The following is a 114,057-nucleotide window of genomic DNA, read 5'->3' as shown; positions in this document are numbered from 1 at the left end:
AATGTGATGGAGAAGAAAATAAAGAAAGAGGAAAAAAAAGGAGAAAGAGAGAGAATTGATTAAGCAGGGGAAATTTCTCTGTCTAATGTAACTCCTGCCTTACATTTCACGCATTAATAGCTTTGGACAATGCATGGGCAGTTTCTTTGTTTAGGGAAATTTTGTTTCTCCTGTTTACTAAATTTGGCTCCTCTTTTCCCCCTTCCTTGTTCCTTCGTGTGTTTCCCGCGGGAAAAAAAATCATATTTTACAGCCCAAACACAAATAACGGTTTAACGGGTTTTTCAAACTGCACCTTCAATCTGAACCTGTATTCAATTTGATCTTGCCCCTTTTCTTTTCCGTTTTCTTTTTTCTTTTTCTTTTTTCCCTCTCTTCAAAGAATTGTAATTATATGACGTCTGTTTATTTGTAAAAGAATTTGAAGGAAGAAAAGAAAAGAAAAAAGAACAGATCACCGGCCTTAATTATCTTATTAACCTCCTAAGAAAACTTTTAATTAACTTAAAACCGTGGCATTTATAACGTCTAACATTAATTAGTATTATTAATATGGTGTTTTTTAAGTTATTGCTTCACTCTGGTAACACAGCAATGCTAAAACAAAAATATTAAAAGAATAAAGATTGGATGATTCCACGCCATTGACATCAGGTGGTTATTACAAGTTGACAGTTGATTAGTTAGTTTTAACACGACCCCGTAAAAGTTTACCTATTACAATTTTTGAATCTCATAATCTCATGAGTCGTGTCATGAATCAAATTCAAACATGTGGTTAATTAGTAAAGGATCGTCTATGAATGAGTCATTTAATTTGACTATCTGTAGTCTTCTTTTTGGATTTTCAGGCTTACTTTTTGGTGTTTGCTAACAGCAAGTCAATCTTTCGCGCCCTCATATCTATACGGATGGCATGTCGTGGATGAAGAACGAATGAATACTCACTCTCAGCTGGCCCTCCGTCTCTGCCACTGAATATAGAATCGGAATGTGAAAGATTTGTGCTTCTTTTTTTTATTTATTTAAATATCAATATTTGATGCACAAGTTGTTCCAATGAATAACAACAACTTGAATGAATGCATCTGCATATTTATTCTGGCATCTGATCAGGTTGAATTAATGACTTGACTGATTCCATTTTATCATCTAAAACTATTTCACCGCTATAATTAATTATGAGCAAAAGATCCCCCAATTTTTAAAATAACTTTTGAAAATTTGAATATAAATATGCTATTTTGTTACTAATTTTTCGTTTTATTTTTGCATAATAGATATGGCTTCTTGAGATCTAGATGAGTTTCATGAAAAATATAATTAAAGAGAGGCACCAACAATATTAGACCATGGTTAGGTGGCATTTTTTCTTTTGTTTGAAATATGATAGATTTGAATTTAATTGAATTCTAAATAAGTATGAATGTAAATGTCTGAAGACATCTTTAATTTTCTTTTCAGGATGACTAAATATAAGAGTTAAGTTATTTGTCTCATAAGAAGAAAAAAAATCTGAATTATGATTTTTTTTTTATGTCCCTATAAGTATTATTATATATTTGATAAGTTAAAAGTTGTAAGCAAATTAAAATCATTTTATTATTAAGTATAACATATCTTTTTTTTTAATTATATACAATGTTACAAGTAAAAAAAATTATAATGTTAATTACATTATTTGTGTGTATTATATGATTTTTTTTTTTTTTGGTTAATCACACAAGTTAACATAGATTCAATTAAAAATTTCAAGTAAAATAGCATTTTACAAATATCATTAATTGTAAAAATTTAAAAATTTAATGAATAAAAAGAACAGTTGCATCCTAACATATTATTTTTCATTAAAAGTTTTGTTCAAAATGATAGCTATAAACAAAAGAGCTCGAGATGAGCACAAAGTAAAGTTAAAAAATGCAGCTTTTATGGAATAAGCATATTCAATCATGTAAAATCCACACAACCAAATGGCAATTGGAAGTACTAAAATAGAAATAAGTTTTATTTGATTGCAAATAAGCCTATTAAAAAGGGGTATTTTTGGAGAGATTATAGTTGATTTTTATTTAGACTTCTTTTAATTCAAATAGAAATCAAGATATTTAATTTTTTTTTCTATTAAGAGGTATATGTTTGAAATTAAAAACAAACAAGCAAACTTAAAAAATGTCTGAAAATTCATGATTTTCATACTTTAGTCATTTTTCAAACAAACTCAAATTGAAGAAGGTATATATTTGTGTATTTTTAAAATGTTGAAAATTTCTTTATGTACTTCGTTTGGTATAACTTTTTTTGAAGAACTTATTTAAATAAAGCTTATATTAAAAATATTTTCGTTGTTTGAGTTATTAATGAGAATGTTTATTAAATATTAGAAAATTATTTTAATAGACAAATTTTTTAAAAGTTATTTTATGAAATTAATTAAATAAATTAAGGGTATTTACTCTTAACTACTTCCAAAAATAAAAAAATTTGAGCTTTTAGTAGTGGAAATAAAAATAATTTTACTGAAAATTATCAATCGTATACCCTTAGTTTACTATGTTATCAAATTTACTATAATATTTTCAGGGTATATCAGTCGTCTACCCTAAGTTAACAAAATGTATTTGTCGTCCACTAAACTGTTAGTTACTGTTTAAATATGATGACCTCAGAAGGGTAATTTGGTTTTTTTTATATGATACAAGTGATAATTTTAAGGTATATAAGTGACAATAAGATATTTTAAAGTATACAAGTGATAATTTTTAAGGGTAAAATTGTCAATTCACTATAGTTCAATTAACTTTCAAATGGCAACTAACAGTTTAGTGGTCGCCATATAACTTTTGTCAAATTAGGGTGGACGATTGATACACTCTTAAAGTGTTGTAGTATTTTTTTATTAAAACGTAAATTTAAGATATACGAATAATAATTTCTCTAATTTTAATTCTTAAATATTTTATTCAAAATACAACCAAGCAATATTAAAAATTTATAAAATTAGACAAGTACTTTTAGCAATTGAGTAAGTCATACTAAATATGTAATAAAATAAATCCTAAAAGTTTAGGGCTCATTTTCGCTTTTTTTGAATTACAGCAATTCAGTAGTTCTTCAAGTGGTAGGGGTCGTGGGAAAATGAATCAATAGAAGTAAACAAAAATAAACTACAAATTTTCTATATGATGCGTTAACCGACTGGGAAGTTAATTGAGGACTCTTACTACTATGAAAAAAAAAAGAAACGGCTCATAGATCCCTTCCAATTCCAAACAACCCACTAACACACAAATCCGAACTTGACCATCCAATGGACGCCACGTATCCGGTTGCAGTATATCCTCACTACTTCACCCACACTCAATTCCTCTGTCCACATAAACCGAATCTGCTTTCACTTCGTTCATCATTACTATGTGTCTCCTATCCGAATAATCAAAGCTCGATCAAAAAAAACATAAAAACAATTTTTATTTTTTTCTCTTTTCAAAAAACCAAACGACGCCGAATCAGACGAACCGAACAACTTTCACAGCAGGAGGAGGATGAAGATCACGGCGTTACTGGTTTTGAAGTGCAACCCGGACGGATCGGATCCGGTTGTGTTAGCGACCGCCATGGACGTTAGCCATTTCGGTTACTTTCAACGATCCAGCGTTAAGGAGTTCATCCTCTTCGTCGCTCGCACTGTCGGTAAACGGACTCCGCCCGGCCAGCGCCAGTCCGTCCAACACGAAGGTTCGATTTTCAATTTCAGATTACAATCGGTTTCCCTTTTTTTTTTTTTATTGTCGTTTTAAGCTTGAATCTGTGTTCTTAGTATTTGTGTCTTACAATTGTGAAAGTTGATCACTTTAGGATCAATGAACGATTTGATGATTCTGAAGCTGTTAATTTTTAGATTATAAATCGATGATTTTGTTGATCGTGTCTTGTTTTTGGATCATTTTGAGCTTGAATCGTGCCGCTTATTTTTTTTTTTTCTGAACTATGTGAAAATCGGTTTATTTTTTTAATAAATAAGTGAATAAATTGACGATTTTGCAAATTATGTAGAGTACAAGGTGCATTCTTATAACAGGAATGGACTTTGCGCAATGGGATTCATGGATGATCATTATCCAGTGCGAAGCTCATTCTCTCTTCTCAACCAGGTATGATTTAATAAACACACGTCAACTTCAATTGTCTTAGGCTTAGACCTTTCGAAGAAATCAATTACTAAATAAGCTTTTGGCAGTAAGTTTTGGAGAAGAGGCTGACAGTAAGATGCACTCCTTGTGTTTTTCTGGTCTCAACAAGTATTTTATCTATTTTTGCCTAACACCACTGAAGGTCAATTTTTTTTTTTTTAAATTGTTATAAAAAAAGTCCTTTTATTTTTATTTTTAAATGTAGGTTAGGATGCTTGTTGCTTTTCTTTTTCTTTTAAGTCATTGGTGATCTGGACTGTATCCATCATTGTTTTTCACTGTTGAAATGTTTGAGCTAGTTAGATCATTGCAGTTAAAGTTTGATACATGAAAGAAAAAGGATGTGATTATGATGGGTTGAGATTCAAAGGGATTATGAAACTTTTTTGTTTCAGGTAGTGAATATGTGTATGGTTACTCCTGCTTGCTTGGCATATTTTACAGTGTGTGTGTTTGTGTGTGTATATATATTTTGGGCAGGTGCTAGATGAGTATCAGAAAAATTTTGGTGAATCATGGAGGACTGCACAGGCAGACAACATGCAACCGTGGCCTTATCTAAATGAAGCTTTGAACAAATATCAGGTATTTCTGATTTCTTTCTCAGAATCTTGGCTACAGGTTTGAGATAATTACTAATTGCTAGCCCTCACAATGATCATGATCTATAACTTTGCAGGACCCAGCGGAGGCTGATAAGCTGTTGAAAATTCAGAGGGAATTGGATGAAACAAAGATTATCCTTGTGAGTATTTGGTTATGGCTACAGTAGTTTATGTATTAGATTTGTGTATGGTTTTACTTGTTGTTTGTAGTTGGACTTCATCCATGGGAATTACATATTAATTTTCTTGAGCTGTGTATGCTTTCACTATGCCACAATCTGAGTTTTCTCCATTATTTGCTATGGAACCTTCAATTTGAAATTTTAGGTTTTTCTTACTAAATCGTTGTTGGTTTTGAGTTGGCTTCTGATTTCTAATATGCTTCTAATCAGATTCTCTATCTTTCTCTCTTCTCCGTGTTTATGAACAATTTGTTGTTTGTTTCAGCATAAAACTATCGATAGTGTACTTGCACGGGGTGAAAAGCTGGACAGTTTAGTTGAGAAGAGTTCAGATCTCAGTGCAGCTTCGCAGGTACCGAAAACAGGAATTTCATATTGCCTTCATTCATTGGCCAATATGCATTTATAGCACATATCGTATGTGCATAGACTCAAATGTTATCTACTTTCCGAGCATGTAATTATGCTAGTCGGGTTCATTTTTTGTTATTCAGTGGCTTGGCTGTTGTGGATAAATGTGGTTTGAAAGCCTTTTGAATTCTGAGAGGATATTGGATCATTTTATTAACATGTCTCACTACGAGGCTATGGAATGAAGAAGTCATGTGTGGCATTCAGGACTTGTATTATTGTGCAATAAGTGCCATTGCATATCTTTCCAACTAGTTGACTGCTAGAGAATAGAGGAATTATTGCCCCTTAATACGCTTGTTCCAGACTTAGTTTTAGTTTCCGACAGCTATATACATGCTCAGTAGGCTATTAATCAGATTGAAATGATGAAAATTGATCGTTTGAGTTTTATTGAAAGATTCAACATTTTCTTTGAATGTTCATGCTTCATTTGGAACTGTTAATATACTTGATATGTAAAGTTTGATTCGATGAATATTGTAGTGTTGATTGTTAACAATTATTTTTGGAGTAGTTGATTAGAAAAAAGAAGAAAATGATGGTGAAGTTCCATTGCAAGTTCATTTATGATTGTTTAACAGATTTTCATGGATATTTACCATTTTGATTGTGTCATGCTCTGTCTGCTTACTAAACCAGACCTGAGAATTCAGTTAGTGTCTATCCGACTTTGGAAGCCCCGCTGACACAAACCCCATTGTTTTTGTTGAAACAGATGTTCTACAAGCAGGCAAAGAAAACTAATCAATGTTGTACCATACTGTAAGAGCATTCGAGGCAAGCAGTTCTCCTGTAATGGCACTCATTTGTTTTAGTGTTGAAGCTGATGGATTACAGAAATGGTGATTATTATATGTGTATATCATATATCAATTGTTTGGTTGGAAGAATTGTGGTTTTTTCATCCTCTGGTTCTGTGTTATGGATGATCAAAAAGATATGAAAACAGCTGTTGGCGAACATTCCCTCCCCCTCCCCCCCACCCCCAAAATTTTCAGTACTTATACGCTTCCCCATTGACATTTGTGTTATTCACTTGTTCTTAATATTTGTACATTTGTGTTTCACTTGTCCTTCGAAGCTCGATTAGTCACTTTGCATAGTTATTTAATTTTAGGGCAAAACTAAATCAATGGGCAGTGGTAAACCTTGAAATTTCCTAGGCTCTTAACAATTAAATTAAATTGTTGGGGGTGCTCTTGAATATTGTTTCGCTTGTTCCTTCAAAGTGAAGCTATTCCGTTACTATGGTATGTATGAACAATCTCCTTAGTTTTGGAATTCAGGTTTCAGAAAATTTGCGAATAAAAGAAAAGAAAAGAAAAGAAAAGAGGAAGAAATAAAGATGAATTAATGGAAATTTTTTTATCTTCTTAATAAAAATTAAGATAAATTAATATCTAAAAGAATAAAAAAATTATTCTTTTGGGTAGTCAAATGAAATTAATCCATAAATCCAAGGATGGATGGTAGGCCTTTGACTAGCTTACAGAATCTGTAAGCTACAGACTGCAGCATCAGCCGTTGGATGTGGTTGGATGTGGAGTGAGAAACTAAACAATAGACAATCGGATGGTGGGATGACGGGAAATGTTTGTTACAGAATCTGTACCATAGACAGGTCTCGTATGGTAATATGCCAAGGGAAGAAGATTCAAGATTTCCAGCGATGGTCACATCACAATCCAAAGCCTCACAAGAAATAATTAACATAAGCATAATAAGGGTACAGAGCAAGCAAGATAAGGTCAAAAGTGGACCCCTCCACCATCGTTTGATCCTTGGATTCCAAACTAAAGCTGAATAATCCATTATTGAGACTCGACTGCACTATTCCATCAAATACTTCACACAAAGAAAGTAAGAAACTAATAAGAAACAAAAATTTCAATCTTCATAGCTCAATAACCTCACACCAACAACACACACGGTTCTTTACAAAACAAAACACAAAACGCAGAAGAAAGTAACATAGATTACATTACTAAGATTATGAAGCTTCTGGTTTTAACCCTTTTATTGTATATTATACTTGAAAGGTGAAATCCCAGATTATGCTTAATTTAATTTACATGGTTATTTCCCGAAAATGGATTTGATCCACCAAATGCCTTTGGTGTCCTGGGGGCTTTCTTCTGCCTCTGGTGGGTTATCACTCTGTGGTGTTCTGTGCAGTTTGCTCACATCATACCCTTCACTTGTAGCCTTCTCCACTAGCTGATTGTAGATCGCTTCATCCATATGAGGCTCCCTGCATAAAATCTTCCCACACCAACACAACAATTTGTTAACAAGAACCAACCCATAAAGAATAAAAATCAAATTTTCAACAAACAATAACATCGGGTAGTTGACGAAAAAGAACATTATTAAATGTGTACTTTATGCAATAAAGTTTAGTTCCTAGCATCAAAATTTCACCTTTCGCACAAAAATTGCTCTTTAAAAAAAATTGAGCAAGTAAAATGGTAAAAAAAAAAACAAAAACAAAAACCCAATTAAAAAACCATGATCAAAATGCCAAATCCTTTTCTAAGTAAAGGATAGAGAAGGATCAAAGGGACATACCCAGAGATATTTCCTGGTAGGCTCACCAATCAAAGCATACTGATAATTATCATCAATATACAAAACCCAGTAGTTGCCAACAACAGGGATGATGGGGAAAAAGGGTGGCACATAAAACTTGACCTTCAACTTGGCCTCATCGCTCTTAGGATCAGCCTTGTAAGCAGTGCCTTCGATGGACCCTCTTTTGCCATCACTCCATGTCTCATTCCGCACATGCACTGTCCCATCTTCATTCAAAGTGTAAGTAGCCCTCGTATCCGCTCCATTCTTGGGCTGATTCCTTGATGGAAATGAAGCTATCTCATACCATCTCCCCATGTAACGCTTTATGTCAAGACCCCTCACCACTTCCATCTCTTTCTTGGAGGCCATTTTTTTTGCTGACAAAGTTTCAATCTGCTTTTCGGAATAACAGAGCTTGGGTTTATCAGAATGAGTACTAGCTCCTGTTGTTGTTGTTGTTGTTGTTGTTGCTGCTGCTGCTGCTGCCTCCGCTGCCGTTTAAACGTGTTACTTGATAAGGTATATAGAGATTTTGGGGGTGACGTGGAGGGGTAACGGCCTTACATGTGTGAAGTGTGACTGGATGAAAATGCCATTTGAATAATGGGACTTTCTAGACAAAACTTGGACTTGCGGTTGTCATTTTTTGGGGGAAACATTTTATAGCTTGGTGAAGAAGTAAAAGGAAAGCAAATCCAAGCAGCAACCGAAATGTGGCGACTTCAAATTCAATTGTCATGCAAACCAAAACAGAAGGTGTGAAGAAAGATGTAGAGAAGAATCCAAAGGAGTCAATTTCAGCCAATCTTCATATAAATCGCATTTGCATGTGTTTAACATTTATTGACACATCGATCTTTCTTTTCTTTTCTTTTCTTTTTGTTAAACTTTTGGGACAGAAGATGCATTAATATCATTGACTCAAGGTCTAATTATTTTTGCATCCATGAAATAAGTAGTTTTAAATATTTTTACATAAATATTTATGCATCGATAGTGTGCCAAAATCTTTGATCATTCTTGGCCTATGCTTGCTTCAGGAATCTGCTGCAGAGAACCCAAGTCTCTTGTTTCCTCTCATTCTCTCCAGCGCACTCTCTTTTGAATCATGGTCATGCTACGTCGCAAAATCTATTTTTTTTTTTCTTTAACAGCTGATATTACATTACATAATTTATATTATACAATCAGATAAATTGATAACAATCCGTAATATTTACAATCAATCAAATAATTGAGATTGTGATTTTATATTAAATTTTATAAAATACTTGTCTAACGAAATAACTCTCATAAATATTCAAGGATATATGTTTTACTCACATTTTACAAAGAATAAAGACTACAAATTAACTTCACTTAATCATACTTAATTGAGATAGAAATAGAGTCCATGATGACTTGAACCGCTATTCTCATGATCCACCACTTGGCCCTTAGTCCATTGCAAAATCTAGTTACATTATTAGAATTGAGAATGATTGGCGGATGAATATTATATCCATAACATGAGATGTCACACTTAATAAATACTATTGAGTCATGTTGTTTTGCGATAACGTGATTTGTAGATAAAGTAAAATGTCACAGATGTAATAAGAAACGTGACAGAAAAACTCTTGATACATAAATTTAATAACTTATAATAAAAAAAATCAATCGAGACTAATATTGCAAATTCACTCTCACTAACGAGGCTGAAAATGTTTCTATAGTTATGTCTTGAGTAATGGATATCCAAGCCTCTTTTGGCCTGATTCTCTCAATAATATCTCAGGCATCGTAATGCAAAAGATTTTTATAATTATCTAGTGTCCCCATTTGAGAAAGACATATCGTAAAGGTCAGTCAAGCCTGTTGATTCCGATTTCCACAAGAGTAACAGAGACCTCACTCTTGCAGCCTGTCATCAATCACTTTTGACACACACACGGGAAAAAAAGAACCTGGACTTTTTAGCACTTCTGAAATTTATCATTGTTAGGTTGATCCTTTTTGACCTTTTTCAGGGGCATATGATCATTAATGCTATGCTAACACTATTTGGTACCCCTACTCTTCGTAGAAAATTCTCTAGTTTTTCTGTTTCCTCAAGTTTTCATTACAACTCTATTTTTTATCTTGTTGCACATAATCTACCATAACTTCAAAGACAAAAACGAAAAACTTCAAAATTTTGAGATTTTTCAATAGTGGGGGTTGAGGGCTTGAGGCGTTGAGCGCTATGCCAAACCATACTGTATTATTTTTATTTTCTTTATTTGATCTCTTAATTGTACATTATAACTGAATCTTTCATCTGGGTTTACATCTTTACTTGCCACGAGGCAAAAAAAAAAAAAGAATAACAAAAGCCACGAAATAAAAAAAGAATGCAGTTTCAATCACTAGAAGCCACTCAACCCAATTTTATCTTTAGCTATAATGGCTTCCTGTACAACTCTTCATCTTCTTATACTCATTCTTGCAACATTGGCAACAAAGGCAACAGAATCATTGCCAACTTTTCTACCAGGAGCAAAAGCAAACTATTATAAGTCTTCTTTCAAGCAAGCTAGGCTTTCAAAGCCAAAGCTTCCATACAAGACTCATTATTTTCCTCAAGTTCTGGATCATTTTACTTTTCAGCCAAAGAGTTCAAAAATATTTTACTAAAAGTATTTGATTAATAGCCATTACTGCCACAAAGTAGGCCCTATTTTTGTTATACTGGAAATGAAGGTGACATTGAGTGCTTTGCTGCCAACACTGGGTTCTTGCTTGATATTGCTCCCAAGTTCAAGGCTTTACTTGTTTTCATTGAAGTAATAATTCAGTAACACCAAAAAAATTTTTTTTTGGGTCAAGTGTTTGATTATGAGGTATTCGGATTTGTTGAGGTATTGTTGTTTATATATGATTTTTCAGCATAGATCCTATGGGGAATCAATGCCATTTGGGAAGACTCATACAAGTCAGCAGAGACGTTGGGGTACTTGAATTCACAACAAGCTTTGGCTGATGATGCAGTTTTGATAAGGAGTTTGAAGCAGAATCTTTCCTCTGACTCTTCTCCATTTGTGGTCTTTGGTGGATCTTATGGAGGAAGTAAGTCAAAAACCTGCAGCTTGGCCTTTTCAACTTTTCGTTTTTACTGAATTTATACCGCATGACAGTAAATTTTGGTGAATGTTATCTTACAAACCTGAACTCAAGTTAGTGGTACAAGGAAAATTTAAGGTATGTTTGTTATTAATTAAGCAGCTTTTGGATTTAACCATTTTCTAAGTGTTTCGTACCTTTTTTCCTTTCTAAGATGTTGATGTGGGCAGGAAGCAAGCTTGAATTGCTTTGAAGTGATAAAGGGGAGCTCGGCAGAACTGGAGGCACTTTCAACTCAAAAAGAAGGCCTGGCTAAACTAAGCAGAACTTTAGAACTTGCAAGCGAGTCTTGACCTTTCAGCATAGAAGTTAAACATGTATAAGAAAGATTAAGATTGATCCGATGCTTAACCGTAGTTTGCATTAATGTTTTAAATTACCAATTCCTGAATTTATTACTTTAAAATGTAGGACTTGTATGCATTAAAAAAAAAAAAAAGTACTAACCATAGCATGTTGAAGATCTCCAAGAAATTTTATTTTTCCTTCGAACTCTTTTGTTTCCAATAAGTAGATGTGCAAAATTATTGATGGATTGCCACCAGGAGTTTCTAAGCTCAGCCAGGTTTTCGCAGGTGCAAGCTTATGTTACAACTATCCACAAACAGAAAAATGTTTTATGATAGAAGATGCAGCCGATCCTCACGGCCTGGATGGTTGGCGCTGGCAGGTATGTGTTTTTTGCTGTCACTAGAACACAGTTCAGGAATTATGTAGGAGTCAGTCATATTTTAAATTGGCAAGGATACAACTCAACTCAAATTTGTAATTGTTATTGCAATAAATATTATGTAAACCCTCGGAGTACGCAGACATGTACGGAGATGGTCATGCCTATGACTTGCTCCAACAACAGCATGTTTCCTCCATCAGGCTATGATTACAAAGATTTTGCAGAACAATGCATGATGACATATGGAGTTAGGCCTCGAATACACTGGATCACAACTGAATTTGGTGGCAAAGTGAGTCATCTTTTGTTTCTTCTCAGTTAAAATATTTCAACAAACGAAGCTAGTACTCCATCGATAAATTTCTATGTATCTTCATACATGCTCTTGTATGAAAATTTTTGTCTGTGCAGAGGATCGAGCTTGTGCTGAAAAGGTTTGGCAGCAACATAATATTCTCCAATGGAATGCAGGATCCATGGAGCAGAGGAGGGTCTGTTAATTATCTTTTTAAAGACAAAAACTAAATATATTGCACAAGTTGTATCGATATTCAATGACATGTAAATGGATTCTGCAGAGTGCTGAAGAATATATCAGCCAGTATCATTGCTCTCGTCACTAAGAAAGGTACGTGTACATGCATGCGTGTGTCTCATCATCGATGCAATATGATCACTTATTGCTTTTCTTTTCAAGTTTTGCAAGCTTGAAATTCATACCCTTTCTACCTCACCCCAATAGGTGCTCATCATGTTGATTTTCGATCCAAAACAAAAGACGATCCAGATTGGCTCGTGGAGCTTAGGCGGCAAGAAGTTGAGATTATACAGAAGTGGGTTGGATGAGCATTACACAAACTTTTTAACACAAGAATATAACAAGTATCAACACAACCTACCCTCAAGATTTGTATCCGATACCTTGCTGATTTATATTAACCAATGCTCTTCGTTAGGGCAGTTGAAGGACCAATTCAATCTAATCCAATCAATCCATCTAATCCAAACCGTTCCAATTTTTGCTTGATTTGATTGGATTGAATTGTAAAATAGAAAATCTAATGCTGTTGGACTGGTTGACAGGTCTCTGTGTTTAAATCCAATATAAACTAATCCAACCAACTAATTTTTATTTTCTTTATTTAATTTCAAGAAAAACTACATATCATTTATATATTTAACTTATTAACGAATTAAAACCTAATTTATATAAGTATACAATAATAAAACAGAGTACAAAGTTGCAAGTTGCAACAAACGTTTGCTTTCAATATTTAAATTTAAACTTTTTTCAACTATATGATATAAAATAAATGAATGATAAAATATTAAAGGAGTTGATTTTTCTTTTCAAATGGTAGTAATTATAACTTTGGAGAGCAATTGATGTTTTTATTTTAATTGGACTGATTAGATTTATCAAATCGAATAAAATTGAATTTAACCTTTTATTGATTTGAATTATATTGGATTTTTTTCAAATGGTATGCATCAAAGAGAGTATTCAACAAAATCTATGGCCTTATCGGTATAAAAAAGAAAGAAAAACAAACTAAAATAAAATCTAAGGCCCAGGACAAGGTATGTGAAAATTTTGGGTGTAATCAGACTTTTCTGGAATGGTTTTAGTATCAATCATTCCAAAAAGCATTGTACCCCAAATTCAGCCCAAAACTTGGCGTTTTTGACTTTCGTTTGTAGAAAAATAGCAATAACATTTGACCCTCAATTTATTTAATTAATATTATTTATTTTAAAACTTTTTACAGAAGAATAATAAATAAATATTTTTCTCTCTCAATCCCTTAATTGATTAACTTTTCATCTCTCTCATTTCTTCTAATTGATTCAAAAATGTAAATCAAATATTAACTCTTAATCAAATCCCAAATTGAAATTTAAAAAAGTCTTAAATTATCACATAGAACAAAACCAATATCATCAATAATAATGAAATCTACCATTTGTTTATAAGATTTAATAAAATCCAAGCAAAGGTGATGGGTCAATGGTGAAAAAAGTAAGTGGTGGTGAGGGTGTGTGGGGGGGGGGGGAGGGAGAGAGAGTAAAAAATATTTTTATTATTTAAAGATAATTCTAAAAAATAATAACATAGATTAAAAGTGAGATTTGAGCGAGTCAATGATCATTACTGATAAAAGAAATCAAGTTCTTCTTTCAATTTATTTCTTAAAACTTGGCATTTTTGATGAATTTATTAAAATCCTTCCATTTGGATATCATATTAATTTACCAGTTGATTAAAAAGGAAAAAAAAACCACTTAATAAAATTTTAAAACTACTGTAAATAACAGTAATTACAGTTATATATAAGCATATTTAGTTATTCCATACATGAAACTAATTATTCTATTTATGGATATTTTCAACCCAAAAAAAAAAAATAATAAATAAAAAGAGAAGAAGAAAAATTCCACCGTCAGACAAACTACTAAACAGAGACGTGAGCAGTAGTGAAGACTGAACGAAGACCGAGACGGCTCCTGAAGCGAACAAGACTTAATGATTTTTTGTAATAACTGTCGGGTAATGTTTACAAGTAAAACACAGCTCATTAAAATACTCGAACGGAACTGACTGACTTCTTTGCATACAAAAAAAGGTTAAAACTTTTCATATAAAAGCTGAAGTAGATTCATTCATTCATTGATAGTAAAAGCCCCATCAATCAAAGCATCCACATTAGATCTCCCCTGTATCTCTATTGCGTCTCAAAGCACAAACACAAACGGAGAGAAGAGAGATTGTGTGCGTGCGTGTTTGTGTGTGTGTTAATGAGAGAGATGTCCAGGAGATCAGGCAATTGTGTGAGGTGCTGTCTCGTAATATTTGCTGTAGTTTCAGCTCTAGCTGTCTGTGGACCTGCTCTGTTTTGGAGATTTAAGAAGGGAGTTAGTTTAGGTGATAACAAATCTTCTTGTCCTCATTGTAATTGCGATTGCCCTCCTCCTCTTTCTCTTCTCAAGATTGCGCCTGGTAAGTGTTGCTTTCATGATTTCTGCTTGTGGGTTGTTTTCAAGTCATGAGCTTGATTGATTATACGCTGATTAGAGTGATTTTGAGGAGTATCTATTTCATCGAGTTGATATCTTTGATCTACTGTTTATGCCCTTTACTCAGCGGCAGGTTTTAATGATTTCTGTTTGTGGGTTTTGCTTTCAAGTTTTGATTTTGTTTGATTGTATGTGGATTATAGTGAATTTGAGTAGTTCTCATTTTATCAAGTTGAGATTTTGATTTGTTGGTATAGCTCATTTTTTGCTATCTGGGTTGCTGTCCGAGTTCTGATTGGTTAAATGCTGATTAGAGTAAAATAATTAGCTTGAGGTTTTGATCTACAGTTGTTGCTAATTTTGAAGTCTGAGCTTTGTGTATAATGGAATAGTTGCAATAGAATGAGGAATAAATTCTAATTCAAGCCAGATTTATTTTCCATTCTTTTATGATATAATTAAGGTTGCTTATGTCATCAAATTTTGAGGTTCTGATCAGCTGTTATTGATGATTCTTGGTTTGGCTCTCAATCTTCTTGGTCACCAGGGATGTGATTGTATTACAGTCTTAATCTATCTTCTTTACATGTGATCCGAGTAAAAGTAATTAGGTGTTCATTTCATCAGGATGATACTTCAATTTTTTGTTATGTGGTTGACTCGTTTTCCTTGCTTGGGTATCGCAGTGATCAGGATAAGCTTAATCTTGCTTGACGATTATCTTAATACTTTAGTTCCATGACGTTTTAATTAGAATGAAAATCTAGGAATGCTGTTTTGGTCAATGCTTCAGCATTATAAATCCAATCAATTGTATTCATTCAACAGTTGATCACCCCCAAAACCACTGAAAGAGAAATTGTGAAGTTTTTGTGAACTATGATTTCAATGGAAGAAAAGATTTTCCAGAGAGAAAATTTTGTATTGTACACTTTTTTATTATTGGAAGTGGGTCTCTTAAGTTGATAGTCAATATGAAATAGTGGTTGCTTTGCTGCGTCTGTTAGCTTTTGAAATGTCATACAGGTTCCTTAATTCCAATTGACATCTGCAAGTTTTTTACCTCACTGTTTAATATGTAGGATTTTTTTTTTGGAAATTGAAATTTCAAAGTCTCTATGTAGATGCTGATGTTACCTTTCGGATTTTCTTATTTCCTGCAGGGTTAGCCAATCTCTCAGTCACAGGTTAGAGCTCACTCTCCTAGCTTAACTTGGTGAAGAACTTCTTGCTTTTGGCCTTCTTTCTTATTTTACTCAAATTCGACTGCTTTGTTGGGTTTTCTTGACCCTTAGTGTTTATTGCATTCCACCTATCAGCAGGCTAGTATATTGCATTTTGGCAGAGTAACACGTTACTTAGCTCATAAATTATGTATCAGGCTAGTAGATTGCATTTTGCTGAGTAACCTGTTACTCAGCTTATAAATTATGTACTCTTATATCAGTGTACTGGAAACATAGTTTTTTTTTTCTTTTTTTATATTAATGTTTGATCTCTAAATTCTTTTCTTCATAATTCACATATTGGTAAAAGATTGAGCTACTCATGCATTTGCTCTTAACTGATTATACTAAATAAATTATGAGATATCTCTGCAAGTTTGAGCCTTTGGATCCTAAGAACAGTACGTCGGGCAAGGGTATATTTTTCTTTTTAGGGCAGATGTTACTTAAGTGGAAATGTAGAAGTTTGATAAAATGGTTGCTTCAGAAAATATACTTTGCTGCCAAAAGCCTTTTAGCTCATTCTTTTGTCAGCTTTCCCTTTTTGTTGCTCAGATTCCTAGCGTGTAGTTTTTCCTGTTAATTGACTCTAATTGTGGTGATATCACAGATTGTGGAAGCAATGACCCTGACGTCAAGCAGGAGATGGAGAAGCAGTTTGTCGATCTTCTGACAGAGGAATTGAAGCTGCAAGAAGCTGTTGCTGAAGAGCACTTGCGCCATATGAACATAACCTTTGGTGAAGCAAAAAGGGTGGCTTCCCAGTACCAAAAGGAGGCAGAAAGATGCAATGCTGCTACAGAAACCTGTGAAGAGGCCAGAGAACGGGCTGAGGCCTTGCTGATCAAGGAGAGGAAAGTAACTTCCTTGTGGGAGCGGCGAGCCCAGCAAATGGGATGGGAAGGAGAATAGTTGACTGTATAATTTATCAACTTCTATACTCAGATTAGTGAATCGTTCAAACACTTAATATCTATGCAAGCAGGCAGACAAGCAAGCAAAAAATTTGCTTGAGTTGCTTGGTAAGGGGAGGGTTACTGTCTCTTGCTTCATATTCTCTTGTTTTTTTTACTGCTATCTCCATTTGTAGTATTATTTCCAAAATTTTATTCCTCAATTTCTTTGGTAATTGACATTTTGTGGACTGCTCCCACTACCGTTTGCTAAATCATATTATCTCCTCGTATGCTTTTATTTTTTGATGCAGTATATTTTTGTCTGCTAATAATGCCTCTGCCACATAATTTTGAGCAGAATTGAAGTGAACAAGTGCTGTGACTTTCAAACAACAATATGAACAAATATTAAGTTGAAGCATCGTATATGGTTAGAAGCCATAAAAATACTTTCCTATCACCATTTTCTTGATATTCCCCATCATCCAAACGAGCCAAACCAGTCATTCATGGGGATGCACCAACCAATGTTATAAAAGATGATATCCAATATGCATACCATTCACTAGCCATGTATATATATATAATTAGTTGAAACACACATAATAATTGAAAAAAGAAGCAACACTCTTAAGGGTATCCAAGACTTTTTCCCTTACCATGAGCAGAGTCATTTCAGTTGGCCCCAGGAACTAGCTAGCCACCATCTACGCATTTGATTTTCTCCAAAAAAAATTGAAAAAGGGTGGTGGAAAGAAAACGAGTCAAATGCCATCAGCCAGTGCGTACCAAGTGAGACAAGAAAACAACATAACGCGGTTTCAACTTTCAACGTTCATGCACACTCAAAACACAGCTGTTTTTCTTTCTTAGTATTAATCTATGCAAGAATCTTTAAATTTCTATATTTTTTTGTCATCAGAAAACATTAAAAAAACAATATATTTAGATCCAACCCATATGCAATGCAACTGAGCAGCTCATTATCTTCATTGCATCAACTACTAGTTTTGTTTCATTTTTTTATCATACAACTCAGAACCCAGTTCCGTAAATGTCATAAAAAAACAGTTTTGTTTTGTTCTGTTCTTCATCTTTTAGAAAAACTGGAAAACGGATTGATCCTGAAGATTCTGTATCGTTGTTTATGTACTGTCTTTACAGGAATTTTTTTTTTTGTCGAAATTTGGAAAGGTGGTGAGGGTTTGGTTAAGTTTCTATAAATGGAAAGTTCAAGGAACAAGAAGAGAGGGTATGAGCAGAGTGTTGAAGATGAAGCTGATGGCATGCCTGGATCCAAAAAATCGAAATTGCCCGCTTTGGCAAGGTTTGTTCTATGACTTTTTTTTATCGATTTTTTTGCTTTCTGGTAATGGACTTCTTGCGTTTGATTCTTGTTAATAAGTTTTAGAAATGTTGTCTTATTTTTTTGGTTGCTTGAAAGGGCTTGTAACTTATGATAGCTCAACGAAAATGAAATTTGATTTTAGCAATTAGGAATCAAACTTGATGTTAATGATGTGAAATGGGTTAATTTCTTGGCTATATCTAGTAAACATAACATTTGGGTGATAGATTCTAATACCTAATCTACATCAAAATTAACTTTTGCAACTTTGAGATGACATATTAAGCAGATGGTGATCTGTTTTTGATGGATGAATCTCAATTACATGAAGCACCTGGTAGTACTCTTCAGATGAAATATGAGTATTTGACAATGGCATTTTTTGGTAATTCATCACTTAAGACAAAAATGAAAAGCATTCATAATCCTCTCTGGTTTGGTTGCATTGTTCAATAGTTATTGAAATTGATGTGCAAATATGCCAACCAGCTTAGTTTAATGAAATTGAGGTTTTTCTTTCAAGCTTTTACTAACACTTAAATTCATGTTTATGCAGTGTGATTGTGGAAGCTTTGAAGATGGATAGTTTGCAAAGACTTTGCTCATCTTTGGAGCCTCTTCTCCGCAGAATTGTGAGTCAGAAACTTATTTCTGATGAATGAATTTGCATAGCTGTGCATGGTAGTTTGCATGAAAAATTTGATTGATTATTCTCTTCCAGGATGCTTGATGATACACAGCATATGCCACTTGAATGCCAGTTTATATACATTAATGAAACATTTTTTTTCCTGGTAATATAGTTTTGCTGTCTATTGACTACTGTGAATTCCTTTCCTACCAGGTTAGTGAAGAAGTGGAGCGAGCTTTGACAAAGTTTGGTCATGCTAAACTTGCTGCTAGGTCTGTTTCTAGTTCTTCCTTAATGTTAAGACACTAAAGATTTACATTTGGCGACCACCTGTAATATAAAATCTTAGTAACATGACATTCTGGTTTTCTAATGGAACTAGTTCTTGATGGAGGGCATTTCTCAATACCATTAGCTCACTGATTATCTCTCTATGCATAGCAGGTCTCCACCCCCAAGGATCCATGGACCAGGAGAAAAAAATTTGCAACTTCATTTCAAAACAAGCATGCCACCTCACCTTTTTACAGGGGGAAAGGTTGAGGGAGATCAAGGAGCAGCTATCCATGTTGTCTTGATAGACATGAACACAGGAGATGTTGTCCAAACAGGACCAGAATCATCTGCCAAGCTGAATGTTGTGGTGCTTGAAGGTGACTTCAATGAAGAAGAGGATGATAATTGGACTAAAGAGCACTTTGAAAGCCATGAAGTGAAGGAGCGTGAGGGAAAAAGACCAATTCTGACGGGGGATTTGCTGGTGACGCTCAAGGAAGGGTTTGGAACACTTGGTGATCTTACTTTCACTGATAACTCAAGCTGGATAAGGAGTAGAAAGTTCAGGCTTGGTTTGAAGGTTTCCCCTGGATACTGTGATGGGATTCGTGTTCGTGAGGCTAAAACTGAGGGTTTTGCTGTCAAAGATCATAGGGGAGAATGTGAGTTTTCTCGTAGATACTTTATGTTTGTTAGACGGAATGGAGGCTTTTTAGTCAATGATTATGTCACTATAGATTTTCTTGGTATGGCTTTTGCTTTCCTTTTCTCTTTCTCGATAATGAGTTGTTGGAGTCAAAATTATTTCTTTAATTTGCAGTGTACAAGAAACATTACCCACCTGCCCTACATGATGAAGTCTGGAGATTGGATAGGATAGCAAAAGATGGAGCACTGCACAAAAAGTTGATGAAAGCTGATATTGTAACTGTTGAAGATTTTCTCCGAATTCTAGTTAGAGATCCACAGAAATTAAGAAATGTAAGTAACTTTATTTGGATTTTGGTTCATTCCCTCATGCACGGTCATGGGAACTTTTTCTTCTTTTATTTCAAACTCTTACCAGCAGTTATTGTTCTTCATTTTACTTTGATTTTACCATATAGATCCTTGGGAGTGGCATGTCCAATAGGATGTGGGAGAACACAGTGGAGCATGCGAAGACATGTGTCTTGGGTGGGAAGCTTTATGTTTACTATGCAGATGGAACTCAGAATACTGGTGTTGTCTTCAACAATATTTATGAGCTTCGAGGCCTCATTGATGATGGGCAGTTCGTCTCCTTGGAATCCCTTACTCACAGCCAGAAGGTGAGACATTCTTCGTTACTGAAAAATGATGATGGCATTATCATCTTTTATAACAATTTTGAAATTTTTTAGCGATATGTTTATTTATCTTATTAGCTTAACTACATGTGCATGTATATACACATTCTTGGTGATGAAGACACTTCCTGATAGTGGCTTACATGAGCATGTATTTGCCTTCAGATATCGGTTGATTCCTTGGTGAAGAGAGCATATGATAATTGGCATCAAGTTTTAGAGTATGACGGCAAATTCCTGAGCTCGTTGACTAATAATACTAAGAAGGCAATTAAATCATCAGCTGCACCGACAGTTTCCAGCAACTATGACACAGGTCGCTGTACCTCAACAACTCAGAGCAGACAGCAGTATATGTCATCTGAGCCCAGATCACAATACCAATCTGGAAACCACCAACACGCTCCAGTTACTCAGCTAATTGAATTTCCATTTGTGAGGCCTGATCAGACTTCACTGATGATACTAAATAATCCACAAGCAGCGTTATCAGGCAGCTTTGATCACTTGTCAGTTGGAAATGCTGCAGCTGGGGGTTCTTATTTTCAGGGAGATTGGTCTAGGCCAAGGAATGGGCATGGATTGGAAGACTTTTTGGCTGAGGAAATCCGAGTTAGGAGTTCCGAGATGTTAGAGAATGATGACATGCAGAGACTGCTAAAAACATTGAGTATGGGAATGACAGCAAGTTATGATCATTCTCATGAAGCTTGTTATTCCTATGGCATTCAATATGAGCCCCCCATGGATCAGACATACAAGCAGGATCTCAGCAGAGGGTCGGGGAAGGCTGTTGTGGGATGGCTTAAGCTTAAAGCCGCATTGAGATGGGGGATATTTGTAAGGAAGAGAGCTGCTGAAAGGAGAGCTCGGCTTGTTGAACTAGAATGAGCCTGTTGCTTAAAACTTTAATTTAACAACTTTTTATCAGATAGCATATCGTGATGCCCTTGATTTCACTAATGCTTCGTTTTAATTGTCGAGAAGATATTATAGTTGATGTATGAAAATATAACCCTGATGGTAAAGCAAAATTTTATTATTGAGTTTTATTTTCCTACATGTTCCAATAAAAAGGAAAGGCAACAAAAATGAAAGAATGTTCTTTGTCTTATATAGGTCAGTTCCATTGTATTTGTTCCAAGTGGCTCTGCTCTATCCTCTTGTTTTCATTGAAATAGGATTAGATGCTGGAGTTGACCCAAGAGGTTGGCTCTGATGCCATGTTAACGGAATTTCTTGACCTAAGAGCTTAAGTTATCAACTAAAGGTTGTACTGAAAACAATTTTCGCTTGACTTTCAGTTGTGGCAATAGTGACCACTTGTTATCAGAAATGCTTCAAGAATTGCAGACGAGACAGCAAAAATGAGCACCAGATGCAAGCAAAATAACATCGCCAAGTTGGTGTTAAAGGGCCTTTGCCCCACCTACAGTTCGCTACAGCTGCACCCTGGCGGTAGCTGTTGGATGCTCAACAGCCAGATAGACAGTTTCAAGCAAACTAATTTCCTCTTATTATTTTAGATCTTGTTCTAAAGCCAAGTCCCATCTTTAACAATTAACACGCATACATATAATGCACGATTGTACTGAATGAACGTATGAATGACGTGATATCTCCCTCTCGCTTAAGACTCTCTCTTTTGTTGATAAAAGAGAGTCTAATATACGTGCAGAGTGGCCAAATTAATGCATTTTTATATCGTCGCCAGGCTGTTGAAACAGATACCGAGGGTTCTAGAACGCATCCAGCAATTCCTGCTATGCAAAAATGAATATATGATCAATCATTTATGATTTGACTTTGTTTTGTCTTCGTGCATTAACAGATCAGATCGTTAGATGCAATCTTGCAGAGCACGTACTCCACATTCTAAGATTTGTTTGTTTTTATTTCTCTTATTAAGAATTCACAGAACTGACTTTTACTCCATTATTTTACAATGCTGGCCACCCCTTCATATGGAAGGCAACAGAAAGTCAGAGACGTAGACGTCACCAGCTAAGAAATTCCCATTAATATTATATTCACTTGATAATGAAAGAAAGTAAAAAGGGGGAAAAAAAAAACAATGAAGGTGGTGGAAATTTCTTGAGCCAATGTTCTACCGTAAGAATGAACAAGCAGAAGAATGAAAAGGAAAGGACCAAACCGTTGTCAATTGCAACCAGAAACTGAATGTGGCAACAGCGAGCGGAAAATAGAAATGGGAAGAAGATAATACATGAAGCATAATGAACTACATAATTACAAGCTTCTGGTAAAGGATTAGACTTTATCTCTTGTGTTGGTGTCGACCCAACGATAATCAAATTTCACATGCATGAGCTGAGGGAGTAAGCATCAAATCCTAGCTCTCCATCCATTAAAATTGTTTCATTTGAATCCTGCAGTGCACACACCACCTCATTTAGAGATTTCATTACAGATATAGATAAAACATGTGTAAACTTTTTCACCCTATATTAAGGTGCCAAAAGAAACATGTATAAGCAAACATGGTATCTAACTTACTCGTTTAAGAATGCCACTCATCATATCATCCATGGGATCATAGTGGTTTTGAATGAAACCATCATGGGACTTGCTTTGCTCCAAGAGGAAGTCATCATTTGACCTCAACTTTGTATTTAATGGAGCTTTTTCTACACCAGTGAGCTGAGCAATGTAAGGAGAATTGCTTTGGTCCATGCTCTGGCTAAAGGGACCCATAGTGCAATTGCCAGAAAGCAGAGTGTTTACATTGCTGAATGGATTATTTAAGTTCTGGTTGTAACCCTGTTTATGTTCCAACCACTGCTGCTTCGATGTGTAATTCTGAATTACATTACCAATCAGGCCAGGCTGGCAAGACAAGTCTCCCCTGGAATCCTCCAAATGCGTAGAAGTTGCCATGGAAGAAGAAATATCCAGACAGCTGGTTGAAGATAAAGTGTTCCTTAAATTAGGAGGCATTTGATCATGAATAAAAGGTTCACTCAATGGCAATGAATTTGATGACAATTGAACTGCATCCTGCCAGCTTTCATTACATCTACTATGATCGAGAAAGTTTGAAGAATTACGGACTCCAACATCAAAAGATTCCTGATTCAATGAGGCCACACTGAGAGAAGATTGATTTCCATAAGCATCCCTACTGTGAGCCTGATGCAGGTTTCCTTGCAACATCATAATGTTGCTCGAGGAAGTAGATACAGAGCTGCTTGAGCTACCAACAGCCACTGTGGCATCTGTAAAGCCAGTGGCAGCCATAGACGTTGTTGGACTATTAATGTGATTAAAATCTCCAATTTGGGTAGTGGACTTGCTTTGCGGCAGCTGGTTGAGCTCTGATGACGTCCTGACACCTTGGAACAAATTTGAAATTCGGTTTGCAGGAAACATTGCTTGCTGGATCTTCCCAATAGTATTGAAGGAGGTGTTGAAGGATTGGGAATGGCCTGGTTGTATCATGCCAGAAGAAGCAATTCCATGCATGCTTAAACCAGAAGTAGAGTTCAACCTACCAAACATGTTGCCCGGTACATATGATGATGATATTGCAGAACTTGAAAGCCTTCCTGGACTATTCAATGAGCGCAAATCCCCAAATCCATCCAGTGCACCGATACGTAAATAAGAGGAATCTTTACTCCCTAATGCAGCAACCATGCCAGCTTGTGGTGTTTCATTACTAAGTCTTTTCAGGTAAAGCCTAAATTTCTGCAAAACAAAAGAACAAAGTAAGTTGAGGAGGGCATTGGTAAATTCTATAAATTTTACAAAAGCTTACAAGTACGGGTGTACATCAAGGTGAATGATTATAAAAGAGAATCTGAAAATGAATAATGAAAAGGAAACATCAGTACCTGCAGATGACTTGCCACATTTTCCCTTGTAAGCCCTTCAACATTCATCAGGTCAAGAATTTTCTTCGGGACAGCCTCTGCATATGATGAAAAAAACAAAAAGGAAAAGAAAATTGAAAATATCTCAAGGATGAGAATTCGGATATCAGAAAAATAATATCCTATTTCATGGTAATAGAATACTTACTGTCCACACCCAACTGATTAACGGCTCCAACAAACTTTCTATGCAACTCTGGGGTCCAAACAACCCGAGGCTTCTTCTGGGTTGTTGAGTCCTCATTTTCTTGTCCATCATCATCACCATCTTCATCCTCATCTCCATCTTGATCCTTCCTTTTCCTGTTGGATTTTCCATTTTGATCAGAATTACCAGTAGACATTGCACCTTGTCCACCTTCTCCAGCTCCAACACGAGAATTCTCTTGGTTAAGCGACTTGTTTTGGTCCTTGGGTCCAACTTTCTTTCTCCTGATTACATGCTGCCATATGTTCTTCAGCTCCTCAATTCGAACAGGTTTCAACAAGTAGTCACAAGCTCCATGAGTAATCCCCTTCATCACAAGCTTGGTATCGCCATACGCTGACAACACTGAACCAAAATTTCAAGGGCAAACACAACATTAAAATGTAATCAGTCTCCTACATTAACCACCTAAAACTAACAACTAAAGAAACTAATTTAAACAAATTGAGATAATTTGAAAAGAAAAGCAAAGATCAATAAATGTGATGAAGTAACAAAGAGCTTTTATGCTTACTTATGACAGGTAGGTCCATCTCAAGACCCACATGTTCAAGAAGCTTAAAGCCATCCATGTCTGGCATATGAACATCGCTGATAACCAAATCAAAATTGTTTCTGTTTTCCCGCAACAATTTCAGTGCTGTAACAGCCTGATTGGTTACTGTAACTGCAACAAATAAATAAATGTGATGAAAAAATAAGCCAAATTTGAATAAGTTTTCAGAGACAAAAATTACACACCACAGATCAATCCAAATGGACCTTGTTAACCAAAAGTCAAAAACACAATCACGTCTGATGAACAGTCTAACGGTTTTCAACAGCCAATTAATCCAAAACTACAATCAAAACCTCATAAACCCAAATTTTCAAATATTTAACAAAAAACCTGAATTACCAGAATCATTGAAATATAAATTGAAACTATGAACGCTATGAAAATTAAAAAAAAAAAAAAAAATTACAACCGACTAAACAGAAAAATCAAAAACAGAGTATCCATCCAAACAATTGAATTACTGCATACAGAAAAATAATTAAATATTCAATAAACAACCATCTGAAAAACCCCGTGTTTTACAGAACTCAGAAAAAAAAATAATAAACATAACAAGAATAACAACAAACCTTCATATTGGCATGCACGCAGGAAATTTTCCAAAACTTTAAGGCACGTTGGGTCGTCATCAACAGCAAGCACTCGCATACCAATTGGAAACTTGTCTATAGGTCCATCTTCACAACCCGCAGAACCCATTCTTTCCTCAGCAGTCATTATGAATTAAACAACTTCAAAATCCCAGGCGAAAAAACAGAGCAAAAACAGAGCCAAAAACAAAGATTACTCAAGAAGAAAAAGTTTGATTTTTGAGCGTTCAAAATTACTCAAGCCTTGTTCTTTGAGGCTTTTACACAAAACCCAGATGGAAAAACATTAGAAAATTAAAATTTGAAAAAGAAACGTTGAACAAGAGACAATCAAAAGAAGAAACTGAGTGAAAGCTGTGCAAATGAGCAATGATGGTGATGTTCAGAAACAGAGTTAAGAGAGTGTTTTTCAACTTTCAGCCCCAACAACAAAACAGAAATCTATATTTGTTTTTAAGAAAGTACTCAAATTGTTTTGTTTTCTGTTTTCTCTCTCTACTGTGTGTTCTGTCTTTGGCTTTTTCTTTCTTTTCTAGCACAGCCCCAATCGAAGCGTCTTGTTTATTGCTTATGTTAATTAGTGTTGTAATAAAAAGATCTGTTTTTTTTTTTTTTCTTTTCTTTTTTTTTTAATTTTAATTTCAATAAAAATTTCCAAACTTGCTCACTCTCCTCTCCATACATGGAAATAGCAAAATAGGAGACCTTAGAACTATCCTAAACTATATTTTAATGACAGACATTATTACTACACCCTACCATCTCAACCGTCCATTTCACATATAGTTTCATTCTTCTTTGTCTACTTGATCATCACCGTTGACTCAACATAATTTTTATTCCAATAACTCACGGTCTAAATGTTGATGGTGATGGGATTTTTGTTGGAGTAGCTGCGAAAATGTGTCTTCTATCTAAAAATTGCAGGTGATAAAACTATGATTAGTAAATGTAAGAGAATTAGTTTAAATTAATTTAAATTTTAAATTGATTTAAGAGAAATATGCAAAAGGGGTATTGTGGTCAACCGCGGAAACAATGACATAAATTAAGGTGAAAATATGTAGAAAGATTTCAATATTTATTAGGTCTTAAATGGGTATTTACATTACCAATTATTTTTCAATTTTGGGAAGTTATTTTGATATCCTCCAGCGAAAATTCCTTAGATTGAATTTGATTGTTCCCTTAATTTGAGACTTATTTGTCTTAATTAATAAATGGCTAGGGAAAGACAATTATGTGTTTCAATTTCAAGTGCATTCATTACTTTGTCAAGTCCAACATTGTCTTTTTTAAGATTCGAAATTGCAACATTTAGAGGTTTTCTATTTTATATTGAAATTGTTTTGGTAAATTCTGAATAAAGAAAGTATTAATTATCAATTATTACTATTTAAATCGAAAGAACAATTATTTCTTTAATCATTATTTTTTTTTTCAATTTAACATGACAACTCAATTTCTATGCTATCCATATGAGCAGAATTTGAAATCCCAAATCTATTGATTTCAAGACAATGAATTTTTCACAGCACCTACATTGCTTTAATCACAGTTAATCCATGTACAAAATGATTAACTAAACATTGATTAATTGTAATAGCATATAGTCTATAGTTTCTTTTTATATATATTAAGTTAAAATATTGAAATAGAAATTAAAAAAAAACTATATGAGTATTGTGTCACATTTTAACCTTTGAAATATGTCACATCAAAATATATTTATTCTAGCACCAACGTGGTAATATCCTTCTCGTAGAGTGATTAAAGAAAAATGATAGCTTTCATCTATCACGAGACCCATTTCTTACGTTCGATCAATTCAACACGACAAGCATGAGGTTTAATTTACTAATTATTTTGAAAATTTGGCGTTCATTCGATGATTTATCATAAAACGGCGGAATGTTTGATTTAATTTGTGTAGCCACTTGAAAAAGCGTTGCATGTAATAGCGCGCTATGAAAAAAAATAATATGAGAATTACTATATGCTTTTAAAAAGGTATAGAATGGAATAAAGATATTTTAAAATTTTATTAAAAAAAGTTAATAATACATAACAAAAAAAAAAAAGGTTTTCTTAGTCAAAGAAATCAACCAACACAGCAAAAATGTTGATTTATTTTTAAATATGTTAACTTTTTGTTAATGTATCGAATGTATCTAAATGTTGCATTTCAAATTTGACGGTTGTTTGTAATAATTATATTTGTTTATCTGATAAGATAGTAAATAATTTGTAAATATAAAAATAAAATAAATTTCATATGCCTTTGAGTTTTTATTTAAATAAAAATTAAAATGATGTTTATTATCCTCTAGTTATTATATAATCTTTTTATAAAAAAAATTAAAAAAAAGTCAAGTATAGTAAGATTTTATTTGTAAAATCACTCAAATCATTTAATATTATTTTAGAGTATTCATAGCTAAGAAACCTCCAACATATGGCATGATAATAGAAATTAAAAATAAATAAATAAATAAATATGTTTCCAATTGTGGGTAAAGAGAGCGTGTGAGTCACTACCCAAAACAGAGAGTGGGAAAACATGTACCCTATATTATATTAGGTAAAGCTTCCCCGTAACATAAAGGAAGTATCAAAAGTACCAATTCTCTCGTTCAGTTTCAGGGGGACCCTGTGCGCTTCCAGATTCCACCGACACGTTTCGAATTTTGATTGGTTAGAAATCTTCGGGGGCGGGACCCACATATGAGATTCCTGACGCAGAAAGAAATGAAGCCTGTTCAGCGAAAACGACGCGTCGGTCGCAGGATAATCAGAGAATGAGAGACCCTACGATGTATGACGACGATCTCGGCAGTCGGTGGGGACCACGATGACAGGTAGCATGTGAATTCGTGACTCGTGCGTAATAAGAAAAGCCCAACAACAGTGAGCCCGTGCTGCTCCCGCGTGGTCCGGTTATTATAAAATATTTTTTTATTATTTATCATTTTACATATGTGGTTGTAAAGTTAAGGTGTGATTTCAGAATATTCAAATGTTATTTAAAAAAAAAAATTAAGGTGTGATTCCAGAATCTGCCTATTAAAATGATGATTAAAAAAATAATAATAGTAGTACTAATAATGGTTGCCGTTCATTTTTGTGTATGCTCGAGATTTTTATCTAGTTGACTCTTATGGATCTTCATTTTACTAACGTTTACAATACGTTTCTTAAATGTAACATGAGGTCAAAGTTCAATACTAGAAAGGAAGAAAGGAAAGAGAGTTTTATATGGATAAGGGTGTAAAATAAAAAACTTAATCAAGTTCTTTGGTGATTCAATTGTTAATTGCTTAGTTGGATTCCGCATGATCATTAATCACATCCAACCCTTAATTAACAATCAAACTAATCTCTTCACGCAGTGAACGCAACCACAACCGAGCCCTAATTACTTGAAAGGCAGTAGTCATTGAAAATTTTTGGAATTAGTGATAAAGTGGTTTTAGGAATAAATTAATCAACTAGTGAAAAATACTAAATGATTGACGTCGTTATTGATTTGTAATCAAAATCTAATTATTTATTCCTTAGAAAACAAGAGATCACATTATAGTAATAGAAGATTTTTATTTTATTAAGCTGGGCCACAGACAGAAGTAGTCAAACACTAACTTAAAATTAATATAATTTTTCCTATAAAATAACATGCTTTTTCCAAAACTTTTAGCTATTAATCAATGGAGGTTGCCATCCACTACGGCATGATCACAAACATCTCGATCGATAGTATTGAATGATTTTCATATTGATATAGTTTATGTTTTTAGATGGTAAAAGTAATTCAAGTTAGATTTTTACAAGGGTTTTAGCCGTTTGGCAAGTGATCTAACAAGCCATCCCGTACTTCAATCCCCACCAACTCTTATAGTTTTTTGCTCTTCTTCTTCTTCTTCTTCTTCTTCTTCTTCTTCTAAGTGGAAATATTACAATACTTTATAAGTTTGATTTCATAAACTTTTTTCAATGAAATGAATAATTAATTAATCTGATTATCTATGTTTCAGGAAATAGTGAGAGACCATGGTGGCTTATGTGGGTACAATGTGCAAGCAATTCAATTGTTCGCAATTGTTTAAATTGCATACCTTAACATCGAATTTTGACTGTCTCAGTTTCTTTTTTAATACTCCATTTCTATAAATACATTGCACGTGTTTAATTTTAGGTCTTGCATTAATGAGCATAAAAAATTTTCCCTAGTTAAGCTACATGCGAACGAGTCTTGTTGTTCTCGCGATCTCTAAAGTCAATACATATAAAATCGACTGGCATATCATATGCATTTAATCAATGCATAATATGAAGCTTCTAATTATATTTTTCTATGTTTTTAATATTTTCTTGACATTGAATTCCTTTTTGTTTTTTATTATTTCAATGTGTGTTCAGTCTTCACTTCCACAACTTTCTTATTTCCCATGTTTTTTTACTCTCTAAAGAAACCCAGTTTTTTTTTTCTATTAAAAGTGTTTCTACAAATAAATGCTTTCGCATCATTTCAAAAATATCTTTAAATATGGAATTACAATAATATTAGAGATCCTAACATGTGAATTCCAACTTAAGTTCTAATATCATGTGTCACTTATTTATTAAATGATAAATTTTATGACTTGTAAAATTACTTAACCACTATCTAATAGATAAATATCATATTATTTGAGACCTAAATATTAAGATGTTTAGTGTTACTCCTGTAATATATACATAGAAGTGAAAATAATCTTTTAGTCTAGGATTGTTTAAAATTGAAAAAATATAAATACCTATTTTATTTCCACCCTATATATATATTTATAAATAAAATATTTGATTAAAAAAATGAAATATACAGCTCTCACCTTCACTTTATTTTTTTATTTTTATTTCTTTTTTATAATGAGCTCATACATGTGAATGCCTATCAATTTGCCACTGTGTTAACATACCACAAATTTTGTCCTTCAGCTTTCTTACAATTGTAAACACACAACGAGTTAAATCCCTAACAATATTTCTCCAATTTTATCTATGAAATTTGTTATAAGGCCTTTCAAATTGAATTAGAAAAAGATTTGCCAATATCTTAATGGTTTGTTTACTTGAGAGGTTGGGGAATTGGAATTCAAAATGAGAATAATTGATGATATTTACTTGTTTAAATAGAAACGAGAATCGGAATGAAACACGTGGAGGTGTTTTTTAGGATTAAAAAATGGGAACTTTATTCCCATGTTGTGTTAGACATCAAGTTCCATAAACTCTCTATTTTATCCCACCCAAATTTCATAATTCCACTTTTTTCTTAATTAAAAATATTGTTAAATTATTGTTACTGTTATGATTTTTATTCTTTTTTTGGTCTTAACCACGAGATATCTTTGGGAGGGCCCCAACTGTGAGAGGTACCTTTAAACCCATACTACAACAACAATAATAGTGATGATGATGATGATGATGAAGAATATTTATAATAATAGTTATTATTATTAATTAGACGATGCTTCATTTGTCAAGAAAATAATGAGACATCAAGTCGTCTTTATAATAATACATCTAATGACTTGTAATTTGTGTTTGAAATATAACTGACGAGTTATATATAGCATACTATTTACGCGTGTTAGTCATTTAAATTATAAGTAAGTAAGATATGTCATCCATTTTCTTATCTCAAGAATGACATGTCGTTTTTAAAAAAATGATAAATGACGAATCATCTATATCTTATGTGCCAATTATGTTATTATTACTATTAGTAGACTAGTAGTATTAACATTATTATTATTACTATCATTATTGTTATTTTTATCGCTATTACTGTTACTATTATTATAAATAATAATAATAATACTAAGACAATGATTAACTAAGGATATTTTTGGCAACTTGTAACAATACATTCCAATTTTTAGATAAAATAAACATATAAATGGAAAAACAACTTATTCTAGTCTAATTTATACAGTAAAGTGAACATATTATTTTGATTATGATTTCAATATATTTTTATTATAGTCCATTCAGAATACCAACCGATTAATATGTCCTTGAAAATTAGATAAGCTATTGTTCTGAAGTAAAATTTTTTAATTTCAGCCATTGGATAATCTAACGACGGAGACATAAAATGACAAAATTGCACGATACCATACCACCGTGGCAACATGGATATAACAAGTAGCATCAGGAAGAAAAGATTTCTCCAAGGTTTTCAACAACTGAGTGGAAAGAGTAAATTATCATTGCATAAAGTTAATGGATTAAACCAATCAACTATAATATCATTGGCCATACTTTTCAAACGGGAAATAATTAGCCTTTGCAATGATTAATTCGTTTAGATATTTTATATTAATTCAATCATGGAACCATATATTGTTCTAGGGAACCACTGTGATAATAATTCCTCTCTCACAGTCTTTTATTATTATCTTTTCTTTATTTTTCCCCTTAATTTTAAGTTATGCTTAAGATTTCATAAGATCAGGTCCATCTCTAAAAGGCTACAACTAGTGTGTTGTGTGTAGCCAAGCCCAATAGAAAAGAATTGGGATACTCACTTTTTGTTATTTTTATATGAAATGCTCCAAAGTTGGTAACAAGTTATGCTTTTAATGCTGACAAACCATGTGAAGATCATGAAACAAAAAAGTAGTCAATGCTGACTGATAATTTGTCTTGCTCAAAAGAGGCAAAGCTGGAGAGGGCTACAGGACACTACCCATCAAAACCATTAAAAAGCCTTCTACTTTCGTGTTTAATTTGAGCTTTTTCTATGGTTGTATATTCTGTTGTTACCTTTTTCATTTGACAAAGTTTAAAAAAGTGATAGACAACTTCATCCTTATCTAACACACGCCCTCTTACTAGTTTGGGATGTATAATTCTGGCAAAAGAATATCAAATTATGTAGTCGAGTCTCTTTTCTTCGTATGCAAAACAAATTCGCATTATTGTGAGTGAAAATACTGACTTATCGCATATCACCGGATAAACAAATACGTTCTATAGAATTGACAACGATCTGAACAAGCCTAAACGTATATAATTATACTTCATAAGGTAGCGTTAGTGGGTTGTATTTGTCGTCTCATCTCGATCAGTTCATAAATTTATATCTAAAAATATTAGGCCGCCATGTATTCGATGAATTTGGGCGATCCACAGATTTTGAAGGCTCCCTGACTGCTGCATTTTGCCGACCTTCAGAGATTCAGTTTACAGCTAATTCTGAATGCTACCAAGTCTAAAATATGCGTCGAGCCACCAACGGAGAAACATAAAAACATGCTGCGGTTGAGGGCAAGATGAAATGCACAAAGAAAGGCGACATGTTATATCATATATCAATCGCGGAGAGGGAAGCAGGATAGGCTAATTTATTCAGGATGCACGCAAACGAAAGTAACCCATGTATTCTTTTTCTTTTCTGACACTGCTGACAGTTTTTACATAAACCATCTCTGGTACGTGGCATGTGAAAGTACAGATCAAGCAGCAGACATTCAGTTGGATTATCACACAACACATCACCACACCAATGGTAAAGATGAGCGCATGAGCTCCCTACCTCAGCATTAGTAATCCGAAGAACACCTGGATCAAACAGGGTTTCTACAATTCCTATCTGTTGCCAATCCTGGTAAATATATGAAGCTTGCCTGGAGAAACATATTCCTGGAGATGACCTGAACTTGCAAAGAAGCTCAACTGTCTTGATTCCCTACTTATCCACAGCTATCTTTTCCCGAATCTCAAGCACTTATTGTGTTTAACTTCTGTCATACTTGAGGTAGAAGTGAGCTGTTTATTAGCTGGTCTTGTGATAGAGAGTTTCTCCATTGCATTTATGAACTTGCGCAAGTGTTTAATGTATTCCGGATATGTTTCGAGGTTACAGTGACCCCCACCTTTGACCCATAAGGGATCGTATTTTTCCTTCGATAATTCCCATAAACGCTTCCCATGCGACAAATCAACAATGTCATCATTTGTTCCCTGCAAATGTTTGATCAACAAAAGTGCTTTTTCACTAACAGCTTAGAACTAACAGATATAGATCCATAAGCATTGAAACAAAAAAAATATTGACATTGATCAGACAAAATCGAAATCATCAGTGTGAAGAAGTAATTAGATGATGTGTGTATATGTGCCTACGAATGAAACTAAATTGCATTTAAAGACTGACAAGAAATGAAATTCAATTGGCATCTGCTATATCAATGGTAAACCATGCAAGAAACTAATCAAGATGGTTAAGGAAAGAAGAACGCTTACATGTATAACCAGAACAGGGCAATTGACATGTCGAATTTTGTCTATGTTCTGTAAAATATGAACAGAGCATCTCAAATACAAAACCAAAAAAATAAGCTTACAGCAAAACAAGTTGTACAACGAAATATGCAAGTTAAACTTACTTTGTAAATGTCGAACCACAATGTCATTTTCACAGGATACAAGACCCGTATGCCTGAAAGGATAGCGCTATGTAGTACGACACCTCTCAACTTCTGTAAACGAGAAGCCAAGTGCAGTGTGGGCCCACTTCCAACAGATTGGCCGTATAAAATCAGCTCCTCTTGCTTTACATTATATTCTCTTTTCAAACAATTGTACACAGCCTCTATGTCGTAATATGTGTTGAATTCAGATGGCTATTACAATACAAAAATAACCACTAATCAGAAAAATTTTTGGAAGCAAGGAGTTAAAGCAAAGCTATATTAGATTTGCAAATCAACAATAGTTTTTTTCTTTTTTCGTTTTTTTTTAATAAATTTACCTTCCCAGTGGATGCTCCGTATCCTGAATAATCATAACTGCAAAATATCAGGAAAGAAAAAATGCTGAGTAATCCCACCGTATGCTCATTGAGGAAATGATTAAACATAACAAAAACAATCAAGAGGTGCGTGTGAATTATTAAGATACCAATATACATGTTATATTGAATTATTGACCACAAAATGAATCCAATAAATTCAGACCAAAAAAAAAAAGGAGGGGTAATATTTCTAAGCCATTAGTCCTTCAAGTTTCAACTAGACTGCTATATCAAACTTTTGACTGTTCTTTTTCGGTGGGTTCAAGTCATAGGAGTCGAAAACTTGTAATATAGAAGAAAAAAAAAAAAATCTGGAAAACGTCATGTTGCCGGCAGCATATAATTAACCGATCACCTATCACAATTTGGGTCTAAATTATTAGTATTCCCAGTGAAAAATAAAATTGACAAATAAAATGATTCCAAAATGTGCAAAGACAAAGAGACTTTAGAAATTAAAATGAGAAACGCATAATCAAACAAAATAACAGATACCCCCAAACCAAAAAGAAAGAAAGAAAGAAAGAAAGAAAAATCAAGCATCTAATTAACCAATTTACAACAAAAACTGCAAACAGAAAATGATGAAATTAGCAACAACAGAAGAAGCAAAACTCACCAAGAAACTGAAAACAAGAATTAAAAAATTTGGAAAAAGAAAAGAAAAGAAAGAAAGAAGAAAGAAAAAGGGTACCTCATAATATTGACTCTGAGGTGAGCTCTAAGCTCAATGAAAAGCTCGAGCATCTGTCCTAAATCAGCAGCATTACCATGAGAATACAACAAAGTGAACCTGGCAAAAGGGTGTCTCCAAAACGTAGCAACAATTTTGTTGCCATTTTTAGTTTCCAACAAATGACAATCCATGTTCTTATCAGCTGTGACCCCTGAGAACACAAGCCTCCCATCTTCTTCTCTGCTCACACCATACGTTGGTGGGTCTGGTGGAAAAAATGCAAACTTTGCTGCCACACTTGACGTTACAATTCCCATATTATTTATTACTCACCCTTCTATGTTTATGTATTCACCAACACAACACAATAATAATAATGGAAACAGTGACAACAATTTCATTTATCTTCTACAACACAACATGCAAATTCACACAGGGGGAGGAAAAAAAAACAAGAGCTTCAATTTTGACAGAGAAAGATATGATTTTGGTGAGTGAATATGAGAAAAGCTTCAATCTTCTCACTTCATATGTCTATGTATGCTTGTTTTTGTTTTCTTTGCTAAAGTGTTATTTGGGTATGGTGAATTTTGGTTGATTTTTTTTTTTTAAAAAAAAACTGGGGATGATGAAAAGGGAATGCAAGTTGAGGAGGAAGAGATTAAAGGTTAGGGAGAGAATGGATCCGATCTAAGCGGGTGAGCTGGAAGTGGGAGAAGATGAAACGATGAGCCATGAAATAAAAATAGAAACTGATTTTTTGTTTTTTTGGAAACAGAAAAAAATGAAGGCATGATGATCTGTACAGCCTTCTCTCTCTCTCTCTCTTTTTTTTTTTTTTTAACTAGATGTGACACCACCTTGTCCAGAAGTCTCGTTCGTCCTTCCACTAATCTCTTTCTTCGTTTTTGTTTTTTAATTAAAAATAAATAAAATAATTAATTAAAGGATTTCACCATGCAGAACATGAAAAAGACTTGATAAAATTCATAAATATTTATGTGAATGGAAGATTTCATAAATAAAATAATCTTGAATAAAAATAGCATAAATGCTAATTAGAATAGTCCTATAGCCAAGTAAAGTTCACTTTCTTCTACGTATGTATGCATGTGACGAGGGATACAAGGATAGTTTGCTGTGAGGGTCACAGTCTCACACAAAATAAAGAGGGGTAGTATTGACATTTGAGGCAGAGCATATACAAATGCGGATGTCCTCTTTATTCAAAACGGGCACACTTTCCTCCTGAAACCCAGTGGCCTTGAGAATTTGAGATTAAACTCTGAGTTGGAAAACTAGTGGCTAGCTAACAACTATTATTAAAACAATAATATAAATAAATAAAATAAAGAAAAAGAAGATTTCAGCGACGGAGGCAACAGAAAAGAAGAGAAAAAAAAGAAAAGAAAAGAGCTAAGATGGAGGGCTGAGATTCAGTCAAAGGCTGCGGGGGATTTTTGAAGAGAGGAGTCAAAAACAAAGAAACTCAGAATTCAGAATCACAGTCGGACATTCTTTACCTTTTGCTTTGTATTGTCTCAGCAAATTTTATTACGGAACTAGTAAGAGAGTCAATGGGGGAGTTTTGTTTGGTCACTTTGGTCCTTCCCGTAACTTTCTTTCATTAACTTTGACCATTTTATTGATATTGTCTCTGTAATTCTTCTTCTTACTTTTACCTCACACATTGCTGGCTTTTAATGCAATTTGCTTGTAACTAACTGTTTCCTAATTTGAAATGCAATTTCTTTCCATTCTCCTTTTCCCGCTTCTTCTTCTTCAACAACCCCCCACGGCCCCACCCAACAACAACAATTAGTGACCAACTACATACACAAAGTTATTTTATAAATGTTGAGATTGTAGATTTATTGAACAATACCACATAATAATATTGTATATTTTAATGTGAATAATATCAAACACTAAATTATTATTACTGGTAAAAATAGTATAGCAGATCTTAGACTTGAAATATAAACTTTCTTTTAATGATAAATTTATCCCAAAACTATTGAGAGCCAAACCTATATAATTTGTAATGCAAGAAATTGAGACAATGGATTGGTGGGTTAAGTTAAGATATGGTAAAAACAAGATTGATGGTTGGGTATGACAATTAAGTTAGGTGACGAAGAAAATTACTTGACAAAGTGGGGGACCTCATATGCATCAACAAGTAGGGGACCTTAATACATGTCGAAAAATGAATGAAGAGCTGGGGACCTAATAAATGATAACCAACCCAATTCAATAAAGATGATGTTTTTCCAATTGTAGATGATGAAGTTACATATCAGGCAATAATGTTCCTTGCTTCCTTCCTGTTCTAGAAATTAATGGTGAAGGTTTGAACAAGGAAAGTTGAAACTTGCATGTTAATAATGAATGAATGAATGAATGATTTTAAGAACTTAAGAAATATGAAACTTGCATATTAATAATGAATGAATGATTTTAAGAATTTAAGAAATATGAAACTTGCTATCATCGCTGCTCAGATTTCTGTGACTAATGCCATGCCGGCACAAGCTGACTTCAAAACAACTTGTTAAAAATGTGACGCTTTTTTTCAAATGTTTTATTATTTAGATTTTTTTATTTTCTTATTGAAATTAATAAATACTATTTATCCCTTATTAATTTTTCTAATAATTAATAATTCCCCTAACATAAAAAATTTAGGAAAAATGAGGCTCAAATAAATCATTCATTTGATATTTTATATAAAAAATGTAAAATATATATTTTTTCTAAAAAAATAAAAAATAAAATTATTATTATTTTTTTACACCGAAATTATAATTTTTTATTTTTATTTATATGGTTTATTTAATAAATAAGAAATCTGAATCAAAATAAATTTAAAAATAAAAATAATACTATAAAATTACAGTGTTAAGAAATTTTTATTTATCATAAAAAATAAAAAATAAATAATATATATTAATTTCAATAAAAAAAATTATTATTATCATCATGATTGTCATCGTTTCAATGGTGGGAGTAAGCTTCATTCCAAAGGCAAAGACTCAAGTCAAAAAGCCCTGGGAATGCTTGGAAGTTGGTGCCCTCGTAAAAAGAAGAAAAGTTAATGACTTAAAGATGACTAAAGGCAACCTGACCAACCAAGGTCTAAAATAAATAATTATAACAGAAAAAAGAAAGGAGTCCACGGAATTATGATAACATGAGTTGTTGAACTATGACCTCCTTTTGTGTAATTATCTGATTGAAGAAATCTAGGAAATCAATGAATCATCACTTTCATGTGAAACAACACCTTTTCATTCTTTATTGTTTTGAAAAAGGGTTTCAATCACCTAATAAAAGCGTAGTCAGCCACTAAATCATCAACAAAAATTTTCAACAAGGCTCAAGCTTAGCTAGGGAGCCTTAAGCAAAACACCAGCTTTCTCACTGTTAAATAAGCTGAAGCAATAGACACAGGCAACAAGCAGAAATTCTTGGGCTCAATTGGATCTAAATCTGTTAGAAATTGGTCAAATGAATGTAGAAGGAATTTTGTATTACTACCGGGTAAACATTACATCTCATAGATTGTGCTTAAAAAGTTGGTATCCAGTCTAGATGCACTTTGAAGTGGCAATAATACAAAGTGACTCAACCTAAACCCTTTTCTTTTCAACTAAACCTTAAGTCATGGTGAAACCTAGCTGCTGTATTTGAATAATATATGCTCCTCTTGTAATGTGGTTGTGTCCCCAACAACAATAATCCATCTTTCTGCAATTTTATCTATTCTTCCATCCAAGATTTCAACTACAGTGAAGGCCCGAACTGTGCCTTTTGAATCAGGTCTCAAAAATGAGGTTTTGTTACTCACAGAGCTGCTGTCAGCTCCTTGTTCATCAATTAGTCTCTTTACTCTGGGAACAATGGCCCCATTGAGGTATATGGTGCTGTCAGCTCCAACCACAATCATTTTTCGCAGACCATTTCCATACGCTAGCTCTTTATGCATGTGACCGAACACGACCAGTGGGATACAGAGTTTAGTAGTCTCTTTTAAAAGGGATATGGCTTGTGCAAGATCTGCACCAGAAGATGCACTTGTAAACATAGTAGGTTGAAAAGTGACAACATTATTTCATTCTAGAGTAGAAGAAGAAAATCCATGTTATATAAGGTATAGATTGTCTCTTTCCCTTAATTGGTGTAAACTATTAGTGCCAATCACAGCAAGCCACCAAACCCAACAAAATAATGGCATTGTTCCACAAGGTAGAACAGTTTGATTACTGAAATAGTCAATTCCACATTCAGAGGGCCACCTATCATGGCCTTGATATGTCATATATTTAGCGATGTCACTAGACAGAGAATAATGCACCCATGGGAGACCCTAAGAAAATTACCTGGATCACCATGGTCACCACCTCCAAACCCCCAGTCTTTTCCACATATATCATTCGGTTCAGAACCAAGACCTGCAGATTCCAATATTTTTCAATAGTAAGAGTTTAATTTACCTAACAGATGAATCAAAAAATGTTTAGCCGGACAATATACCTGAGGGTCCATTATGTGCAAGTAGTATAACCAAATGATCATCTGGTGTACCCAATGCAGCCTTATAGATCCTCTTGGCACTTTCATCCATATCTTGGACCCCATACCTAAAAGAACATTCAAGTTGGTTAGTGGCAAAAATATTTCAAAATAACTAGAACAAGAAGACTCCATATAAATGAATCTCACAGCTGCATCACACAAGTTGTTGATGGCCTTGCACATGATAGAAAATGTTAATCGCTTTACAATTATAAATCCAAGTAATCACATCATTGAAGCAAAAGCTAACAAGGCTTTTTTTTTTTTAACTCGTAAAAAGGCATTATGAAATTTACAAAAATTTACAATTCAACAAATAACCTGAAAAGATTCAAGTGTATCTGAAGAGTCAACAGAGTGAAGTATCTTTCTTATTTTTGTAAGTATAAATGAAAGTGCCATGTTGATGAATGAAAATAAGGTCAAAAGAATGGATATCTTTAGCAGTAAGATTCCTAGTGCATTACAAACCTCACAGATAGAAGCCTTTTACGAAATATCTGCTGCCCTCCACATGAAAATGGGCGTCCACCGACAATGCTGAGTTTCAAAGTAGGAAAGTCCAGACGCCGATAAGCTACATGCTCCTCTCCAAGACTGATTATGGCCAAAATTATTGTCATTACCAACCAAATTGCTTAAATGTTTCAACAGTTTAATATATGGCATGTAACATGCTATAGTCCGCACACTTGCATCTCTTGTAATAAACCAATAGCGGAAAAGGCTGCATAACAAGAGAACAAAAAAACAAGTATTCCTCAAGATGTAACATTTTCCTGTGATGTGGCCCCAATTGATGAGATCCCATAATTATTTCTGGCCAAATTTTCAAGCAGTTAAAGCAACGAGCAACCATTCAGACAAACGTTTTCTCTCATTTAACAACCTACCAAATCTATGGCGTACTCAAAAGGTTTCTGGTAAAATTTGTTTTTCCAGCAAATGAAAAGGGGGAGAAAGAGAGGGGGGAGGTGAGGTGGTGAGGGGCTGAAGAGAAGGAACTGATAACAGAGCAGAGTGAGGGCAGATGCATTTACATGTATTTTAGTGTAATCTCAGTCACAAATGTGAGAAAAAATAATCATAGATTTGAAGGAATATTTAAAACATATAAAAAAGAAGAGAGATATTCTAATAAAATTATAAGTAACCAATCAAGAAAACTAGACAGTCTTAGGTATAAGTTAAGCTCACCATTCCAGCTGGAGTTGGACGCCATCCTTCTTCCTGACATTTATATAAAGGATATTTTAGATAATAATTCTCCTAAGAATTTCTTACAGCAAATTATTTTCTGGTAAGCATAACAAAAAGAGAAGCAACCAAACACATTACTGAATTTAAAATGTTTCAAGTCCACAGAAGTTTAAGAAGAATAATGAACTTACAAGAAGGTAAGTGAAACATTTTCTTATGACAGACCAAAAGAGCGTTTAACTTACTTTCCCGAAAACTCCTGAGTCTTCCAGGAATCATGATTTCCCAAAATAACTGCTTTAGGAAATTCAAGTTCTGCTACACTTTGAACTATTTCAACATTCTCATTACCAAAATCACCTAAATGAGTCAAAGAAGGGGGAAAGGAAAAAAACAAATCAAATAATGAGAAATATAGTTTTATTGAAAAGGAAAAAAAAACAAAAAACTATATTGTGCCCATTATATGGGCGCAAAAGACAATTAATCAGACATGGCCTGTCCTTTTAAACAGACAAGTTCAAATGTGTAAGAAATCTCCACCAGCAATCAAAAGAGTGTTATCTGAAATGGAAATGTTTTCCATAAATGTTTGTCCTCACTTCTTGGATATGTCTGTAACCGTGTGCTTGACTTTGAAAGCACAACAATTAAAGTGTTCGGTGCATGCTCAATCTCATGATAGCTAATATTTACCAAGCAGTCAGCCAATTAAATTTGATGGCAAGTGAATTCATTCTGCAGCACTCAATCCCAAACATATGCTTACATCACCCATTGGCATTGGTGCAAAGAGAATGAAGCCATCAGAAAAGAAAACGAAAATACAGGCACCCAACAAAATCAGGTTAATGAACAAAAACGGAGATGAGAACATGCCTGTAAATAGCACCAAGTCCGGCTGCATTTCAACAAAAACTCAATTAGACATGTTTATGTAAAAATTAATTGAAAATGTTGAACTAAGCTTAAAAAAGAAGCACTAGCATTGCTTAAACTTAAAACAAACATATAAATCAACATGCCAATTGAAACAGCCGGCTCGTTTAGGTTTCCTTTTAAGACCGCTAAATTATATTTATTTTTGACCATCAATCAAATTAGATATTTTTGGTATGAAAATCAAATATTCTCATAGACAGCTCTGAAATTTGATGGCAAAAACGTTTCCCTTTTCTTACAAATTAGAAACGACAATAATAATTATAAGTAATAAAACATTGACAAAAAAATTGGAAAAAAATAAAAAGATGAAAAAAAGATGGGGTGAAAGTACCTTCAGTAGCTGAAGTGCTTTCGAGTCTTCTTGTAAATCCCAATCGTCATGCTTCAGAAAAAACAATAACTATATTAAAAAAAAAGAAAATTTTGAATTATGACCGTTACAGAAAGAAGGAAACTCACGACGTCTCCGACGATGACGATTCGGACGACGGAAGCTGACATGGCGGGAGCCGAACGAGCTGTTTTGGGCGAAGTGGAAAGGCAAAGGAAGGAATGGGAGAAGAAGCTGAGAGCTTGCGCGTGACTCAACGCGCTTAACATCCCCTTCTCCTATTCTCTATTTCCATGGATTTCCCGCGTTTGACTTTGACTTCTGGTGGGTCGCCTCGCCTCGTTTATATGTTACGTAGACATTGATATGCCGTAACTTTTAAGATACGTATTTGTAATTTTTAAGTTATAATTGTAGTTATAATTATTGTAGAAAAAAATTATAATTATTAAGTATAAATTAATAATATATAATAAATATAAATTTTAAATAATAATTTTTTAAAATTATTAAAGATATAATAAATTTTTTATTATATAATAATTATATTAATATAATTTATAAATTATATTAATATTGTACCTTTTAAATTATAATTATCCAACTTCAATTTTAAACGCACGCTTAGTTGCGGATGTTGAATGCTTATGATGCCGTTGGATTTCCGTAAATTAAACTTAAGTAACTGTGGGTCCTACAATTGGGTTGTTGAGTTCTAGCATGAATTATTAAAAAAAATGGGGAAAAAATTTCTTACACATGTAAATTGGAGTGGTTGGTCTGGTCTGGTCTGTAATCTCTATTTTCCCACTGATTCATGACAGCTCAGTTACAAATTCAGATTTTTTATTTTTTATAAGATTAATGATAATGACTTTGCAAGGAATTTATTCAAACTATTGATACAATATTAACTCTTTCTGTTGAGAAGGATATTAACCATAATTTACAAAAAGTAAATTTTTTTTAGGCACAATGTTCTTGAACCGTTTGATTATTTCTCAACATATTAGATCAATTTGCGAAAAAAATCAAAATAAAAGGATAAAAGCACTTTAATTGTCTAGTTGGGGAGAAAGTCTTAGGTGCCTTAAGTTATAGTTTCTAATTCTTTAATTTTATTATGTGTACATCTCAATTAAAGCTACAACAGTATATACATATGTTGGATCTCTAGAATCTGACAGGGTAATTTTTAAATTACCTAAAATTATAATGGGTTTAAAAATTAATTTCGACTATGATTAAAAAAAAAATTGTAGTGCATCCGTATACTTATATTTTGTGCCAACAGATAAATCTAATTCTGTCAAGTAATGTCATGGTACTGCATTACGACACGACACCAACAGACCTTCAATCAATAAGATTGCCTAAAAACTATGGCAAAATTCATTCGACTTGTCTTTTATAGATAATCAATCAAATAGATCATATTTTATACTAATTAGTCATCACCGCAATTTGCGATTCCAGGATGTTATAAATTTCTTCTTTTGAAAAAAAAAAAATTAATAAAGATCGATCAAACTTTAATTTCCCTTTATGTATATCTCTTAGTTTGAAAAGTTGACACCCTCACACACCCGCAAACTTGTATATTAAGTGCTTCCGAGCGCAATTAAAGAGCAGCAATATTTATCAACTCTCTTTCGATATGGCACCCAAAATCCTGCCTGTTTTGCTTTCTTTCACCCTCCTTCTCCTCCAGCTACACTCCTCTGCCGGGCAAAATGCTGTCAAAGCAGCTTACTGGTTCTCCGGCTCCAATTTTCCCGTGGCCGACATCGATTCCATCCTTTTCACTCACCTTTTCTGTGCTTTTGCTGATCTCGATTCTCAAAACTTCCAGGTAACCGTTTCATCCGAAAACCAAGCCATATTCTCATCCTTCACAAGAACCGTCCAGCAGAAAAACCCTGCAGTCAAAGCCCTCTTGTCAATCGGCGGCGGAAATGCAAGTAAAGAATCGTTTGCAGCAATGGCCAGCCAGGCAGCTTCCCGCAAGTCATTCATCGACTCTTCTATCAACCTCGCCAGGTCTCTAAATTTCCACGGTCTCGACATTGACTGGGAGTACCCGGACAACGCACAGATGTCAGACTTCGGAACCCTTCTCACTGAATGGCGTTCAGCCGTGGCCGCCGAGGCAAGATCCTCCGGGAAGCCAGCGTTGCTCCTCACCGCCGCGGTTTCTTACTCGGCAAACTATTTTGGCGCGATTAACCCTACTAGCGCAATATCAAACAGCTTGGATTGGACCAACGTGATGGCTTACGACTTCTTTTATAATGATGACCGAACCGGTTCAAGAATCACCGGACCGCCGGCTGCGTTATTCAGTCCTGACAGGAGCCAAGTTAGTGGAGATTCAGGAATCAGAGCCTGGATCCAGTCTGGCTTGTCTCCCAAGAAAATAGTGCTGGGGTTTCCATTTTTTGGCCATTCGTTGCAGCTTGCAAATGCTAATAATCACGGCTTTTGGGCTCCAACGAGTGGACTTGTGAATGGTGGGGTGATGTCATATAAGGAGATCAGGCAGTTTATAATGTCAACGAATGCAACGAAAGTATTCAATGCCACTGTTGTTTCGGATTATTGCTACAAGGGGACTACTTGGATCGGATATGATGATACGCAGAGTGTTAACACTAAGGTTAAATATGCCAAAGACAACGGACTTCTTGGTTATTTTGCTTGGCAAATTTCCCAAGATGATAATTGGATACTTTCTCGGGAAGGTTTGTATAAATTTGCATCATTTACATCATTTGTTTTGTTTTTCAAATTGAAAAATTACTATGTAATTTTTAATAATAGAAAACACATTCTCTCTTGCAGATATTTAAGCTTCTCAAGTGAAGTAGATTTACGAGGCTAATCAAAATATTGTCGTTTAGCCATACTTTTTTACTATAAATTGACGTCTGCTTTAGGAATAGTACACTATCCCGATTGTCATTATATGAAACAAAAATGAGTTGCCTGATATTTTAATAAGTGAAATTTCATTTGGATTTTAGAGTTTATATAAATGTTTTTCATTTTAATGGTGTTTGATTTTTGGCGTGGCAGCTTCGCGTACATGGGGGAGCATAGGGACTATCTTTACAGAATAGAGAAGAATAAAGATCACGACGGCTCTAGATATGGCTCGTGGTTGAGGCAAATAAGCAAGCTTACGTCTTGCTCTTTCTGTAGTTTAATTTATCTGAAATATTAATTTCCGAAATTTAAACACATTCCCGTTGTCGGATATTTTATCACTCTCACTCTCATCTCTTTGGCAACATCATCCGTATGTGGAAATTAACTTGGCCTGCGTGTGAATCGATAATTGGCCTTAATTTTTTATCGAAAATTTTCAAAACGATGAACGTCTCGCATCTTCGATCTAATAGATTTTGATCACATTCAGTTCTGAGAGAAAATTTAACAGAAATAATAATTTAATGGCCCCATGCATTTAAATTTGAAATTGTCTCGACCAAGGACTTTCTCTTCTCCAATTTATAAGACAAGAAGATTTTTCAATGCTGACTGTGACTAAACATCATGCTAACACGGTACATGCTTGTACCAGGAACAGAACCTTTGTCTCATACGACACACGTTAGACTTGGGAGCTTATCCAACCGCATGTCCAATCTGGCGTCGCAGAAACATTTAATGAGGTCCATGTGACAGTTATTTGAAATTTCTTACAAGATGTTGTTCGGGTCAAACTTTTAATTGGCTAGACTAATCTAACATCGGACGCAACACGTTAGCTTTTTGAATTAGTAATTCATATTTTCGAAAATATGTCATTTGGACAATAAAGAATGATATAAATGATTCAGTCATTCACAATTAATGTGTATATTTTCGCTTATTAAGTCAATGTTCTAAATCAAAATTTCAAAGGTATTTATTCGAGGCTGCACCTACGTTTGTCCCGTACCCCAGATTTTATCTAGGGATGGCAAAAGTTTCTACGGGAACGGGTATTTTTGGAGATTTTTTCCATTCGGAAAGGATATGGGGATAATTTCATACCTAATTTTTTATTCAGAGAGGGGACCGGGATGAGGTGGAATCCCCATCCCCTACCCATTTCTCCATTTTAATTTTTTAAAATTACTAGTAAATAAATAATAAAATTTAAATTATAAAATTATAAATATTGGTAAAAATAAAAAATATCAAAATATTTATATTATTAAACTTTTAGGCCTAATTAACTAATTAAAGTCCTAAATTTTTATTTAAGACATTAAAAAGACCGAGTAGATTCTAATAGCCAAACATTTTTTTTAATTTTAATATTCTTTAAATATTTTAAACTTAAATCTATTTTTTATTTATTTATAGATGTTATAATTACCCACAACGAATCACAATTTTAATATCTAATCTAATCTAATCTAATATTTGCTTTTGATTTGCTCCGATTTAACTATTGTGTTGTAAAGGGAATAGTCCACATTTATAAAGTGTCCACGCCACCATTGAAAAAGTTAATTTTGAATCTAAATTCGATTTTATTTGTAACAATTTTGTATTAAACTATTAATTTATTCATGATAGTTTGTAAAAGAAGTTTGTATCCCTTGCATGTTGCGTTACTTACTAATTTAATGTATGTGACTTTTGTAATAGATATTAATGTAAGATATATTTTGAACTTTACTTTTATTTGAATTTTTTATTTTAATATGATTAACTCAAAATCGAAAAAAAAATGTATTAGTTATTCGGGGATCGGGGATCGGGGACCCTCGGGGATCCCCTGTTATTATTTGGGGAGGAGATGGGGATTCTCTCAAGTAATTCTGACGGGGACGGGAAGGGGACGGGGACATACACAAAATATCGGGGATGGGTACGGATAGATCGGTCCCCTCCCCTCCCCTCCCCATTGCCATCCCTAATTTTATCCATCTTTTTCTTTGTATAATCGTTGGATTTGTTGGAGCGAAATCAACGGCCGATATATTGTTTATTCATTACTCCTGGTGGGCTTTACGTAGTGGGATGCTTTATTCAAAATTGCTACCAAGTGGATTGGTGATATGGGACAAAGAATTGTCAATTGTGAAGTGTTATTAAAATGACATAATTATGAAGCATCCAAAAAAAAAAAAAAACAACAACTACGTTTAAGTATATATCTGACCCTAGATTGTGGCAAAGATATATATTAACAATATGCCGCAATTGCATGCCCTTTAATGCCATGAAATTACTTAGCAATTTAATCCGGTTCGTAGAGAAAAGCTAATACTGCCAATCCTATGTGTCAAGAGTTTCGTTGAATAATAATTGGAAATACATACATACATACATACATACAATAGATATACTTATCAATAAGTATATCTATAATAATTGGAAATACATACATACATACAAATGCATACTACAATCTTCCATTAACTTATAAATCTTTGTATTATAAAACTATTAAAAAGTGGCTCCCAAAAAAAAATAATAATAAAAGAGTGACTAGATTCTTGTCACTTACATGCGATTATTAGAAATACGTGCGGTCAGTGATTTAACAATTTCAGAAACTGTGGCTAGGTTAATGTAAGCTCTCAAGAAGCATGAGTCAAATAAAATATAAAATATAATAAGGCCAAAGAAGATGTTAGTTTTTATTATCTACTCTCAACCATTGTGTTTTAGGGAGCGGTTTCTCCATTTTAGATATAAATTCTGCTCTCACAAGATATGTTGAGCTTGCTGCTTGATTTATAAATGTGGACGAGCAAAGATGATATTGACCTACTGGTTACAATTTTTTGGGTGACGTGGAATGCAAGAAACAACCGCTTGTTTAAAGGAAAAAGAGAGAGTCCTCAGCTGCTAGTAGCCAAGGCTGAAGCTACGATTGAGGCTTATAAAAAAACTTAATTATCAGCACCAGCATCCGTTGGCAACCAGCAAGCAGTGATTCGAAAGGCCTGGACACCCCCCCACCAAATGGTTACTTTAAAGTTAATGTTAATGCTGCCACTAATTCAGAAAAGCACATTTCAAGGCTAGGGGCTGTCATTAGATATGAGTCCGGGAATGTGATTGCAGCAACAATTAAGACCTCTAAATTCCATGGTGAAGTATCGTTTGCAGAGGTAGAAGCAATGGAAGGTGGATTTCAGATTGCAGAACATGCTCGGTTAAGGTTCTTGGTAGTGGAATCAGACTCTCAAGAGGTAGTTAAACTGGTGAACAACAGGCATGGCTGCAGATCCGAGATCTTCTGGGTTATATCAGAAGTATAGAACTTAAAGAAGAATTTTGAACATGTTTCTATTCATTATGCTCATAGATCTTGTATTGCTTTAGCCCATTCTTTAGCTAAGTTAGCTTTAGAGAGATGCGAAATTGTTGTATGGATGGATTCATACCCATCACAATTATTTTATATGTTTTCCTCTTTGCAATGAAGATACTTTCCATTAAAAAAAAAGATATAAATTCTGCTCTCTGTACTCAACTTATTGTTGCATTTGCAGTAAGCAATCCTTTAATTATAATTTTATTTCTATAACTATAGTATTTATATAAATGCATTATAATATTTATTTCTTAAACTTTTTTTCTTATAAAATGATAGATACGCCAAAGGTAATTAAGGAACTAAGAATTTCTAATTCACGCAAATTAATTCACATAATATAATAAGCCTGTAATTCAGCCCGGTGGCCTGATGGCGGAAAGGAATAAGATTTTGGACCAAAATATAATGCACCACAGAAGTCACACGCTTATACTCAATGAGTCAAAGCAAGTAATTAACTTAAGAATTTATGGACTAATTGAAAAAAAAAATTACATATAAAGGAAAAGAAAACACTTGGTTACCAACAACTAGCTCGACATAAAGGACAATAAAACTTGGTGGACAACAACTGATAAATGCAATTTTCATGGAAGACAGCAGAGCAGCAAGCAGTCTTTGCAAGTTCCACGCCACCAGAGATCTCCTTAAGACAGATTGAACATGACCAACCCCCAGAACCAGAGAATTGAAATAAATTTAGTATTGGCTTAGGTTTCACTTCAAATAGGCCCACAGGTTCCCAGAGCCAAATCGGGTAAGTTGGAATTCTCTTGCACACTCCTAAATACCTTCTTAAACTTTCTGTCAGGTCAGGATTTTCCCAAGACTTAATATTCTCAAGCAGAAATTTCTCGCCCCTTTCCGAGACAAAAACATCGTAATCCAAAATTCTACTTCCATCATCCTCAATATCATTAGGATCGGTGTTGTGAAAATTTTAATATACTCGCAAGCGCACGAATCTAGAAATAGAATAGTGGTAACAAGGTCGATCCCACAGGGATTGTTATAAATTAAAAAGTCTAATTTAAATTTAAAATTAATATTAATTCTAACCTAGTTGACTAAATTGAGTTTTAAGAGAAATTAAACTAATTAAACTAAGAAAACAATTAAAGCAAATGAGAATTCAATGAGATAAAAATTACCAAGGTTTCGGAATTCACCACTATTCAACTAGTAATTATCTAATTATTAATTAATCCCCAATTTTAGAGTGACAACTCGAAATCAATCTATGTCATCTCATGGATATAACAATTAAGCCCAAGTAATTAAATCTAATGTAGGTTCTTTTTCTGCTTAATAATATGACATCTAAGAATCTCATGTAAACATATTGAATAACAAAGAGTCAAAGTTTCCTAAGCACTCCATGTAAACAATTTAATGAAAGACATAAAATCAAAGATAATCATGTATAAACTTTATAGATCCAAGCATAGAATTAATCGAATATTAATCCTAACAATCAATAATGCATGACAGAATTGATGAAATTTTTTTATTAACATCCAATTAATCATGTGAAATAAAAACCATAATCATCAAAGAACATATATAGGAAATTAATTAAATAAAAAGAGATAATTATTTCATTGAATAGAGTTTCATCTTTACCCTCAGTATAAGAAAATTAGCTAAACATACTTGAATTGTGAGCAACACAAGAAATAAAATCAGCCATGGAAGCCGAAATATTGATACCGCCGATTGCTCTCTTCCAGTCCTTTTGTTTCTGTCCTCTGGCGGCTCCTCTCCCCCAACTTATAAAGCCCACTCACCAAGCCCTTTTAAAATTATTTCCTTACTAAACTTTGAAAGCAAAGCACATGTTAGACCACAAAAGCAAAACACCAATTAATGACTTCTTCTTTTAATGCCCAGCACATTGTCACGGGCTCTTGCTGCGCAAAACTATCACCCCGTGACAACATGCACTCCAAATTGCCAAATCTTTGCTTTCCAAATGCATGCCCACCGTTCATCTTTTGATGGGATTGACTTCCAATTTTAGTATTATTGACTTCCAAATTTGAACTTTCTCATGCCCTTTTTATCCTTAATCTTCAATTAATTCCCTATGCAATAAAATAATTCAATTAATTAAAAATAATAAATAAACATAACTAGCAATTATATTATTAAGGGTAAAATATGTATATAAACTATGCTCATCAATCGGCAAATAAATCCGCCTCATATTCCGATGTTGAAGCAAGCTCAACAATTCGGGCTCTATAAACATCTACAACTATAACAGTCATGGGAGGCCTCTTGAACGACTCTGACTCTGGTGGAAATCGATAATTCCAAGAAAGGTATTTAGATATCTGAGTTGCTAAAGAATCAACAGATTCTGGAAGAATGTAACCTGTGTTTAACAGTAAATCCTGAAGCATTGGTCGAAATGAATCCCGAGACTCTAAGTAATGGATATGAAAAGGGATGAATTTAAGAGGCCACGAAGGTTGCTCGATCCGATCGGATTTTCCCGGAACCTTTAAGCAGAAGTGGTTTTGGAAAGTGAAAGCTAAAACACCCATGCAGTCTGCAAATGCCCGCCGCGGTAGCTTTTCGTTCCATCTGAGAAATTGGATATTTGATGTGCGTACTTCTTCTCGGATAGTCACCATCGATATCTTCTCAGAATTACTATTGCTTGCTTGATGATCACAAGTTGATACGTTTAATTTTCTACATGTATACATACATATATATATTGTGGGTTCCGAGATTTAAATTTGCGTGGAACTAGAAAACCAATTCGAACTAGGAAAACCAATCCGTGATATGCAAGAACTTGTAGATGATCAAATTTGATTCAAAGTCAGCTAATAAATTTAAAGGAGAAAAAAAAAGTGACAAAAAGTGCATTAATTAAAACAATTCATCCAGAAAAAAATATACATCTGATTTTGTAGGAACCATCTAGTCGCCTTGAAAAATTGCATTAAACATTATACCAAGGTTGGGGAAAATTGCAGAAAACAGAAAAGAAGAAGATTACAAGCTTTCATCAGTTTGGAAAAATTGCAGCAACAGGCTGTTCATTCTCTTCGCGTACTGGCTGCACATTCCTCGCTTCAGGGACTGCCTCATCCACTGCTGGTGCTACTTCCGGAACCTTAAATGCGGGCAAATAGACTGCAGAGAAGAGAGAAAATAAATATTTTCCAATTGCTTTAATTTCTTTTGTACTAGATAAGAAGAAAATCAACTAACTCTAGTATGACAAATAAAAACACAGAATAAATGGAAACATAGATTTGGTATAAACACATTCAATGAATTATGGAATATCTACCAAAAAATAGTGGCAATGTTAATTGACTTCCATATGTTTACATATCTCATAAATTAAGGGAATATCGAGCAAAACTAGTGATAACGTTGCTCATTTGTTAAAAGACCAAAACTGCCTTTATAACATTAATAACAAAAAAGAAAGAAATAAAAAAATAAAAAAAATAAAAGAGCAAGAACAAGAACAAAGAACAAGATCAAGAAGCTGAGTTCCATTGGTTACCTGCTCGAGGAGGATGAATGATGCAGAGGGCAAGAACTGGGTCAGCAGCATTTGCACGAGGAGCATCCATCACGTACTCCTTCATTTGCATATTACATCTGAACCCCTCATCCCCACTGAATTTCAGATGACGACGTATCACGCCATTTTCAAAAGAGGAGGTTTTATACAACCCTCTATAAGTGTGAACCATAGCCCAGGAGCCGTTGCGAGCTTTTCGATCAAAATTGACGTTACCACTGCCAAGGCGTTTCAAGGGAGTAAAGAAGTAGAGGACTTGATCCGACCTGGTGTTGTAAGCCAACCTCGGTAAGACTCGTTCGGATGATACTCGTAGATATTAAGCTCTCGTATGGTGTTTGGCGGCACCGGGAAGTTCAAGAACTTGTTAGTCAGATACAGAGAGACTAACTCACGTTCCGTCGGCACAAAACGCACGCCAGCGGGAGCAATTGCCACCCATGGCGCTGCCGCTGGTGGTTGCATGTCGCCTTGACGTTCGTTCTCCAAATTGAAGTTGTTTGTGTTAATTTTTAGAACCAATTCCCAGAAAAAGATCCAAGCAAAAACGGATCAAGAATCAAAGAAAGAAAATACACCAGCCGATGAGCTTAACCAAAACGACACTGTTTGAAGGAAAAAACTCACACGCTTCTATTACTCAAACTGATTACACACGATCACACATCCAAAAAGAGATTACAAGCTTTCAGTTAAAGCAAGAATTACAGAAATTGGATGAGAAAACAAAGAGAAATCACTCTCACACCAGAGGCTGTTCATCAGCCCCTTTTACACTGAGGTTTCTGGAAATTTTCCAGAAACGCTCTTAACAACCATAACAGACTTTGCCACATCAGCAGAGTATTTGCAAATCGACCCCTATACTGAATGCAATCTGCACTATGGCCCGGTAACTCTCTTTCGTTTACAGTTTAGTCCCCAGATTTATAACACAATTCTTCACATTGTGATTAACGAGAAACTAAGGGAAAATCTAATAACATCAGAGAAAATATTTTGCAAAACAATTCATCAGTCTTTTTCAATTGAATTAAGAGTATACATGAGTTTATTACTAGTATTCAGAACATTCTGGATTTGTTAATACACGTGCAAAGAATGAGCAAAGATTACAAATGATTAGTAAGCGTTTCTAATGAAATAGCAGATTCTAAAACTAATTATAACAACCTCGTTGACTCAGCTGCCACATCAGCAGAGGTAGTTACTTAACTAACGTTATTATTCAACATCCCCTCTCAAGCTTAAGGTCGTGGAAAGACATTAAGCTTGCTGCGTAAGTAAGCAAATTGATCAAAGCACAATGGCTTGGTAAGAATATCTGCCACATGTTCTGAGCTAGAGACATGGGTAATGGAAAGCTGCTTCTGTGCAACATGCTCTCTGATAAAATGAACATCAAGTTTAGCATGCTTAGTCCGAGAGTGATAGTTGGGATTACTTGCTAGAGCCTCAGCACTCTTGTTATCACAAAACAGAAGAGGTACTTGGTCAACAGAGTGAAGTATCTTTCTTATTTTTGTAAGTATACATGAAAGTGCCATGTTGATGAATGAAAATGAGGTCAACAGAATGGATATCTTTAGCAGTAAGATTCCTAGTGCATTACAAACCTCGCAGATAGAAGCCTTTTACGAAATATCTGCTGCCCTCCACACGAAAATGGGCGTCCACCGACAATGCTGAGTTTCAAAGTAGGAAAGTCCAGATGCCGATAAGCTACATGCTCCTCTCCAATGTTTTAAATCAAAATTTCAAGGTATTTATTCAAGGCTGCACTTGCGTTTGTCACGTACCCCGGGTTTTATCCGTCTTTTTCTTTGTATAATCGTTGGATTTGTTGGAGCGAAATCAACGGCCGATATATTGTTTATTCACTACTCCTGGTGGGCTTTACGTAGTGGGATGCTTTATTCAAAATTGTTACCAAGTGGATTGGTGATATAGGACAAAGAATTGTCAATTGTGAAGTGTTATTAAATGACATAATTATGAAGCTTCCAAAAAAAAAAAAACCTACGTTTAAGTATATATCTGACCCTAGATTGTGGCAAATATATAAATTAACAATATGCCCCAATTGCATGCCCTTTAATGCCATGAAATTACTTAGCAATTTAATCCGGTTAGTAGAGAAAAGCTACTACTGCCAATCCTGTGTCAAGAGTTTCGTTGAATAATAATATGCTAAGTGCCAGTTTATTATCAATAAGTATATGCATAATAATTGGAAATACATACATACATACATATAAATGCATACTGCAATCTTCCATTAGCCTATAAATCTATTAAAAAGTGGCCCCCCAAAAAAAATAATAATAAAAGAGTGACTAGATTCTTGTCACTTACATGCGATTATTAGAAATACGTTCAGTCAGTGATTTAACAATTTCAGAAGCTGTGGCTAGGTTAATGTAAGCTCTCAAGAAGCATGAGTCAAATAAAATATAAAACATAATAAGGCCAAAGAAGATGTTAGTGTTTATTATCTACTCTCAACCATTGTGTTTCACAGAGCGGTTTCTCCATTTTAGATATAAATTATGCTCTCACAAGATATGTTGAGCTTGCTGCTTGATTTATATATGTGGAGGAGTAAAGATGATATTGAACTACTGGTTACAATTTTTTGGGTGACGTATGATTGAGGCTTATAAAAGAACTCAATTATCAGCACCAGCATCCGTTGGCAACCAGCAAGCAATGATTCGAAAGGCCTGGACCCCCCCCCCCCCCCCCACCAAATGGTTACTTTAAAGTTAATGTTAATGCTACCACTAATTCAGAAAAGCACCTTTCAAGGCTAGGGGCTGTCATTAGAGATGAGTCCGGGAATGTGATTGCATCAACAATTAAGACCTCTAAATTCCATGGTGAAGTATTGTTTGCAGAGGCAGAAGCAATGGAATGGGGATTCCAGATTGCAGAACATGCTCGGTTAAGGTTCTTGGTGGTGGAATCAGACTCTCAAGAGGTAGTTAAACTGGTGAACAACAAGCATGGCTGCAGATCCGAAATCTTCTGGGTTATATCAGAAGTATAGAACTTAAAGAAGAATTTTGAACATGTTTCTATTCATTATGCTCATAGATCTTGTATTGCTTTAGCCCACTCTTTAGCTAAGTTAGCTTTAGAGAGATGCGAAACTGTTGTATGGATGGATTCATACCCATCACAATTATTTTATATGTTTTCCTCTTTGCAATGAAGATACTTTCCATTAAAAAAAAAGATATAAATTCTGCTCTCTGTACTCAACTTAGTGTTGCATTTGCAGTAAGCAATCCTTTAATTATAATATACGTTTAACTTACCAAACATGTTTAAATAAATATTATAAGCGACAAAATTTAGATTTGGTCACTAAAAGTATACATGATGAAAGTACACGTTTAGCTAACCAAACTTATTTAGGTTTAATGCTTGCACTCAAAGCAGGACTAGAGGTAATCAATCATTGATTACCTATACCCGCACTCACAATAGATGAGCCCATATTGCAAACTGCAGAGTCTAGAGTTTATAGCATAAAGGAATCAACATTGTAAAGTGGAACTCAAGTCTCCGTGGCCGCCAAAAATGAGGGAGGCACCATTATATTGTGTTATATTTCTCCGGCAGTTGCAATTCTAGAGACTCAGTTCTCTTATGCAGCGTTTATATTATGCCAGCAGCCCTTTGAACTGGATATATTCGGCTGATGTTTCTTTCTATTAGTATCGCTCGAATTTGAGTCAGTTTTTCGGCATCGGTCTAGACATTCCCATCAACGGTTTCATTTAAAAGAGCCCTTAAAGATGAAGCACTCTTCACAACTTTAAAGAAGTTAGTATAATCTATTTCGGTGTTGTTCGGAAAAAACTCTTGAATTCGCAATCGTCTCGGCATGATTTATGGTAGCTTACACAGGCAATGCATCGACTACGTTGCTGCTTTGGTATGGTGTTCTTGTGGGAAATGGAAAGAGTAACTGACAAATGGTTTTGCCAAACTTTAAATCACGGTCCGAGAGTGCAACGTATAACACGCTAATGTAGGACTTATGATAGCTTGAACGAGCAATGTACAACACCCTAACCCGAACAACAAAGTATATAGGTTAAAAGTATACGTTTAACTTACTAAACCTGTTTAAATCATGCCGCGACGATTGCGAATTCAAGAGTTTTTTCCGAACGACACTGAAATAGATTATACTAACGTTTTTAAAGTTGTAAAGAGTGCTTCATCTTTAAGGGCTCTTTTAAATGAAACCGTTGATGAGAGGGTCTAGACCGATGCAGAAAAGCTGACTCAAATTCGAGCGATACTAATAGAATGAAACATCAACCGAAAGTATCCAATTCAAAGGGCTGCTGGCATAATATAAACACTGCATAAGTGAATTAAGTCTATAGAATTGTAACTGCCAGAGAAATGTAGAACAAGCATAATGACGCCTCCCTCATTTTCGGCGGCCACGGTGACTCGAGATCTACTTTACAATGTTGATTCCTTTATGCTATAAACTCTAAACTCTGCGGTTTGCAATATGGGCTCATCTATTGTGGGTGTGGGTAGAGGTAATCAAGAATTGATTATCTCTAGTCCTGCTTTGAGTGCAAGCATTAAACCTAAACAAGTTTGGTTAGCTAAACGTGTACTTTCAATAGGTATACTTTTAATGATCAAATCTAAATTTTGTCGCTTATAATATTTATTTAAACAGGTTTGGTAAGTTAAACGTATACTTTTAGCCTATATACTTTATTGCCCGTTCAAGCTATCATAAATCCTACATTAGCGTGTTACATGTTGCACTCTCGGACCGTGATTTAAAGTTTGGCAAAGCCATTTGTCAGTCACCCTTTCTATTTCCCGCAAGAACACCATACTCAAGCAGCAACGTAGTCAATGCATTGCATGTGTAAGCTACCATAAATCATGTCGCGACGATTGCGAATTGAAGAGTTTTTTTCCGAACGACACCAAAATAGATTATACTAACTTCTTTAAAGTTGTGAAGAGTGCTTCATTTTTAAGGATTCTTTTAAATGAAACCGTTGATGGGAGGGTCTAGACCGATGCCTAAAAGCTGACTCAAATTCGAGCGATATTAATAGAAGGAAACATCAGCCGAAAATATCCAGTTCAAAGGGCTGCTAGCATAATATCAACGCTGCATAAAAGAATTGAGTCTCTAGAATTACAACTGCCGGAGAAATGTAGAACAAGCAGACATTACTCTTGTTGCCTTTGAACACAAGTTTGCATATGGGGTGTATATGGGCTCATCTATTGTGGGTGTGGGTAGAGGTAATCAAGGATTGATTATCTCTGGTCATGTTTTGAGTGCAAGCATTAAACCTAAACAAGTTTAGTTAACTAAACGTGTACTTTCAGCATGTATACTTTTAGTGGCCAAATCTAAATTTTGTCGCTTATAATATTTATTTAAACATGTTTGGTAAGTTAAACGTATACTTTTAGCCTATATACTTTGTTGTTGGATCGATAATTTTTTATCAGCCAAGGCTAATTAATAAATTTATTTTTAATATTTATATGAATGTCAGTGCATATAAAGAAGTGAAAAATCACATATATCAAGCAACAAAACATCAAAACTCTTAACAAAATACGTATATCTAATAAAAGATTAACAATGAAGCAACAAATAAACTCATAATATAAATTATTAAAATTGTACCTAAAAATTTTATTTTTGAAATCCTTTTAGTTTAATGATAGAGAATATGAAATGTTTTAATAATTTGATATAATTGAAAGAAAATGACAAAATTTGGTTATGAATGACATAACCATGAAAATATGAAAATTACTGGTAATTATTACTATATGTGATTTTTGCAAGTGCTTTTAATAATAGTGATGATGTTATAATATATTAACATATTTTTTTCAATTAGAATATTTTTTTAAAATAAGTTAAAGCCATAATAACAATTTAGCTCCCTAATGATTATAGCTTATTCAATAAACATATAATTTAATCATTTTATAAACTAGTCACTAATTTCAATTGAAAAATAAAATAAAATTGAGTTAAGGACATATTTGAAAACAAAATGGAAATTATGTTAGTTTGGCCATTGGGGTCAGCTAGGGTTGAGTAAGGTCAAATAAGTGAGTTGTAATTTTTTTTGGGAAAAGGACACAGAGACCCCCAACATTTGAATAAGGGACACAAAACTCCTTAATATTTCAAAAAAAACACTCAGACCCCCTTTGGTTAACAGAAACCGTTTCGTTAAATCATTACAAGGTTAATACCGTAATTACAGATTAATAACAAGTGAATTGACTAAAAACCCACACACACATGACACGCACAAACAAACCACACACACTGCTTCCAGACAAATCCTTTAACACACACACTCACGGTTTGCCTTACCGAAAACTGCTGGGGCTGCCGGAAGTTGTTGGAACTGCTCGCGCTACCAGAAGCTGTTGGAACTTTTGCTCGTGCGTTGATCGAGACCGCGTCTGGTTGTCGAAACTGCTCACGATCGAGGAAGCTGCTGGAACTTCTGCTCGTGCGTCGATCGAGACCGCGTCTGGTTGCCGGAATTGCTCGCGATCGAGGAAGCTTCTGGAACTGCTCGCGTTTGGCTACCGCTTGTGCTCGCGTTTGGCTGCTGCTTGTGCTCGCGTTTGGCTGCTGCTTGTGCTCGCGTTTGGTTGCTGCTCTTGCTTGTGGAATCTCGCGTGTGGCTGCTGCTTGTGCTCGCGTTTGGTTGCTGCTCTTGCTTGTGGAATCTCGCGTTTGGCTGTTGCTTGTGCTTGCATTTGGTTGCTACTCTTGCTTGTGGAATCCATGGTTCAATTCTCTTAAAACCTATTTTTTCTCTTTAATTTTCATTTTTTTTTACTAAATTAACTTCTCTAGCATGTTTGATGCATATGTGATTTATGTGCAAGAATATAAATAAATGATTACGAGATTTTTTTTTTTTGTTGTTTATGGTTGTTTGATGAACAGAGTTCTTAATTTGTCCGGTTTATTGGAGATTTTATTAATAATATAGGGATAAATTGGATAATGAACAATTATTTTTTAATATGTCATAAGGGTATAATGGTAATTGCACTTTAAAATTATAATTTCTATTAAAAGAAACGGTTTCTGTTAACCAATGGGGGACTGTGTGTCTTTTTTGAAACATTAGGGGATTTTGTGTCCCTTATTCAAATGTTGGGGGTCTCTGTGTCATTTTCCCTTTTTTTTTAATGAAGCTATTTGAACCCACAAATTTTCTCTTTACACCCACTTTTAATTTAAGCATTTTATTATCTAAACAATTTTTTGAAAAAATTACTTAAATGACCCTTTCTTTTTTTTTCTCTTCTTAATTTTACAAATTCCCATCAATTCATCTAGATATTTTTTTAGTTGCAAATAATTAAGAGGAACAAAATTCACCATTTAGAAATGAACATCAACAAATTTTTATTAGCCATAAAAGTTATTGAATATTAAAAAAATAAATTTTAATCATACAAAAGAGCTAATAAATATCAAGATAAAAATTTTTTATGTATAGAAAGTATCAAATATATGTCAAGGTGTACTAAGAAAAACCAAAAAATGAATTCAAAAGAAAGTGAAATTAAGTGTTTAGTTTGTAGAATGTAAGAATAAGGAGAAAATTTTCAATTACAAGGTAGAGAGAGAAAGTGATTGATGGAGGGTAATTTTGAGATTTTAAATTTCAAAATTTTAATGATTAATTAATTTTTTAAAATAAGTGCGAAGAGGAATTTAATGGATTCAAAATAGCTACATATATATTTTTTTGGTTGAATCACAATAAATCAGAGAAATTTTATTGAAATAAATTAAAGACAGATAACAAATCATATGATATTTTTATTGTAAGGCTATCTTAATACTTGCCTAACCCATTAAAGATATCACGTTACAACTGACTGAAAAAAAAATAATAATAATCTCAAAGGATATCAATATAATTTGCAAATTTTTTATTTCAACTTGCTCATTCCTCCGTCAGAGTGTTTGATTATTTGCAATGTTCTTTATACAAACTTTAAAAATAATTTTATGTAAATTGTAATTTTTCGGTTATTATTATTATCACTGGAAAAGCGATCTAAAAATGGTTTCTCAAAAGTCAAAATCGAGGATGTAACGTTTTTGAAGGACTCTTATCTCGGATTATTACGCAGGTAATATGGCATAAGGATTACTTATTTGTCTCAAATTCCTTTTCCCTATTCAACGCAAACATCTTTCAATTCTATGTATGCGCACAAGTTGAAAGCTTGATATTTAATTTTGCAACAATGGTGAGTTTCAAGGACGAGAAAGCAAGGGCCACAAGCACACGAGTCTTCAGGTGGAACGAAAAGATGCTTACGAGGTCAAAGCACTTGCTCCGTCTCGGACTTCTTACTCTAACAACTGAGAATTTCATCACCAAAAGATTCCCTGGAAAATCCGATGTTGTTGAAGAACCCCCGTGGGTTCGTAGAGTCATCCCTTTCCATCTTCATCACTTAGATTTCCGAGACTCCTTTCAGCCAATGCTTAAGGATTTGCTTCTATCAACTGATCAGTTTCCTCCAGAATCCGCTCATTTTTTATCGGGTCAAATATCTGGTTACCTCTTTTTTGTCACTACCGCTTTCCTTGTCGCTCAAAATCCCCGGACCCGGATATTGAAAGGCCCCCACTGAGTCCTCTGACAGTAACAGCCGTCCACGTTCAGAGAACAAGGCTTGTCGAGTTTGCTCCAGCTGATCATTATAATATCAACAATGTTAATGATTGTTTGATTCTTTATCCTGAGCCATTATCATCATCTGATGAATGTTACAGTGATTGTGAACCTGATATCTGGAAAGGGAAGACTGATACGAAATTGAATTACAGTCCTGACCTGATAGCTCTGGTAGATCTTATGAAACGCTATCTAGGTGTTCGGAACAAAATCCCAACACAACCGATTGTGATCGATGAACCTGTTGGTTTGGTTGAAGTGAAACCCGAACCTGGACTGGAGATGTTTGTGTTTCGGGGAGATGAAATGTTGGAGAATAAATCCTGTCAGATTTGTCTCCAGGGGATTTCGGATGGCATGGAGGCTGTGAGAGCCGCTTGCAAGCATATCTTTCATGGAATTTGTGTTTCTCAGTGGCTGTCAAAGGAGGATTCTTGTCCCGTGTGTAGATTTCTTTTGCTCAAGCTTGCTTAGTTTTCTTTTGAAGATTAGGGTTTTGATTTGGTGGGCGTAGTCCTATGTGTGTTCCGTAGAGTTGTGTGTTCCCGTTATACAGTTCGTCTAGTGAGAGCACTAATGCCTATCGAATTAATCAAACTTAATTTCGATTTGTTTCTTGATTCTCTCATGATGTTCTATTCTCATCATTCCCACATCACTACGCTATAGAATTTAAGTCATTTAATTTATGTCTTTGGATGTTATTCCGAGATTTTTGAGATAAGAATTTATTTTGAAATTAATTGAGATGCTGTACAATTTTTTGAGTCATTCAAATATACACTGCATGCTGCATTCAGTACTCCATTTAAAAAGGTTTATGGTATTAAAATCTTAAAAGATGGCAATTATCTAACCGCCCTTAATAAAGCAAGCACAAGATCATCGAGTACAACAATTTATTTTTAAAAATAATAATGCGTCGCGACGATTCAATACTTTAATATTGTCTTATACTCTTATTGTAATAGCATCACCAAAAGGTTCTTTAAATTAGATTTTATTATTTATTTGAAGAGTCATATTAATATTTAAGGCTCCAAAAAATACTCTAATTAAGATTTTTTAAACAAGAGATGATTCTCTACCTTTAAATTTAGAGAGTTAATTTCTCTCTCTTTAATTTATATTTTATTATTTTTTATTAGAGAAAGAGAGAGAAGTGCTTTAATTGCTATTGATTTTTCTCTTAAAAAAATAATTATTTGATTAAAATAATATTAATTTATTTCTATTTTAAGAGTCTTTTAGATAATAATTTTTTTTACTCTTTTATTTATCACATAAATAAATAAATAAATATTTTAAAAATAAAATTAATAAAAAATTTTAGAGATACTCTAAAACAATAATTGAGATTTTGTCATCTGCACTGGACTGGACTCGACTCTCCAAAAAAGACAAATTTGTCTATTTATATTAAATTACTTAATTAAATAAGCCGAGTGAAGGAGAGAAATAAACACACACAAAATATGAAATGACAAAAGTAGGCCTCTTGTAGGGTTTAATACTCCCTCTTGTACTCATCTTGTCCCTCTCTTTCGCAGAAGCCGAAACAGCGCTCTGCTTAAGCCTTTACCATTCACCACAAAATAAATCTAAACTCGGGGGTTTATCTATTAGTTCCAAATTCGTTAGCTTCGATAATAAAAATTGAATCTTTTTTAATTCAAAAATAAGATAAATGGAGAATTTGATGACCGGGGTGAAAGTCGAGGCGATTTCAGATTCTGGGTTGGGATCTTTCACGATGTCATTGCAAAGAAGGATCGAGTTTCATCCAGCCAGAAAGCCCTTTTCTGGGTTCAGTAATGGCGGTGGTGATGATGGTGGAGATTTCAAGCTCGAGACGCTAAACCCCAGCAGTAGTTCGGATCACACAAAGCCCGGGTCGGGTCATCAGGCTAAGAAAGTGGACGGCTCAGAGCTTTGGGACAATGGGTTGGATCCTGAACTCAGCTTTGGCACTACGTTTCGTAGAATTGTGAGTTGTTAGCTCCATAAAGCTTGGATTTTCCTTCTGCTGAAACTGTTGTTTCCTCTCTGTTATATAGTCATATTTGTTGATTTCTTTTTCTATTTTCGTTTGTTTAATTTGATATCTTGATGTTTAAGACGTGCTAAAAACTCTGTTTGGCTTGTGTTTTGTCTAATTTTGTTTGTTAAAACACTCAATGGATGAAAGTTCTCTATGATCTTGATTATTAGTATACGTTTTGATTACACTACAGTTTGGTTTCTGTTACTTAGTTGATCTCTTTACTTATGGAAGCTGAAATACCGTTTCGAATTCCGTGTTCTTGTTGAGAACATCCTTTTGGGATTTGATTCTGCTGTACTTTTGGTTGAAACTTGTCTAAATTGTTTACGAAGATATTATTGAGTTTTAAGTTGTAGTTGCTTGATCGTAGGACATTGAATTTACACTGAAGTTATCCAAAAGTAACTGTGATGATGGTGTGTATGACTTACAGGGTGCTGGTCTTGAAAATCTTGGAAATACTTGTTTTCTTAATTCAGTGTTGCAGTGTCTGACATATACAGAGCCTCTAGCAGCATACTTGCAGAGTGGCAAACATCAAAGTTCTTGTAAGTAGCTTTCTTCTGCTCCACTTCATTTCATCTATTACTCCTCTCAATATGCGCAATAAAATTATACAGACATGCATTTTTTACATCAAAATTGTATGTATAGGTGCATTTGAATTTGTTATGTTTGTGTCTTGAGAATGAATTTGGATTTGTTATTGAGCTCTTATGGATGTTTTGTAGCTCAATACTCTTCAAGGACCTAAAAGGTTCAGTGGTTTTGGTAATGTCTCAATGAAAAAGATTTTATTTGTAGATACAAACAATTAAGTGTATGAAGAAGGTTTATATGATCATGTTCAATAATGTAGCCATTCAACTCATCATTTGAACACATAGGAATAGTTCTGTTCGGTTGTTTATGTAATGTCACAATGAGTAAGCTTTTGATGTATTGATACAATCAATTAGAATAAAAGAAGGATTAGATGATTGTGATCTATAAGATAGCAATTGGACTTCTCCTTTTCGTGGGTGCCACCTTGTGTAGCCGGTAAAATCTCTTTGGGTTGAAAACAAGAGATTTGGGGTTTCAACCCACACAAATGGGTGGGAGGAGGATTTGGTTGCCATTAGGCAAATAATAATAATAATAATAATAATTTATTATTATTATTATTATTATCATTTAAAAAAAAAAAAGCTCCTCTTGGATATATAGTCATTCTGATTTGGTCGTTTATTTTTATTTTATTGTGCCTTTACTTATCCTATGCACTAATTGTAAATGATATAATTATTCTTTTCTGATCCTCTTTCATTGATTTATAAAGGTCATATTGCTGGGTTCTGCGCCTTATGTGCCATCCAGAAACATGTTAGTCGTGCTCTACAAGCAACTGGGAGAATATTAGCACCCAAGGATCTTGTCTCAAACTTGCGCTGTATCCTTACATATTTTTCATTCGGATATCTTGTTGTTATTAATTTTTTAAATGTTTTCTTTTTTGTCAATTCTTTGAATGAATTTTTCCCTTTTTTTCTTTTTGGATGTTAGTTTTCTTGTTGTGCATTTATTTGGGTGGGAAAGAATAATTCTCTTTGCCAGCTTGTAGATGATTTTGTTATCTTTTTCTAGATTGTTTCTTTCCTTTTTCATTGAACAAGGATGAGGTTACTGTTTCAGTTTTCTTATTTAAAAAATTACACTTTTTGGTTTTTCCCTTTTTTGGTTTAGGGTGTTGATGTGTTTACATAAGTTCAGTTTTGACAGTGATTTCTCTTTGACACCCTCTCTTGGATGCTGATGAGGTTGCTGTAGAAGTTATCTGTTTTTTCTTTTTTTAAATAAATTATGTTTGTTATTTTTGGAAATGGTATCTTTTCAATTTGTTGATTTCTGATAAGGATGCATGATTTCAGCTTGATAATTGTTTTTACTAATTTCAGTAAGCCATTGTCTTGTTATGTGCATCCTAGAATTTGAAGTCCTTGACAAGTAAATAGGCATATCTCGAAACTTCCGAAATTCTAGACAAGAGGATGCCCATGAGTATATGGTGAACTTGCTGGAATCAATGCATAAATGCTGCTTACCTTCAGGAGTGCCAAGTGAATCTGCAAATGCCTATGAGAAGAGTTTGGTACACAAGATCTTCGGTGGTCGTTTACGTAGTCAGGTAAAATATTCTTGCTTCTAGGTGGCATATTACTGGGCCTCAGTTTTGCTGTGGGAAGTGGCAGGAAAGTTAAATTTTCTCTGTCATGATATTGAGTGGATTCTTGTTGACCATGCAGGTCAAATGCACGCAATGCTCTTACTGTTCCAACAAATTTGATCCCTTTCTAGATTTAAGTCTTGAAATAGCCAAGGCAGATTCTGTCCTTAAAGCCCTCAACAACTTCACTGCTGCAGAACTGTTAGATGGAGGGGAGAAGGAGTATCATTGCCAACGATGCAAGCAGAAAGTTAGGGCTCTCAAGCAGCTCACGGTATACAAGGCACCTTATGTGCTCACCATACACTTAAAAAGATTTCGTGCACATGATCCGGGACAGAAGAATGACAAGAAAGTTCAGTTTGGTTCTACATTAGACATGAAACCTTTTGTCAGTGGATCCTATGTGAGTGCACTTTTTATTATTGTTGGCTGTTATTTATGTGTATAATTTGAAATTCTTGGCTATAAAAAATGAATTAACTTCAATCCATATTCAAGAAGCTTTGGCATTTGCTTTCTATTTCAAATTATTTTGATTGTTTGGTTTATATCTCATGTTATTTTTTCTTCTGCGATTTGACAATGTCAGTTGACAATTTTGGTTGAGTGGTAGATTGGAAAATGATGTGGGATAGAATTTGAAAATTTTAATTACACTGGGAAGAATTAGTTGAAAACTTTATGCCAAGGTGGTGGCTGAGGGAAAACAAAAGTGTTAAACCCTTAAGAGGTGGGTTCCACCAATCAGTAGGGGTATAACACAAATGACAAAGATAGCCTTGCATGTGTATTTATGTTTCACACAAGTGCCACCCTCCGGGGTGAATTTGAGTCGTCTAGTTGTCTTGTGGTCTGTTGCTTTGATTGTAAATATTTATTATGTGAAATTACATTTCTGATCATTTGTCTGGATTTCTTTTTTGTTAGTGATTGGTATTTCTTTTGCTTGCAGGAAGGAGATTTGAAGTATACACTTTATGGTGTTCTGGTGCACCATGGTTGGAGCACCCATTCCGGCCACTATTACTGCTTTGTTCGTACATCCAGTGGCATGTGGTACTCCCTTGATGACAATCGGGTATTGGTGGTCTCCCTCTGCCATTTTTAGTTTTGAAATGCTGGTTCATGCTCTTCTTTCTTATTTCTAGTTCTGGTAGATGAGGACTATGATTCTACTTTGATCGAAAGAACACCCACCCCTTCATCCTCTCTACATCTTTTGTGAAAGAAACAGAGCAGTGAAAGATGTTGGGTTAAATGAAGATTGTTTAATGTGTAAAAATGATTTGTTACTTGAACAAAGAACTTGCTTTAAGCATTAAACATTATTTAGTTTACATACTTTCAAACCTTCCCCTCAAAAGATTAGGCTGCTATTTAGAATAATTGAGTTCACTTTAAAATTTTCTTTCAATGGGGATATTACTGAAGATGTGAGTGCATGATTCTTTGCGGTCTCATGTTCTCCTTCAGTCTTCTAGGGTATGAAATTGTGGATTGATTGCCATAATTTCATTTAACAGGTTGTCCAAGTTAATGAGCGGTCCGTTCTAGAACAGAAGGCTTACATGTTGTTTTATGTTCGTGATCGAAAGAATATTGTTCCGAGAAAACCCACTGATGTTTTTCAGAAAGAAAATTTGAAAGCTAATGTCAATGGAAATAAAACATGTTCTATTGTGAGCCAACCACCAAAGGATCACCCACAAAGTTGTCCAACTCAGAATGGAGGACATGGTACTGACTCTTCTGCAGCTGCAAGGCATAAGGCTGCAGTAAATGGTGGGTTGTCAAAGGAAACTCATTTGAAGTCAGCATCTGTTCAGCCTGCTCGGGTATTAGTAGAATGCTCAGTGCCAAAAAAAGACACCTTGTCGGAGCCCTCTGCAAGAGCATCATTACCAAAGAATCCATTGGAAGGGCTATCTATTCCAAATGCAGATCAAGGGAAGAGCTCACAGCCTTCAGTGCTGTCCAATATCAGTAATGACTTCCCTCACAACACTGAGAATAATGCTATTGCTGCCACTGCCTATGTAAATTACTCCAAAGAGAGTGGGGGTTCTAAGAATGATATGGAAATCTCATTGGCTACATTGCCCAATTGTAATGAGACCCAAACCTTTGCAAGTAAACTTGTTAATGAGTCCTCACAAAAGGTAATTAAATGTTTCATCTTCAGCATGGATTTTGTGTCCTATTTCCTCACTTGGGTGGAATTTGAGGGTGGAATTTGAAGCCTTATTTCTAATGTGTAAGTCTGCTTATGCTTCCAGATTAATCTTGTTTCAAATGATTCCAACGATAAGAAACTGAAGGGAATTTCAAATATGCCTCTTTCTGGCAATTCTACTGATAAATGGTTGAAGAAGAGTGACCTCATGAAATTACCAAATGAGCCCAGATCTGAAAAACAGGTGAGTTTTTTACAAATTTCTGTTACCTTGATATCTTTTTATAAAACTTGTTTGGTATTGAATTGTTTCTCTTTCCATTCCCAGGTTGGAGACAATTATAATAATGGTGTTGCTTGTAATTCACCAAATGAGAAGGCTGAAGATAATTGTCAAGCAATGGGGCTTGAATCGGTAGAATTATCAACTGCCTCAGTGTTGAAAAATGAATCTTTACCTGTTAAGCCTTCTGATTGCGTACCCAAAAGGAAATTGAAGAAGCTTCCTAAGTGTCAGATTAAGAATATGGCTATTGGCTTAAAATTTTTCAGGACATCCTTGGGCCTGCGCATGAAGAAGCACAAAAAGAGCAAGCGTCGCACATTAGTCCCCAGAAGTTTCAGCAAAGAACTCTTGTCAGAGAGAGATTGTTCTCCATCATCTGTTGGGCCATCAAACTCTGATAATACCAGTAGAATTTCTAGAAGTTCCTTTCATTCTAGAAAGAAGTTAGCTAATGGTATTGCTCTGAAGAATGCCAAAACTAGTAACGGTGATTCCTCGATGAATGGTATAGACGGAGAGTTGAGAGAGAGAAATAATCTGAATGGTGCTGTGTTGGCAACAGACCAGCAATTACCAAAGTATTCTGATTCTGTCTCGGAAGCAAACCAGCAGGATGCAGTAGAACTTGGTGCTTTAAAAGATGGCAGAAAAGATGCACTGCTGGAAGGGATGAGTATGCTTACCCGAGGTCTGGAGGAAACAACTAGTGAGTGTACTTTGTCCTATTTCCAGTTGGTCATATATGTTACATCTAGACATGCAATGCTTTCATACTTGCTGTATGCATGTTAAATGAGCTCATATGTGTGGTGACGCGGAAAAAAAATGTCATCTAAACTGCAAAAAACGTGAACTACTGATTAAACTTCTTGGAGCTTGAATATTATTGTTGATCCGTTACCTACAAGCATAAACTTTGAAGGCTAAACTTTACAATGATATAAATAATAGTTGAGCTTGATTTTATGTCTTCTGTTTAATGATCAACATTAGTTTGACTGGCTTTCTTCATCGTGCTCATTCTTTACATCTGAGTTAGCAGCAAGAAAGTTAATAGTTTTCTCCTGGGAAGAGTATTAAGTTCGCTATGTTCAGCCCAAATTTTGTTTAGGAAAATAATCTCCCATTCAGTCAGACCCTATGGATGGCATGTTTACTGTCGCTTTTAAATATTTTATTTTATTTTTCTTTGACTTGACTTAATGTCATCCTTTCGCCTTACTTTGCTTATTACAGTTGCAAGGTGGGATGGGATTGACTTGCATCCTCATAATGTAGAATCTAATGGTACAGAGAGTGTCAGCATCGGCTATGTTCTAGATGACTGGTGAGTATTTAGTGTCCCATGTATTGCTGCTTACATTTTTCTTAGATTTAATTTTTACTATAGAAACCTTAGTGGTATATGGCTAGCTCTAATTACCATTTGCATTATGTAGTTTTAATCTGGTTTTTCCATCTTTTAAATTCTTCAGGGACGAAGAATATGATCAGGGCAAGAGAAAGAAGCTAAGGCAGAATAGGCACAGCTTCGGTGGGCCAAATCCCTTCCAAGAAATTGCAGCCAAGAAGACGCGATTGAAGAAGGCAAAGCTAAGCTATGCCAGTTCTGCAGATCAACCATTCAGGATATGAAGATATCAATTTGATGCCCTGACACTCCAAGACAAGTAATTTTGACCGGTAAGACCACTCTTATATGATATGTAGTGATTGTTTCTGTATTTAGGGGAGCCTTGGAAAAAAAAATCCAAAATTTTAGAATTTTTCTTATTTGTCCTAGTGAGATTTGTTTGTTGATTGGGGGAGAGGATTTTGGGAATAAGCTTTTTCTGAAACTTAAATTCTTTTTTTTTTCCCATTTCTCTCTTTCTAATTTGGGGAACCGGATGAACCAAGAGCTTAATGTGTATCCAAATGTAACTGCTTCCTGTTCACGAGGAAAGTACATGATTAATTAAGTATACAAGCTTAACAGCCAGGAGCCTTTTTTCTCCCCTTTATATTTTGTTGTTGCTGTTTGATGTAGTTGCAAATGTGATAACTGTTTTTCTTGTTTCCTCTCTCAGAGTGACTCACTACAAATAAAACCATAATACTAAAGAACCTAATATTTGAGTTCCCATATTATGCGTCGCTCGGTCATTATATATTAGATGATGAATGTAACTAAGTATTTATTATTCTGTTCTATCATCCATACAAGCGAGTTATACCACCATAAAAAATTTTACCAGTTGATTCAACTAACAATCTTATAAACACCACATCAGCAAAGCTGATGATTGTGGCAGCATCTTTCCTTTTTTTTTTTCTTTTTTTTTGATAAAAGCATCTTTCTCTTTTTTAATTCCACAAGCTGGGACTTGTTTCTGGCTTCAACCAGGACTCTTGCCATACAAGTTTTATGTAGTCAATTTGTGAGAAGTGTACATGCGAATGAATCCACTTGCTATTTTATAATCGTTCAGCACAGGTATTACCCAGACTCAGAGCGTGTCACCACTCCAATCTTGAGGTGTGCTGGTACAAATGCCTATGATGTGATTGTTGTTATCTTACATTTCGTTCCATTCTCGAGATATAATTGTTATCTTACCTTTTTTAAAACACGCTGCAACTATAGACAATGAATAGAAAATTAATAATCAAGAACTGGAAAAGGTATTTAGTGTGGGTGTTTTTATTTTTTAAATATGGACACATTGTTAAGCAATGTGGCGTAATAGTCAGAGAAAAATAACTTGTCTATATTAAAAATAATTAGGACACACGCATATTATATACTATGAAATTAATAATGAACAAGTACTGGGAATAATGGGTTACAATTGGATAGAGGCACAAGGCTTAAACTTAACTCAACTAAGGAATCTAAATTTAACCTCGATAAATTATTTAGGTTTAAAACATTCAAGATAACATAATATTTTATATGATTTTGAGATCTTTAATTCAAATTACTAAGGTTTTGTTTTGATATAACTTTTTAAATAGAGTATATTCAAGTAAAATTTTTACCAAAAAAAAATTAATTGTTTGGTTATCAATAAGAATTTTAATTAAAAGTTACAACATTATTTTGATAGACAATTTTTTAAAGTTATGTTATAAAAAGGAGATAGAAGTGGAAAATAAATAATGAGCATTTTAGACAATTGAAATTTTTTAAAATGTTCTCTAACCGCTATTCTTAAAAATTCAGAATTTAAATTTTTACTTGTAGAAGTCAAATAATTTATTTAAATAGCAAAAGTTCTACTGAAAAAACAATCAAATAACAACAAAAATTCTAAAAGAAAGTTTATGAATTAAATAAATACGTATGATTATTAGATAAGTCATATCAAGCAGACACTTAGTTGAATGATGATTATTTAAAGACCTACAATATTAGGGTACTATTATTATTATTATGATCATCGTCGTCGTCGTCATCACGATGTGTGTTTGTGTATACGTATACTTGTCGTAAAAATGTGAAATTAACTTCTATGGTGTCTCATTAATTTGGGAACTTCGGTTTTGCATATAGACTCGAAAATCAACTCAATAGGTAGCTTTTAACACAATTTTGGGATAACTGATTAACTTCTTTTTCCTTTTTTTCTTTTTTTTTCCATTGTGATTTTTTGGGGCCACATTGCTCGATTATAAACATAATTGTCTCAAATGCATAACAGCATTAATTCTACTTGCTCAGAACAATAATTACTCTCAATATGCAACTCTTTCCGTATCTTATGATTAACATCAAATTAGGTAGAGATTTGAAGCAATGGACAGTTTTTTCTTTTCCCCCTCTTTTCCATTAGCTTTATTAACCTCAATCAATTCCACTTCATAAGTTTACACATGATATAATTGATTTTGTGTAGTGAGGGTGGACACAAAAACAAAACTTACAAGAAACTAGAGATGCTTTCTCGAGTACGAGATTAAAAAAGTATATATTTAAATTAATTTTATTGATCATTTTGGCAAACAAAGCTTTGTTAAGATAGATGCAATCATGTGTCGACCATCAACTCTATAATGGATAAAATGTCTATAGTATGATGCACCCCAAATGAAAAAGAAACTACATAACCTCTTCATGATTAAAAAATTGGTAGTGATCGTGTTCATGGGCTTCAATCAGATCAATCTATTTTCTATTAAAGGGAGAAAAAGAAAATTATTATTTTTCTTTGGACAAGTTTGCATTGAAGCATAAGATGGCATGAGTATGTGGCATGACACATGTATATATATCATATATAATATATGTTTTATTTTAATTCTTGGGGGATCACACTTTATTATTAATGATGTCGGTTGATTCATAGTTACTCTACTTGCGCAATCAATGCAAATCATTAAGATTGCCTCTTCCTCCTCACTTTCTTTTGTTGTCGGATCTTGGCATGCTCAATTGCACTCCCTGCAACATCCATCAATGACCATATTCACCGAGGACAGTGTGCAATTACCATTTTCTCCTCGCTCAAATAGACTAACAGAATGTTTGATGTCCACGATTAATTCACATTTGAGATGCAATCCATTAAATATTTTTCACATTTTATACAAATTAAAGCAAAGTATGATCATTTTGCAGGATAATCTTTCGAAATTGTATAAGGGTATTGGAGATATTTCGCATATAATCCATACACAACTTGCAAATGCTGATCATATAAGACGTTCCCAAACTAGCAAATCATTTTTTAATGAGAAAAATGTTAGAAGATTAATCATTATATTAACAGTAGTATTGAGGAAGAACATAAACAAGTAAGGGGGTATGTGGGTCTAGACCAACTCAATTATCAACCCAATTTAGATTAACTCAATTCTAAATCATACCATGTGAACTTGTATGATCCTCCTTTTCACTACTAGATTTGATTGTCTTGGTTAATTGACATGATGAGACAAATATGAGAGAGACTTTTATGGTCTTTTTTTTTCTTTTTTTCTTTGCAAGTTATGTACACTAAAGAATTATTATATTAGTATTGGTCCATGAAAAAATAGTCTTTTTCGGTGGGGTTTAGTGCAATACTCTTTCGTCAATTTATAATTAGTTTATTGTTTAATTCATTAAGGGCGAAATAGGATTTTTAATTAAATAAATATAAATTATTTTAAAATAAAAATTTAAATAACAATTAAATAACATCCAATTTTCTGTATAAATTTAAAATTTAAGAATAACTTAATGAAGTAAAAATAGCACTAAAGAATTTGCAAAAAGTTAGATGAATTATACAGTAAAATAATGGTAAATTAACGAAAGGATGTTTAGGGTTCTTATTTAAAAAAGAGGGATGAGATGAAATATTATTTAAATAATTAGGATCAAATAAGATATTAAATCAAATCCTAAAAGTGAAAATAATTTTTACCCGTTGATCCACTACGATGTCAATTAGTTGGTGAAGAATTTGATTAACATATATATTAATTACCATAAGTAAATAATCTAATTCAAAAATTATAGTGATAAGAATTATGATTCCATTCTTAATACATTGGATGGTGCCATAGTATATATTGTTATTGGGACATAAAAGGAGGAGAAAATAACTAATTTTACTTCATTGACGCTCTCCTGAACCAAAGAACAATTGAGTTGAAGAAACTTTTTTTTTCCCTAGGGTTTTAAAGTCCAAGAAAAAAAAAAAAACTGCCCCACTTGAGCTATCGATCAAATCCACTCAGAAGAATTAAAGCTTAAATGGATATTACTCATTAATTGATGTGATAATTGATAATTGGTATCTTTGTAAGCATATCTCGCTAATTTTATGAATGAATCACGATATAAATGGTAATTTATTAAAATTAGGAAATAATTGGTATGATATGTGATATTCATAGCAGCCTTTTTTGTTAATAATTATTTTGGTTGGAAAATAAGAAAATATGAAAAATGAAACTACTTTTTTTCCCCAACCATATTATCAAACCAAAGCACAGGAAAATATCCGGTAGGACGAAATCGTCAAATTTTATTCCGGAGTTTCGAAAGAGACTTGTCTCAACTTTCGTCATGGAATAAAAGCACCCTCCCTTTTTTTCCACCTTTCCTTAGCACACTGGAAAAAAAAGGCTATTGCTTGCTCTATTATTACATGGGCCGGAAAGAAATGAAAACAACTTCCAATAAGAATTAGAAAAGGAAAATTTGATCAACACTTGATGAAGAATCATTGAATACACACCACCGAGCACTGATAAATTAATTATCCAACCCCCCATATTTATTCAGTATTCACTTTCTTCACATTTATGGAGCCAGCTTCTGACCACCCCAAACTGTCAGCTTGGCTTCCCGGGATACCCTCTCTCTCTCTCTCTTTCCGAGGCACTTAAAAAATATTTGTAAGCACTTTTTTTTTTTAATTTAATACTTGAAGAAACCAAATCTAAAAATAAAATGAAAATTCCGTAGAGGTTTTCATGTTCTGTACATAAACCAAAAAGTGCTCTTCACTTTGGGTATATTTGTTTTTGTTTTGTTGGCTTTCACACAACAACTCCAAAGCCAGACAAGTTCTGCTCGTGTTCTCTTTTTGAAGCAGCCCAAAAAACCTCATAAGCTTTGTTATTTGTAGTCCTTACAAAACCCATTCGAATTTTCTCTTTTTACCTTTTTTTTTTTTCCAGCACTTTTGTGGGTTTCTGGGCATTACGATCCCTATTTGGCAGGAAAAATGGTTTCTTCCATTTGATTTTTAGGCAAAAAGTAATCTTGAAACCTTGGTAGTTTTAGCTTTAATGGAGTTGCAGAAGATTGAAAGTATTTTCTGAAGAGGATTTTGGGTTCAAGTTTCTTTTTTTTTTTTCTTTTTTCAGTTTTTGTTTCTTAATTTTATGTCTTGCGCACAAATGGGTTTTGGTTTTTTTGGTTCTATTTTGATTCTTGCACTGTTCTTCAAGCCTTTAATTTGCCAACAACCCAATACAGATGGCTTCTTTGTGGCTGATTTCTTGAAGAAAATGAGCTCAAAATCTTTTCAAGCTTCTTACTTCTCTGCTTCTTTTTGCTCATGGCGAGGTGTTGTTTGTGATTCCAATAAACAGCATGTAACCGATTTCTTAGCCTCCAATTCAGGCCTTTCTGGTTCTGTTCCTGATACCACCATTGGGAAACTAAGCAAGCTTCAATCTTTAGATCTTAGCGAGAACAATATCACTGCTTTGCCTTCTGATTTGTGGAGTTTAGGCTCGCTCAAGAGTCTTAATCTCTCATACAATCGGATTTCTGGTTCTCTTCCTAGCAACATTGGCAATTTTGGCTTGCTTGAGGTATTTGATCTCTCTAACAACAATTTTTCTGGAGAAATCCCTGCAGCTATAAGTTCTCTTGTTAGTCTTAGAGTTCTTAAACTTGATGGCAACATGTTTCAATGGAGCATTCCACCAGGACTACTGAATTGTCAATCTTTGGTTACAGTTGATCTTTCCATGAATCAGCTGAATGGCTCTTTGCCTGATGGGTTTGGGGCCGCATTTCCTAAGCTCAAAAGCTTGAATCTTGCCGGAAATGAGATAAAGGGCCGGGATACCCATTTTGCAGGATTGAAATCCATTACTAACCTTAACATCTCAGGGAATTTGTTTCAGGGCTCAGTAATGGGTGTATTTTTGGAGTCGTTGGAGGTGATTGACTTGAGGAGGAATCAGTTTCAAGGGCACATTTCTCAGGTACAATTCAATTCTAGTTACAACTGGTCTCGTTTGGTTTATGTAGACTTATCTGAGAATCAGCTCAGTGGAGAGATTTTCCATAACTTCAGTCAAGCTCAGAATCTTAAACACCTTAGTTTAGCTTACAATAGATTTACCAGGCAGGAATTTCCTCAAATCGGGACGCTTTTGGGTTTAGAACATCTCAATTTGTCCAGAACTAGTCTCATTGGTGATATTCCTAGTGAAATCTTACAGTTGAGCAGTTTGCGTACACTTGATCTTTCCATGAACCATCTTACTGGCCAAATTCCTACGGTGAGTGCTAAAAATCTTGGAATCATTGATATGTCGCACAACAATTTGAGTGGGGAAATTCCTGCCTCCCTATTGGAAAAACTTCCTCAGATGGAAAGATTCAACTTCTCTTACAACAACTTAACCCTTTGTGCTTCTGAGTTATCGCCTGAAACTCTACAAACAGCCTTCTTTGGATCATCAAACGACTGCCCGATTGCCGCAAATCCTTCCTTCTTCAAAAGAAAAGCAGCTAATCACAAAGGGCTCAAGCTTGCTTTGGCTTTAACTCTCTCAATGTTCTGCTTGCTTGCTGGCTTGCTGTGTCTAGCCTTTGGTTGTAGAAGGAAACCCAAAAGGTGGGTTGTAAAGCAAACCTCCTATAAAGAGGAGCAAAATGTTTCAGGCCCCTTTTCTTTCCAGACTGATTCAACTACTTGGGTAGCGGATGTTAAGCATGCAAATTCTGTCCAGGTAGTAATTTTTGAGAAACCATTGTTGAATATCACATTTGCAGACCTCTTATCTGCAACGTCAAATTTTGATCGAGGCACACTTTTGGCTGAAGGGAAATTTGGACCCGTGTACAGAGGATTTCTACCTGGTGGAATTCATGTGGCTGTGAAAGTTTTGGTCCATGGATCAACATTAACAGATCAAGAAGCTGCAAGAGAGCTTGAGTATCTTGGTCGAATTAAACACCCAAATCTTGTTCCATTGACTGGATACTGTATAGCTGGGGATCAAAGGATTGCTATTTATGACTACATGGAAAATGGGAACCTGCAAAATTTGCTTCATGACTTGCCACTTGGGGTTCAAACTACAGAGGATTGGAGCACAGATACATGGGAAGAAGATGGTACTAATAGTATACAAAATGTAGGTTCTGAAGGGTTATTAACAACTTGGAGATTCCGACATAAAATAGCACTCGGCACTGCACGAGCACTGGCGTTTCTTCACCATGGATGCTCGCCACCAATAATTCACAGGGATATTAAAGCTAGCAGTGTTTATCTGGATATGAATTTGGAGCCTAGATTATCTGATTTTGGATTGGCTAAGATATTTGGAAATGGTTTAGACGAAGAAATTGCTCGTGGGTCACCAGGATACATTCCCCCAGAATTTGCTCAGCCTGACTCCGACTTCCCAACACCAAAGTCTGATGTATATTGCTATGGTGTGGTTCTGTTGGAGCTAATTACAGGAAAGAAACCACTTGGCGATGATTATCCTGAGGAGAAAGAAGGAAATTTGGTGAGCTGGGTTAGGGGATTGGTAAGAAACAACAAAGGATCAAGAGCTATTGATCCAAAGATTCGTGATACGGGGCCTGAAAAACAAATGGAAGAAGCTCTGAAGATTGGATATCTGTGCACGGCCGATCTTCCTTTGAAGCGTCCCAGCATGCAGCAGATAGTTGGCCTTCTTAAAGACATTTGAGTCCACAGCTTGACAATGAAGAACAGAGTGATAAGACTACGTAAAAGTTGTATTCTGATGTTATAATTTTTTTTTACCCCTAATGTTTTCTTTTCCTGTTATCAGATCTTTCTATGCTGCCATGGGATGAATGTATAGTGGTTGTCCAGAAGTTATGGTTTTTCGTTTGGGACCTTGATGTATTTCTTTTCATCTCTCCATTGCTGGTGGCATAAAAGTTTAATTTATATGCATACAGAAGTTTGATCCTAGAAACTTGAAATATTCTCCTACCAATTTTCATCATCTCTTGGGAGTAACTTGGTACTTCCTTTCATGCAAATACAGCCAAACGAAGGCGATGCGGCTTCAACTAACACCAGAGTAATGAAATGAAACCTTTTTAAGTGTATTCTATCGATAAGATATGAGAGCAAAAGTCTCAACTGATGTATTTACAATTCATTTGGGAGCAGTGAGGATTAATAACAGAAAAATTTTAAACACTTGTCATTATTTTTTTAGATAAGTACATAAAATCTGTCCTACCTAAGGCCTCTCTCCGTTGAGGAGCTTGTGGCATGATCTCCCACCTCGTATGCTTTTGTATGAGATCATGTAAAAGAGTGTTTCTTCTGCGGGCAAAGGTGCCATAACGTGCATAAATGCAAATGTATTATTGTGCTATCAGTTAACGTTATAAAAAATATTATCACGTTCTATGTTATAAAAAATTTGATTGATTGCTTCATGCATGCATGATAATATGACCCAGACATGCAAGCCACATATATAATCTTTGAGATAAGCAAGTCTTTACAGCAATAACACCAAATATTAGACAAAATAATTTGATAACGAATAATGATTATGAAGGAAGAGAGGGAGAAAGAGAATCTTAATATACTAATATAACTCAATATGACTTAATACTAATTATATATATATAATACATGCTTACATACATAAATTAACACTGTGAACATGTTCATGAAGATGCGCATATGCTTACCTCATCATTAGCTGATAGTGACCCAAATAATAACATAAGTAGCTAGCAATTTAGCAAAGATCTGCTCTCGTTTATGGTAATTTTCGAGGTTGGTGGCTTAAATATTGAATTAGAGAATATGTGAAATTTTTGTCATATTTTGCACTGTAATGTATGTTCAAAATTATTCTTAAATGTTTGTAGAAGATCATCAATTGAAAAAATTGGATACAAGATCATATGCACCTTTTATTCATTTTCTTTTTAAATATGGTCTTGTTAATAATTGCTTTTCCTTTTTTTTCAGCTTTTTTTTAGTGAAGGTCAATGTCCTGCATAATGCAGAAGTCTCCACTGAACCCACTCAGTTTCTAGTATCATTAGCATCATGAGCTCAATTGTATCTGTTGAGTTTTTTTCCTTTTTTTTTTTTCTCTCATACTAATGTTAAACAAAGACAGCAATTAGTGGGAATAATTGTTTTCAATCATAATCATGATAGACCAGTGGTAAAAAGACTCGAGAGTCCGTGACTTAGGAAAAAGAAAAGAAAAGAAAAGAAAAGAAGAAGAAGAAGAAGAAGAAGAAGAAAAGATTATGGCCATTATTAGCAAATTTTAACTAATTTATTGATTACTTGATAGGGAGACAGTAGCATCATTTGAATGCTAAACTTTTGGGATTTGATCACTGCTCACTTCAATCACTTTTGACTCATTTAATTAAGATTTATATTTGTAATTAAAATAAATATGCATCAGCTCCAGTGTGGGAATAATCATATTTGTGGCTCCCCCCCCCCCCCCCCCTCTCCGGTGTGGGAATAATCATAAAAATGGGTGGCATCGTGCAGCCAAAAAAAAAACAACAAAGCATGCGTGCCGTTTCTACAGGGAAAGTGGCAGGGCTTGGCAAATGGTAATGATGCAGAGGCTGCTGCAGCCAGAGTCATATTGAAAACCAGTGATGTAATGTAAAGTATCCCAATTGCTTGATTTACACACAATTTTTTTTTAAATACTATTATACACGATTATAAGTATTATAATTAATATTTATAAATATATTTTATAATTGAAATCTTCTTCATGGTATGTATTTTTTTGAAGCGTTGTCCAAATTCTTTAAATTCTCTCAAATATTCGAAGGCTGTTCACTCCACTCACATTTCGTGAGGAATGGACTGATTCTATTCAATTATTTAATAATTAAGTGATGATTATAAATAAGCTCCATAAATACTTTTATGGAAGCTCAAACCTTACACTTATTATTGTAAGTGTAAGGGTTCTCTCACTGAACCAAAGTTCAATTGTTAATTTACTCACAAATTTAGTTTCGCAATTTTGGGATGGAAATCAAGTCAAGTGCATCAGTAATAAAATAGCTAGCCTTAAATTTCATGGGCAGCTAGAGCTCATTGCTTTATTTGGGCCACATCATGTGATTTGAGAAGAATATGGAGCATCCATATTCCATAGTCCATACACTGATACAGCGGTCCTGGAGTTACACCTGTACATTTAGAAATATTATATAATAATAATGCTCGTGCTCTCACAAATATTTGCGACGGGGTTTTAGTCATGCAACAACCCATCAAAAACTTTCACAGTATCCAAAGATTCACAAGTATGGAGCTACACCCCTCGATTATCCGATAAATTTGATACGACTATTAAAAATTAATTATAAATGAAATTCTACAGTAAATTATTTTAATATTATTATTCTATCATTTATGTTATATTTCTTATTTATAATATTTTGTATATCATGTCTCTATTAGCATAAATTCTAAGGTTAATTCTTGGATTAATGGATTGAAATATTAATAAAATTTGCGAGGACATACTAATAACAGCTTAATATTGAAAGTAATTGGCGTGAAATATATATTTTATTTTACTAATTATAATTATTTTGATATTTTATTTATATTTATAAGCTATTTTATTTATTATTTTATACATTAGTTTAATTCTATTTATTATAAAAGTATCGACTACTATCAAACAATGTTGTATTATAATAAAAAGGGATCCACTACACTATTTCTGAAATTAAAAGATTTTATATGACCATTTATAATAAATAAAGACTGAGAATATAAGTAGCTTCTTCCCATATTTTTATTTATTTTGTTTAATTATTGTAAACTATTGGATGAAAAATCTAACTATTCATATGGGATTTTTATACCAACCGACCAGTGTCAAAGAGCCACCCATAAACATAACATAAATCGACAAAAAGATATTGCTAGATTTGATAATTTTAAAGTGTGAAAAGCTCATTCGTAGAAAGCTCTTAATATAAATATTTTAGTTTATTTATCAGGGTAAAAGACTATTTAATCATTATATTTTAAGATTAGTATCTATTTAATCTTTGTATTTTTAAAAATATCTCGAAATATTCCTACCGTTAAAGTATTGATATCCTTATTGTTACTTTTTATTTATTTTGACTTACTTTTACAATATTAATCTTTTATAATAATTTTTTTTGTTTAGACATTAATAAAAAGAAAATAATTAAATTACCAATTTAACCCTAAAAAATTAAAAAAAATTATATTAAATTTTTTGCAAACACCATTTGCACACTTGGTAGTTTACATATAATTTTTGACAATTAAAAATTAATATAATTTTTTTTATTTTTAAGATTAAATTGGTAATTTAATTATTTTTTTATTAATATCCAAAAAAATAATTATAAAATAGTAATATTATAAAAGTGAGTTAAAAGAAATAAAAAATAACGATAAGAGTATTATTACTTTAATGACAGAGATATTTTAAGATATTTTTAAAAATATAAAAATTAAATAGATACTAATTAAAAGATAAAGATTAAATACACTTTTATCTTATTTATCACTTGAAATGACAACTAAAAATTTTTCTTCGATAAGATGTTGACTATGGGTTATTGGTAATAGATATCATTGTCATTGCAAAGAGCAAGAACTAATATAATGGATAATGACTAATATAATCGCCATCCCATGCATCTTTTACGACAGCATTGGATTCGGATCCATCTTTTTCTTTGATTATGGTAATGGTGCCTTTCAGTAGACAAACAATGTGAACCGTGAAAATTGATAGCCTTTTTCGGACAAGAATCTTTGCTGCAAAACAATTAATGCTATTGCCACTCGGCCTTACTCGGCCAAAGGCAGACCGGTTGCTCTCTTATTAACAGCAGTTTAATATTATATAATTGAATATAATCAATTTGTATTATTTATACATCTCTCTCGAATATTTATGAAAATTATTTATTTGAGCGAGTGATTTATAAAATTTAATGTAATAATTATTATTAGTTATCTAATTGCATGATGTAAATATATGATGATTGATGAAATATTAGTTCTAAAAAAAAATTAATGCCATTATCCAATTAAGTTCAAATATGTAATTTACAATTAAATCTTAAAATAATATCATGGTAATTAAGAAAAAGTCAATAAATTATAAAAATTCTATAAGGGAACTTTTTTTTAATTTTTTTGGCCCTTCCACTATTTCCTTTTTTTATGTTTTAGATTCCCTCTTGGCCTCTCCTTTTTTTTTTTAAATTTTGATTTGAGGTCTCATTGGAAGCAATTAACAAATTATTTATGTGAAATTATTAATATCAGATTATATCGAATCAGAGAAGTTAAAGGAGACATGAAACGTATAGGAGTGTAAATACAAATATTTATACACAAGTTGAGCTCTTACAAATTACAAAATTAGAAAAAATGAAAATGGTTTAAAAGGGATTAAAACTCCAAATGTTTATCCAATATCTTAATCACAAGATTATTATTCACTAATTAAAAAGATTATTGAACTAAGTGTGCATTTGAGATTGAGGTGTTGTAACTTTTAAGTTACAACTGCTGTGGAAAAAAAAATTGTGACTATGAAACAAAAATTAATAATATGTAGTAAATATAAATTTTAAATAATAATTTTGATAAAATTATTAAACATATAATAATTTTTTATTATACAAGTAAAAAATTGTATTAACATATCTTTTAAGGTACAACAGTTAGTGTTTACTAAACACTTTAATATTGTACCTATCCAATCTCAATCCCAAACGCACTCAAAATCGACTCCACCGGACCGCGACTCCTTAACTGGGGTGGTGTTCCCCTCTTTGTCGAGGCTTTCAGAGCTGAGAAGTGGCCGCTTGCAATGTACTATTAAAAATAAAACACATGATAAATAATTAACATTCTATTTCATATTTTTATACAAAGAAAAATCAGATGCAGTCCAGATGAAATGGGAACTAAACTCAAACCAGTATCCAACGGCCAGGATTCAATCACACCTTAAACATGGTTAAAAAAATACGAACCTTTCAAGGTTTCTGGCGATTAAAATAATAAAAGAAATTAAGTAAAAGTAGTAATTAATATTTGGATCCCTATTTTCCCCATAAAATTACAAATAAGAATATAGTTTTTATTTTTCATAGGAGTCTCAATTGTTTTCAATTTTACCACAGGCCCTGCTCATATAAGTCATATCTGTCCATTATTATTCTTCTTTCTCGAGGAAAAGATAATTAAACTATCTTCGCAAGGATTTTTATTTTTATTTTTTTTCAATTAGATTATCACATAATTTAACTCATCACAGCCCAAACATATAAAATATAAGTTATTTATCTTTTAAGTTGATTTGAAATACATTCGGTTATAAATATCTTATTTCAATTTAAAATTTTTTTTGACCAATTATAATATCTCTTCTGAGATGAATGAAAATTACGAGATCACATGTAATAATGTGGCTTGATTGGGTTTGTTCCCCAGTTCGAGTCACAGAGAAGTCGCCTTTATTGAGAGAATATGTGCCTCTCGGTTCGAGCGGAGACTTCTAGTCTGGGTTGTGGTACGGGCTTAAAAGTACCTCCCACAGTTGGGGCCCTCTCCAGGATACTTCGTGGTCAAAATCCAAAAAAAAAAATGTAGTCCACAAGGACCTGTGTGAGATAACATGAAAATCACGACCTTAATTATGTATATTCAAAGTCTTAAAGAGGTCAATGTTATTTATCGATCCATGATCATGAACAAAATAAATAAATAAATAAAAGCATATGTACGTCCTACAAGTCTGCTGCTTCGTTTTTTTAATAATTTATTGACACAAACACAGACAGAAGCAGAAGGAGAAGAAGAAGAAGAAGAAGAAGAAGAAAGAAAAAAACTATGTCGGACGAGGAGCACCACTTCGAATCGAAGGCTGATGCCGGTGCATCGAAGACTTTCCCTCAGCAAGCTGGAACCATCCGCAAGAATGGTTATATTGTCATCAAAAATCGTCCTTGCAAGGTCTTTTCTCTTTTTAAATAAAAATTCTCTTTTTTTTTCTTCTGATTTTTTTGGGGTGTCAAGTTTTGGTTTTTCTTTTGTTTGTAATGAATTTGAATCTGGGTATTCGTTGGTCAGATCTTTGATGGGTTGTTTTTTGTTTTTATCACAATTGAATGTATATGTATGTCAATGGGGTTTTATTTTATTCATTTTATATGCTATTTAGTGAATTTATTGGCGCTTGTGAAATTTTGAGTAGTGAATTTTATTGGCGCTTGCGAAATATTGAGTTTCAATTGTGGATGTTGATGGAATCCTCATATTTGCTTTGTCGGTTTGATTTTGGAGTTTTTTTTTTTAATTCAGTTTGATTTTGGAGATTAGATTTTATAAAACATGTAGATTACGATTGTAGTTTGGTAGCTTATATGGGTGAATTTGAAGCTTAATGGTGACACGTAGTGTTTTTAAATCACAAATGTTCATGATCTGATTGTAGTATACGAGGGTGCTTGAGGGAAACGTGTCAAAAGAAATGCGGTAAAATGACCTTGTATCTTTGAGAGAAGGGTTGCTATGCAATCATTTTATTAGTACAGTATAGTAATTGTCTAACATATAAAAGGAGATTTTATATAAAATTGTTCCTCTTTGCCTTTTGCCTGACTGTGTTGGATTATATCGTCTCTAATAGTACAGTTTTACAATTCCCTGACAGCCACAAGTATTCAAGTTTCCATCTTTTTCCCTTCACTCTAAACAGGTTGTTGAAGTTTCCACTTCAAAGACTGGCAAGCATGGACATGCCAAGTGCCACTTTGTGGGAATTGATATATTTAATGGAAAGAAGCTTGAAGATATTGTGCCTTCCTCCCACAATTGTGATGTAATGCAAAGCCTTTTCTTTCTTGTTTATCTTTTCTGTGGGTTCTATCTTAGAGTTTTTATTTTTATTTTTATTTTTTTTCCCAAAGCCAAAAAGTTGATGGTTTGCTCTGTATTTGCAATTGTCTTCACAGGCTCCCCATGTTACTCGCACTGACTATCAGCTGATTGATATATCCGAAGATGGTTTTGTAAGTTATCCTATCACTTGATAGCAAATTATGGCATAAGGGATAGACTGTCATTTGTTGATTCATGAATTTGAAATGTTTACTTTGCTTTATCTTCTATTAGTACAGACCTGGACCCCCAAATTTATCCATGTGTCCCCACCTCAAGAGTTGTATAATCCTCATTATACATGTTGATTCGTGCCTTTTCTTCCTGTTAACACTGCTTTCAATTTTACTTGCAAATATTGTTTTCATCATATGTGCAATATATTTGTCAATTTGGATTTGGTGTTTGCATGGATGAACTATGTAGATGCACCATAGATGGAATATAACATTTATTGTGGTATGTAGAAAAGTAGTAAGCTACTATGATTAGATGTTATTACCCCCGACTTTGCAGCCCATGAAATTTGTTTATGGGAAGAGTGTAAAATGACTTGTATAATTCGAACTGTCGCTTTAATTCTGTGAATCAAACATTTCCCAAGAGGCACTGCAAATAAAATTTCCCATAAATAAATATAAAAAAGAAGATATTGCTTAATCACTTACCTTGCTATGTGTCATGCCAATCTTATTAACTGATTGGAGTTGATTTCTTTGTAGGTGAGCCTTTTAACTGAAACCGGAAACACCAAGGATGATCTGAGGCTTCCTACCGATGAAAATCTGCTTAGCCAGGTATGTCGTGAAGTGCTGTATGTGTTGCTTAAAACTTTTTGGAGCATGCTTTACATACATAGGTTGTTCATCTGATATCTTTCCTGGCAATTTATGCTTACTCTTTAACTGCATGTAGATTAAAGATGGGTTTGCTGAAGGAAAAGACCTTGTGGTGACCGTTATGTCGTCAATGGGAGAGGAGCAGATCTGTGCCCTTAAGGACATTGGTCCTAAGAATTAACTATAATCCCATGGCATTAGCTTTGGCTGATAGCAGGAGAACTCTTTCTTATGTTGCCAACATGGAGACTATCTACCATCCATGTCCACAACAAACTTCCATTAAGATAGTATTTTGGCTGTGTATTAAAATATCGTCGTGCTTGTGATAAAGGAAGTGGAAAGAAAGCAGGTGTCGTCAATCTCCTGTTGAACGAAATTTATGTTGACAGCATCTCGGACTTATATATATTTTACTATTTTATTAAATCCTTGTCTATTATGTTTTGAGTTTGCAGAACTAATTTTGGGATTTCGCTTTCTCCTTTATTCTCTTATAATAATTAGCCTCATTTCCGTATCCCAATTTAGAATGTTTTGCTTTGGATGCGCGTGTTTTGTTGCCCAAAGCTTGTGTCATAAAACAGTAGCGAGTCTGAAAGGGCGATAAACAGCATAGGTAATTTTGTCATTTTGTGCTGCTTGCCGGCTTACAATGCGCAAGGCTTTGGTTTGAAAAGCTATGTATACTATTTGCAAAGGCCAATTGTGGTGAATATATAACTACCCTAAACATGAAGCTCAACGATTTTCCAAACAGGCAACATAAGATTTATAATTTCTGGGAAAAATGTAGTTACATACATATTTTAATGAGTTATCAAGTCTTTATATGTGATGCCTTGAAAAGTATCTTCAAAACCTCAATAATAAGCCATCAAGAAGAATCTTTGGGAGTAGAAGAATTTCCATAGATGTAGGAACCAAAACCCCAGAACGTAACAATCAGTGATAGGATCTTGAATCCGCTCATTGGATCATGTAACAATATAACAGCGGCAATGCTTGTGATGGGTACTCTTATTGCATTGAGGATGCCTGCCAGCACAGTGGAAGCCAAAAAAAGCACGGCAGTGCCTCCTAACACCCCCAGCTGGAAAGTAATTGCGCCCCATATGAGAACCAGGTAATACGAAGCTACACCACCTTTGAAAGTTTTGGCCTCGGATTTCATACCTTGAAAATCCTTACTCACGACGACTCCTATAGTTGTAAATGCAAAGGCAAACAAAGAAACCATGACTTGTTGCTCCAATACAACATGGAAGGACCTTCTGCCTACTAATTTCACGAAAACTAGCTCAGAAAGGGCAAAGATGAGACCATGGAGTGCAGATCCTAGGATATCCCAAACAAAACCCATGATGTATTGTCTGTCAGTAATGTTGCCGTATCTATCAGAATCTGAATCCAGTGCAATTATAGTCATAGCAGCTGTTATTATCACGACAGCATTTATCATTGCAGCATTCAGTTTATTCTTCACTAGAAAATAACCAAATAGGGTGGAAAAAACTAGCGATGATGATGCCAAAAGAGCAGCAGTTGATGCCGGAAGATAGGCATAGGCGTATGCATACATGAGATTATCCGCAGCACTTAGAAAACCCAGGACAATATAAGCTAGAGTGAGTTTTAAGTCAAGACGAGTGGGAAAGGTTTTAAATACGAAATATGTAGGCAGCAAGATCAAAGCAGTCAAAGGCCACCCAGCAACTGCAACCCATGAAATGATCCACTTGCTTGTGCCCCCATTGGCATAATAGACCCGAGATAGAAGGCTCGAAGCAGGAAATGCTACAAGCATTGCTGCACTGCTCAACACTAGAAGAATCCAATGGGAGATTGGTTTTCTTTTGTATGATTCCCAAGCCAAGGTCTTTGAATTGGAAATCCGGTCCCATAATGAAACAGAAGGCATTGGTGACACCTCGTCCATTATTTCCCCTAACATCAGATATCAGTATTCATAAGACAATAATAAAAAACAACCCAAAGATCAAAATCATTCATAAAAAAAGGATGCATTGATATTGGTCTATTCTAGCCAGACACATCTGCAACACTCTTATCTTAAGCAGATCAACGTATGCACCATACACCTTTCCTCGGTTTGTAAAGATTATCGAACTACGAATGATTTATGGCACCGTTTACATTCAGTTAATATGATCTATTGACAGCTGAACAGTAATCTAACAATTTTGAGTCCAACTGAAAAAAAAAAGAAAAAAAAAAGCGGCAAGCATTTTCCTACGAGTTAAGTGAGCTTTTCAAATCAGGGCAAAAGATATCACATAAAGCACTTAAAGACAAGTTATCTCCTATAAAATTAGAGCTAATTAACCATAAATCCATATCACAAAATCTAGATACGGACGGAGAACACTGTGCAGATCACATATCCAACCATGAGAATTGACAAATAGGGTAATGATAACTAATCAATCATCAGTCGTCTCTGAGCAACGCACAACATAATTAACATAATCAAACGAGCTTCCTGTTATCAAAAATAGTCCCGTCTCATAATCCTCTAAGTCCCTTCTCACGGTCACGGAGATCATCAAACTCAAAGATTACCCAAATGATTTGACAAAAAGAATCAAAATACTCAATAAAAATCTACAAAATAAATAAAGAGAGTACAGAAACAATTAATCTCTCGATTCAGTAATTCTAATGCCAATTAGTCAACAAATTTCATTACTTTAGCTACAACGATTGCATAATTCACAAGCTTAACTCCAAAATACAACTTTGACTTGGCTGCCAATATATACATACAAACATGATTCTTTTATTTTCCTAACACTTCCTCAGCAACCAAACAGAGAAAAAATGTTTTTGCTTTGAAGTATTCACAGTTTCAAACAAAATATAGTTAAAATTGAATCAAAGTGACAGTAAGCTTACTCTCTTTTTTTTTTTTTTTTTAATGAAAACTAACCTCCTTCGAGCAGAGGCTGCATCTTCAGTGCGAGAGTCAGCAGCCACAGCAAAAGAAATGAAAATAATTTGGAGAGCTAACAGATATGACAAAAAAAATATATATCGACTGAGGTTCCACGTCACCGTTTTGGCTGCCCATGCAAATTGTGTACTGTATACTTTTATTTATTTATTGTTATTTTATTTTTTGAAAGGTGGGTGGTAGGCAACCCAAATTAATATAATAAAAAAGAGATTAATTAAAAAATAATAATAATTTTTAAATTATATAAGTTTATAATAATTTAATACTACTACCAACCTCTTCATGTCACATTAATTTATATATATATTTACTATGCCGGGTTGTTGTAACTGCATCATTACTAATTAATTATTATTATTGTTCCTAGTGTATATTCACCTAAATAAAATCATTTTTCTATTAACATTATACGATAATTTTTAATGCATTTGAATTAATTGAAATAATTTGTTATAGGAACTCTTGATAGCAAATTATTACTTTCTTTTTTTTTTTGTCTTATACATGTTTTTTTTTTTTTTTTTGAGAATTTATACATGTTTTATATGTGATTAAAAACCAAAGTCAAATCTGGTGGGACCCAAGGTCTTCTCAACAGGGAATGTTGAATAATCGTAGGTGGTGGCGTGGTGCCATCACCATCATGGTGATGCAACGTAATTGGAATAATGAGCGATGATCTGATTTGCTTTGCTGTGATCTCAGCCGTCTATTTCTTTTTCCATTTTTTTTTTAAATTTGTAGATTGTGTGAGTAAAAAATTATATAATTATATAATTAAGTGATTGTGCGGAGCCGGAGGGAAAGAACAGTCTTGATAAAAAGGGTCTACTGAGTTCCAACTTTCAACCCCCGTGTTTTAAATCGATGGTCTCTCTTAGACTTATAACAATTTTAAGTACGTAAGTTATGATAAGTTTGATCTACTTTCCACATAAAGAAAATGATTTGTCACTTTACTTATGAATTGTGGATTTCATTCTAGGAAACTTCAAAATAATAGGGTGTACTTAAAAGTGTCCAAAAGCAATAAATTAAATTGAAAAAAAAAAAAAAAGACATTCTTTTCTTATTTAAATTGGTCAGAATCTAAGCATAAAAATTAAATAAAAATCAGCACAAAATTTATGTCCGAGTCAAACTACCAAGTAAGAAAGGGCCACGTGCGCAATTAAAGAAACCGTCAAGTCCAGGATACCCAAAACGGCCCGTCCCGGCAACCAAAAGTAACGGAGAAATAAACGGTGTTTGTTACACATAAACCACCTGAGGCTGAGGTCAATTCAAGTCAAAGACACATATGCCCTCCTGGCCTCCTCTACCGCTCGCTCTCGCTCTTCGCTTTAAACGAAGATGTGTTAAATGTTAATAACATACAGATCCCTTTACCTCATTAAAATAACTAATAAATATTATTGTTATTTATTTTCATACACGCCATAAAATTAGGTTCTACTAAAAATCTGTTAATATTTAATAAATCAAATAATCAATTATTTAACTGTTATAATTCCAAAAAAAATAGTAAAGACTTAAGTTTCTGAATAATATGATTTTAAAAAATAATAATGTTAAAATAAAAACAAATTTAATCTGTTAAAAAGGTATCCGAGGAAGAGAGTGAAATTGTGAAAGTCACACTCACGCGTATGATTATATGTTTTTGTGAGGGTGCTGTCAGCCCTCGGGTGAACTGGTGTTTTTCCTAAATTTAGACTATAATATATATATATATATTAGTGAATATGTAAATTATAGGGACCCAAATGTTATTGCTCCAAAGGAGAATCTCTGTCCATGAAACAAACCGCAAACCGGTTGGCGGTTTAATTTAAGCCGAAAAGTTTGGTTTTGTTTCGTGTAAGTTTCGGTCTCAGCAGTGTAGACAGTATAAAGTCGAACAACACTTTACTCTCTGAAAACAGAGAGAGTATTTTGATTTGATTTTCGGGCATGGCTGAAAGCGAGAGCTTCGAAGCTCGTAAACGACATGAAAACCCTCAAAACGACGAGTTTGAAGAAGAAGAGGAAGAGGAGGATGAGGAAATATTAGACGACGAAGAAGAAGATGAGGGAGCGAGTCAACTCACTGAGCCACACCAACTGCAACTCACCGAGAATAATAAACACCATAAAGGTAGTTTCTTTCTTTCTTTCGCTTTTTTTATTTTTCATTTTTATTTTAGTTTTGAGAGTGATACGGATGATCCGGCAGGTTTACAAGTGAATTCTGGAGTGGAATCCAATGAAGGAACTAAACTGAAGGTGGGAAACTGAAGCTGAGTTGTTTATTTTTGAGTTAACTGCTTAAATAGTGATTTGCTCAGTTGAATAGATAGTTTAGTCGGTGCTTGTGGGATTCTTTGTAGCTTATACTGCGTTGAGAAATGGTTTCAACTTATTAGTTTCATGTTTTTCCAAGAAACGGAAGAATAAAGATTTAAACTTGAAGTGGAGTAAGTACTGGCTGCGGAATTTAATGTTTATTTAGTGCTCGTTTGAGGTTGGGGTTTAGGGTTTAACTAAACCTCAGATTAGGCTTATGGAAACCATATTTAGGGTTTAACTACTCTCATACCTTGATAGTTTTCTCTTTTTGTTGGCTACACGTTTCTCCTGTTTAATCATGTTAGAGTATGTGCCTGGTTACTCTATGTACAGGGTTCTTCTGTCTTGTGCTTTTGTTTTTTTTTGTTTTTGGCATTGATGTTTGTATGTGCTTTCATATTCTTTTGAATTCAGCACATTTTATTACTCTATTGGTACTATGTATTTTGGAAGTGAGAAAAGAAAATGGGCATATGCTAACTAACTAATGCTTTTTTCGGAGAAACCTATTTTTAAATGCGTGTGAGGCGTGCACCTCTCATCCTATTCTGAGCGAGCTGAATGTTATTATAAATGTTGGCTCTAAGTCATAACTGCATAAGCCATGCCATGGATTGGTCATGAGGCACACTCATCATCCTCCACATGCCATGTTTAGCATTGATTTAGATGCATCTTCAATAATTTAGGTAAAGTATATATAAATGGAAACTCCAACTATGTTTACAAGCCAATCCGGTGGCTTGTGCATTGATTTTTTTCCCGATCTTATTATTCTTTTCATCAGTTATTTCCTGTTTCATCCTTATTAGGAGCAGGTTGAGGTGTCTCAACATGAAGGTTCGGGAAGTATAGCGGTCCAGGCTGCTGAATCTCAGACACAATATCAACTTCAGCCATCCATATGCCCAACATCCTTATCTGAGCTATCACCTACTTCTGTTACAGAACCTATATCATCTGCTCCAAGTCCAACTTTAACAGGACAAAACCTGTCACTTGTAAAGGTTGATACTGCATCTGTGCCAGAAGCAAACTTGCAAAACTCTTCTGAGCTGAAAAATGTATCTGTTGTTCATATTGTGAAGACACCTGTTTCTGATGGTTACAATTGGCGGAAATATGGTCAAAAACAAGTTAAGAGTCCTAAAGGTTCTCGAAGCTACTACAAGTGCACATATTCTGATTGTTGTGCTAAAAAGATTGAATGTTCTGATCACTCAGGTCATGTTATAGAGATTGTTAATAAAGGCATGCACAGTCATGATCCACCTAGAAAGAATAACTGTGTGAGGGAAAGTAGGCTCATATCATCTGTTGGACCTGTTATAGGGAATAACATTACAGAACAGTCCCTCAGGATGCTTAACGATTCAGTTCCATCAACATCTTCAAAAGATTCTGTACGAGACTCAAATTTAGTTCCTGAAAGAAAACGGCCAAACTTAAGTAGCTTTGCTGGGGATGGCGAAGTCTCGGTTAAGGAGGAGCATCCGAGTGAACCAGAGCCAAAGCGAAGGCAAGTTTCCTCTGGAATTAGTTTTTGTTACTGTTTTAATATGGACTGGGAAGATGATATCTGTGATAATCTGGTTTTGATGGTTCTTCATTTGTTTCATTGAACAGAGTGAAGAAAGACAACCTAGCAAATTCAAGCCCTCTCTTAAAACCAGGCAAAAAACCTAAATTTGTCGTGCATGCAGCAGGTGATGTGGGGATTTCAGGTGATGGATACAGATGGCGCAAGTATGGACAGAAAATGGTGAAGGGAAATCCGAATCCAAGGTGCATGGTTATTCCTTCATTTCCCTTTGTTGCTTTTCTAGTTTTGGTGTTTCTTAGTCTATTAAATCGTTATGCTACTCTGTAGTCAATGTTTATTTAGCTGCCGTCTTATTTTTTTCCTTAAGTTGATTCTTAAAATAACTTTGATTATAGTAATTGGTATCTTAGAATGAAAAATGTCAGTCAAAACATGAGAGAAGGAAAAATCTCATGCAGTGCTCTTTTGGGAGTTCTGACTATTTCAGATGCGACACCTAGGTTCATGGATCTTGCTAAGGACTTTTAATTCTCTTAATGGCAGTGCTATGTGTCATTTTATTTTGAAAGGCAGGCCTCCTACTCTACCACACTCGGTTTTCAACATTCTTGTGGATTATGGCCAATACTGGATTTATAGGACAATGAGAAGAAGCGTCCTTGTAATAGAATTCAACAAATGTAGAAAATTTCTGAAATCTAATAATTGAGATATTTTTGAAAAAGTTGTCGTGCATATAGTATGACATTTTGGAGAAAGTCATTATGCACCTAGTAATGCCTTTTATTGACATCATGTTGTGATCTTCCTTAAAATCTTAAAAGTTTTCTGGCAGATAAAATCTTAAAATTTTCCTGGCAAGGTGTAATCCCAGCAACCTTGCTAGTACATATGTTATGCCTTTTTGCCCTCCTAGTTCCTAATCGCTTCCTCCTGTAATAAAATCTAGCGGCAAAAGATGTGAAAACAGTTGGAACCACAAGTTATCATTAGAAACTATGGGGATCATGGATGTAAATCATGTTAAGATTTGCCTTTTGCTTAAAAGTTATGACAACCTTGGACCATTTTATGAATTTTCTCCAAAAAGATACCCAGCTGCATTTGCTTTACTGCTTTGGGTTCACATGCACCTGTCAAACAAAAGATACGGTGGAGCTAGGACAGTTATTGTATTCGGTCTACCCAATGCTAGATGCAGAGGCACATAATAGATCGATACGAACATCATGAGCTGTCCCGCAATAAAACCAGTTGTTGCTGATACCTACCTGCCTAATATTAATTAACATGGTTGCCTTGGGTGAATGGCTGTGAGCCTCACCATTTTTTTCTTTCTTGTAATTCAAGTTGTCATTTTCTATTTAAATGGATACTGTCCTTAATTTTCCTCTGATATATTGCTTCAATAAAATTTTTAGGAACTATTATAGATGCACTTCTGCTGGATGCCCTGTCCGTAAGCACATTGAGACAGCTGTAGATAACACAAGTGCTGTCATTATAACCTACAAAGGAGTACATGACCATGACATGCCCGTGCCTAAGAAGCGACACGGCCCTCCAAGCGCTCCTCTAGTGGCTGCTGCTGCTCCTGCTTCCATGAACAATTTGCAATTGAAGAAAACGGATGCAGTCCAAAACCAAACGACTTCAACCCAGTGGTCAGTCAGAACAGAAGGTGAATTGGCTGGTGCGGCCATGGATCTTGGAGGTGAGAAGGCAATGGAATCAGCTCGAACTCTTCTGAGCATCGGGTTTGAAATAAAGCCTTGCTGAATGTTCCTTACCAATTTTAGGTATCATAGGAAGATTATTAGTGAGCTTTTTTATGCATGAAAATCGTAAAATTCTTTCAGGCTTGAGTTTCATTTCTCTGTTTGTATCTTTTTTTGTGTTTATTACCAATGTAGTCTTTTGGTGATCCATGTATAGTCGGTATTGTACTTTGACTTAGTGATAGTACTGGAAACAATGTAGACTGCACCTTTAATTGGGTATTGTTCTTTAGGCAAGGAGCAATTTTACAATGATAGTTCTTATGATCCAGGATTTGGGATTCGAATTTGTGAAGCTTTTTTCCGTTGTAAATCTCTCCGATTTTTTACTAGATAGCTTGAAATGCAAGTTTTAAATTGACTTTACCGTAAGCTTTCAGCAGGGTGCGAAAGTACATTTCTGGTTCATTGAGCTCCATTTCTTTAGTGCTTTTAAGATCTGGTACTGATAGGAATAACTTTGCCCATCTAGTGAAGTGCGGTTGATTTGTCAATTCAAGAAATTGAATTTGAGAATCTAATGCTTCAACGATTCAGTAAACTTGGCAAAATTCTGTTCTTGCATCTCCAGAACAACACTATTAAAATTTGCTTGTAGAGTTTGGAGTCTGCTAAGGCAAAGCTTTCTAAGACGGTAATCCGCTAGCAGCGCACAATATTCCATGATCCATCTATTGTTCTTATCTTGGTGAGATTGGACAAGAGAGAAAGCATAGGTTAACAATATCTTGCGAAAGCGTCAAGGGGTCCCAACATTAGAATTAGAATATTAGTTTATTAGATGGGAGTTTTGGGCCCGACAGTATAACAAAAAAAGTCTCGACATTTGCAGTCCTTCCCCGTTCTTTGGTAACACAGAAACATAGTGCCCCTAATCCATCATTGTCAACTATTTAAAGCAAAATGGACTGGATCAGTAGTTCTAGCCGTCCAGAGAGGTCATGTTTCTGATGGCGACAAAAGGAATAGCAAAACTTTTGTTAATCTGTTTTTGTTGTTAAGAGTTTGGTTTTGAAACGATAAATCTAATTGCTAATTTTCTCAACTGTACAAAAAATTGTACATCAATTTGGCAGGCCATTTCTGACGGGCCTCATTTTCATCACAATCACCAGTTAATGTAATTCACATTTAGTAAACTACAATCTACAAATTCATGATGCAGAGGAATTCATGAAATTTTTATACACAAATCCACCTTCATTACTACCCAAAAGTAAAGAGTTGCAGTGAACTTCAGTCAATAATGACTGACACAGGATCTCCATCTTGCCACAAAACAGGTCTTTTGTGGTTCATTCTGAAGACAAACTTAATGCATCAATAGCCATGGATAATTGGGAAATAGTACCATCTGTCTTCTTGTTCTCATCATTATCAGGGATGCCATTTTCTTCTTTCACTTCAGCCGCATTTATACATTCCTGGAATCTGAAGCAACTGGTGAGATGGTCGTTCGTCACTCCTGCCACCTGCATGAATGAATATATGATGGTTGGGCCCACACTCCGGAATCCCCTTCTCACAAGATCTTTGCTGATTACATCAGCTTTGGGGGTTTTCACTGGAACTTGACGAGGGTATCGGAATCTGCTTACTATAGGCTTGTGGCTCACAAAGCTCCAAATGTAATTGTTGAACGACCCAAACTCATCTATGACCTGGCATCACCAAACCTGCTAAAAGTTAGTTGCAAACATAATCATAGCAACCATGGATTGTGCAATTATGGCACTTACTTCAGTAACAAAGGTTAGTGGCTAATGACTGGAAAGCCATCAAGTCAGATGAATGACCTGGGACTTACCAAGCAAGCAAGCTGGCATCTTGGAAGCGACGGAATAATTAGGTCGCATGAGTAATTCTTGAAATAAGACAAACAACTCAACATCAAACCGTATGAATGGAAGTATTATGCTTTGTCCTATAAGAGTCGTACTAATTGTTGAGGATCAGAACCACCGTTCAACTACTTGTCACCTAACAGGGTAACCTACCTGATCAAATGATCATAAAACCAACCATTTTATTTCATTTAATTACTTGTATATAACAAAGCAAAAACATTTTACATGATCCCCAAAGAAAGTAAGGGAAAACGACAAAAGGGAATATTGGACCAAGCAAAGGTTTTCTGCATCAGGAGATCAATGGATTAAATACTCCTACTTCAAGAAATGGAAAATTATGCTCAGAGATACCATCTGTAAGATGTATTTAACCTTTTAACTTTTACAAGACAGTAACTCTAAAGTAATCAATTCATGTTGCGCACACCACCGCCCCCCGCCCCCCCAATGCATGCCACCCCATCCAAAATATCTTGTTCCCTTATCCCCTACAATCTAATAAAATTACTGATCATAGTATATTTGCACATTTAACTTCTCAGTAGTGAAAGTAAAAATCTACCTTGGAAATTTGCCGTGCATTCTCAATAATAGCACGCAGCTTAAGTTCAGATAATAGAGAGCTTGCAGCACTTCCAGCCGCTAGTAACTTTTTCTCATTCAACTTTGAGACAGCAATGGGGTCAAAGCCCACAAAAACTTCCCTGCATTAGAGCAATTGTGAAAAGATAGAAAACAAGAAATCCATAAGATTGATACAAGCAAAGGTTAAGAGGCCGAATATAATAGCATATACTTCAGCAATGAGTATGTTAATAAACAAAAAAACAAAAGGAATGGGATTTTCATACGACGAATACCTAAAAATGTGTCTTTTGCTCAGGATGGCAGGCCACGTCAGTTCAGATAAAGCACCCGAAAGTACAAGAAGCTCAAACAATTTCCTGTATGCAGAGAAGCATTTAGATCAAAGTCATTGTTAAAAGGAAGCGGGACACTTGTTGAGTGGTAACAAAAATAGTGATTGCATACTTGTCATCATGGACTGGAACTCCCCATTCTTCATCATGGAAAGCAGCATAACATGGATCTGATTTTAGCAAATAAAATCAGTCAGCATTTAGCACTTAATAAAGGCATATGAGCAAATGTCATAATGGGCCCTTATGAAAAGCGTGAACCAGTAATGTCTGTGTGACTATATAATGCATGACCTACAAGGAAGATGTTATGCTAAGTAGCCAGAAACAAAGCAAAGATATTAAATAGCACATGTGATAAGGTTTGTCCCAAATAGTAATATTATTTTGGTGTTTTACATTGATGGGATTTAAAAAGCCCGGAAACAAATGTCCTAGTGAGCCTTATGAAGAATATATTGTCACAACCAACTTCACCATAATAAAACCAAAACAAACTACTCTAAAATCAAAGAAGCAAGAACGAACCAGTATTTGGCGTCACCCATGCACACCTTTTCTTGGTCTGTGAACCATCAGGTGGAGGAGAATCCAACCCGCCATCAGAAACAACACTCCTAGGCTTCGAAGGAAATGGCTTCCTCCTAATCCCTACACTATTTGAGCGTGTCAACCTCCCAATAGATGCTCGACTATGAAATGAATCCGTAGAGGCATCAGATGAACATGAAGCATTCAGTGATAAATTAGACTGCAATAACTGCTCATGACGGCGAAGAATTGAAGGAACACTAAGGGAATGTGATTTAGGAGACAACTTAGAGGCAGGAGGAGTAGCAGCTTTAGACGAAGGTGAGAGGGTTTTCTTCTCCTCTGCTGCATTAACCTCTACAGGTGATTTTTCAATCTTTCTTGATGGCTTCGAGGCAGGTTTCCATGCACTCAACGATCCCGTTTTGTTCCCAGCAGGTCCTAGGACCGGCCTGGTCTCTGATTCTGCCACATTCATTGATCTCACCCTCGTGGCACCCGACATTTCGCAATAACTTTAATCAAATAAAAAGTTCAAAAGATCTCAGTTATGTTGGCCTCAAAATCTCACAAAACTTTCCAGTTTTCTCCAATCGATACTCAAAATTACACAACCAACAGGTAAATTCAGCTGATGGGCCACTCAAATTACCAAAGTTGCACAACAAATCACCAATACCATCCAAAACCCACTAACAGAATTCAATAAAACCCTCATTTTATCATTAACAAAGCCAATTATCCACATCGAGTGAACGACATTCCACAACGCAGATCTCACCTATTCACCTTCAAACTAACTCAAATTTACGCTTCTACAACTACCACGATTCTCCAAACCCATCTCTGAAAAGCCCCTAAAACCCTCATTTCTCTCATTATCAAACTTCAATCAGCTCAAAAACCCTAAAAAAAAAAAAATCAAAATCAGTACACCTTGTGAACAATGCTAGCGTCCGCATTCACCCCAAAAAATTTTAAAAAAAAAAACTGCTAAATTTTTAATTTTCTTTAAAAATTTGAGTTCTAATACTATATTCAAAGAAGCACATTCAAAATGAGCCTCGGCAAAGGATTCCATTTTGCATCCTTAAAAGCGGGAGAGAAATTGTGAAAGTTTGTACCTCAAAAGAAAAGTGCGGGGTTTTTGAAACTGTGTCGTTTCGGGGACTTCCACATGGGGAGGATTCAAAAAATCTGACACAATCATTTATATATCCTAAAAAGCTTTTTATCTTGTTTGATTGTTCCCCGAGAAAATCAAAGGAAAATTAAAAATGGGTTGATCGGAGAATGAGGAGAGAATGTTGGGCTTCCTTCGATCTATCAAAGATTTGAGTAGAATGAGGAGAGAATGTTGGGCTTCCTTCGATCTATCAAAGATTTGAGTTTTCTCTCTCAAGAAATCTTTTAGAGAGCGGAAGGAGTGAAGAGCAAATGAGCGACAGAGAGAGAAAAGTTAAAGATTGGGATTTCACTTTCTTTATTGTTCTCTGACTGACGGACCCCGTTTCCAGCCACTACCTCACCGGCTGTGCCGGTTACCTCCTCGGGTCAAAAATAATTTTGTGAAATAAGTCATTTAGTCAGGTTAACTTTATCATATCATTTAGTTTTAGGATAAATTTTATTTTTGAAGCAAAACCTCAACGAAGGCAAGAAAACTTTTTAAATTAAATAAAAACACATCTAATTAAAGGATACGATCAACCTTATCCCTTAATAAAAAACCTATTACAAAAGCAAATTAGAAAAGACAATAAATGTCATTAAAAATAAATAAAATCTAATTCAACCTTCATTCTACTTCAAAATTAATATTGGTGGAATATAATGATGAAAGTCTTTTATAAAAATAAGAGACATAATCTCTTATCTTTCTTAAGATTTGAACTTAAACAACCATTTAAATTAAATCACACATAAATCACTTTTGAACTTAGATAATCAGTTGAATTAAATCATACCTAAATCACTTATTTCGACATCTAAATTTTAGCGTGGTGGATTGAGGGCATGAGGTGGAGTATCTAAGATTCAAATAGTTTTCCTTTCCACAAATGTAGATGAATTAAATATAGTAAATTTTTAAGACTTCAGTTCAGTGCTGGGTTAATCTTTGTACTAAAGTCTGCATTTTTTTTTTCTTTTTCAAAAGTACATTTTGTTTACAAAAATAGGTTATATATGTTGTGAAACACGATCCAGGGCACATTTCTAGCAGATCACGTTCCGTGGGAACTTCGACCTCACCGCATTCCTTCATGTAGGTGGGACAAGCAACAAAGACCGATCTCGCTCAATCGAAAGAGTCAAGCGCCCGGGTGTCCACAAGGAAAGGGGTCCTGTCGCTGCCCACGTACACAACCAAAAGGTTGAAGAGGCGTGGCACCGAGGTGTTAAGTCAAACAATATGGATTCGTCCAAAAGGTCAAAGCACGTCTCAAAGTGCCAAGGAGGAAACGTTCATTGGTTCGAAGATTTCATGAGACAGCTTTTTCGCACTACCAGGCACCAGCCCATGAATATATTATAGTCTGTAAATGCCCATATCAATTTACTTCGAATAATTTCATTCTCCTAACTCAGTTTAGGACATTCATTCAAGTTCGTAACTTGTTTCTGCATTTATCATTTGTAGATGATACTTTGGAATTTAAGAATCTGCTCCAGTGAAACGAGAAGAAAATCGACTCCCACAATATACCCAGAACCTCCAACTCAAATTGAATATGAACATGACAATTAAACCCTCGACCTTCTTTCCACTATGAGACGAAGAGATCAGATTCGATCAACTAAATCAAAGCACAGTAGTAGTAGAATAAAAAAGTTTGGAAAGAAAGAAAAGTAGGCAAGGCCGCAAGGCAAAGGCACAGCATAAATTAACAAAAGCACAAGAAAGAAGGTTCGCGGAATGGCCCAAGCAAAGACGGTCGTTCCTCAAATGAAAAAGGTAAAGGGTCTGCACCAATAGCTGGCATCCACCTATTGGTCCAAAGGCATAGAATAGAGCATTGAAAAATAAAATAGGTTTAGCCACTATAAATCACAAATGGTACTGGGGTATAGTTCCAAGATTTTCAATACTGTCTATAATTAAAACTAAATTCCCCAGCAAAAACTTAAAATTTATACTATTTCAAATAACTGTTCCCCAAAAAGGCCAACAATCAAATCACAGACACGGAGGATGAAATTTTTTTTTTTTTTTTTTTGAGGAAAAAACTCAGCTTCTATAGATTAAACTTCGACAGTAACAACAAGATTTGGACTGGAAAATCATTTGTCCAAATTTCAGGGTTTTCAAAATCTAAGGCCACCTTAGCTAATGAATGAGCCATTACATTGCAGTTCCTAGGAACGTGTTGGATAGAGAAATAATTCTGATTCTGTAACTTTGCCTGGATTTGACACGGAGGATGAAATTTAAGGCAACATCGACAGCAAAAAAAAAATATATATGTATATATATAAGACAACGTGTAGAGAAGTCAATCATCATAAATTCATGTGTTAAGCAAATTCTTACTGCGCGTATATTAAGAGAAAAGAGCAGACAGCAAAGAGAAGGGGGAAAACCAAGTAGCAAAAGTAGTAGAGTCATCAGGACTAAGTGGAAATTAAAATCACAGAATCAGAACAGAAGCTCATCGAGCATTGGGTGCAATCTTCATGCTACCCACACATCCAGTATATTTCTGAAAAAGAAGGCAGACGCGACACTATATTGTTTTCCAGAATTGGTAAAAAGACAGTTGAGACTTAGAGAGCAAATCGAGTCTATCCAAACACCTAATCATAACTGGTAAAAAGACAGTTGAGACTTAGAGAGCCAATGGAGTCAATCCAAACGCTATATTGTTTCACAGAATCAGAACAGAAGCTCATCAAGCATTGGGTGCAATCTTCATGTTACTCAAATATCCAGTATATTTCTGAAAAAGAAGGCGGACATGACACTATATTGTTTTACAGAATTGGTAGAAAGACAGTTGAGACTTAGAGAGCCAATTGAGTCTATCCAAACACCTAATCATAACTGCCAAAGAACACTGTAAGCATGCAAGTCCAGCTTTGTTGCGCGAGTTACTGTCTTTATCCGATTCAATAAGCTAGAAGCAACCACAATCATATCTTCCAAGCTACTCATGGATGAATGACGACCTACAACATTCGGAAATGACACCTACAAGTGTGCAAAACAAGCCAAATATCAGCAAGTATTGAGAGCAGTCACGATGCGACCAACATTTGATAAAATTGGTAAAGGACGATATTCTCATCCGAAGCATTTTTATTAACTGGGGTTTAACAGTTGAATAAAATGGATAGATAAACCCAAAGAGAAGAGGAAAAAAAATGAAACACATACCCCAATAAACCCCTGCCCTGCCATGGTCGTGGTGTCACTGCTAAATTGATGAGTCCACCTTGCCTCATAATTACCACAGGTACTGCATTTCCCTGATTTTTCCGACCTTCAGCCGCAAGCCTTTCTAGCAAGTTATCACCTGCTTCCACAGTCCCAAATTTCAAGACCTGATCTCCAAGCTGTAAACCATCTTCTGCTGCTGGAGATGCATCAGTAATCTCATCAATTACTGCAAAAGGTCTTCTTATGATCACATCAACATCCATGGCAGCAGGAGAATTTCTCGGGACAGCATTATTAAAGGATGCAGATTGAACAGTGCTGAGAATTGATGGGTTTTGATTATTTGACCCGCCATCATCACCTGCAAGATAAGGCAAAAATATGAAATCATTTTGCTGTGTTCAAAATGACTTTCTTTATGTGAATCCCAATACAAGCTAGAGTTCTTGACAGCTCAAAACAAATAAGAAGGAAGAATCAATTTTAGCAATAAATAGTATATCAATCACTAATAGTATATAGTACAATAGTAATGGGAGACAACTATACAAGTTGCCTAGCAGAAATGACTCTGAAAATCCGAATATCGTCTGCCATATAACAACTATGTGTGCCAAAAAAAAAAAAGCATGCTTTGTCATCATTCCCGACACAAGGTACATAAAGGAAACAGCCATATGAAACATAAACACAAAAGATACACACTTATATTCTGCATTGAAATGAAGACCGAGCTAGATAAATATTTAAATTATCCATATCTAAAGTAAGGCAATGCAAAACATATTTGTTTCAATCTTTCAGAAATGAACAAAACTGAACAAGGTTGTAAAAATGTTGTACCCACAAGCCCAACAAAGGAGATGTGAAACATGAAACTTGAAAAAATGAGATTAGGTTTCCCAAGTAGAGATCAAAAGAGGGACAAAAGGCGAAGAGCCTTCATTTTTTTTTCATCCTTAGAACTAAATAACATGTATTTTATAGAGGGATCAATCAGCCCGCTGAATGTACATAAACAAGAAGGGACACCTTCCCAGCCAGAAGGGTACAGTGCAAGTTTTTTTTTTTAAATTTCTAAAAAAGAACTACATTGTTTTGTATCAAGTGGTATGACCATCATAGGGAATGAACAACAGAAAAGAAACTCAACAAAGTGTCCAAGAGTTAAAATAAATTAACTAAACAAAAGAGAGACTTTAATAGAGATACACAGTTGAATATATCTAATTACAGCCTCAAACCTGAATCCTTGGCAGATGTTGGAACTGGAACGAGCCTTGCAGAATGCAAAAGCTGTATATTTTCATTTATTTTCTCTGTAATCTCCTTATGATCATTCCGCAGCTCTACATTCAAAATAAACAAATAAATAAAAATATGTGGGTATTGACTGAATGAAAAACACAGTGATTAAATTTTATTAGTTTGTGCTTACAAAAAATTTTTGTGCCTCCTTAAATCGACCGCTACATAAAATCATAAAATGTTCACAATATAAAAACTTATAAAAAAAATATATAGGTACCGGCAAGACGACGCCGTTCTGATCGCACAAGATGAATATCAATATCCGTGCGAGGAAAACCCTATAAAGGGAGCAACTTTCGTCACCGAATACTAATAGTGATTAACAGTATAATAATTGAGTAAGTGAGTACCTCAGAGTCAACGAGATTGCCGGAGAGACCAGGGCCGTTGGATTGGCAGAGGCGGTCGATGATGGCGTTCATATCGGCTTCCAAGGCGCTTCGCTTCTCCATTAAACTCATAATCTCTGCTTTCAAATTTGTTCCCACCATTTTTGCTTTCAATGATTAAAAAAAAAAAAATTCCGCCTTGTCAGACTGAGAATTCAAAGCTTCAATGTCTTGAGTTGAGAGGGAAGAAAATAGACTCTTCGAACTTTGATCTGGATTTGGATAGATAGGTAAATTGAGTAGGGGTATACATGAAACATCATTTAGGTCCCTAGTAAAATTCATAATACTTCTCAATTAGTGAATTACATTTTACATTTGTCTACAATAGGTCCCTGGCCCGCTAAAGTGGGGCCCAGTTATGTTACAACAATAGTACGGTACCACTGTTGATTTCAGCCATTAAATCTTACTAATACTACTATATAACTATAAATCCAATGACTGATTGCAACTGTGGTACCATACCATTATTGCAATATAGTTTTGCCCGCTAAAATGACCTTGAAATTACAATAAACTTTTTTTTTTCTAGGCACCACTCGTACACTCAGGGCTCATTTGGTATATCGGATTAGATTGGACGGAATCAAATCAAATTAGATTAGATAACGTTGGATTATATATAATATTATATTACGTTTGGTACAATGTTGAATTGGACTATAAATAATCATATCTCATGTTTAGTATGTCAAAGGATTGATTAATAACTAATAATATGTCTTATATATTAATTTATCAAAATTATCTTAAATTTATTTTAAAAAGACATGGAATATAATCTAACCGAAATCAATAATTATTGGTAAATTTGTTAAAAGATACAAAATCTTCCCTTAATTTTTTTTTTGTATTTAACATGTTATAGTTTTTTAACTTATAAGTTACTAAATAATATAATTATAAACATAATAAGAATATTATCAACAAATATAATAAGAATATCAATCCATAAATGAAAAAAAAATTACATAACAATGTCACGAGCTGTATATATGAAAATATTACATATCATTAACATCGAAAGAGTGTTCTGGCATATATACTATCATTGGATGATGACATACCCAACAAAAAAAATCATTTTGTTGGATAAAATTTTCGGCTTTTTTTTTGTTATCCTATGACTAAGTGTTATCTTATCACACGCCCCCTTGTGATAAAATTTTGACACTGTATTGAATTAAATGGTGGGGTCCAATATTTTTATCCCACAATTATTTTTTGATAACAAACACTGCATTAGGGTTATTTTATCTTAAAATTATCCAATCCCATCATTTTATCCTTGAACCAAACACACCCTCAAGGTTTGAGGCACCTAGAGTGTATGAGTTTGAGTCCTACAATGGTTGAGACTCAATTTTAATTGTTTCTTTATAATTAGAGATAAAATAAATATTCTTTTGATGTTATGCGAGTGTAGAAATTGTCTTCTCTTAATTACGGGTGGACTAGATATTCTCAGTACTATATGATGATAGATATTTAGATTGTGAAATAATATAATTACTTTAAGGATAGTTTCGATAGATTTTTTATTATAAGTATCAATAGAATTTTGATTATACTATATTAATATATTAAAAGAAAAAAAAAATTATATTTTTCTCGCTCAATCACGCAATATGTGAATGTACACGTACATAGTCAACCATTTGATCAATCATCTGCCAAAGTTAAAATATCATCAATTCTATGTATCTGGTGATGTTGATGCTACTCGATCATCGAACTCAAAAGTTGAATCCAATGTCTTGGGAACGCCGGGTTTCGCAAAATGCAATTAAGGGAGGCTTAAATTATACGCAAAACAATCCCTCGTACATCTTCAATCCGGTTGTTCTACGGGGGACTGAAGATAATAATGCTTAAATTATTCCGGTTACTTCATTTTCAGATGAAAATCAAAAGACGGGTATTTTCGTTGTTGACTTCTTGTTGTAGTTTTCAAGAAGCGTCGCCTCCTAATAAAGCAACTACTACGAGTATCAGTTAATTAATATATGGCAAATTAGGTTTACAAATAGACAACCTCCACTCTACTTGTCCAACAAGTTTCAATCTATAAACCCATGCATGGTTTCCTATGAATAAAAAAATCAAAGCAAGATATTAAATAAATTGTAAAAAAAAAAAAACTTATTCACACCCTAATTACATAAGCGAGTTTTTGCATAAATCACTAAATATGAGGTACCAACCAACTCAATTAAAGAATTGTTGGTTTGTTAATTATTATTTTTTTCATAACAGTTATATTATGTAAAATGTGACCAGAGAAGTCTATTGATAATTTGAATCGGAATCTATTAACAAATATTACATCATTTGTTGGCTTTCCATTGTTATTAATTATTATAACTTGAAATAGGATAATTCTTATTTAGTCAGGTAGGACCTTATTAATTGGATTGAGCGCACGGAAAAGGCCAACCGCTAATTAATGGCATAAAGAATCCTAGGAAGACCAACCATAGAAGAAGATAATCACAAGTCACACCAACTACTACATAAAGAAATAAATCAAATCAAATACATAATGAAATACAAAAATGAATTTTTATCAATAATAAAAGTCAAGAGTGTATAATGAAAACTATATGTTATGCTGATATAACTAGATCTTTAAAATTATGTAGTGTTTACTTTAAATAGGGAATCCTAAGTAGTGGGAATATTGGGATTTAGAGTGTGAGTAGGTTATTTACTTAAATTAGAATGAGAGTGTAGAATAAAATTTGGAATCTCATTTATATGTTTACTTTGTCTTGTATAGGGAGTTAATTATTTTAAATTATAATTTTATCCTTTATTCAAGGATTGTAGTTTTTAACTACAAAGTGAATAAAAAATATATTTGTAAAATAAAATATTTATTTTATTATTAATTTTTATTATATAAATTTATTATTATTCTTAATTATGCAAATCACAAATTTTCATTAATTTTAATTTTAATTATGTAAATTAAAAATTATTGATAAGAGCAACACATTAAACAATATTACTAATAATATCATACAAAATTAATATTTTATTAGAATAAACTATTTATTATTATTAATTATTAACATTAAATAAATATAATACTATTAAAATTAAATAATATATATTAATATTATTAATTCTTTGTGAACATAGTAATATTATTTTTAAACAATTTTAACTTAGATTAAATAGATTATTATTTTTAACTAAATATAATAATATTATTTAGATAATATTATTATTTTTAAGTAATTGTAAAATTAATTTATTTTAATAAATATAATTATATTATATTTAGTAAAGAAAGAATAAAAAAGGAAGATGCGGGGTGGACTTCTCTTGTGGGGGTAGAAATTTCACTCCACACTCAAAAAACGAGTGGAGGCTACAGAGCAAGATTCCTACTTTCCTCCTTAAATATGTAAGTACACACAACATTAGTTTCTTCCGTATGTATATATGTATACGTGTGTGTGTGTGTGCGCGTGTGTAGCTCATGTTGCTACCTAATGCGACAACTAACTGATTTAGATATATGTAACTGTCGTGGAAGAGGGGATTTGATTATTGGAGACGTTTAAATAGGATATATAAGGGATCGATTATTTTAATTATAACTCAATTACGCATACTTCACAAGTCAAGTGGATGCATATCACATAATTGATGACGATGCGTATAATAAAATAACTATCCCTAACTGAGAAATTGTAGAAGTTAAAGGGTCCAAATGATATTTCGGCAATAGCGGAGAATCGGGTGCAACCGGTACGCGAACGCAGCATCACAATGCGTGCTCGTTAATGTTAGACAATAAACAGAGGAAGAGATAATGATATGCTATGCTCACTTGTACACTAGTAAGTATATCCATCTATAAATACAGAGGCTCACACTCACACTGACAGATATGTCCGCCATTGTCGTATCTTTGACGACTTGCCTCTCTTGGTCTTCTTCACCATCATCGTCTTCTTTGTTATTCTCGAAATTAGGATTAGGATCTGCAGCTGCTTTTAGACGTTATTGTGCGCCGTCACCACCACCACCCTTGTTGTTTTGTAGAGGAAAGCTCAGGATGGCTCACTCTATTGCTCGTGCCACTCTTGGCCTCACTAAGCCTGCTCAAATCGACCCTCTCAAGGTCCCCTCTTTTCTCTCTCTCTTCCTCTTGTTCTTTTACGTGATAGTTAATGTTAGTGGCTTTGTGATTAGATCTGTTTTTAATTTATGCCTCAAAATTGTTGTTCATAGGTTTTTTCCTTTTTAACAAATATTTCTATGATTTGATTGGTCGAGTTTATATCTATATATTTATAAAAAGATAATAATGATCTAGCGGGTGCTACATGGTACTGTCTGGTTGCTCACTTGAGATTGATTTGAAATACTGATTATGTTCTGTTGACAACGTTTTGGAAGATCTCTTTTGCCGCAAAAGAGGTTGATGTGGTGGAATGGAAAGGTGATATACTTGCAGTGGGTGTCACAGAGAAAGACATGGGCAAGGATGATAATTCAAAATTCCAGAACTCAATTTTGAAAAAGCTAGATGCCCAATTGGGCGGTCTTTTATCTGAAGCTTCTTCTGAGGAGGATTTCACTGGAAAAGCTGGCCAGTCAACTGTTATTAGACTCCCTGGCATTGGCTCCAAAAGGGTAGGCTTGATTGGTCTAGGCCAGTCAGCTTCAAGGGCCGGGGACTTTCGCAGTCTTGGAGAGTCTGTTGCTGCGGCTGCAAAGGCTGCTCAAGCCAGCAACGTTGCTGTTGTGCTTGCCTCTTCTGACGGTCTCTCAGATGAATCAAAGCTTACTGCTGCTTCGGCAGTGGCATCTGGTACTTATTTTAGGAGTTTCCTGACTTTTTAACTTACATATGCAGTATAATTGCATAAAGAAGTGGAATTGATTTTTGGTGGAATGATTTAAATTTTGATAGGAACTGTTTTGGGGACATTTGAAGATAATCGGTATAGGTCTGAGTCAAAGAAACCTGTATCACTCAAGTCTGTGGACATTATTGGACTTGGAACAGGACCTGAATTAGAAAAGAAGCTGAAGTACGCTGAACATGTTTCTTCAGCTGTGATTTTTGGCAGGGAGCTTGTGAATTCCCCTGCCAATGTGCTTACCCCTGGTTCGTATGTGCTATATTTTTTCTTTTTCATGATAAATTTAATCTTGTTTCTTGCAGTTAATCTGTGCTGTGGTCAGTTATAAATGTGTTGTCCTTGTGATTGATCAAGTAGTTTGACTGGCTTATCTTGTTTTTGTCAATTGGCATTTTGATGGCCGATAGTTTTTTTTTTTGTTTCAAACAGTTGGAGATAATTCTTTGAATTAATTTGTATGGATTGAATTCTATGCTACAGCGGTACTGGCGGAGGAGGCTTCAAAGGTTGCTTCCATGTACAGTGATGTCCTCTCTGCCACTATTTTGGACATTGAGAAATGTAAAGAGTTGAAAATGGGGTCCTATTTGGGTGTTGCTGCAGCTTCTGCGAATCTTCCTCATTTCATCCATTTGTGCTACAAACCTCCAGGTGGATCTGCTAAAATCAAGTTGGCGTTGGTTGGAAAGGGATTGACTTTTGACAGGTAATTATTATGTATGTAGTTTAATACAATGACTACCTGAAAGATAAGAGAAAATGAGATTGGGTAGGGAGTGGGGAAGGAGAATTAGATGTCAGTTCCTTTGAATATTTCAACATCCGACACTGCTATGAATATAATAATGTATTTCTTGAAAGCAAATCATACTATTGTTTCTCTCACTATGTCCCTGCCACTGATGTCCACTGCTGTTGCTTTTTCCATTATCTTGGTCAATATGGAGAGTTACAATTGGTATCCACCTTCAGTTTTATCAGCACTCTCTATATTTAGGTCCTTATATATCTATTTTTTGTGTTATTAGTGGTGGCTACAACATCAAGACTGGGCCTGGCTGTTTAATTGAGAACATGAAATATGACATGGGAGGTGCAGCTGCCGTTCTAGGTGCAGCAAAAGCCATTGGTCAAATAAAACCTCCTGGAGTAGAGGTAAGTTGATCATGTTCTTGGTCCCTTTTTTTTCCTGTGTCCTTTATGCTATCTTCAAGTGACAAAATACAATATGGTAAGCCTTTCTGACTCTGTGAATGTTGTTGCACATGCAGGTTCATTTCATTGTTGCAGCTTGTGAGAACATGATAAGTGGGACAGGTATGAGGCCTGGAGATATTATTACAGCTGCAAATGGAAAGACAATTGAGGTACATCTCTGTCATACGAGTGCACAGTCCTAAGGTTGAGAGCAAGCTCTTACAACTATAATATATAAATCCGTAGGATTTAATTTTTACAGTATAAGATTGGGTCACATATCTGTTTTTTGACCATGCTGAATAGCTATGATTTGTTAGTAAATTCAAACAGATTGGACTATTCAGTACTCTGTTGCTGTTTATCAAATTACCATCAAGAAAATAAGCAGTTCATTATCATTCAAACCACATCATGGTTGTGCTTGATACACTGTACATTAATGAGAAACAAAGTTCTAGTAAATTTCTTATTTTTATGTTCTTGTTGAAACCTTTATACAAGTATTGACCAACTTCATCATGGTGGTGAACCAAATATGTTTTGTTATCTTTATTGCAGGTCAATAATACTGATGCTGAAGGCAGACTTACACTTGCAGATGCTTTAATTTATGCTTGTAATCAGGGCGTAGACAAGGTAATGCAAATTCACACAATTGTGATAATAAATTCTGTCCTTTAGGTCCCGAATACCACGAACCTTTTCCAGCTGCTAAACTATTTCATACAAATGCCCCTCTAATTAGAAGAAATGTGAAATATATTTTGCCTCCTTGCTTTCGGTGGTAATGTACTGATCAGATATCTGCCGATTGTGCTTATATTATGGGTGCTAATTGCATCCAAATCATCTGAAAAACTGTCATATTCTCATATGGGATTGTTAGAACATGTTTGCATGATATAAACATGATTTTGTTTCATATTTCACTTTAAGACTCTGGTAAAGACTTGTTTGTTAAAGGATGTGGTCTTACTGCATACTCGTTGGACATGCTTTTATTTGTTTTTCGTGAGATTGTTGGTTACCACATTGAATGTTTAAGAGCAAAAGTGGTTAGTTTCTGGAAAAATATATAATTCATATTGAAATTGAGCATAAAATTTCGACTTCAATCATGTACAAAAGCACGTCCAACTTAGTTTTCTTTTCTTTTTATTTTTTTTAATTTTTGGTGCTTAAATTAGCATCTTGAAGCTATAGTTGCATTATATGTTACTGAGCTTCTAAAATTTACTATAAATATCTGAGTTCACGCTCTTCCAAGATTTTTTGTTGTTATTTTTAAATAAGAAATTCCATTGCGTTGTTTTTTTTTTTTCATTCCAACAGTTTGAATTTCTAATAGCATGTTTACTTGTTCTGCAGGTCATTGATCTGGCCACACTAACAGGAGCCTGTGTAGTTGCTCTTGGACCCTCAGTTGCAGGTTTACAAATGTCCTTCATTTTCGTTTTATTTATTTATTTCTTGAATGAGTGTATCTTCTGAAATCAAGTCCCTACAATTTCTTTCCCTCCTTTTGGCACGGCATATAAATTAGCTTTGATAGTATAGGACCTTGCTTTTCTATTTTCTTTCTGGGGTGGACTCCCCTGGGGAAAGAGATGGTGGGTTACATTTTCATTCTCAAATCCCATTTAAATTGCCGGTCTTGCTATTTGAATCTTCAATTGTCCTCTGAAATTTATGTGAACTTTCTCCTTGTAAGGTGCCTTTACACCAAGTGATGACCTGGCAAATGAGGTTATGGCAGCTTCACAAGTCAGTGGAGAGAAAATTTGGAGGATGCCATTGGAGGAAAGTTATTGGGAGATGATGAAATCTGGAGTGGCTGACATGGTTAACACTGGTGGTCGGCAAGGTGGTGCTATCACTGCAGCTCTGTTCTTGAAACAGGTAATGCAATCAAGCAAATCTACAGTCTCTCTTATAGCAATTCTTCCAACATAACACTTGTGCATACTTGCTTTCTCCTCTGACCTTAGTAAACAAACTTTAACAGATCATTTTCCTTTTCTGTTTTCACAATTCTGGTTGGTTTCATTTTGAGAACCCTACACACAGTAGGACAAAGGACATCCTCTTAATGGCTTCTTACGCTTTGTCTCGCTTTCAAAAAACAGAGTCCTTTGAATTCAGAAGCATGCTGCACACATCTGAAATTTGAACTTTGCTTTTGCAGTATGTTGATGAGAAGGTTCAGTGGATGCATATTGACATTGCTGGTCCTGTCTGGAGCGAGAAGATGCGCTCTGCTACAGGATTTGGTATTTCAACGATGGTGGAGTGGGTTCTGAAGAACTCATGTTAGATACAAGCTTAAACGTACACTCGAATGGATCCATATACATATCAACAAAGTTTGAAAAGTGGGATGAAAGGAGAAATGCTAAGGAGGAATCTTTCGGGAGTTTTCGGGTTAGGGCTAGGTGTTATTTACGAATAAAATATGTTGAGTGATGAGCTTATGCACAGTTTCGTTATAAGCTTTGTCTCAAATGATCGGATTTTCTGCTGAAAGTTTTTTATCTCCTTTATTTTTCTTGATCAGATTATGCGTTTGATGTCAGTAATTTTGAAGTGTCGCGTAGTCTATGCTATGTCTCATCGAGTTTTTCGTTACACGGTCAATTTTTTTTTTTTTTTTTATAATACATATTTTACCAGTTTGGCTACTCTGCAGTGATTATCCAATAACATGTTTCAATTGTTGATTCGAATGATGATTAAGAGCATCACCAAAAGAATATTTAAATAAAATTTTATTATTTATTTAAAGAGTTAAACTAACATTTAGGTAGTGTTTACTTTTTGGATTGGATTGGGAATCTTGAGGACTGGAAATTCTAGGATTGGGAGTGTGGAGTGGGAGTGAGAGTAGGTTGTTTACTTACACTGGAATGGAAGCATGGAATGGAGATCAGAATTTAATTTATGTGTTTACTTTGTCTTAGATTGGGAGTAAATAATTTTAAATTATAATTTTATTTTTATTTAAGAATTATAATTTTTAATTACAAAATTAATAAAAAAATATATTTAATAAATAATATTTATTTTATTATATTTGTAAATTTATTATAATTATTAATATTCTTAATTATGAACAATAAATTATTAATTGTAATTTTAATATAAAATGAAATGTTATTTTATTTTATTTTATATAATTATATTAAATTTATTATTATATAAAATAATAATATAATATTATTTAGTACAAAATTAATATTTTCTTAGAATAAAGTATTTATTATTATTATTAAATAAATATAGTACTATTATTTTTAAAATAAATATAGTACTATTATTTTTAAAATAAATATAATAATATTATATTTATTAATTCTCTATTAATGTAATAATATTATTTTAAAATAATTTTAACTTAGAATCAATGTAAATTATTATTTAGTTAAATATAATATTATTATTTAAATAAATATAATATTATTTATTTTATTTTATTAATTATAAAACATAAAATAAAATAAAAAGAGTAGAAATGGGAGAGGTGGGAGTGGGAATCCACTCCCACCTCTCCCAATGGGAGTCCCACTCCCACTTCCCACTCTAAAAATGGATGGGGTCTACGGAGTGTGATTCTCAATCCCTTCCCATTTTAAGTAAGTAAACGCTGGAGTGAGAGGAATCCACACTCCTCACTCTCACTCCAGCAAGTAAACACAACATTAAAATTTTAAAAGATACTACAATTAAGATTTTTTAAATAAGAAATGATTTTTTTTAATTTGAAGAGTTATTTTTTTTAATTTATATTTTATTATTTTTTGTTAAAAATGTATTTTAATTATTTTTAAAAATTTAAAAATAATTATTTAATTAAAATAATATTAATTAATTTATATTTAAAAAGTTTTTAAAGAATAATATTAATTTATTTATATTTAAAGAGATTTTTAAAAAATAATATTTTTATTTATTTATTTATTTATCATATGGATAAGTAAATGAAGAATAAAATTTATAGTGACTTTCGGAGATTACATAAGAAAACTAAAAAGGAAGGGGAAACTTGCACTCAACTGTGTGGCAAATCCTCTTTGCCCATGTTTCAAGTGACTCCGCTTACGCATAATTGAGTTGGTGATAAAAACATCCAAGTCCCTTATATCGGCTAAATTACAAGTAGGGTTTACTTTTTTTAAAAAAAATAATTCTTTCTTGAAAATTCCTACCATTAGATTCCATTAAATTTTTAATCAAGATTACTTATTTGATTCTTATACTTTAAAAGTCTGAATAATAAATCTAATTAAACTTATATAAAATGAACTATTATGGATAATAATAAATTATTTTTGTTTAATAAAGAGATGTTAACTCTTAAGAACTTAATTGAGTAATTTTTAAGTAATTTTATCAGTTAAATACCTAAGTTGAATTATGAGAAAATAAAATGTTAAAAAATTGGTTTAGGTTTTGTTCAGTCCTTTATCTTTTAAAAATTAATAAAAAATAAAAAACAAAATAATAGAGTTTCAAAATCTAATATTACATTTGTTTTCAATAATTTTGATCGTTTTAGGTTTCTTATGTCTTAGTGTTTTCATGTTTTGATGAGGAGAGATTAATTTTTACATTATTTTTATTTTTCATATAACTATATTTTATATTAATTTCTTCTTTGTAGTTGTTCATTATGAGTCTTGATGAAGTTTTATAATGATTTATATAAAAAAAAATTATAAAAATAGTATATAGAAGTTTTTATAAGTAATATGCAAAAATCAACGAGTCAATTTTCTTATCATTTTTTAGTGGTTTTTGGT

The 114,057-nt window shown here is 34.1% G+C and overlaps 16 protein-coding genes and 1 pseudogene across 22 annotated transcripts; 10 read left to right on the top strand and 7 right to left on the bottom strand.

Annotated features, from left to right (window-relative positions):
- The first annotated feature begins 3,404 nt into the window (after window positions 1-3,404).
- On the top strand, window positions 3,405-6,422 carry LOC102628823 (VAMP-like protein YKT61). Its single transcript, XM_006473921.4, has 6 exons — window positions 3,405-3,735; window positions 4,054-4,151; window positions 4,671-4,775; window positions 4,870-4,935; window positions 5,243-5,329; window positions 6,107-6,422. The coding sequence occupies exons 1-6, from the start codon at window positions 3,543-3,545 to the stop codon at window positions 6,155-6,157; spliced, it is 600 nt and encodes a 199-aa protein (XP_006473984.2). The 5' UTR covers window positions 3,405-3,542; the 3' UTR covers window positions 6,158-6,422.
- Window positions 6,423-7,467: 1,045 nt separating this feature from the next.
- TIL (apolipoprotein D-like) lies at window positions 7,468-8,334 on the bottom strand. The gene is given in 2 exon segments (NM_001289143.1): window positions 7,468-7,653; window positions 7,960-8,334. Coding segments are annotated over 2 exon segments (561 nt in total).
- Window positions 8,335-9,975: 1,641 nt separating this feature from the next.
- Window positions 9,976-12,861, top strand: LOC102624114 (uncharacterized; annotated as a pseudogene).
- Window positions 12,862-14,314: 1,453 nt separating this feature from the next.
- On the top strand, window positions 14,315-17,188 carry LOC102629375 (uncharacterized). The gene is made up of 3 exons (XM_006473923.3): window positions 14,315-14,777; window positions 15,958-15,981; window positions 16,631-17,188. The coding sequence occupies exons 1-3, from the start codon at window positions 14,576-14,578 to the stop codon at window positions 16,930-16,932; spliced, it is 528 nt and encodes a 175-aa protein (XP_006473986.2). The 5' UTR covers window positions 14,315-14,575; the 3' UTR covers window positions 16,933-17,188.
- Window positions 17,189-17,664: 476 nt separating this feature from the next.
- LOC102629839 (calmodulin-binding protein 60 E) lies at window positions 17,665-21,613 on the top strand. The gene is made up of 8 exons (XM_006473925.4): window positions 17,665-17,708; window positions 18,081-18,243; window positions 18,821-18,896; window positions 19,109-19,167; window positions 19,340-19,833; window positions 19,992-20,152; window positions 20,278-20,481; window positions 20,665-21,613. The coding sequence occupies exons 2-8, from the start codon at window positions 18,140-18,142 to the stop codon at window positions 21,388-21,390; spliced, it is 1,824 nt and encodes a 607-aa protein (XP_006473988.2). The 5' UTR covers window positions 17,665-17,708; window positions 18,081-18,139; the 3' UTR covers window positions 21,391-21,613.
- A 1,021-nt stretch (window positions 21,614-22,634) lies between these two features.
- LOC102630133 (two-component response regulator ORR24) lies at window positions 22,635-26,329 on the bottom strand. Its single transcript, XM_006473926.4, has 6 exons — window positions 25,729-26,329; window positions 25,115-25,267; window positions 24,541-24,945; window positions 24,354-24,430; window positions 23,017-24,207; window positions 22,635-22,889 (listed from the first exon to the last, which is right to left on the bottom strand). The coding sequence occupies exons 1-6, from the start codon at window positions 25,874-25,876 to the stop codon at window positions 22,818-22,820; spliced, it is 2,046 nt and encodes a 681-aa protein (XP_006473989.2). The 5' UTR covers window positions 25,877-26,329; the 3' UTR covers window positions 22,635-22,817.
- A 6,818-nt stretch (window positions 26,330-33,147) lies between these two features.
- On the bottom strand, window positions 33,148-35,581 carry LOC102630432 (uncharacterized). The gene is made up of 5 exons (XM_006473927.4): window positions 35,283-35,581; window positions 34,547-34,583; window positions 34,182-34,418; window positions 34,039-34,086; window positions 33,148-33,756 (listed from the first exon to the last, which is right to left on the bottom strand). The coding sequence occupies exons 1-5, from the start codon at window positions 35,579-35,581 to the stop codon at window positions 33,496-33,498; spliced, it is 882 nt and encodes a 293-aa protein (XP_006473990.2). The 3' UTR covers window positions 33,148-33,495.
- Window positions 35,582-35,723: 142 nt separating this feature from the next.
- Window positions 35,724-42,657, bottom strand: LOC102630740 (uncharacterized). The gene is made up of 9 exons (XM_006473928.4): window positions 42,447-42,657; window positions 42,319-42,369; window positions 41,922-41,943; window positions 41,288-41,402; window positions 41,040-41,072; window positions 40,314-40,439; window positions 39,801-39,907; window positions 39,647-39,718; window positions 35,724-39,323 (listed from the first exon to the last, which is right to left on the bottom strand). The coding sequence occupies exons 1-9, from the start codon at window positions 42,585-42,587 to the stop codon at window positions 38,941-38,943; spliced, it is 1,050 nt and encodes a 349-aa protein (XP_006473991.2). The 5' UTR covers window positions 42,588-42,657; the 3' UTR covers window positions 35,724-38,940.
- A 1,201-nt stretch (window positions 42,658-43,858) lies between these two features.
- LOC102631040 (class V chitinase-like) lies at window positions 43,859-45,558 on the top strand. Its single transcript, XM_006473929.4, has 2 exons — window positions 43,859-45,059; window positions 45,394-45,558. Exons 1-2 carry the CDS (start codon window positions 43,976-43,978, stop codon window positions 45,435-45,437), a joined length of 1,128 nt encoding a protein of 375 aa, XP_006473992.2. The 5' UTR covers window positions 43,859-43,975; the 3' UTR covers window positions 45,438-45,558.
- A 16,923-nt stretch (window positions 45,559-62,481) lies between these two features.
- LOC102631348 (ubiquitin carboxyl-terminal hydrolase 23) lies at window positions 62,482-69,661 on the top strand. Its single transcript, XM_006473930.4, has 11 exons — window positions 62,482-62,933; window positions 63,424-63,538; window positions 64,312-64,422; window positions 64,985-65,157; window positions 65,276-65,602; window positions 66,152-66,277; window positions 66,723-67,358; window positions 67,476-67,616; window positions 67,701-68,364; window positions 68,895-68,985; window positions 69,134-69,661. The coding sequence occupies exons 1-11, from the start codon at window positions 62,634-62,636 to the stop codon at window positions 69,291-69,293; spliced, it is 2,844 nt and encodes a 947-aa protein (XP_006473993.2). The 5' UTR covers window positions 62,482-62,633; the 3' UTR covers window positions 69,294-69,661.
- Window positions 69,662-73,709: 4,048 nt separating this feature from the next.
- On the top strand, window positions 73,710-77,336 carry LOC102606752 (probable LRR receptor-like serine/threonine-protein kinase At2g24230). Its single transcript, XM_006473931.4, has one exon. The coding sequence runs from the start codon at window positions 74,520-74,522 to the stop codon at window positions 77,079-77,081; it is 2,562 nt and encodes an 853-aa protein (XP_006473994.2). The 5' UTR covers window positions 73,710-74,519; the 3' UTR covers window positions 77,082-77,336.
- A 5,857-nt stretch (window positions 77,337-83,193) lies between these two features.
- Window positions 83,194-85,599, top strand: LOC102607046 (eukaryotic translation initiation factor 5A). Its single transcript, XM_006473932.3, has 5 exons — window positions 83,194-83,404; window positions 84,150-84,272; window positions 84,406-84,462; window positions 85,054-85,128; window positions 85,247-85,599. The coding sequence occupies exons 1-5, from the start codon at window positions 83,282-83,284 to the stop codon at window positions 85,349-85,351; spliced, it is 483 nt and encodes a 160-aa protein (XP_006473995.1). The 5' UTR covers window positions 83,194-83,281; the 3' UTR covers window positions 85,352-85,599.
- Window positions 85,600-85,918: 319 nt separating this feature from the next.
- Window positions 85,919-88,258, bottom strand: LOC102607343 (probable purine permease 5). Of its 2 annotated transcripts, none has more exons than XM_006473933.4 (2): window positions 88,121-88,258; window positions 85,919-87,117 (listed from the first exon to the last, which is right to left on the bottom strand). In XM_006473933.4, the coding sequence occupies exons 1-2, from the start codon at window positions 88,140-88,142 to the stop codon at window positions 86,048-86,050; spliced, it is 1,092 nt and encodes a 363-aa protein (XP_006473996.2). In that variant the 5' UTR covers window positions 88,143-88,258; the 3' UTR covers window positions 85,919-86,047. The 2 variants fall into 2 exon arrangements, with proteins under 2 accessions (XP_006473996.2, XP_052289732.1); XM_052433772.1 differs by lacking the exon at window positions 88,121-88,258 and adding an exon at window positions 88,087-88,108.
- A 1,695-nt stretch (window positions 88,259-89,953) lies between these two features.
- On the top strand, window positions 89,954-94,083 carry LOC102607637 (probable WRKY transcription factor 32). Of its 3 annotated transcripts, none has more exons than XM_025097724.2 (5): window positions 89,954-90,284; window positions 90,363-90,412; window positions 91,288-91,994; window positions 92,102-92,260; window positions 93,452-94,083. In XM_025097724.2, exons 1-5 carry the CDS (start codon window positions 90,101-90,103, stop codon window positions 93,795-93,797), a joined length of 1,446 nt encoding a protein of 481 aa, XP_024953492.2. In that variant the 5' UTR covers window positions 89,954-90,100; the 3' UTR covers window positions 93,798-94,083. The 3 variants fall into 3 exon arrangements, with proteins under 3 accessions (XP_024953492.2, XP_015384577.2, XP_015384576.2); XM_015529091.3 differs by having other exon boundaries at window positions 89,970-90,284; window positions 91,294-91,994; window positions 93,440-94,083; XM_015529090.3 differs by having other exon boundaries at window positions 89,973-90,284; window positions 93,440-94,083.
- Window positions 94,084-94,853: 770 nt separating this feature from the next.
- LOC102607933 (uncharacterized) lies at window positions 94,854-98,568 on the bottom strand. Of its 4 annotated transcripts, XM_025097532.2 has the most exons (8): window positions 98,222-98,568; window positions 97,095-98,003; window positions 96,679-96,736; window positions 96,507-96,590; window positions 96,209-96,350; window positions 95,604-95,660; window positions 95,395-95,457; window positions 94,854-95,268 (listed from the first exon to the last, which is right to left on the bottom strand). In XM_025097532.2, exons 2-8 carry the CDS (start codon window positions 97,600-97,602, stop codon window positions 95,092-95,094), a joined length of 1,089 nt encoding a protein of 362 aa, XP_024953300.2. In that variant the 5' UTR covers window positions 97,603-98,003; window positions 98,222-98,568; the 3' UTR covers window positions 94,854-95,091. The 4 variants fall into 4 exon arrangements, with proteins under 4 accessions (XP_024953300.2, XP_024953298.2, XP_024953301.2 ...); XM_025097530.2 differs by having other exon boundaries at window positions 94,854-95,457; window positions 98,222-98,566; XM_025097533.2 differs by lacking the exon at window positions 95,604-95,660 and having other exon boundaries at window positions 98,222-98,566.
- Window positions 98,569-100,924: 2,356 nt separating this feature from the next.
- LOC102608226 (uncharacterized) lies at window positions 100,925-103,402 on the bottom strand. Its single transcript, XM_006473936.4, has 5 exons — window positions 103,137-103,402; window positions 103,004-103,064; window positions 102,720-102,824; window positions 101,473-101,836; window positions 100,925-101,286 (listed from the first exon to the last, which is right to left on the bottom strand). Exons 1-5 carry the CDS (start codon window positions 103,275-103,277, stop codon window positions 101,265-101,267), a joined length of 693 nt encoding a protein of 230 aa, XP_006473999.2. The 5' UTR covers window positions 103,278-103,402; the 3' UTR covers window positions 100,925-101,264.
- Window positions 103,403-106,990: 3,588 nt separating this feature from the next.
- On the top strand, window positions 106,991-111,814 carry LOC102608513 (leucine aminopeptidase 1-like). Its single transcript, XM_006473937.4, has 10 exons — window positions 106,991-107,313; window positions 107,592-108,006; window positions 108,109-108,306; window positions 108,542-108,767; window positions 109,090-109,216; window positions 109,333-109,428; window positions 109,820-109,897; window positions 110,630-110,690; window positions 110,973-111,160; window positions 111,447-111,814. The coding sequence occupies exons 1-10, from the start codon at window positions 107,080-107,082 to the stop codon at window positions 111,573-111,575; spliced, it is 1,752 nt and encodes a 583-aa protein (XP_006474000.2). The 5' UTR covers window positions 106,991-107,079; the 3' UTR covers window positions 111,576-111,814.
- Window positions 111,815-114,057: the final 2,243 nt, after the last annotated feature.

Source organism: Citrus sinensis, chromosome 9 (genome assembly GCF_022201045.2).
Source record: "Citrus sinensis cultivar Valencia sweet orange chromosome 9, DVS_A1.0, whole genome shotgun sequence".
Taxonomy (NCBI): Eukaryota; Viridiplantae; Streptophyta; class Magnoliopsida; order Sapindales; family Rutaceae; genus Citrus; species Citrus sinensis.
This window is presented reverse-complemented; position numbering and strand designations above follow the sequence as displayed.

What these genes read in the sequence shown, in the direction of transcription:
- LOC102607637 (XM_015529090.3), top strand. Translation starts at nt 90,101, where the DNA reads ATGGCTGAAAGCGAGAGCTTCGAAGCTCGTAAACGACATGAAAACCCT. An exon ending in GAATAATAAACACCATAAAG is followed by an intron (nt 90,285 to 90,362) that starts GTAGTTTCTTTC and finishes ATGATCCGGCAG; the next exon opens with GTTTACAAGTGAATTCTGGA. An exon ending in ATGAAGGAACTAAACTGAAG is followed by an intron (nt 90,413 to 91,287) that starts GTGGGAAACTGA and finishes CATCCTTATTAG; the next exon opens with GAGCAGGTTGAGGTGTCTCA.
- LOC102606752 (XM_006473931.4), top strand. Translation starts at nt 74,520, where the DNA reads ATGTCTTGCGCACAAATGGGTTTTGGTTTTTTTGGTTCTATTTTGATT.
- LOC102629375 (XM_006473923.3), top strand. Translation starts at nt 14,576, where the DNA reads ATGAGAGAGATGTCCAGGAGATCAGGCAATTGTGTGAGGTGCTGTCTC. An exon ending in TCTTCTCAAGATTGCGCCTG is followed by an intron (nt 14,778 to 15,957) that starts GTAAGTGTTGCT and finishes TATTTCCTGCAG; the next exon opens with GGTTAGCCAATCTCTCAGTC. An exon ending in AGCCAATCTCTCAGTCACAG is followed by an intron (nt 15,982 to 16,630) that starts GTTAGAGCTCAC and finishes GTGATATCACAG; the next exon opens with ATTGTGGAAGCAATGACCCT.
- LOC102607933 (XM_025097530.2), bottom strand. Translation starts at nt 97,602, where the DNA reads ATGTCGGGTGCCACGAGGGTGAGATCAATGAATGTGGCAGAATCAGAG. An exon ending in AGCAAAAGACACATTTTTAG is followed by an intron (nt 96,351 to 96,506) that starts GTATTCGTCGTA and finishes GCTCTAATGCAG; the next exon opens with GGAAGTTTTTGTGGGCTTTG. An exon ending in ATGCACGGCAAATTTCCAAG is followed by an intron (nt 95,661 to 96,208) that starts GTAGATTTTTAC and finishes TCTTATTTCAAG; the next exon opens with AATTACTCATGCGACCTAAT.
- LOC102630133 (XM_006473926.4), bottom strand. Translation starts at nt 25,876, where the DNA reads ATGACTGCTGAGGAAAGAATGGGTTCTGCGGGTTGTGAAGATGGACCT. An exon ending in ATGTGGCAAGTCATCTGCAG is followed by an intron (nt 24,208 to 24,353) that starts GTACTGATGTTT and finishes TTTGTTTTGCAG; the next exon opens with AAATTTAGGCTTTACCTGAA. An exon ending in TGAGTGGCATTCTTAAACGA is followed by an intron (nt 22,890 to 23,016) that starts GTAAGTTAGATA and finishes TGTGCACTGCAG; the next exon opens with GATTCAAATGAAACAATTTT.
- LOC102629839 (XM_006473925.4), top strand. Translation starts at nt 18,140, where the DNA reads ATGGAAAGTTCAAGGAACAAGAAGAGAGGGTATGAGCAGAGTGTTGAA. An exon ending in CAAAGATCATAGGGGAGAAT is followed by an intron (nt 19,834 to 19,991) that starts GTGAGTTTTCTC and finishes TTTAATTTGCAG; the next exon opens with TGTACAAGAAACATTACCCA. An exon ending in CCCTTACTCACAGCCAGAAG is followed by an intron (nt 20,482 to 20,664) that starts GTGAGACATTCT and finishes ATTTGCCTTCAG; the next exon opens with ATATCGGTTGATTCCTTGGT.
- LOC102630740 (XM_006473928.4), bottom strand. Translation starts at nt 42,587, where the DNA reads ATGTTAAGCGCGTTGAGTCACGCGCAAGCTCTCAGCTTCTTCTCCCAT. An exon ending in ACTCAGGAGTTTTCGGGAAA is followed by an intron (nt 41,073 to 41,287) that starts GTAAGTTAAACG and finishes TATAAATGTCAG; the next exon opens with GAAGAAGGATGGCGTCCAAC. An exon ending in TGGTGACCATGGTGATCCAG is followed by an intron (nt 39,324 to 39,646) that starts GTAATTTTCTTA and finishes CTTCTGGTGCAG; the next exon opens with ATCTTGCACAAGCCATATCC.
- LOC102607343 (XM_006473933.4), bottom strand. Translation starts at nt 88,142, where the DNA reads ATGCAGCCTCTGCTCGAAGGAG. An exon ending in GCAGCCTCTGCTCGAAGGAG is followed by an intron (nt 87,118 to 88,120) that starts GTTAGTTTTCAT and finishes ATCTGATGTTAG; the next exon opens with GGGAAATAATGGACGAGGTG.
- LOC102630432 (XM_006473927.4), bottom strand. Translation starts at nt 35,581, where the DNA reads ATGGGAATTGTAACGTCAAGTGTGGCAGCAAAGTTTGCATTTTTTCCA. An exon ending in CTCAGAGTCAATATTATGAG is followed by an intron (nt 34,584 to 35,282) that starts GTACCCTTTTTC and finishes GATATTTTGCAG; the next exon opens with TTATGATTATTCAGGATACG. An exon ending in TGTGGTTCGACATTTACAAA is followed by an intron (nt 34,087 to 34,181) that starts GTAAGTTTAACT and finishes CATATTTTACAG; the next exon opens with AACATAGACAAAATTCGACA.
- LOC102608513 (XM_006473937.4), top strand. Translation starts at nt 107,080, where the DNA reads ATGTCCGCCATTGTCGTATCTTTGACGACTTGCCTCTCTTGGTCTTCT. An exon ending in CTCAAATCGACCCTCTCAAG is followed by an intron (nt 107,314 to 107,591) that starts GTCCCCTCTTTT and finishes ACGTTTTGGAAG; the next exon opens with ATCTCTTTTGCCGCAAAAGA. An exon ending in TCTTGGACCCTCAGTTGCAG is followed by an intron (nt 110,691 to 110,972) that starts GTTTACAAATGT and finishes TCTCCTTGTAAG; the next exon opens with GTGCCTTTACACCAAGTGAT.
- LOC102631348 (XM_006473930.4), top strand. Translation starts at nt 62,634, where the DNA reads ATGGAGAATTTGATGACCGGGGTGAAAGTCGAGGCGATTTCAGATTCT. An exon ending in TCTTGTCTCAAACTTGCGCT is followed by an intron (nt 64,423 to 64,984) that starts GTATCCTTACAT and finishes ACAAGTAAATAG; the next exon opens with GCATATCTCGAAACTTCCGA. An exon ending in ACTCCCTTGATGACAATCGG is followed by an intron (nt 66,278 to 66,722) that starts GTATTGGTGGTC and finishes TTCATTTAACAG; the next exon opens with GTTGTCCAAGTTAATGAGCG.
- LOC102608226 (XM_006473936.4), bottom strand. Translation starts at nt 103,277, where the DNA reads ATGGTGGGAACAAATTTGAAAGCAGAGATTATGAGTTTAATGGAGAAG. An exon ending in GCAATCTCGTTGACTCTGAG is followed by an intron (nt 103,065 to 103,136) that starts GTACTCACTTAC and finishes CTCCCTTTATAG; the next exon opens with GGTTTTCCTCGCACGGATAT. An exon ending in AACATCTGCCAAGGATTCAG is followed by an intron (nt 101,837 to 102,719) that starts GTTTGAGGCTGT and finishes CTTATCTTGCAG; the next exon opens with GTGATGATGGCGGGTCAAAT.
- LOC102631040 (XM_006473929.4), top strand. Translation starts at nt 43,976, where the DNA reads ATGGCACCCAAAATCCTGCCTGTTTTGCTTTCTTTCACCCTCCTTCTC. An exon ending in TTGGATACTTTCTCGGGAAG is followed by an intron (nt 45,060 to 45,393) that starts GTTTGTATAAAT and finishes TTGGCGTGGCAG; the next exon opens with CTTCGCGTACATGGGGGAGC.
- LOC102628823 (XM_006473921.4), top strand. Translation starts at nt 3,543, where the DNA reads ATGAAGATCACGGCGTTACTGGTTTTGAAGTGCAACCCGGACGGATCG. An exon ending in CATTCTCTCTTCTCAACCAG is followed by an intron (nt 4,152 to 4,670) that starts GTATGATTTAAT and finishes TATTTTGGGCAG; the next exon opens with GTGCTAGATGAGTATCAGAA. An exon ending in ATCTCAGTGCAGCTTCGCAG is followed by an intron (nt 5,330 to 6,106) that starts GTACCGAAAACA and finishes TTGTTGAAACAG; the next exon opens with ATGTTCTACAAGCAGGCAAA.
- LOC102607046 (XM_006473932.3), top strand. Translation starts at nt 83,282, where the DNA reads ATGTCGGACGAGGAGCACCACTTCGAATCGAAGGCTGATGCCGGTGCA. An exon ending in TCAAAAATCGTCCTTGCAAG is followed by an intron (nt 83,405 to 84,149) that starts GTCTTTTCTCTT and finishes CACTCTAAACAG; the next exon opens with GTTGTTGAAGTTTCCACTTC. An exon ending in ATGAAAATCTGCTTAGCCAG is followed by an intron (nt 85,129 to 85,246) that starts GTATGTCGTGAA and finishes AACTGCATGTAG; the next exon opens with ATTAAAGATGGGTTTGCTGA.